General features: G+C 36.9%; 1 protein-coding gene across 1 annotated transcript; it reads right to left on the reverse strand.

Moving 5' to 3' along the window:
• Positions 1 to 7,538: 7,538 nt before the first annotated feature.
• Positions 7,539 to 69,984, reverse strand: LOC145673413 (putative phosphatidate phosphatase). The gene is made up of 8 exons (XM_081743099.1): positions 69,735 to 69,984; positions 44,641 to 44,792; positions 37,664 to 37,968; positions 35,872 to 35,929; positions 29,357 to 29,533; positions 15,859 to 15,982; positions 12,754 to 12,842; positions 7,539 to 7,936 (listed from the first exon to the last, which is right to left on the reverse strand). Exons 1-7 carry the CDS (start codon positions 69,796 to 69,798, stop codon positions 12,793 to 12,795), a joined length of 930 nt encoding a protein of 309 aa, XP_081599225.1. The 5' UTR covers positions 69,799 to 69,984; the 3' UTR covers positions 7,539 to 7,936; positions 12,754 to 12,792.
• Positions 69,985 to 144,179: the final 74,195 nt, after the last annotated feature.

Consider the following 144,179-nt stretch of genomic DNA (forward strand, 5'->3'; position numbering starts at 1 on the left):
CTTAGAGACGAAAAAGTGGTCAGCGATATGCATCGACCTGTCACAAACAGGTGTATCAGATGCTTTCTGGACCTAGTGGCAGTTGAACCACGTCCAGCCGAGCGACAAACAAGTGATCAACGCCCTGCATCCCGGTGTCTCTAACAGACGTATCAGGAGCTTTCTGAACATGGTGACACATAAACCGTTTCCAGCTTAAAGACGAAAAAGTGTAAGCAGCCTGCATTGACCTGTCACTAACAGGTGTATCAGATGCGTTCTGGACCTAGTGGCAGTTGAACCACTTCCAGCCGAGCGTCGAACAGGTTGTCAATGCCCTGCATCGCCCTGTCTGTAACAGACATATCAGGAGCTTTCTGAACCTGGTGACACTTAAACCCTTTTCAGCTTAGCGACGAACAAGTGGTCAACGCCATGCATCGCCCTGTCTCTAACAGACGTATCAGGAGTTTTCTGAGCCTGGTCACACTTAAACCACTTCCAGCTTAGCGGCGAACAAGTGATCAGTGCCCTGCATCTCTTGTCTCTAAGAGACGTATCAGTAGCTCTCTGAAGCGGGTGACACTTAAACAATGTCCAGCCTAGCGACGAACAAAGTGATCAACGCCCTGCATCACCCTGTCCCTAACAAGAGTATCGGGAGCATTCTGGACCTAGAGACAGTTGAACCACGTACACCTTATCGTCGCACAAGTGGTCAGAACCCTGCATCGCCCTGTCTGCAGCAGGCGTATCAGGAGCTTCTAGACCTAGTGATAGTTGAACCACGTCTAGCCCAGCTGCGAACACGTCGTCAATGCCCTGCATCGCCCTGTCCCTAACAGACGTATCAAGAGCTTTCTGGACCTAGAGACAGTTGATCCACGTCCAGCCTATCAACGAACAAGTGGTCAGCGTGCTGCATTACCCTGTCATAACAGGCGCATCAGGATCTCCCTAGACCTATTGACAGTTGGACCACGTCCACCCTAGCGACTTACAAATGGTCATCGCCCTGCATTGCCCTGTCTCTCGCAGGCGTATCAGGAGCTTCTTGGAGCTAGTGACAGTTGAACCACGTCCAACCAGCGACGAACATGTTGTCAACGCCTGCTTTGTTCTGTCTCTAGCAGGCGTATCAGGAGCTCTCTAGACCTTGTGACAGTTGAACCACGTCCAGTCTAGCGACGAACAAGTGATCAATGGCCTGCATCCTCCTGTCTCTAACAGACGTATCAGCAGCTTTCTGAACTTGGTGACACTTAAACCACTTCCAGCTTAGCGACGAACAAGTTGTCAGCGCGCTGAATCGGAGTGTCTCTAACAAGCGTATCAAGAGCCTTCGGGACTTAGTGACAGTTGAACCACGTCTAACCGAAAGACGACCAAGTAGTCAACGCCCAGCATCGCCCTGTCTCTAACAGATGTATCAGGAGCTTGCAGCGCCCTGCATCGACCTGTTTCTAACAGGTGTATCAGGTGCTTCCTGGACCTAGTGGCAGTTGAACCACTTCCAGCCGAGCGACGGACAGGTTGTCAACGCCCTGCATCGCCCTGTCTCCAACAGACGTATCAGAAACTTTCTGAACTTGGTGACACTTAAGACACTTCCAGCTTAGTGACGAACAGCTGGTCAGCACCCTGCATCGACCTGTCACTAACAGTTGTATCAGGTGCTCTCTGGACCTAGTGGCAGTTGAATCATATCCAGCCGAGCGACGAACAAGTGGTCAGCGCCCTGCATCGCTTTGTCTCTAACAGGCCTATTAGTAGCTTTCTGGACCTAAAAGGTGCTAATAGGATATATTTAGTGCTATAGTATACAGTTGCATTAATATTCTTTATTCATTACACCAGCAAATATTGCTAAAATCTTGGCTTTAAATATTGGACATAAATTGCAAAATTGTTTTATTTAATCCCAAACTTGTACATCATTCGACATTCTTGTAATAAAATTGTGGTTAAACCAGCATTCCGAATTCCATGTAGCTCCATCCTAATCCTATGAACTACAAATGACTAACGATAAACTGGTTCTATCAGATAGACTCTCAGGTAGAACTGCCCACAATCACCAATAATATGAACCTGGCAATATAGATTCCAGTTACACTTTTTACAGACATTTTTAATTTCGCGGCAACTTAAATCCATTTTGTCTTTACTGCCGAAAGAGATCTCATTGCTATCTTTGGCTGCATTAAACGAAGATAAGAGAAAGAAGACAAGAAAAATCAAGTTCGAATGACCTTGGAAGACTATATGTTTTTCAATCCATTTTAAAAGTATTCTTTTACTCGAGATTCCTAAATAGTTTGCCATTAAAATACTTACTAACAATCCATTGTCCTAATAAACCGATGTGTTGTATGTTTCCAGTAAAACAGTTTAGACTGATCGAGCCCCTGGTATGTAACCACAGTATTTCATGTCACGCCCCCGCCCTCCCCCATTACGAAACCCTGACTAAACCAGGGGTGCCCACAAAGGGGGGCTGACGCAAACTGCGTCATTGAAATATTTCGGGGGGTTAGAAATCTATATAAATATGTTTGAGGGGGTGTAAAAATTAATCGAAAAGGTTTCTTTCATGGAAGAACACCTACAGGTAGACAATTTGGGGGGGGGTCATGGACATAAGTCGGGTGGGCACCACTGACTAAACGAACCAATATATATGTTGGCAGTAAAATATCTTAAAATGATCGAAGCCCTGGTGTGTTAACCACAGTATTTCTCGGACTCCCCCCCCCCCCTATTACGAAATCCTGGTTAAGAACATTTTTGATTGAAATATATTGGAATTTTGATCCAAAAATACTACCTTTTTTGACACGTAGGCCTATGAAACACATAATTCGATTGATTCTTTGAACTGGCACTGTTGTGATTTCAATATTCTCTTTAACATTATTATTATTTGAATGAAAAAACATTTAAAAACAAGGATAACAAGTTTAAAAGGAGGCTATAGGTGCAAGAACAAATATACGAGAAGCCATAAATAAGTTTTACCATCGCATACAGAAAATGGAACATGAAATTTGAAACGAGCACAAGTTATTTTTCCTTTTTCATATAATTACTGTGCACAGTAACACACTTCTTCATATGATCTTTTCTTTTTTGGTAGAAAGTGTGTCATTGGCTAGAAAACCAATGTCCCACAACGGAAATGACCGAATCCGAAGAAATACCTCTCGCTTTGAACGATTGTTTCAGTTTTAGAAACAGTGTCAGATAGAAACTGAGATTTTACACAACTTTCTATGCTTGCTGGGACTTCGTGGTAAAAACACTGTCGACTAACACGCAGACAACTTTGCTGAGTATGCCACGGTGCTGTAATATGTCGCAGTCACGCTGATTGTATATTGGGTAGTAAGTGAGGATTACGTACAGAAAACTGAAAAAATATGATTTTGAAAAAAAATGAAATGAAATCTTTCAGTTTTACGTCCCACGATTATGTCGGTTAGGCTAAAGGAGACGGTGATTATGAGAAATGAATGAAATGGTGGAATGAAGAAAGTGGAAGGAAACGGGAGAACCCTGAGGAAACCCACGCACACGGTGTTAAAAATATGATTTTCTTGGTAGAAGGCTTCATAGGGCCTTTCTGGGTGGGAATGTTTTCACTGTCTACACGTAACTTAGTCTCTGGGCCATTGCGATTACGCAACATTCACAAGATGATCGCAAAATTCGTTCTCATTGGGTACATGGACGGCCAACACTCCACATGCAAATTCAGCTCATTACTGTTTCTGAAAAAGGATAAGCAAAGTTGGACATTTTCAGACGTTCTGAACGTACTTCAAATTTGTAGTATCTAGTAACGTAAAAAATATACATTCGTATCTTAAGACATGGATTCATTTGCTATCATAAGCACATGTAGAACAACGCTTTCTATATACTAGGACGAAAACTTATTGATTGCTCCACGTATCAAATGTAAAGTTTTGTATTATGCTAAACCACTTTTAGAAGCCATTTAAAGATAAATTTGAAGAACAGAGGAAAGGTATGGCTTGTTATTAATTTCGGAGGAAAAGTAAAGAATCGTGTTTGAAGCCCAACAAATGGGAAAATTTGAAGATCATACTGATGTTAAGACTTTATGTGACACTGAATCATTAGGTTTTGAGGCCACCGTTATCATTGATTATCTTATTACGTTCGTTGTAGTAATATATGTGAGAAATCTTGAAGATCATAACAAATATTACGAGTTTTCTTTACATAAAGCAACACGATTTACAAATTTCGAAGGCCATCGAATTTAAAATGAGAAAATTATTTAATAAATCGATAAACTTAGCAACAATAATTAAATTAACTATATACCAGGAGGAGCTGGTGTTATAGGTTACAGTGTTGTGCAACAGCATAATTTAACAGTAAACAGTTTTTTTTTTTTTTTTTTTAATTATTAAAGCAGAGCTTCAGTAAAAATAGACCCTTGCTTTTAAGCACAAAATTGTATTGATGCACCTCTTTAAAAAATCATATAAACAACTGAAGAAAGGAGAGAGATTTACATTTCCAGTTGTAACGAGCGTTGCCATGGATACAGTAACATTAAACGTATGACAGAGCTCGTATTTCTTAATATGTGAAACAATTTGTATCTGTATCGTTCCCATCTTCTCGTGTTGTTCACTAGCAGTTGGAATCACTTCGGGAACCACTTGGCTTCTGCAATAGTTATGAATTTCTCCACTTGGAAGCACTTAGACTCAATTGGTAGAGTCAGTGAGCGGCAGTAGCTTGACACAAAATGCTGATTCACATAAACTCGGTATGCTTTGCTCCCACGAGCTAACCAAAATACTGCCCCAGTGCAGCCTCCTCACATTTTGATTTTGGTCGTTCCCCGAACTTTTTTTTTTCAGCTTCTAAGCCTTAACATTAGAATATATAATGTAGGTCAAATTAACCCATATCGGTTTCCAAACTAAGAGCTTCTCAAAAGACATCAGTAAAGGCTAGATTATTTCCCTTTCCTAAGTGTGTATTCTTCAAGTTCTTTTGTCTTTGAATAAAATATAGGGGCCTAATTTAACAACCAAGATGAATAAAAAAATTGGCAATTCACTCAAAGTTAAATTTAATAAGAATATTAAAACTTCTTTAAAAAAAAAATACGAACCGACTTCGGAAGAAAGCACTAAAAGGCAGAAAATGATAAAGGAGCTGAAAAGCTAATAATAATAATAATAATAATAATAATAATAATAATAATAATAATAATAATAATAATAATAATAATAAAACCATAATATAATTTATTACTATTATTTATAAATAGAATTGAAGTCGTTTCAAGTCGAACAAATAAATGCCTAGTAGCCTATAAAATTATTTCAATGGTAATTTTATGAGACGTCAAAATGTTTGGCTTGGTATGGCTACAAATATTTATTTATAGATAAGAGTCTTCCTTGGGAATAGATCATTACAGTAGCGAACGAAAACTGTATCAGCTATCAAGTAGAATTTTGCGCACGAGGTGACATTAGTATTCCCTCCAGAGGCGGATCCATGGGGGCGATCGGGGCAATTCTCCCCCCCCCCCACAGAATAGGAAACTTCCTTATTTTATATATAAATAAAACCCATCCCAGAGTTTGGAGCTCTTAAAAGTAGCTCTAAGTAGCAGTATTACAACCCATCGTCCCCCCAAGTACGTCCTGGATCCACCCCTGGTTCCATCCAAATAGTTAAATATATATAAATCGCAGCGTATATGTCCTAACGTCATTGCCAGCTAACATTTGAGACTAGTTGATGTGTAAAAGCTGTTGGAAGTCTTAGAGCCAGACGTAAGGCATTGCGCCGAGTAAATGTGTATACATTTTGCAAAACTTGGTATATTTTACAATTTTACTTCGATAGAGGTGCCAATGATGCACAAGGTTGTTAAGAATTTTCTACTGTTGTGGAAAAGATACGTTATCAAAAGCAGCAGTCAAAACGTGTTAGTTTCGCTTCTTTGTAATAGGGATGCGCACGAGACGAGACGAGACAGAATTTTCCTGACAAAATTCGAGTCGAAACACAGCTTTTCCAATAGAGAAATATACGTTTTTCGAGTCGAGATATTTTCGCAGCACATTTTCGAGACGAGACAGCTTCGAATCTTCTCTCGTGCGAATCCCTACTTTCTAGAAATTTCGATGTGCAAGATGTTCCTTGTAGAAGGCGATCAAGCACAAAACAAGGTGATATTCTGGCTAATATTGAACATGACCGTCGTATAAGCCGCTGTAACACCGCTAATGACATCCGTCACTAAACAGTGTTAAACTATTTGAAGAAATCTCGCTACAAGGATATTCTTAACTCCTTGGTTTATACAACCTATCTTACTTTGTTGACTTTCTGGCTGCAGCAAATTTTAGGATGATTTTTCTCAGGCGTTGTAAGTATATTTGATTTCTTTACAAAACAATTATTTAAAAAAATTGATATATGAAACTCTTGATTAAGAATAGCTTAATACACTAGTGAAAGCCGCATAGAAATATGACCAATGGTAATCGATATAATAGCGTACAACCCAACAAACACACATACAAATGCAGGTCAAACTGAGAACCATTTTTTTAAGTCGGTAAAAAAAAAGTGCTTTACAGGTACAGGAAGTAAACTTTGTAGGTACAAATTTTTGCATGTTAAAACTTAAGGCAAACAATGCTATGTGTTTCTTCTGCTGACATTTTCTTTAAATTTCAAACCGTAGCAGAGACATTTCCAAGTGAATGCTCTGTGACGTCACAGGTTAACGCTCCGCTTCTCCGTAAACCACACGGAGAGTGAAATGAGCAGGGAGGAAACTTGTCTTTCAGAAAAGGGAGTGGGGGCAAGTAGACGAGAACGGCAATATGTAGTTGACGGCAGAAAAATAATTGGTGGGTCTATGACTACAAGTAATTACCAACGTCTGTTTACTCCATTCCCCTAGCATATTTCTTCCCTTCCACTGTAGAATACATTTCTCTAAGCTATATATTTTGTCATACAAGCTCTCCTACTTCATACATTGTCTTTGGAAATGATTGGCTTAGCATATGTATCGGCGAAGAAATCTAATACTACGTATTAGCAAAGTCTACAACTAATTGTCTTCCATTTATACATGTTTACAGTTATTTGTCTTATGAGCTCTAGAACACTTGTAAAGTAGCAGTACTAAAATGTTTATTTATTTATTTATTTACTGTATGTTGAAACTACTTATCTTCAACTACTGGTACTATTCTAGTACGTATTAACTTTATTTCCTTCGGAGGCACTGCTGCCCGAAAAACATGCCTGAAAGGAACACTGGTTACCAGTGTTACCAGACAGTCAAGTACATTTCCTGTTCGTGCTTGATAAAAAAAAAAAAAAAAAAAAAAAAACAACAACAAGATGCCGCGTACATTATCAATTGTAATGTTTCTTTGGATCATCCGTTCTTGGAAGTAAACCTCTAAGATTTTTTTCAGGGAAGCCTGAAAAGAAAAGGGTTCAATTGTATACGTAAGCGTTACAAAAAATGTAAAATATTTATTTCAAAATATATATATTCATGATTGTTTATTTTGCGTAAAATAATTACAATTTTATTATTAACCGTATTTGTTGATTACTGCACAATTTAAGAACAATATTCGCAACATATTTCCTAATAAATCATTTGAATTTACGAATGTTCTGCTGCTAATTTTTCCAGTCACTTGCTGTAATCATTATATATGAAAATTAGTGTTTTACACGAAGATTTTTATGATGTTTCTTCTAGTAATATTGAAGTTTTTATTTTCGGGCTCCAACAGTCCACTATTTATTAAGATGAACGGTCTCATAACTACTTAGGGAACTCGTTAGTCGGAAATCACAAATATGTAGGACACGTTTCATTTTCTATCTACAAGGCATATTTCCCCATCTCATTCATTTCAACCTGCAAAAAAAAATCATGTTATAAGAGAAATTCTTAAAATATCTGATAAAATAAATAACAAAAAATACCAATGAATATATAAAATTAAAATAATTAAATAAGAAAATAGAGAGATTTGTATTTCTACTATTAAAGCTCGAATAATGTGCTATTCAAATGTATAAATTATAGACTATTCAAGTATTTGTTCGTCGAATATTCAAACGAAACTTGTTATTGGAATATTGAAACTAATATTCGAACAACAAATTTTCAAATAATTTTAACAGTATTGATTGATGCCACTTGACTTAATATCTCTTAGCTTTGTAGTAAACAAAAACTGAAAAATTTAATAGAAGTCATTCAAAATGACAAAAATCCTAAACAGTAGCAAAAATCTACTAAATACATATTGATTACGGATGGAGTCTGTTTACTGCACTACAATTACAGTGCTTGCTGATTGTTAAAGGCAAATTGAGGTTGTAATTTATACAAAGATACTCTATATTTATGGAAACGAATTGGAACGTCCACTAAGGGTGTTTTAATTGCACGGTGAGGAAGCAAAGCTGGGCACTCAGAAGGCAGATGCATGCAGAAGATGCTAGCAGTGAATGTCTAGAATGTCTCCAAAAGTCACCCCATTCTAGGAGGGGTAGGTTTGAGCACTTTCCAACATAGGATATTGCTACAAAAAATTGTGAAATAGTGTTTGGTGAAAGGTTTCGCCATTTTCAAGGAGGTTATTGCCAATGTAATCAAACGCAACAAACATGCAGCCCCAGAGAATGTAGGTGCGAGTGTGAGCACAGCGGCAAGAAAGCAAAATCCCCATCCCAAAGCATGTAGTTCGACAAGTGCAGCAAATGGTCACACAGGAGAATCCACCGACACAAAGAGCCATTGGTAGGACAGTGGGGAAATCGAAAACAACTGTGCAGAGGATAATCGCCCAGGATTTACGACTTAAAGTGAAGTTTAAGCCCTTGTTCACACACTCACACATGTTAGTGAATGCAGGGTACATTGAATACGGCTTTATGAACGATGTGGTAACCTTAGACAAAGTCTGGATCTATTTGTCAACTTCCACTCGGATTCGAGCCCTGTACTATTATCCAAAGGCTGCTAAGGATCGGGCAAATAGAGTTCGCACTTGCCGCGAAAGTTTGCCCCGAGAGTTCATGATGGTTACCAGTTTATGCCAAGAAAGCAAACTTCCATCAAGTTACTCATAATGTGAAAATTAATGCAGCATACTATCAACAGCGTTATGGAGCCATTATACCATATTCCTTTTTTGTATAGTGCTTAGATTTCAAAGGTCTTCAGTCGTCAAGACAAAGCGTCCAGCCATACAGCTTGAACAACTGTGGCACACATGACCTAATAAACGTATGACGCTGGTATCTGTGTCCCATATTCCATATCCATGTCAAGTTCCTCGATGCTGCACCGATGGACTTTTGTGCCTTTGGGTTATTGAAGCGAGCTGTTTCCTGCCGGGATCCACGCACAGTGCAAGGATTGTGGAAAGTTTGCGAGGATCAGTGGTTAAATCTAGATCAGTTGTCTCTCACTAAAGCCTCCTCCAATGGAAATTCCCTAGTGTTAATTTATTGTCTATACTCAGGGGAGGTATATAGAACAAAATCGCTGGTGAAAACATGTCTTTAGGCTCTAGGGTGGGTGTTCCAAAATCGTTTCCATAAACGTGGACCTTCCTTTGTACTACTGTAGAATGCAGAGCCAGATTTACGTATAAGCTAAAAAAAACTAAAGCTTAGGACCCCATTCTGTTGAGGGAACTAAAAAATTTAAAGGAAAGAAAACATGTCATGTTTTCTCAAAATATAAGATAAAAATAAATAAAATAAAATATACATACAGGAATGGTGTTTTATGTTGTATAGGCTCGAATGATATAAGTAACGCGGCCGCTTCAGCTAGCTTGCTCCTTAAATTATCACTAGCTTGCTCATTTGTGTATAGAGGGTGCATATGTTCTGCAAATGCCTTTAAAAACCTATTAGGTCTATAGATTACCATATATTCAACACCTAAAGCAGCGACAGTCATTGATAAAGGAAAACTGGACATATAAAGAAGACATTACATTCAATAGCTTAAGATCTCATCAAAACTAAATCCGGTTCTAGTAGAACGTGCAGTGCTACAAACGATTTATCCAAAACGTAAACGTTCTTTATCTAAAGAAACATACGCATATATATGCTCTTGTCTATGATTTCGAAAAATATTTCAAGTAGGCTCTCTACTTTAACATTATTTTAATTTGAGACGGCTGCACTGGTAAAGAAAGTATAAGCTAAAAAGCTGCAAAAATTAATGAAAATTATAACGGATTAAAAGTGACAAAATAAGGCAATGTAAAAGTAATTGTCCACATTAAAAATTAATGGTAGAAAAATGTAACAGTTAAACATTAAATTAAGTTGAAAATTAATTGGTTTCGATCTAATTTACCAATTTCCACTACTATGTAAAGAGAAGTATTTTGTGAAATTTGATGTAATTTTTAGTAAATACAGTTAATGATGTGTCAAAACTATTATTATGAAAAGCTACTGTTCCTTCTCAGGATCAACATCTCAAGAGCTGAGCCAGCAGTTTAAACCAGTGCTCTTCAACCCTTTTTTCTCGCGTACCCCTAGACACAGTTCGACATTCAATTGTGTACCCCTGAAGATGTTTAAAGAAATTGAATCGAAATTAACTTATTAAACCTAATACACATGTTCTGTTCATTAAAAAAGGCGGGGGAAGGGGAATAGAGACCCAACAAAAGGACAATCAGTGTGCCAGAGGGATAAAGTACTATTTACAGGGGGATAAAGTACACATCCGAAAAAATTAACATGGGAAATCTCAAAATGTATGGGAAATATCCAGTTCTACTGAAGGGGATTTCCCCCTCATCCTGCCCCGATAATTCGCACACTGAGGAAAATATTAAAAATTCAAAAACTAAAAGATCAGAACTAATCTGTTAATGAGATGGCTGAGCTTGTTTCCGGGACGCCAACTTCTCAATTCTTGATCGAATCTTCGACTGCGAGAATCAGAGCTGATTCTGAATTCAAGCAATTTTTGTGCTTTTTTCTATTGATGTTAATGCAAAGAAACATTGTTCACACAGATATATTGATGAAAATGGAAGAAGTTTTGAAATAGCACTATCACTATTTTCATTGTACTCTTTTCGAACATAAATACAAAAGTCACAAATTGACAAATTATCGAATTTCATTTGCAGTGAACTGTCAACAGACATTTCTAAAAGACCCCCAGAAGCAGCATTAAGTACTCCCACAAACATCTTCGCGTACCTCAAGGGGTATGCATATCCCGGTTGAATAGCACTGGCTTAAACCACCGTAGCCCTGTACCTAATTGACCTAGAGAGATGGTTTAGGTGTCTATCTCTTTAGAAAGGATGAAGGTTTCCAATGGTGTGCATTTCATCCACATCGAAGGTTCCACAGCGGAAGGGTAGGGGAAAGATTATATGTTTTTAGTTCCCCTCTCCCTCAGTATTTGGGTTGGAAGTTCTCCCCCCAAAGGAGCTACAAGCATATAAACTGGTATCAATGAAGATAAATGAACATACTAACTAGTGATTTTTGGCGTACATGTAAGGATTTTTTTCTGGTGTACGACAAATAACAGTGTTGCCATAGTCGAAAAATGTATTTTCTCAATTTTTAGTACTTTCTTCTTCTTTTACAGGTTGGGCATAGGGGCACAAAAGTTACCTCGTTAGAATCTGTGTCTCTTAAGCTTTCTAATGAGATATGGTTTATATCTCTATGACAATTAGGAGCGTCGCTAGGGCTGCCAACGCCAGGGTAGACCAAAATATTCCGAAAAATAAGTACAGCATGTTTCTCGTAGGAAAGACGTTCGGAATATTTCTCACTTGGTATTAAACTTTCTACCTTGGCGTATAACGTCTGACGTACACATGAAAATACTTTTTTCTATGTATGGCAAATAACAGCGTTGCCAGCCTCTCACAAATTTCCAAAAATTATCATTAAAAAAAATTGTTTTTCGTCTACTTGTTTGGCACGGGAGAACAAAAGTTAGCTCGTTGGGATCTGTGTTCCATAAGCTTTGTTCCACAACTAGGTATGTTCATGTCCCTGTGACAATTAGAAGAGGTACTAGGGCCGCCAACGTAAAGGTCTACGATTTTCCTGAAATCCCTGTCGGTCCTGAGAAGGGTCAGTGTCCTTGATCACTGCAGAATATCCATTTCTCATGGTTTAAATAAAATTAAGATTACGTTTTAATTACTGGCAAATTCTTAGCGATTATGAATTTAAAATTAACTCACAAATTATATTTGAATAATTTGAAATTAACAAATTTGGTAACTGATTCATTTAATCGTTAAATTTAACGGATTAATCATAAGCCTGGCTTAATCTCCTAACTGACTATAAAGTGAAATATATTTGGTTAATTTTCAAACTTAAATTAGTCCACGTTCATAATTATAGTTAGACTTAAATTAAATTAAAATCCTTTATACTAGATTTATGTGCGTGTGTGTGTTTTTATAGTAATTATTCAATGGTCATAATTTGTAATCAGGTTGTAATTAAGAAAAACATAATTTTAACTTTTAAATTTTCGAGTAAGTTTATTTTTAAAATTCTTAAGGGATTGCTTAGTGTACTTTTATGAATGGTTTCATTTTACATTTTAATTAAGTATGGTAAGCCCGTACGGCTTGTACCTGCCCAATTTGAACCTCAGAAAAATAATCATGAGTAATAATATAATAATAACAACTCTTTACTTACAGAATGTACAATGAGAATGTTACCGCAGATATATTTGTTCTACGGTCGAGCTCCTCCATTATGCGAAACGCTGCTATACGAACATGAACCTGAACAGACAAGAAAATGGAAAGCATTAATTTAATTGAGGTTGGTACGTCCAATTTCGTCACGCTAAGCTGTGAACACTCACTATAAAATCCTGAACAACGAAATGGTAAATATAACGGTTTCATTAGGTAACTTAATATTTGAAGGGTAAGGGAAAAAAAGAAGAAATGTCACAAAACTGAATTTTCGAGAAAACGGCTTTTTAATATTGAAACCGCTTACAAAATGAATAGGATTGGTCAAATCTTTTGCATAGTATATATACAGTCAGATAGTACCAAGATTCACCAACAGATAAGACAAAGCACCCGATAAAGCACCCACATGGACATTCCTTGCTTTTCCCCCTTACCCTCCATTTCTGGTACAAAAATAGTTGCTCCATAGACCAACATTTATACCTTCAAACAGAAGAAACAAATTGCTTGCAAGTGTGGAAGTTGCCAGCTGCCTATAGGCAATTTCGTCAATTCACTGAGATATTTCTGCAAATAGATTATTTAATTAACAGAAGAGATTGATGCTTGCTGCAGAATTATTTTATAGTTCACTCAGTATCTGAATATAAACTAGTGAGTTTTCACTCAATGTTATGAATGAAATGATAGAAATAATTACAGTTTAGATCACTTTTTAATCAATAAAAATATATTGTCTATTACATTAGTAATCATGTCATCTTTTGTTACTGTTGATGTTTTACAACGAAAATGGATTATTGCAATGGATTCTGAAAGTAAACATAAGTACTAAACAAGGAGGCATATGCACCAAATACAGGATTTATCTAAAAAATAATGCATCACATTAATTTATGACGCATTACAGTCACAGCATTACGCAGACCATTCCCATCAGATGGGATATGGTGTGGGAGGGGAAGGGTTCTGAGAATACAACCCACCGCGTGGCAGTTGGATCCGAGGTGCCGGAGCGTCAGTGGGCGCAATAGATTAAACACCTGTTTGAAAGTGCCATCGAAGTTGAGATGGAATAAACCCTGGAGAAGCGATAAGCTATCACATTTTGCGTCAAACTGGGCACGACCACACGCAACACTTAGCGGATGATTCAAGAGACCTTCAGTGGTGAGTCTTTGACTAAATCCCAGTCGGACAGGTTGTACAAGATGCTCAGAGAAGGCCGAGAGTACGTCACCGATGAAGTCTGCCTGCAACATCGCGGGGTGACGACACTGTGGCCCGAGTGCACGAATTACCGTGTTCGGATGTTAGGAGACACATTAAACATTTTGAAAAGTGTTATTCACCGGATTATGATGGAAGAGTTGCAAATGGGGAGACTGTGCGCTAATCTCGTTCTAAGAGTTCTCGCTGATGATCAGAGAAATAATCGAGTTTTGTGAAGAACTTGTGCAGTGTTGTGAAGAAAGCTCTAATATTTTGGACAATGTAATAGCCGGTGATGAGAAATAGATCTCTGAATATGACTCTGCAACGAAAGGGCAGAGCACAAATGGCACACAGCGCAGTCCCCTCACCCAAAAAGGTAAAAAAGAAGAACGAAAATCAAAGCCATGCTCACTGTCGTTCTTGATGCTACAGGGGTGGTTCGTTCTAAGTTTGTACCACCTGGACAGATTGTCAACGCCAAATTTTACGTGGAAATCCTCAAAAAACAAACAAAGGATCAACCGCATTAGAAGCAGGATTAAGGATTAGTGGAAGCTTCACCATGAAAGCGCTTCCAGTCACACTGACTTTGACGTGCGCTACTACCTGACATGGATCGGAGTTACAACGGTTCCGCAACACTCCTACAGTCCCGACTTTGCCCCAATCTAACTTCTTTCTGCTTCCGAAAGTAAATAAATAATTCCTGAAAGGACTTCATTTGGAGAGGTCTTTTACAACATCAAAACGACTTCGATGGGGACTTTTTAAGAATATATCTGTTGAGAACTTCCAGGGGGCAAACAACGTATGGAAATCTCGCTGGCAAAAATATACCGAGGCAAGAAGATCATACTTTGAAGATTTTTAAGAGATTGTATAAACCTAATCAAATAAACATTTAAAAAATACGACACATTACTTTTGGCACAAACCCTGTAGCTGAGTCAAATGGAGAGTCAAGAAGACAAATCATGGATCTAAAAGTTTGAGGAAGCGAATAAAACTCACTTTAAAGTTCAAACAACTGAGTTTCGTTTCACATTAGATTACAGTAGACTACAGTAGACTAATAAACATTGCGAATTCAATACTCAAACTTGAAGCAGTACATCTATAACAACTTGAATAGAGAAATTAGATCAAAGATAGAAACTGTTCCTCGGATGCTGAATACAAATCCAAAAGTCATTACTTTACATCTCTTATTTATTATTTTTGCTTTATGGAGATTAATGTTAAAACTGGAAGTGCTACTTGATGTCTATCATTTCAGTTTACCATAGACGAATGAAGTTAAAAATAAAACATATTCTTGTGGTACTGAATCCATATTAAATACTCTTTGTCGTTATCTATTTTCGTTTTATCCGTGTTGTAACCGGAAATCGAGAATTCTAACCGGTTTGAACACAGACAAAAATCGAGACAGAACTAATCCTTGGGACGCAAAATCTGTCTCTAAAGAAGTGCGCTAAGATATCTCTTACCGTTTTTGCTCAATGAAAAGAAGAACTGATATCGGAAGTACTAACAAGTTTAACCTATTTTTCGGATTTGGTAGACTTTTGCGACTGATGGTAGTTGTGTTCACTTGAGGCTCTAAATCGACTGAGAAAAACCTTCCCGTACTATCTAGTAACGTTTTTGTTTTATGGCGATCAACGTTGAAACCCGTAACGGTTGATTTCTATCGCTTCCTCTTTGAATAGGGGGTTAAATGAAAGAGATGGAATCTATTCTTAGCACGCTGAATCGCCTACAAAGGTATTGGGCACAGAACAAAAGTGTTGGGTATAAATGTTTACTATAGAATGTATTTTCTATACTGTAATGTACTCCCTTGTGGAATAATATGGTTACTGATATAAGTGTAACGTACCTCCGATTTGTGCCTTCCCCAGTTCCGTTGTTTCATTTGGATCCTCAGGATTCACTTCAGTGCAGTAAACTGGAACTCCAGAATTCGTTGGTTTCTTTTTCATCAAGTCGGATACAAATACTGCCTTGAAATACATAGATAAAAAATATTGTAAATAGTTTATAATACTTCACCATAAGCTGTCTGAAAATTTTCAGATGAAAACATTAATACAAAAATGTATTGTCGGCTGTACTCCAATGTATATAGTTATTCTATTTGGTCTAGGAATTAATTCGTGCGGGTGGACAAGAGATGGCGCAACGAACGGAGCGTCCCACAGTTCCGTGTATCCACACATGTGTTGCAAACCCCTGTCATCGCGTATCGTTCGTAGTATAGGGCAGTGGATTAAAGCGTCAACAACACCAGTTTGTAGTTAAGTGAACATGGCGCAATTTGTGCCTGATAAAGTGTTTTTGCGGGGTGTCCTGCTGCATTACTTTAACATGCAGAAAAGTGCGACTGAAAGTCATCGTATTTTGGTGGAAGTGTATGGTGACCATGCTCTAGCTGAGCGTGTCAGAAGTGGTTTGCACGGTTTAGAAGTGGTGATTTCGGCTTGGCAGACCAAGAGCGAGCTGGACAGCCAAAAAAATTTCAAGACGAAGAATTGACAGCATTGCTCGAGCAGGATTCGTGTCAAACGCAGGAACAACTTGCAGCAGCATTAGGCGTTGATCAAACAACAGTCTCCAAACGCTTGAAAGCCATGGGAATGATTCAAAAGATGTCACATTGGGTTCCACATGAATTGAAAGACAGAGACGTTGAAAGACGAAAAGCCATTTGCGAATTGCTGCTTCAACGACAGAGCAGAAAGGGGTTTCTGCATCGAATTATTACGGGTGATGAGAAGTGGATCCATTACGAGAACCCTAAACGAAAACAGGCCTGGGTGAAACCAGGTGAACCAGGTCCATCACAACCAAAACGAGATATTCACTGTGCAAAGGTTATGCTGTGCATATGGTGGGATATGAAAGGTGTGGTGTACTATGAGCTGCTGCAACCGGGTGAAACTATGAATGGAGAACGTTATCGACGACAATTAATGCGTTTGAAGCAAGCTCTGGCCAGAACACGACCAGAATGGGAGAACAGACATGATAAACTTATTGTTCAACATAATAACGCTCGCCCACATGTCGCAAAACCGGTCAAAACCTATTTAGAAAATGTCGGATGGGAAGTTTTACCCCACCCGCCGTATTCACCAGACGTTGCTCCTTCGGACTACTACTTGTTCGATTGCATGAACAACGATTTGATTGGACAGCGGTTTACTTCTTCAGAAGATATCGAAACATGGGTCTCTGACTGGATCGCTTCCAAGGATGAGGACTTCTTTCGCCACGGAATCCGTACATTGCCTGACAGATGGGCGAAAGTGGTGGCTAGCGATGGACAATATTTTTCTTAAAGTATTTATGTATTTTGTGTTTGTACTACAGCTTCAATGTGTGCGTACCAACCGCACAAATTAATTCCTAGACCAAATATTATATATAATAGTAAAGTTAATAACAATTTTTACCCTTTGTCATTTACTGTACCATTTTCCGGAATGTCTTATTCAATAACGCTTTTTTGTATTATCTGTTAACTGCATTCAACTGTCGTGATGTGCAAGAAAGTAAAAAATGGACTTAAAAATTTATTCACTTAACAATCTACGTTGAAACGTTAACAACGGGATATTTGAAGCAAGGGGGAGTTGAGATACCAGATTTAAGTATTTATGAGAACGTGTCTAGATTTTGAGAGTAAAAATTTCTTCCCGCATACATTTTCCGAAGTTCTCTTATCTATCCGAACTTTTTAGCTTAACAATATTGTCAATTCAATTTCAGATACTCCACATTCGAAGATATGTTTGGGTATTTGTATTGAACGAAGAAATTATTGAAAAAGATCAGATGTACTAAAAAATATGAATAGACATAGTCAATATTATTCTGCGTAAGTATTCTTGTTTCATCACTTTCCATATTTTTATATATTTTCATAATGTTTTAAAACTAAACTTTAAAATAAAAGATAAAACTTCACTCTTGTGTCGAAAGTTAATATTTTCATAACGAGTTAGTCAGATCGAAGTGTGTCCACATTTTGGCATTTCAGAATATTGCAAAGTTCTGTAAGTCGAGTTTCAATATTGTATATGGAATTTCAACACTTCACCTTTTTGTTGTAAAAAATGTAAAAAAAAATTACAAAGTTCTCGTAAGTCTTTTCTCTAATCCTTATATGTTTTCTGTAGTTTAAGTTCGAAGTTCCGGAGCACACGATGTGAACTCGGAATAAAGGATATTTGTCTTAGCTCACAGCGGCCTCAGACGAGATTGGTTATACTCCGTAGCTCATGGCAGTCCCGGCAGTAGGTATTAAAGGATATCTCCTCTCATAGCATCCTGAGGAGATAATTTTAAAGGATTATACTTCATAACTCACGGCAGCTTCAGGAGTAAGTATTAAAGAAAGTCTCCGTAGCCCATGGCGGCCTTTGGGGAAGGTTTTGGTAGGTGAGCTATTAGCACTTCCTCGTCGTGTCGTTCTCTTTTATAACTATGTTCTTTGAGGGAGGACCCATGAAGGGGCAGTCGGGTTTCTTCGTAGTTTTCGGAATCCTTTTCGTTCTTTCCTAGAGATGTCTTCTTCCATCGTCTGCCACTGTTTGTCCCTGAAGATAACTCAATCCTTTTCTCTTGGCTTGGTCTGAGCGCTGAGAATTACTACCAATCTCTTAGCTGCGTCTGGGTCCTCTTCGTTCCAGTTGAACCTTGAAGTTCTTTTCAAATCTGTCCCTTGTCTTTGACTGATGCTGGAACAATCCTAATCACCTATAATCAAATTAAGGGACATTTTTGGCCTTCGGATCGCCTTTTCTTAAACTATTTTAATATACTGTATTATAGTGAAGTTTTGTAATAAACGGTTGTAGGAGAAAGTGCAAATACCATGTACCATCATTTGTCTCTACCAACCTGCTTCTCTCAACATGTTTACAATATTAACAAATGAGAAGTTATTTCCTTCACATAATTCGATTACTTCTACTCGTTAAAGAAGAGATAGTAAAGATCTTGCCGTTATATACGATAGTCATTTGATATTTTCAAGCCACATTTGTTTCATAGTAAATGAAGCTTTTAGAAACTTGGGTTTGATTATAAGAGTCTGTAGGGATTTCAGAAAAAAAAAAAAAGATTCTTTCAAAGCACTTTGCGTACGTCAAGTCGAAACTGAAATATGCTTCTCAAATATGGAATCCGGAGTACATCAAATACACTAGAAAAATTGAAAACATGTAATCCAAATTTTTATGATAACTGATTTTCAATCGGAGTCAGAAGAACTATTCTAAGTATGATTCAGCTTCCTAACTACAAGCTAATTTTAGTTTACCATCCTTGGAAACGAGAAGATTTACTTATAGTCTTGTGTTTTTATATAACATACTACACAATAAAATTGATTGTATTAACTTGTTAGAAAAGCCCGATTTTAGGTTGCCTCAACTAAACACGAGAAATCGGAATTACGTTCTTTCTTTTGCGATAAAGCTGAAAGAAATCTCTTTAAAAAGCTTTAATATTGCCGATGTGTGCTTCCTACAACAAAATTTACTAATTTAGATCGACAATACATATTGCTAATGACAATGAGAATAAATTAAAATTACAACTTCATCAATTATCGTTGGATATGTTATAATCAGTATTTTCTGTGTATTTTATATACTAAGTAGCGTGAATTACTCACTTCGCTCGGTTAAAATATGAACAAGTTTAGGAAGATACAAAAAGAATCAACAGATTGCGATCTTGCCCAAGAAGTTTAGGAATAATCAAAAACAAAAAAAAAGAATGCATCAAAAGATTCAAAAAATCTTGGCCAATAATTAGTTTTTGGATCAGCGGCCCCTAAATCGAGATTTCATTTTTATTAAAAGGAATAAGCATATCATACTGAGTTAAGTGATAGTTTGGGTTTGGGTACACTATATGTAGTTCTCCAGATATAAGGCATACAAGAAAACTTTTGATTGAAATATATTGGATCTTTTGATGCATTTTTGGATCAGGAGGGACAAAAGTTTTGAACTTCCCTTAAATCGACTTTCTGTATCTTCTACGGAATAAGCAGATTATACTGAGTTAAGTGGTAGTTTGGGGAAAAAAATGAAATGAAATCTTTAAGTCCCACGGCTATGCCGGTTAGGCTAAAGGAGACGGTGATAATGAGAAATGAGTGAAATGGTGGAATGATGAAAGTGGGAGGAAACGGGAGAACCCCGAGAAAACCCACGAGCGCGGTGTTTGTCCACCACAAAGTCCACACGAAGTGGTAGTTTGGGTTTGGCTACACTATATTTAACTCTCCAGTTTATAAGGCCTACAAGAAGATTTTTGCTTGAAATGTATTGGATCTTTAGATCCAAATAAATAAATTCGTAAATTGTCGTTGGTAAGTCATTTTTTACTATTACTGAAGCGCTCTTAAATCAATAGAAAAGAAGAAAATATAATGAAAAATCAGAAAACAATAAGTAATCTATATAAATAAAAAATAAACGTTAGTACTGTAGGCTGAATTTGGATTTAAACGGCATCGGAAATATCACTGTTCACATCAGCGACCTCGAAAACTATAGATTCGACACTAATATTGGTAATTTTCGATCATTTATATATATATATATATATATATATATATATATATATATATATATATATATATATATATATATATATATATATCTTGTCCTCCCCTCTCCTAAGTTGCACCGTCAAAATGAAATTATAAAAACCACTATGTTGAAAATTTAATCGAGATCGGTCGGCTGGTTCGAGAGTTATTAAGCGCAAACATAGTCACTTTCATTTTTATTTATATAGATATATAACATATATGAATAGCCTTAATAATATTGTGCTACTTTGTTAAATTTATTAGAGAACAACATGAATATTATTGCAGTGACTTAGAATACTGAAATTGGGCAGCATCCTGCTTTCTTCTTTAAATAAATAAATAATCAAAATTTAAGATATAGACATTTAAACTGAAACTTTACTCAAAACTAAATTTAATTAATAGTAAGAGATATTCTATGTTATTTCTTGCCTACGAGATAAATGGTTGAGATAGTGTTGCTAATATTATTTAAATATTCATTTTAATAATTATACGAATAATTTGGTTCCCATTATTCGAATATCCGAAAACTTATTTTCAATCTTCGAACAATCATTCGTCATCCGAAAAATTATTTGAATTACGAATTTTGTTCGAATAACAATTATTTGAATATTCGAAAATTCGAAGATTCCAATTATTCGAAGATTAAATTATTTGAATATTCGAATAGTGAATTATTCGAGGATTCCATTATTTGAATATTAGAATATTGAATTATTCGAAGTTTTCATTATTTGAATATTCGAATAGTGAATTATTAGAAGATTCCATTGTTTGAATATTCGAATAGTGAATTATTCGAAGATTCCATTGTTTGAATATTCGAATAGTGAATTACTCGAAGATTCCATTATTTGAATATTGGAATAGTGAATTATTCGAATATTCCATTATTTGAATATTGGAATATTGAATTATTCGAAGTTTTCGTTATTTGAATATTCGAATAGTGAATTATTCGAAGATTCCATTGTTTGAATATTCGAATAGTGAATTATTCGAAGATTCCATTGTTTGAATATTCGAATAGTGAATTACTCGAAGATTCCATTATTTGAATATTGGAATAGTGAATTATTTGAATTCTAACAGCACTAGTTGAAACTAGCTCGTCTTTACAAGCGTATTTTTGGGAGGAGGGGTAAGAGCTCTGTCTTGTCTCGTATCTCATCGAAATTCTGCTTCGTCTCGTCTCGTGGGCAGCCCTAAAAGTTATCCTACCTCTTGATTCCAGGGTTGAATTCAGGGGGTAGCCCGGGGGGGGGAATTTCCCTCCCGAAGAAAATTCATTCCCCCCCGGAGAAACTCAAAAAATTCCAGTCACAAAATGTAGAAATTACTTCATATAATTATTTACTTTCTTTCCGTGCACGTGCAGTCGAAATCCAATCTCTCAATATACATATAAATGACGCAGACCCATTCTATATAAATATTAAACATGTAACATCTAAGATAGAATACCAAATAGGCAATAAAACTTGTATTTCTTAACGCTATGACCGAGTTTGGCAGAACATGAAATTGTCAACTGTTGAAGAAAGGTTTGTATTTTAGTAGGTACTATACTCTTGCCCTATGTTGTATATTAGTAGGTAGCACTAGCACACGTTGAGATAGGAAAGGAAAGATAGGGAAGATCTTTCGATCGTTCCATATGATCTCTGATGTCAACAGACTTCAGTTCTTGAAAATATACAGTTCTTGCATTATTTGAAATAGGGCACCTAAATCCCATTTCTCGCATCGGAAGTAACAGACGTAAATGTGTTTTACAATTGTTAAAGTAAACACACCTTTCTTTAATTAAAAATAATTCAGTTAAAGGGAAAGATTCAGAGGGCGTCATTTAGAGGAATCAGGAAGGAACAGTTATCCCTCCTGGATTAGAGACTTATATAGAATTTATCAATATGGTAGTAGTATATAAGTGAAAGATTGCTACTGAAGGTGATGAAGACCCTGCTCAGAGCCGTGCCATGGGGGAGGGGAAAGCGGGGCGACGGCCCCGGGCGCCGAAGTAAGGGGTGCAAAATTCGGGAGGAAAAAGAAAAGAAAAGAAGAAAAGAAAACAGAGGAATAAAACACATGTGCACATATTATATAAAATGAAAGGAAAAAAAGTAATGAAAAGTGCTCAAAATCAAGGAAAAGCATGGTTTACTTCTTAAAATTTTCTCACCTTTCGCGGCTGGTCTGTCGACCTCACTCATATATACGAGGGTGCCGTCGTATACTCTCGCGCCAAGCGTTGATTTTCCACGACACGGCACTAATCCTACTGAAGATTTCGTAAACTAAACTATTGATGTGTATGCAGTGAAGAAACCAAGGCTAATAAGCTTGATTTAGAATCAGAAGTGTGAGAAAGAATGATAACTTTTTGTTAAGATATTTCTGTGTGTTTGTTTTAGGACAAAAAATATTTGAGTTAATTTAAATCTTTTTAAAAAACTTCTACATTAGTAACAAACAGTAACTACTGAATATAGGAAATAGTAACAAAAATAGCTACTGTAAATAGCAGTTAAAGTTGAGTGTAAAATATTTTTGCCAGTCTTTATTTAATGCTTTAGATGAAATCAAACGATTGTTTTTTTTAATTATAATTTCATATTGAATATTTATCAGCAATTAGTCTCAATATTAGGTAAGATGTGTATGTGAATGGAATTGTTAAATATGCTGCTTTCTTGCAAAAATACAGAAAACAACCCTCCCCCCGAGGAGTTGACATTTCCCCCCGGGTGAAAATGTCTGAATTCAACACTGCTTGATTCTTGTGACCAATTTGATGTAGAAGACGATTCTCAGTATAGCCGGTGGTAAATATGCTTATGAATACATGGAGGAGAACATTATTTTATGAATTTAGACAGTGGTGAAATGAAGAAACAAATCAATTCCACTAATCTACGAAACCACAAATTCAGAGAAGTTACAACCTAAACACGAATCGAAAATTAGGATGATTTGACAACAGATGAAACCTATAAAGAAACATTGTTTCGTTAAAAAAATTCTATAGTCCATGTGACCAATTCGGTCAATGGCTGTAATTGACACTAAATTTGCCGACAGAAGAAATAACAGTTGAATATACTGATTGTAACTAGGATGATTAGCTGTAATGATTTTAACTTCGCAAAAGTAATTTAGCTATCTTTCTGTAACGTGTAGGACATCTTTGAGCACGATTAAGTGTAGTAACCCAACGTTGCAGTAAAGTGACAAATCCTGGCAGTCCACTGAAGGGATGTGCAACCTTGCAGTCTAGATCAGCGTCTACAATTCGATGGTTGTTGTAGATGGGGGATCCTTGACGTAACTGGATTCGTTCATGAAACCCCAAATGTGCTCGATAGAGTTTATGTAAGGAGATCTAGAGACAAACTCATGCACTGGGAGTGTCCAGAAAGTTCCTCAAACAAATATCGACAATTGCGGCCCGGTGACCTGACGCATTATCATCCTCGAAAATCCTCTTTGTTGATAGTGTCCACGAAGACCGTAAAGGGCTGGAGATAGTCACCAAGCAGCTGAACAATGATGACCAGTACATGTCCGGTTCAAACGGACTAGAATGTCCAAACCATGCCATATAAACACGACCCACACCATAATGAAATCAACACTAACTTGGAGAGTGTCTTGTTGACAACTTGGATTCATGGCCTTATGGAGTCTGTGCCATATCTAAACCCTACCAACTACGTACCAACTGGAAACGTGACTCATTTGACCTCGCTACAAGTTCCAATAATCTAGTGCCAATCCAATGTTCCGAAGTTCACCTGAGTCATCGCTGCCGGTGGTCACTGGTAAGTAGCGGCAGCATTACTCGATGAAGACCAAATTTTGGTAAACTGAGACGCATTGCTGGGACATCCTACATTGATTCGTGCTGTTAGTTTACTCATTGCTACTTGTCGATTTGCCGGACGAGTCTGCCCAGACATCGCTGGCTCCAGTCATTCAAAACACATAAGCGGCTACTGCATTGCCCCTAATGGGTAGTAATGCCTCCAAACTGGTACTCGTGGTCTACCCTTCACACTGTAGGGCGAGAAAAGCTCTATGTCCAGGTGACTACCGAGGTCGAGTGTCTTGATTCGTCTAACATCAAAATATCCCACGCTCAAACGCTGCTAACAATCGTCGGGTTGCTATCATCATTAGTGATGAGCGCAAGAGTCTTGGTCTTGCAGTTTTTGCAAGTCTTGCATGCAAGACCAAGACCACGAATCTCGATGCAAGACCAAGACCAAGACCAAGACCAAGACCAAGACCAAAACCAAGACTTTTGCGCAAGAATCTTGCACAAGTACAGATCAGTGGTAGAGCGTTCACACCTGGTGCTGGGGGCACAAGTTGGATCCCAGTTTGCACTATGGGAGCTTTTTTGGTAGATAGAGACCATGTGCGTAGGTTTTCTCGGGATTTTCCCGTTTCCTCCTACTTTTTTCATTCCACCATTTCATTCATTTCTCATCATCACTATCTCCCTTAGCCTCGGTGTATAATCGTGGCACGTAAAACTAGATATTACACTATTTCAAAACATATTAGTGATGTTCTTCTTCCAAAACTAAAAAGGAAATGTAGTATTGAACATCAGTAATTCCGTACACCATAGGTGCCACTACATGGGTATGGTCTTGACTCCAAGGATCAAGCATCCGTTAGAAAATTTTAATGTGTGCTGAAAAAATTAATATCGAAATAATATTTTCATGACATTGACAAAAACGTAGTGTATGTGACTAGTGATGGGTAAATTCCCGGGAAGATATTTTTCGGGAATATTCCCTGGGAATATTTCCGGGAAGATTTCCAGAATGGGAATTTATCCGGGAATTTATGTTCAATCAGAAAGAAAATTGCATTCTGTTACTATATTATGATTTCAAAGTTGAATTAATTTTTATATCACAGCATATTATTACTGTTGTCTACAGAGGATTCTTTAAAATGTATATTCTGAACGGTACTATGTTACTTTATTAACACTTTACTATATTTAGAAAGTACGCATAAATGTATATTTATTTACAATATGTTCTATCAATTAAATATGTATGAAAAATTATAGTAAATTATATAGTAACAGTTTAAATTTATATGTAAGTGGATTTGCTCAACCTCACTCTATTGCTGATATTATAAACACAATGTTATAAACTAATTAGATTGGGTAAATGCTAGAAGATACATGTCTCACCAATTTATCAACATTTGCTAGATACTTACTTATCTTTATATTTTAGCACGTAACATTGCCATACACGACCTTTTATTCTACCTATTTCTCGAAATTCCATACGTTAATTCACATGTAAAAGAAGTCCGAGTACTTCTTCAGAAATTTGAGTCACAGAGAGGAGACAGACCGACGTCTATTACTAATAGTGGTTCAGGGTTTATTAATAGTACTTCATCTCTATTTCTACATAATTCTAAATTACTTTACAAAATGGTTCCTTTTCATCATTTGTAAATTAGTGCTTTGCTAATTTTGGCTGTTCTTTAGCATTGGGGGCCACTTTTGCACCTACTTTTTTGCAATATTCTATTCCGATGCGTTTGTTTTATGGTTTCATACGTTGAATTACGTTACCAACATTAAATTCAGACAACGTTGCAGAGCGAGCATTAGCGAATGAAGGTGGGTTAGAGCCCCGTATGGCAAGTTGTTTTCTATCTTCGTTACCAACAATTCACTTTCTTTTCTTACATAAATCACTTCCACCTACCTTTCCGTTTTGTATAAATCCCCTACTGCCCTAAAAAATATGTTCGATACTTTCTTGACTACTTGAACATCACTATCAACTCAGTTCTTCCATAAATCATCCTACTTTTTGCTAATTTTGGCCCCCCAATTCTAAACAATTACCTTACTTTTTAGTGCAAATGAAAGTGGAACAAAAAAATTATATTATTAGTTACATAAAGTACCGTCAAAGAATTTTAAATTTTTTAACTTCCAAATTCTTTAAAACTCAAAAGTAAATCATAATATATTAAAATAAAGTAGTTAGTCATATTGTTCTTATAATTTGGAAGATAAACTAAAGAAATGGAAATAAATTCCTTCCCGGGAATTTATAGGCCAGGGAAAAAAAACGGGAATATTTCCATTTTTTAAATTCCTTCCCACCGGGAATATTCCCACTGCCCATCACTATATGTTACCACAAGTTTGATTTCATAGGCGGGTGTTTATACGTTGAATAATTGTTTATCAATATAACTTTTAGCCTCCTCAGGTATATGACACACGAGGATTGAGCGATATAACATTATACAACAATAAATAATCCATATTCAAAAGTAAGAGTGATTTTGAACCGTTATTTTAAATAACTTGGAGTTTGATGCTGTGTTTTTGTATTTCTAATATATATCAAAAGTATTTGTATAAATTGAGTTTACACAAAAGACATGGACAGTTGAGTCGTTTTCAGTTTTCAATCGAATTGTTCTGAAATATTAAGAGTTTGATTATTATCGTTATTATTTTAATTTTTCTCCCTCTTTTTTTGGCCAATACTGCTAACATATCATCATCATCATAGCTATTCTGTCATTATTGGCAGATCACTTGTTGCAACTCAGAAGTTTCGATGTACGGTGGTCCTCAGCTAGTCTCTTCGTCTTGACGTAACAATTTTCTGTTTTAATACTTTTCTTCAACTACAGTCTCCTTTACCCCCCCCTCTCTCTCTCTTTAATTCCACCGTTCCCTGATGGATGTCCCTAACAATAAATTTCCTCCTCAGCCAATGTCCCAACCAGTTTCTTTTCCTCCTCTTAATTACATCTAAAATTCTTCTTTTCTCCCCTCCTGCTACTATTTCTAACACTTTCTCATTCGTTTTCCGTTCAACCCAGCTAATTCTCTCCTTTTATCGAAAGCCTCCAATATATTTTTCATCCTTTTGCGCAGTGTTTATGTTTTTGTTCCATAGAGTACATATTGGAATCAGTAAAACAAAATCTCAATACAAAGATTAGCTCATCTCGGTTGAAAATTAAAAAAAAAAACACTGTTAGAAATAATTTCTTAAATTTGAGAAATCATTTTTTATCTGTGCACCGAGGCAATATTTTCTTAGAAATGAGATTTGGCAATCTTCATTCATAAGGAAAGTAATAGAATATTTTCTCGTTTCACTTTATACAACCTCATATACTTTTCTTCAACTCTCATTAATGAGAGTTTCAAACTCTTGTTTCTAAGAAAAGATATTCTCGGTGTACAGATAAGAAACGGTTTTTTAAATTTAAGAAAGTATTTTTAACAGTGTATCTGACGCCTTTAGAGCGTAAAAGTAATTTAGCAATTCATGGTATTTCAGTAATCTGTGTCGTCTTGATTTTCTTTCATGCGTCTCAGGGGTATCCTGCCCAATTTTTGGAAACCAGTGGAGTATTGAACATGTTAAAAATATATAAAAAGATTACGAAACGTTGTAATTTATCTTATAAGTAGTGAAGCGCGGGTACTCATTGGAAAAAATAAAGGTTATCGCCTATGTTTTACACTATCATCATACTTACACGAAGGTAAACTATATTACATTTAGAAACATACAGTGTATTTCTGTTACTATTGGCGTATTGTAGAATTTATCCAGAATAAAATTTACTTATGAAAAACATAAAATTTCATGGAAGTAAGACTCGCAAGACTCTTGCAGCAAGACCAAGACCAAGACTGGGTGTGCAAGACCAAGACCAAGACCAATTGTTCCAGTGCAAGACCAAGACCAAGACCAAGACCACCCCGGTCTTGGCCTTGGTCTTGCATTTGCTCATCACTAATCATCATGGTACACGACATTTCATTGCACTCACAAAGCTCTAGCTGACTGCAGTAAAACTATTTTGCGCCGTTCGACCACTTTTCCACAATGTTTCTGCGACGCCAAATAACTCCCTACCTTTATCCTATGACTTTCGACACTTAAGTGTATGTAATACATTGTTCATTTTAGACTTTTACTTTGAATACTTTATATTAGCTACTTTATGAAATAGAAAATCTTAATTAAAGCAAAATTTCTATCTTCTTCTCTACTCTGGTGGTCTCAGTTCTATCATCCAGTGATGTTTTAAGAAGGTGATCCGGGGGAAAATTTTCCTTAGGGAGCTATGAAATTCTCTCGGGGTATTTCTTCGATCGCGTTAACCCGTGTTACATGTATTTTGACAGTACTACTACCTCCTGTTTATTTATATTACCTGCCCCAGGGGAATCTTCTTAAATCATCACTGCTCCCAACAAAAAGCACAGCTATGTCTATGCAAAATAGGAAAGATTTCTGAGTAAATTTTAAAACAGTACTACAACGTATATGTTAATATGTACGAGTAAACAAAGGATCGTTCTATCAGGATAAGAGCTATTCTAATGTAACTTCCTCCATATTAACTCTGGAATTATTATTAAGTAATTAATATTTTTTCTGACCAGAGTATGCACTTCTTCATGAAAAATAAATCGTTTCGTAACAGTTTCCATAACGTAACGTTAACTTCTCAGATACATATTAACGTGTGAGGAAGATAACGTTACGTTATGGAAACTGTTACGACAAACTTTTAATTTTTAATAAAGAACATACTCTAGTCACAAAAATATTAATTATTTAGAGCTATCCATCTTTGAGTGAAATAGGGATGAATACAAACTTACTGTACCTGGCATAATTACTTGGTACATTTCAATATAATAGCAACATAAACTTACGGTAATAATAGCTGAGCCAGCACCAATTAGTCCTCCAGCCAGGACATCACTCAAATGATGCATGTTATCCATTACACGTGATAACGCAGTAAACCACGCCATCATTAGAAAAATAAATTGTAGCGTATGACGCATCAGAATGGAGCCTCTCCATGTCATTCGCACTTGAAGATATATCTGAAATATAATTAGTTTTGTTTTACAATTTTATATAATGTGACTTCTTTAAAAATTCTCTCGAACTGTTATTCGTTCAATAAATCTATTAGACATTATTATTAATTGAATAAATAACATTTATAAACAAAATTATGGGTTTCTATGGAAATGCGCTAATCGATAATAATTCAACAGTCAACTAACTAACTAACTCTATGGTCTATGGAACGTAGAGATTCAACGCCTTGTTCACAAATGCTCTCCATTGACTTCCGTCCTTAGCCAACTGGATCCAATTTCTAGTTTCGTATTTCAGCGAGGTACATTTTAATATTGTTCTCCTATGCACTGCTAGTTCTTTCTAATAGTGTTTCTCCGATTGGGTTTCCAGTCAGAATTTTCAAATCGGTCCTACCTTCTACCATTCTGGCTACATGGCCTACCCACCTCAGCCTCCTATACTTAATGACCTAACAAAGCGTAAACCGTGTAAATTATGCAGCACCTCGTTACGAAATTTCCGGAATTTCCTGTTCAAGTCGCTCTTGGATTCGAATATTCGCCTCAGTACTTTATTCTTCAATACTTTTTGTCTGTGGTTTTCCCTTAAAGTAAGCGACCATGATTCGCAGCCATATAGTACAATAAGGATAATTATCGTTCTATACATTTTAAGGTACAAATTCTTCGACTGAATTCGAGAAGACAAATTAGTTTGGATTTAATAATAACACGAATTCCCTGTTTCCAATCAATATTATTTTCTTTGTGTATATATTTCGGTCTATTAATGCTGATCCTAGATATTTGGAAGTATCCACTTTGTCAAAACTATGATGTCACATTTTAAGAGTCGATGATGTACAGTGTTATGCGGTCACGGCGAGGTTTTATGATTTAGTTTTTCTGGATTTACAGTAGAGTCCGGAAAACTCGGCCTGACGTTGACCGAGGGGCGGCCGAATTTGTGAAAATGCCGGTTATCGGGAATGGGGTTAAAAAAGAATACGTATGAGTGTTTCCTCAAAGTACAGTACTGTACTTGTGTGTATTGGTTGCTTAAGAATACAACAGAGAATAAACTCCCCAATTACCCTTAAACAAAGAAAAGGTGTGTACTTTATGAAGGCATAGAGCCTTTACTATACATGAAAATGAAAATTAATGAATATACACTGTACAGTAATTTAAATGATAAGACAGAACTCACAAAAATACTTTATCAAGGCACAGAGCTGTCTATAATGAAAATTAACTAGCCAACTTTACAAAAACTAGCTACTCGGACACACGCATGCGGGCAATGACTTATAATGGGTCTCCGAGCGGGGATTTTTGCCCTGCCAGGGCATGTCCGAGTATGCCCGTATTTCCTTATGTTGTCCTCGTATCAACCCTATCAGATTTACATGATTAGCGTACGCCATAACGTGGTGGATGCCATCAGCTCTAGGTCCTGGCTACTATCTTTGATTTTCCTTATAGCGTATCCAAGAACGAACTTAAACAATAACGACGACAACGCACGTTCTTGTTTCGGGCCATTCTCGACATGAAATCTCATGGACAAGTATTTTGCTATGGGGACTATACTTTTTGATTCTCTTAAATACACTTTAGTGAATCTAGCTGGCTTTCTTGGTATACCAAAGTGGATAAGAATATTGTAGAATGTTTGCCTTCTAACAGAGTCGTAAACCTCTCTAAAATCAATAAATAATTAATGTACCAGTTTATTGTATTTTCATTAGGCGGCGCCAGGATTTTGGTAATGTAGGTGCAGGCAAGGATGGGACAACACATTCTAACATTGTTGCCAGAACGCTCTGCTCTATTGAGTCTTAAGATCTCAAAAACAGTCTCTAAATTTTTCTATATAATAAAAAAGAAACTAGAAAAGCATTGTATGATAGCAAGTAACTTATGAGAGACATACGAAGTCACTCAAATATATCCAAACATAGGAAACAATAAATATATAAACGAGAAAGGATTATTGTAGGAAAACTGAAAATCGAAGTTAATGTGGGAGCAACTGCACCCATTGTGGCACCGCCTATGTTTCCATGCGTAGAATGGTAAGTATCTGGTCGACAGTTGACTGACTTCACCTAAATCCGTGCTGATGATTTCCAATAATTTTATCTGCATATGGGGTCAAGCTTGCTAACATAGTATTTGAGAGGATTTTATAAGATATTCAGAAGAGAGAAATACCTATATAGTTATTACAATCAATTTTGTATTCTTGCTTCTGAACTGGGACGATTACTCTCTCTATATACTTTTCTGGTAATTCCTTCTTGTTCCGGATGAGGATAATTCAGGGCCGGCGCGAGGGGGGGGTGTCGAGCCGTGCCACCGCCCAGGGCGGCACGTCTAGTGGGTGGCAAAATTTGGAAAAGAAAAGAATAGTATGACAATATAATAGTTCGTAATAGACCCATATGAAAAAATAATTTTTTTTTCACCTGAGAATATAATTAAACTTAATTCACTCACATTCACGAAAATACTCACTCAGGAAATTCAAAGCATTCCCCCTCATTTTCTATGATCAAACTACTAGACACAGGTATCTCGTTCAAGATTTCCCTTGCAGCGGCGTACATAAGATTTTCAACTAGGGCGGCTAAGATTATCAAGCGTCTTTTATATTTTTTCTATTCAGCAATATTCTAACGCTCCACTCCAAGTATGCAAAAGGTACAATCCCACTTGAGACAGGCGGTTCTAGCCTACAACACCTAGAGACATTTAGGTTCTAGCAGCGAGTTTTTAACCAATTTACAAATTCTTCATATCTTATCAACAATATATATTTTTAGAGAATACGTTATATATAATTGTTTTTATATTTAAGCAATATAAGTTTGACAGCGTCATGGCCGAACACATTAAAAGAACCATGGGAGGACAAAATAAATACCACCTTTACCAAGGAAAAGATGTTCAAAATGAAATTATTTCAATTCTTAGTGAGTAAATTGAAAGTAAAATACTGTCTTTGTTGAGAGCTCCAACATATTTTAGTATAATACTAAACTGTACACCAGATATTTCTGGCACAGAGCAAATGACAATAACCGTTTTGTACAAATTACATACAGTAATGAAGAATGCTTTGTAAAAATTTCCGAACACTTTCTTGATTTCGTACTAGTAACAGACACTACTGGTCTAGGACTGACAGAAGTAATAATTAAACAGCTAAAGGAAATGAACTTCCTATCGAAGACAAGAAGGGTCAAAGATATGACAATGATTCCAATATGAAAAGCAAACATTCAGGTATTCAGAAGAGAATATTAGAAATAAATTCCCAAGCCTTTTATGTTCCTTTACTAAACTTTGTCGTTAATGATGCAACCAGAACACCTCAGTCCACCGTTTCATTTTTTGTATAGTTAAAAAAAGTTTACGACTTCTTTTCTGTGTCAGTTCAACGTTGGGCCATATTAAAGGAACATATTAGCAGCCTCACTTTAAAACTATTCAGCACCACACGGTGGGAGAACAGAATTGATGCTTTAACTCCACTTAGATATCAAATAGGAGAGGTTTATCATGCCTTACTTCAAATAAGTAATGACAATACAACAGACAGAATAGTCGCCTGCGATTCTCTATGCAGCAAACCAGCTGCGTGGCTTTACTTTCTTTGCTCACTCGTTATCTGGTATGACTTTTCACTCCACATAAACATAGTAAGCAAAAGTCTCCAAGGCATTGATTCTCATGTTTCGGTTGCAGTCGGGTTTCTTCAAAATATATCTAAATACTTTGAGAGGAGCAGAAATTATGCAAAGTTTCAATCTTACTTAATTGATGCGATGGATTTGGCATCAGTATTAGATATGGATGATCCACGGATAGGTAATACAGTACATGCTCGAAGTCGAACGAAGAAGAGACAGTTTCAGTACGAGGCAGAGGATGAAGCTATTGAAGATCCGCAAAACAAAATACAAGATCGATTTTTATTACCAACTTCTAGACATCATTGTGTTAGCTTTAAGAGAAAGGTTTGAGCAACTTAAACATCACAGCGAGTATTTCGATTTTATTTACGATATAAGTAATCTGAAAGATATGCCTCCTGAACTTTTGTCTGAAAAGTGCCTGTGTTTTAATACGCGAAGAATCGAAAGACGAACTGAAACTATTATTGGCTATAATTTAAGCCTAAAAGTTCAACAAAAGAGACTAAAATTAATTAAGAAATATGACTTTGCCCCCAATGTCAGTGTTACAGTTATGATTTTGTTTACCTTATCAGTAACAGTGGCAAGTAGAGAAAGAAGTTTTTCGAAACTTACTCTAAGCTTATTAAAAACTGTCTACGTTCTTCCATATCTGAAACACGCTTAGGTGGTCTAGTGATGATATCAATGGAACACGAATTGGCTGAAACATTGGACTACGCGAATGTGATAAAGGAATTTGCTCATATCAAAGCAAGAAAAGTTTTTTCAAGTAAAGTATGTAAATTTTGTGTATTTCTATTGTATTTTAGTACGCTATAAGGCTTAGGCTAATCACTTACTTTTGCCATAATATCTGATTCACTATATTATCTTCATGCTCCACATTATTGGAAACACCTTTTGATATAAACTAAGCTTAACAATTAAAATTCTTAGTCGGACTAAAGCATATATATTGTTTTTAATTTTCTGTATACCCTGCTGTATATCACGTACAGCGAAATCGATCATACTGAATATTGTGTCATGTATGGAGTCGTTTAAATACTGTATTACGTAAGCATTCGAGAGAGGTAGTTCAATTTTTTGTTTACTTTTCCTTTTCATACATATTTTTAAATATGGTATCTTACTTTTTCTTAATACCTGACCTTTCTCTGTCAAAATAAGGTTTGCGGATTAAAGAGGCGGCATTTGAAAGTACCGCCCAGGGCGGCAAAACTGCTGTCGCCGGCCCTAGATAATTAATTTGTGTACCAGAACTTCGTTTGCCAATTTTTTCTCTCCAGCTAAACTTGACTGAGCAGGAATTTGGTCTACATCTGGACATTTCTGTTTCTTTAATTTCTATATAGTAATTTTCAATTCTGCCCGGTTAAGTTGTAGAAAATATAGTTCTGTTGTGTATATATTTTTCACTTTCTTCATGAAGATTAATTTTGGCTGAATGTCGAGCTTCCCATTCATTCAAAGTGTTATTTGTATCAGTTAAAATTGTTCCGTCCAGTTTCTTTAATATATAATCGCGAGGTTGGTAACCTTTGTTAGATTCGTTGATACCCGTATACGTTTTTTATTTCTATTACCATCTTCAAGTTCGATAATTTTAACTTTCAAAAAATCACGCATCTTTGTTCTAAAAGTTTTAGAAATTTTTCGCCTGATATAAAACAAATTTTGTTCTGTTCCATCGTCCTGGTTTTGTAGTCAACGCAGTTTTGCCTGACTAAGTTAGTAATAGTAATTTGAAGAAGAAGAATGAACAGCTAACATGTTCCTGAAAATCGTTTTACGGAAAGACAACAGTAAACAAAAATATCGACATTATCAGTAAAAAGCTCCTTCATGGCGAAGCGGTGAGCGTATCCGCCTTTGGCTTGGGAGACCCGGGTTCTATTCCGGACGGGAGCTCATGTGGTTTAAATTCCACATTAATCAGTAGGTCCACGTCTCATATAGTCTCGCTGCTGAAAGGAACGTTAAATTTAACTCAACAACATTATCAGCAAAATTTAATATCAAATAAAATCATAAATCACGAAAACTTTGCGGGTCGCCATTTGGAGAGCCCTGCTCTAGAAGATTTCGCATTACAATTTCAGTCATCGTGCGCAACTCGCAATCTCTCTCTCTCTCTCTCTCTCTCTTCGTATAATATTTTCAGGCACTATGTTCAACTATATGTCGCTGTGTGTGTGTGTAAAAGAATGAAAAGAAAATTGTTTCTAGTTTAGACTCAGTTTCTTTGGTTAGAAGCAAATTCGTGTAATTTAATGTTTAAGAGATAGGCTCTTGGAGATCACATCAGTATTAATGCTTAGAAAACAGTCTTTTCCTCTTGATCAGTTTCGTATGAAGGTTCTCAGAAATTGGAACGAATTCCATAAGTATAATAAGTATAAATAGCCTACACGTAGCTCAAATACACGTAAAAAGTTAATACATGCTTAATTGAAACAGAACAGCCTTTATGAATATACTTGTCAGCTCTCATTATGGGTGGCATGTAGAGAGAAGAGGGGAAATATACTCATTGCATGGGTTCGAGCATGTTTTGAATTGAAAGCATGTTATTCTTGAGTGCATAAAAGTTCTAGGTTAATGTAATTCTATAGTATCATAGTAACAAAAAAAACAAAAAAAACTTACCGTGATAAATGTAAAACAGAAGAAGCTGAAGGAAGCATGACCAGAGGGAAAAGATAACCTAGAAAGTAAATTTATTTTAAGTTATTTAAGCATTTTAGTTACATGCATGATACAGAAACATAACTATATGCTCAGAAGAGATTGATTCAGAAAACTACGAAGGATATATTCACAATTATTATGTTAGAACCTACTCGTGAAATCATAATTTTTAGACGTGAGCAGCGGTTGAGACGTCAGCAGTTGCTGCTTAAAAAATCATTCACCGTACTTTTCATCATACTTCGTGTATATATATGTATATATAGAAAGAAAGAAAAGTGTTGTATTTGTTACTTGGTTTATGGTTCCTTTTACTTGTCTGCTAGTTTACATTTAGGCAACCAGTAAAACGTGTATAACAAGGCATATAACTTTTAGGAGTTTGATAAGGCAGTTAGATAACCAAAACTACTATTGTAATATGGTGATTGCATAACGCACACTGCCTGAAAATAATTGCAATACCTCTTTAACCAATTAAACCAGACAGCCTCGGACTGAATCTAGAACTAAAAGTACTGGATATTGCAACTACATTTCTTCATTGTAGAATCCACTACGGGAAAACGTAAGTGGCACTGAAAAGTCATATCAAGTCAGAAAAAGCGAAATTTTCCCTTTTTTCCTCCAAAACACTGCTTTTTATGTGGAAAAACCTTCATTCAAAATAAAAAGCTGGCTTTTTGGATGTCTATGTTCCTCCACAGAATAGATTGCAAAACTCTCTTGTAGCTAAATTGTTAGCGTACTCAACTCGTTTTTGGCGCAGAGAAGTAAGTCAGTTCCCGGTGGGAGTACAAGTAATTCAGAACCCACGTTAAGCTGCTAGTTCATGTCCCATATAGTCTTGGTACTACAGAGAAGGTTTAACTCCAATCTAATCTATAAACCGATGGATGTACATTTGGCGAATACAATCAGAAGTCTATAATCTAGTCTGTTTGCTTTTGAGCATAGGGCTGTTCTGCCATGTGCACTGTATTCGGGAGATCCCGTTCTTACCATGTATGGAACAATCACTAGAAAGGCTATGAGTTCATTATTTTGGCGGGACATTCCATCGAATAGTGTAGACATTGTTTCGTACCCGGGCTGGATTAACCCATCGGGTGGCCCGGGGCTAGAAGAAATATGTGGTCCCTGCTGACTTCATCTAATACATTTCTGTGAAAGTACAGTAGGAAAATTAAGGACATATGCTTCATATTGTTGGTCATATTTTATCTTATGATGATTGTATCTTCATGGTTCTTTTTAGATAGCCAGTTGAGATTTTGATCAGAGTAGAGACGCCTGTCCACCCGGAGGCCCGGTGCTATAGTCCCCGTAAGCTTCCCTTAATCCGGCCCTATTTCGTACAGATGATGGAACTTACCATAGTTGCATGGCTTCAAGTTACATATCTAACGGTAAGAATGACCAACCACCAAAGGGAAAAGAGAATCTCTTCTGAGTTCAACAACCAAAATTTAAACATAATTGGGACTGTGGAAAACAACGTGAGATCCCACTTTTCACTACGTAATCTCTCCGGAAGTTGGAACAGGTTTTGCGTGAGAAGTGATCAAGCAGAGCACTAAATATAATCCAGATTTTTTTTATCACACTTACCTCCACGCCATTAAGTATAACAATTTTTTCTCTTACGAGATGTTCACATTATGTTGTCCAATCTCTGTGTCAGTTAGAATCTATTTCTACATGTACATGAATAGATGTTTGTACAGGACAATTAATAAGAAAAACTTACCTCATCTCTTTTAACAATTTTTCATTCGTTCCTTGACAAACGTCGCGAGTGATGTATTTGTGACTATTTATGCCATTACATATGTTTTCTTCTGGTTGACACATTCCCCAAAAGTTTGGTCTCAGCCTGCCGACTGTGCACTTGGCAATATCCACTGCAATCTGACAACATAGGACTCCAAAAGCGAAAGCTCTCACCGTACTAAAGATTCGCAGAAGGCAACCATAATAGTGGCGTTTCTTGTCAGTTGTGGATTTATATAAACACTTGTAAGTTTTTTCTCTAATCACTTCAGTCAAAATGATCTGGAAAGAAATAAAGATTATAGTAGTACCACTTTGTCAATTGCTCTTTATCTTTAGGATACAGGAGCATTCCTGAAGTTCTAATTTTGGATGGGAGCACAGGTAATCAATATCATAAGGCTCAGTATTAACTATCACTGGGAATACTTAAGGTTTAAGGGCCAATTTTGAGGTTGAATTGTCAGAAGATAATGTCCTGTGATTGAATGGATTTGAAGGTTTATGAGATAACGCAAGGTACAGTTAAAGAGCAAATCAGGTTGAAATTAATTTTCTCGTGGATAGACATAGTAATGGATGAATGAGTTTCTGTTTCAGTTCTCTAAACACTTAAAATTCACTTTTATTCCTCATACAATTTCGATAATTATAGTGGACAACACAGAATGTTAAACAGTTTATATCCAACACATTCGGTAATGCTGCTGTTTCCTGTGTAGTAGCGTCTGAACAAACCAACGTTATCACCATCGTGATCTGGGCTTGCAGATGGAAGTATTGTGTTGGTACCACTGAAATATCGTCGAAAGTAAACCACTTAATTGGAGATATATTATGGCTCTTTCCCACCAGATTTTTTAGATACAACCGAATAATAAAATAGTAAAATGGTAACCATCGTAGTTATCACAGCCAAGAGTATCATAACAAGGCGAACAAAAATTAGGCCAATATACATATATTTGCTAGTATAAGTAAATGAGGAAATTAGTAGGATGGAAGGAAGATTCTGAAGCGCCATTTCGCTCTTTTAGTGACATCCGTTAGATGGGATCCTAGAGTATGGTGGTAGCCCAGCAACATGCCTGTTTTTATTTATTCTTTAGGAATGATAGGATGAGCTTGGTCTGTTGAAAAGGAAAATTGGCTTCCACTAGTTTGTGTATGAGTCTACTGTGCCAAACCTTATCAAAGGCCTTTTCAATATTCAGGGAAACCTCCAACATGTGTTCTTCAGTGTTAAATTGGTATTTGATTACTTTGGCTCCACAACTCTAAGCATATGGAGGGTAGTGCTGTGGTTTTATCTAAAGCCATGTTGACGCGCGGGAATGATATTTTCTTTCAGGTGTCTTACAAACTGGCTCTGGAGGACGCGTTCTACAATTACACTCAGGTGTATGAGGGGATAGATCAGCCTGTAGCTGGTTGGCTCGGATCTTGGTTTTCCAGGCTTTGGAACCATGATGATGCGGGACTCTTTCCAGGATGGAGGAAGTACCCTTGAATGAAATTTCAATACATTAGAAACTATGTTCTTTTAAAATGCTCCTACTCCCACGGGTACGTGTTCCAATTATAAATCGATTTGAGGTTCAGTGTACAAATGAGAAACTCCCAAAGCGAAGTACAATGTTGTAACGTTGTTGACATACATATGAATAACTGGTAATTACGTCGTTAAGCTGTACATAAAATCATATAAATTTTCATTCATATTACGCAGACAAGTACACACAGAACAGCATATGAATCTTTATCTGACTTTTGTTTCTCTAACTTTCTGACAGCCTTTACGAAATAATAGAGATGCAAGGGCTCGGAAAAAAAACAGCTTTTTGGGAAAAACTCGGTTTTTTCTGCTTCGCTTTTTTGCTTGGGAAATTTTGGGCTTTTTTGAAAATTCTGCTTTAAATTGATAAACCAGATTTTGTTTCGCTTCTCTACAACACAAAAAGTCATTTAATTAGTGGTTGATGCCGATAATAATATAAAACCTCGAAAATAAACCATGAATTTCGAAAAGATATTTCAAACAATTTTACTTCTCAACATATTTACATTGTGAATTCCAAAGGATTAACCAATGCATATAATAAGAATTTTTTTAACCTCCTACATACAAAAGTAAGCAGGGTTGTTTTTGAAAATGCCAAAAATTCGTTTAAACTATTTTTTTTTGTCTTAAACCAGGTTTTTTGATTTAGATATTTTGCTTTATGTATTTATATTACATATTGACAGAAATAAGTTTATTTCGCCTTGGTGTTATTATGCAACAACGGGGTTATGCTGGAAGAGGTCACATAAGCTTAAAGAAGTCCGGTCACTAAATTTCTTAAATTGAGAAACTCCCGCCCTAGCCATCGGGAAAATCCCGTCATTACTCTAAATGTAAAACAATAACGGAAAAAATCCTGTTATTGCTTTCCATGTAAAATTTAATGGTCAACGTATCATAATCAGTACGCTAAAACTGAGGTATTAAATTACAAATTTAGTGCGTACATATCATTGAAAGTACAATATAAGCTAATGTTGGAAGCTACGTAGGCAATCGATAAATTTTGTCAATTTATATCAGTATATTTAAGCAACCTTGGCTTCTTTATAAAACAACAGGCATTCAGGCATGCAGAAATATACAATTTAGTTTCGTTTCGTATGTTCAGGCTTAACATCCTTACGTAATACCGAGGTTATCAAGGAGAAGACTTTCGCTTAAAGTGACATCCGAACCGCTACTTTGTTTACGCATGAAAGAAGGGTTGTGGTTCGACCGAGAATTGAACATGGGATACCTTGATTAAAAGGTGAAAAGGAAATAAAACTAATGCAGATGGTTTGATGTATGGAAACGTCACCATGAAGTTCACACGATTCGCATTTTTCGTACCTTTTATTTTTTTTCGGTTTAAACCAGTTGTTTATTAAAAAAAAGGAAGAAAAATAGCTGGTGTAAACCAGCCAACCCTAAAAGTAAATACTTCTTTTAAAAAAAATACTCAAATAAGTAGCAAAATTCTATGTAGTATTTTTACTTCAAAATATTCCATACCCTCTTTTTGGAACAAAATAAAATTAAAATAAAACATAAGAGAAATACTTAGATTTATATGATACACTTAAAGGCTGCACACCTAGAGCTTTTGGTTTTGTATATTCTTGAAATTCTACAGTTTTATATAAGCACCATCACGGTTTATTCAGTCCTCAAGTTTTCTGTATTTTTAACAAGAGGGATTGAACATGAAGGGTGTGAGATAAGAACATGGTAACCCATAATTTTACTATTTTAAGAAATTAGAAATTTTCTGCTGCACAATCCATTTTGAAAGTCGGAAAGCTGATTTTTCACATAAGTCTATACATGAGGGATTAAACGAAGCGGTATGCGTTGCTGCCTATCTGATGCTGCGTAACTCAGCAATTGAAAATTTGTTAGTTACCATGTTCTTGGCTCACACCCTTCATATCATTATGGAACTCTCCCCACCCCACCAACACACACACACAAAAAAGGACTACGGAATATATTTAAGTTAAGATAAATACAACTGCACAACAAACATGATTGACTGGAGCTTTTGCGCTTCTATCGAGAAGTCCGGAATTCAACTCAGCATTCGACCATTCTGACAAAACTTTTCTTCATTCCATCTATGAAGTAGAAATAGTGCGTGTACTGTGAGTTGGCTGACTTCATTTCTTATTGTTTTTAAATCGTTATTATTACTAATTACCAGCAGTGACGGTTTTGCGAGGGTTAGGGGGGCGGTCTTTCGGACTGAAGCCTGTTCCCCAAAATTACGGAATGTCTAAAACAAACGAAATATCTATTAGTTATGCCTTTACTCATAAGCTTTAAGCTGCCGTCAAATAAAAATTACGAATGTTTAGAAAAACTAAACATTAGTAAGAAAAAAACCCTCCCAAAATACTTTTCTAAATCCGCCACTGATTCTCAGTATAAAATGATCTTCAAGGTTGTATCCGGAAGATTATTGCTAAATATATAAACGAAACGAAATACAGTATTAGTTATGCCTGTACTCATAAACTTCAAGCTACTCCCAAATAAAATTAGGAGATTTTAGAAAATGAAACAATCAGAGAAACCCGTCCCAAAGTACGTTTCTAAATCCGCTACTGATTATTTGTATAAATTAGTATTCAAGGTTGTATCCGGAAAATTATTGCTAAATCGTTGCACAGCTACAGTATAACAGAAATGTGGAAGTACGGTTAGACGGATATATTGAAAAACGTACGCTTTGACGGATATATAGAAAAACGTAAGTTTAACTTCTGCGTTAGAAGCTAGAGTACTAAGCTCTTAGAAATGAAACAGACGACAAACTGAAATGATATCGAGAAGAAAAAAATCGATAACTCAAAAGTTAAAATAAAGTTAAATAGCCTCTAAAATTGCCTCAAATACTACATTCTTCATGTTAGCTTTAATTCGTAAAACATGTGCTCCATTCATCTTGACGGTGAATTGTAGAGCGAAATATGACATTTAGGTCATGGAATTCTTATCTAAGTATAGACTATACTATAAGAAAGCTATTTACATAGGAAAATCATAAAAATGAAAAAGCCAAAATTTCCAAAATTCTCGTTTTTTCCCCCAAAAAGCCGGCTTTTTCTGTGAAAAAAAAACATCGATTCAAAAAAGCCGGGTTTTTTTGCATCTCTACGAAATAATATCTTTACAATCGAAATATTCGTTAAACATTATTATTATTATTATCCTTCAATATTCATCATAAATCATATTCTTCATTACTTTAAATTCTTCATATTACATAACTATTTTACATTATATTCCGTTGAAGCTGTTTCAAAGTTAGTATTACACTTCTGACAAAGTCATCATTACAAATCATAATTGATTCTCAATCCATACGCCTGTAACTTGTCCATCCTACCTGCAGTGTGGATCCTACGCAGTTTGGATTCTACGCAGTTTCGATCGTACGCAGTTTAGGTCGTGTGGAGTCCATGAATATAACCCTAATTTATAGCTGCACAGGTTAAACAACTTAAAGAGAGAGAGAGAAAAAATATATTTTTTGAGCGCATGATTAAAACTTAAATTATTTCAGGGCAACTGCATAGGACCAAAACTGCGTAGGATCGAAACTGCGTAGAATCAACACTGCGTAGGATCGAAACAGGTTTTGAGCTGAATTTTTCGATCGTACGCAGTGACGATCCTACGCCGCATTCCCGCCAATTAGTAGTCAGTCCGGCCCATGTGATTAATGTTGAAACCACGAATGGTGGACTCCTGCCATTTTCGGTTTAAATTTCGCTTCTATCAACGTACTTGATTTCTAACTGTAGCTCCTCTACATCTTGATCAAACTTCATGGTGATTCATCAAATAGCTCTTGAGATTTTCTGTCGTCCAACCGTAGAGACGGATAGCCGGACAGACAAGGAGTTCTGTTAAGCAAAACTCCTTACGAATTGTAGAAAGTTCTAGATGTACACATCATATTATATTTGTAAAGAGATTAGTAAATACAAGAATATAAATGTACACATTCTTTATTGAAGAATCATCCAGAAATTATTTATTTATTTATTTATTTATTTATTGGACACCTATTACAGGAAAAGAATATTCCCATTTACAATAGGCTTACATAATTACAAGCTTTATAAATACTGAAACACACAATAAAAAGAAAAAAATAAAATAAACATGCAGTTAACATCAGGAACATGAGAAAACACAAGTAAGAGATATATTTGTATTAATTCCTCCAATAAGAAATGCAAATATACAAATAGAACCTAGTAAATACATATACAAGGTTTTACGTATGCATGCTTTTAACCCTGGATGAATATTCAGTGAAAAATATGTACGGTACAGTTATTTTCTCGTATTTACCAATTACGAGATTGGTACGTATTCGTAAGATTTACGAAGAGACTTTAATGCTTCATAAAACGAACGGTATCTTCCTAGGGTTAAAATATCGGATTTGTTGTATAGTAACCAGGGGTGTTTTAAGTAATTTGCAATATTTAGCGTCCTCTGCAACATAAAAATAGTATGCATATTGTCCTTTATTATTATTATTATTATTATTATTATTATTATTATTATTATTATTATTATTATTATTATTATTGCAAGAGGGAAAGGTAAAGGATCCGCCACAGCTTTCCATGTTTATATCGATTACCAAAAAACAAAGTGTTAGTAGTTTACCTGATATGATTGCAAGTAGTTAACTGTGAACAAATATAAAACATTAAGATGAAACAATAAGAATATTTCAATTATTATTGTCGCCTTGTGGTAAAAAAAAGAAAAAAAAACATTAACAGTGACTTAAACACTGCGTCTTGCCCGGAAGCAAACTCACCTACATAAATAAAACTTAACCCTCTCACTACGTAGGTATTTTTGTAACGCGAACTACCAAGGAGGTGGGTGCCATTTTGTACTCACATGTTAAGATTAAATATATCTCGCTAAAGAAATAAATTAGAAACTCTCACAAAAATCTAGTCACTGAAGTGAACGGTTCACGAATAAGACTATTTATTATATTGTCAACTAGGAGTTAAACATTTAAATGTCAGTCACATCTCCTACCAACGGAATGGGGGGTAATTTGTACCCTCAAACTTAAAATACCATATTTATGAGGCACACAATCGTTCAATTTGCACGATGTAAGATATACCCTTTAGCTATACATGTTGAACAATAACATTTGTTTTACAATTTTAAAGAATAATAATTACAAAAAACATACTGTGATGGGCAAAAAGTACTCCCCTGTTGGTAGTGCGAGGGTTAACTCTGATAATCATATCAACTAGAAAATTATACAAGAAAAAAAATATTTGTTAAATAATAAAAACTAACAAAACAGTACACTATGAATTTAATACTATTCGTCCATACCTCTTCTTTCTTACCGTAGCAAACGAAACCAAAACGCCGACCAATGCAGCAGTGAGAGTTGATATGGTGTATCCCTCATACGGATATCGAATTGAGTCATCATCACAGAAAAAGCCTCTTTTATATCCTCGGCCAAGAATCTCCAACAATGCGAAAGTAACTCCAACTGAAATGTTAAATAAAGCATATGCATATTTACTGTATATTAGGCCAATATATATATCGCTACATCAAGCTCGTAGTATATGTTTGTGTAAACAACAATGCGTTGCCAAGGATTCTTAATATTTTATTCCACTGTTATTGCTTGGTTTATTGTTTTGAGTTAGTAAATTCACAGTGTGTTGTAATTCTGCAAGCACCAGTGGCATATTATTTTTTCACGTGCTTCCCTAGCCGACTGTTTAAGCTGGTCACAAGAGGACTAGCTCAGGAGAGTAATGTTCCCGGAAGTAGGAACGAAAAACACAGTTCTGATTGGAAGCCTTTATCCATTTCTTGCCACGTTGCATTCAAATAGCAGAAATCAAACTATTGTTCTTGTCGGTTTCATGGTCGAGTGGGCTAGTGCTATATGCTATTAACGACAATCTCTTTTGGCGTGAGTTCAAACCCGGCCCGAGGAAAGTTTTTATTATTTTTTTTTTACATTTTTATAACACTTTTAAATTAAAATAATATGAAAATAATACTCAAAAAAGTGATTTACTTACTTTTGTGCAGATAAGTAGTAGTAGTAGTAGCAACGGGTTAGAAGCCCCGCAGGGCTCGTTTTATTCCCCTTGTACTCCATGATATAAATTTTGTGACCAACTTAAAACAACTGGCTAGGATGGCGCGTAAAACAGCTGGCTAGAGTAGCGCGCAAAAAACGTACTTCCGGGAGCATTACTCTGCCGAGCGGGTCGTGTCACAAGGACGCATGTGATGTTAGATTTACATCGAAGTTTCACACCTGTGTGTCACGTATTATCATGGGAGTCAAGGTGGAACAAAACGAGCTCTGCGGGCTTCTATCCCATTCGCTCGCTCAGATATGTTTCATAAGTAAATCACTTTTTAATCAATAAAGTTGTGTGTGCGAAGTCCTTCCCCCTCCTGGTGTTTCTGGCACCTCCCCCTCTCTATCTCCCAACTAACCCTACAACCCCTCGATTCGCAAGGACCACAATTCTTACTCTCCTGTTGGTTTATAACATCATTGTTTATAAGGGCTATCAGAAATTTTTAGGTAGATGGTGGAAAAAACACAATTTATGCATTATATACAACGTACAATGGAGAATAAGTGTTACTTTAATCTTATTTTAATGATAAAAGCCTAATGATTTTTTTTTAAATAAAACTTTTCTGGGGTCGGGTTTGAACTCACACCAAAAGCGATTTTCATTCCTAGCCCACTCGCTAGTATGTTCAGTACGTGGACCGATAGCATCTGGCGTTTACTTTCCGCTATATGTATGCTACGTGGCGTGAAACGGATAACTTCAACCAATCAAAATCGTGTATTTAGTTCGTATGACTAAGATCTAGCGTGATTAAAATATATGCACAGCAGTGATGCCAGATGCCAATTTGTAAGAAGGTAGTAGACATAATGTGCTACCAATACGCATGAATCACAGGTTTATCAAGTTAAAATCGCCACATATGAAAATCGTAATAAAACTAATACCAATCGTTAGTACTATGTTAGTGCTTGGATAGTGTATATACTCACAAGAAGTTATTAATTGGCGATTCTGGCTTACCATCAAGCAAAATCACCACTTTTATAAATAAGCTTTAGCGAGAACAAAAAACATATCTATCGTTAGTGCTGGGTAGTGCTAGTAGCGCAAAGTTAGTGCTCCTACATACAGAAAGTTTATTAACAAATTAATTCTGGCTTAATATCAAGCTAAAATCGCCAGTTTTGTAAATTAACTTTGCGGAAAACAAAGTAATGTCAGCCGTTAGCGTACAGAAACAACGTTAGTGCTTCTACGTTAGTTACGGGAAGATATTGGGAAATTAAAGTTGTGATTGTGGCTTAACTTCAAGCCAAAATCGCTACTTTTACAAATAAGCTTTGCGGAAAACGACACGGAAGTAAATCATTAGTGTTATATTAGTGTTGGTAACTGTTTCAAGTGCAACGTTAGATTCCTACGTACAGAAAGCTATTACGATATTACAGTGGTGATTGTGTTTTGACATCATGCTAAAATAGCCACTTTTGCAAACAAGCTTCAGTAAAAGCAAAAGAGGTTAATTCGTTAGTGACACGTACGTGCCAGTTTGTGCTATAAGGACAACATTAGTGCACTTACATACAGAAAATTATTAACAAATTAAAGAAGATGAAGTGGACAAAATTGAATGTTTTCGCAATATTTTGCTCTTCGAATTTAACTGAGAATCAAACGCAACTGGAGCAGTAAAAATAATTTGTGTTGTGTATAGAGCTAATGCCATTATAAAGTATGTTCAGTCTACAATTGGCCAATTTCTACTTACCTAAAAATTTAGAAGAATCCATGGCGCCAGGTCCGTAAGCGCTCAACGTGTTTCCCTTGGTTCCTAACAATAGGCCGACAGCGTAATTTATTCTGTAATAGGCTTCTCTGAAGAACTGGGAGGGGAATCTTGTCTCATTCCCTTTGCACAGCTTTCCAAAGTCCTTCCACAGTTGTCACACGCCGTTTTCCCAAAGCCCTCTTTAGCAATCCATATCTACCATAGTCCTTAGGATTTGCATCTGGAGATTTAACAGGTACCTCATTGAAAGGTATCACCTGTATACCACTTGCCCCTTCCATCTCCCTGTAGAATGCGAGGGACGATCGTGAGGTATGTGATGAGGCTTTGTCCATGTGAATGCGCACCAGATTGGTATCATTTCCGTACATTGTTGGAATCTCATGCTTGTAGATCGGCCGCATGATCTTCTCCTGGAAATACTGCGAATTTATTTTGCAGTTCTTCGCCACCCTACGAATCTTCTCCACCTCGGTAACAGTAGGCAGTAACGACCATGAACCCTTTTGAGAAGGATTCTTTACAGACACGAACCCACCTTCAGAAGTTCTTGGCGCCTTTCTCTCGGTACATGGTGGTTCTCGGTTTGCCGCAGTGGAAAGGTAAATCCATGCTTCATCGAGCGTTAGACGTACATCCACCTTTGTTTTGCCAGATAAAGTTCGTACAGCTTCCGGGCGTTACACTTTCGTTCCTTTTGGATGTCATCCGTGAGAAGATGGCCGCGAACTTTCATGACTTTTTCCAGCTTGAGTTGATGGTATAACGTCCGGCTCACAATCCCCAAAGACACTTCAAGACGATTAGCCATACACCTTTGTGTTGGCGGATTTTCTTGCATTGCAATTTTGGGAAGTTCCCTCTGCATGGTGGCCTTGGTGCTTTCCCGGTTCCTACGCAACTTCGTTGGTAATCCAAATGGTGGAGCTTCGTTGCTCTTGTACTTTTTAATAACATTTTTATTCCACTTAAACTGATGTTGCAACCAATCTTCTTGCATTGTTTTCTAATGACAGAGACACTAAAGTGGGCATCATAAAGAGCCGCAACATAGCCTTCCCAAAACCGGCTTAGATCACAGAGCGAAAACCCACACAGTTGGAAACAAATTTACCACAACACTCACAACAATGGTCCTGTTTTGTGCGTTATTGTCGTTCGCGCGGAAAAACAACTCCATTCCCAGAAAACCTCTGCACAACACTGCAGGACGTCACGAGCCAGGTCGGGTGAGTCCATTCTCCCCCGGGGGGGAGGAATGAAATAGGCCAAACGTAAGCTGAACAGCCTCTGTACAAGAAGCATGACAAGGAAATGTTTTTCTCGCTTCCGGGGAAACCAATTTGATTTAACTATAATTCCACCGTCAAGACAACCGTCAGACTTCGACCAAGATCATTGATAACTTTTTCACGATAATCCCGATTAAACAACACGGGAACAGGCAGAAGTTACGAATTGTGAGCAGTCAACGGTTGAGCGTCATTTAAATTATGTTTTACAATGTGTTAATTAACTGCGTCTGTGTTTGCACTAGTCAATGATTGTAATACTATAAACGTAAGTGAATGAAGATACAAGTCCATGCTTAAAAAAATAGTAATCCCTTGTATGTTTTCTGCGAAGTAAACAAATATTTGATTTTCAATACATCGCACTATATTAATGGCATTTTTCTGTTGGTATGTTGCAAGTGTCACACTGGTCACCTTTGGGGTCCAAGACCTATAGTAAGAAACACAGCGGCATATAACAATACTATATTGGTACAGCGATCGATTTTCTCGTAGCAAAATGTCTATTCCCATTGATATGAATTGGAGAGTGACGGTTGTTTCCCAAGAGGACTACGGGAAGACGGAAGATAGGTATATAAGTACTGTAAGACATTGGTCTATTCGTGCTCGTATAGAATACCGTAAGAGAGTGAACCTTACCGGGGTTGACAAACAATGAAGAGGAAGGCCACGCACAAACGAATCACATCGCAATCTTGTTGATGAACTGACACGAGAGAACCGGCACACCACATAGACAGAGCTTACTATAAAGTGAGACATATTACCTGAGCGAGTGCACGTGATAATCAGAGCTTTGGGATACCGGAAAGATTGTTCACAATGGGTGCCGCGAAAGCTGGGACCTGACATGAAACAGAACATTTGCAAACAATTACTTAGGCGCCATAAATGTGAAGCATGGTGAAAAGACTACAAGGTGGTTGCATGCGCATGTCTCCTGGAGCGCTGTCGTGGCTGTGACGTCATCTGGGTTGCAAGGGACAACGGGAGAAAGCGCGGCTGGAAGTGACAAGTGGAAATTCTTTGTTACTTTGTTCTGTTAAATATCGAGAATGCCTAACTGTGCAGTGTACGGCTGTAGTAATTACTACAGTAAAAACTAAAGGAACTAATATAAAATACTTTAGATATCCTCAAGAAGAGGGGGAATGTCTCCAGAAAGAATTTAGCTTGCAGGTTACAGGACAAAATAAACCTAAAATATGGCAAGTTTTACATAAAAATAATAAATAAATGCAATGTTAAATGAAATTCTATAAACAGGATTTCATTTTGTAGTTTCTTTTTAGTATTAATAGTAAGTAATAGTAGTATATAGGGCTACAGTAGCTTGTGTTGATTCTGCATACAAAAATCCAATAGTAATATTTAAAAAGACGAACTTCGAGGTAAGACCCGGATTCGAAATCATGAGGCAGGGGGAACATCAAAGGTAGTCATTTCTATTATCATTTCCTTCTACATAAGATATTGAGACAAAATTTTCTCCACAGAGGCAGGCATGTAACTCGAGGATTTACGCATATGGAGAGCATTGAACGCGTTAAAGTAGTTCAGATCTCATTTCATTCTGGAGGTCTGCATTCCCTGTAGCCTCAGTGCTGAAACGGAACGTTGCACTTCAAATTAACTAATTAATGGAAGGTTCGTAATAACGATTAACGGTTACAAAGATATATAACAATATATTAAATCAAGAGAATAAAGTATCCACCTACCATGTCAGGGCGACATTGTTGGGACATTTTTGCACTCAGGTTTTGAAATTTTTGTTCATTTTAATCATAACTTTGGATAATTATATATACATATTTAGGGGCGCGCTCCAGAATTACAAAGTTAACAATGACTGCAGTAAATATAGAAATATGGTAGATTCTCTAACAATCAAGAAAGCACAGTGGCTCAGTGGCAGAAGGCTCACCTCTGGTGCAAGGGATACTGGTTCACTTCCCGGTGAAATGAGTTTGTGGTGGACAACATCGTGTCCGTGAGTTTTTCGGGGCACTCCCGCATTCTCATTCCATCAAATTCCACATAATCATTCACTTGCATTTATCGTTTGTCTTCTTTAGTCCACGGGACAGAAAAGAGAAATCTTATCAAAAAATAAAGAAAATTATGTAATTTTGTGGTTTACATGTTTTCTAGTCTAGCTGTAACACCCTACATCGTCTTCACCTACGCCTAGTACTTTGTTGGCTTTTGCTTGAAATAGTCATATTGTTGCAATTTCATTGTTAAAGGTGCTTTGTATATACATATTTATTTCTATATATTTTTAGAACATATGATAGTATATGTAACGTTCTATTTCGTACAAATGTTTAAATTAGGGACGTTTGGGTTTTCCTCATTGGAGTGACGTGGCAACAGTTCAGTACTTTTAAGGACATGAACTCATCAACAGCCAATGATAAGCGATCTGTCTTCTGCTTTAGACGGTAGTAGTACGCGATTGGAAGACGGTTCATACAGCGACACGACTATATTTTGTAACACTGTATAATGCATATGGTAATGTAGTGTTTCGTTTCATATGTACATTTGAAATATGTAATAATCTGACGACGTGCCTTTAGAATAAATATGGTGGTTTGGTATGAGATTGTGTACTTTGCATTTCAGGGTTATCTTTGCACAAAATACGAAAAACGTTGCACAGTCCTCTGTAGGTAAAACCATAAACTCTAAAGAGAAAGTTTTAACTGTCACCGTAAGATATAACATCTAACTGTATTTTGGCTATAATGTAGGCAGTTAACATAAGTTCTAATTACCTTCAGGGTTTGTTGTTGTAAAGGTATGGAAAGCAGTCACTGACAAAATTTGGAAGATGTGTATTCCTACAAGAATCTCCGTCAGAGTTAAGTTAGTTTCCTAGAATACTACTGTCTATAATGGAACTTGGAAGCAATAGTTGAAATTGAAGTGTGAAACGTTTTAAAGTCGCAAAAAAATAAAACTGGGAGACGGCGGTTTCAGCCTGTAATCTGGGTTACTTTGTACAGGTCCAAAGTAACCCCTTAGATAGGAAATTACTACTGCTGATATCTCCTGCCTTCTAATTTTAGATAAATTTCCTATTGAGGTAGATGTCGGAATGGAATTTTTGTTGGAAAATAAATTGCGAACAGTGATGAATCCAAAAAAAAAAAATAATTTGAGAGGGGCTTCACTCACAAAAGCTTAGTTTTTTTAAAAAAAAAAAAAAAAAAGAGAGAGAGAGAGAGAGAGAGAGAAATTACATGACTTTTGGGGTATTTGAAGCTTATACTCATAGGAATGACTAACATTAGATTAAAACAACAACAACAAGGAAAGAAATCATGCTATTTGGGTGCGCTTCAGCCTGAAAGTCCCAAACCCCGTAAATATTTCACCCATTACGTTTGGGATGATATTCTTGGATATAAAGAGCAACTAAGGCAAATCAGTTCACGGGAATATTTTCTGCTCCTGAGTTGGTATTTTTATGAGACCTATGCCAAACTACCAGAATGTGGTTCCTGTGCTGGTACTAGAAAATACATAATTTTCTTTACAAATATCGATAATTCAAACTAAGTACTGATACCGGTACCATAATTCTAATATCAATACTTGTAGATTGAACGCAGTTTTGTGTAGGAAATGAAATGTATAAATTCTATAGGGAAAACATTGCATAGAAACATTATGTTTGTATGTTGAACATACTTCTTTTTATGTTGTGCAGAGCATCCTCAAGTATGCGGTAACATTTTACCAAAGTTTATATTTGAATAATTATGTTCACACTGAATGTTTACTAATGCACTTGCACGAATGTTTTCTTTATATCTAGCTATTATATATTTAAAATATAGTGTTCTAAATCATTACGTTTGTAAGTTGCATGCGATTTTCTTTAAAATTCATTGAATCTGGTGCAAAGTATCTAACCCCGTCTTACGGTATGTCAAACGATTATCCCCTTATATTTGCTTCGTGCAAAATTTCACCTTTTTTGTTTATTTAGGTAATTAATTTAGAAATTACAAATGTGTATCAAGATAAAAGATTCATCCCGTATATATATTGCATGTACCTCTACCTCACCCCTTTTCAATTTTACGATCCGTCACTGAAGACAATAGAACTTTAGATTTATTAAAAATAATTAGTCCGTAAGCAATCTAGAATTATGAGAACATTAGCCATTTATTACGTACTATTAAGCAATGAATTATTATCTGAGGGTATGCATTCCTATCCTTGTTTGATAATGATGCCTGCTAATGACAGGATAACAATTATTTACTCGAGTCAGTAGATTGAGGAGAAAAATGTAGATATCTGTCAACCCACAGCCTACATTAATTTCTGAACCTATGATAATTTTTCAAGATTAGTCTATTAATATGGTAACTTATCATTTCAGATAAAAGTCAATTGTTGTTAGCGTCCTTGAATCATGTGCTACACGTGCAAACCAGAAAATTGTGATCTATATATATAAAAGAGAACGCACAAAATCCTTTGTCCGCTCATCACGCTAATACGGCTGAACCGATTTCTTTCATTTTTGGGGGGTTGTTAGGATTTGGACCCTAGATGGTTTTTATCATATCACTTTAATTTTCAATTACCAGTGTCTTGAGATAATTGACCATTCAGGTGTCCATACGTACAAATCCTTTGTTATTAGTTCATCATAGGTATAAAAATAAACGTATTTATATGCAACCCGCATGACCCTGTGACTCGGCGGGTTAACATAACTGACAGGCGCTATAAATCACTTGAAAGCGAAAAAGTAAAAATTATCTAAGTAACAAAGTTTATTGCGTTCCGGGATGACCGCAGCGAAGCGGGGCGGGTTGGGGTGACCGCAGCGAAGCGGGGCGGGTTAACATAAATGACAGGCGATATAATGTTAACATTTACTGCAATCTTCTATGGTTTTTATCATATCACTTGAAAGCGAAAAAGTAAAAATTATCTAAGTAACAAAGTTTATTGCGTTCCGGGGTGACCGCAGCGAAGCGGGGTGAACGCTGCTAGTTTACTATAAGGTACGGAAAGTTGCTCGCAATCTTTTCCCTTATCAGTAAAGTTGATGAGGAGTTAGTTTAAAATAGAATTATAATCCAAAGATTTATTAAAAATTGATCAAAAATAGAGACAAGAAGATGTTACAGAATTAAAGTTTAGACAGACAAGAAATTGCAAAATTAAAATTAGGTAAGGAAAGACATTATTAAAGTTATTTCAAGATTGTGATGAGATCGTAATGTTGTCAAAGTCATTGTTTTGTTTTTACATAAGTTAGTAAACACAGATATGTAGACATGTGGATTTGTAATGTTGACAGAGAACAACAAACAGTCAAGTTGCATTGTAAGATTTGTTGTAATTAATGTTTGTTAACATCGGCACATTTTTTGGGATATGACAAAACTATCAGATTACGGAGATAGACGTCTGGAGATTTTGTCTATTTGATGATCATTGCAGAAATGTGAATTTCGGCAACGGGATAAGCAAACACGTGTAGTGATGTGAATCGAGGTGGCAGTTTAGAAATCAAAATTCTACAGATAAATACTCTACCAAGGACGGAACGGGAGGTAGAAAGAGAGAAGACGAAAAGTAGGAGATTCAATGGAGAGTTGCTAGAGAGAGTATTATACAGCGAGTAATGTACGAGTAATATTCGAATAATTAAGAAGTTGACAGTTATCAGTTAACAAGTTCTATGAACGGTTAAAGTTCTAACTCCAAGTAGTTTCATCCATCCAAATCTTCGGAGTTTTACTAAGCTGCACCTTTATTCAAGAAGACGACCAACATCTTAAAATTAAAAGGTATGTGTTTGCTATCTGATCACCGTTATCAAATAGAGGAAATAATTAGGCTTTGTTGAGTTGTGATCTGGTAATGTTTTGCCTATCCCGTACATAACATTTTGCTACACATTAATTACAATCAATTTAATGAAAATACAGATTTTAAATAATGAAATTCGGCATTGTATTTGTTTTCCTTGAGATACTTTTACTAGCTATTTCCTGGGCATTTTAGAGAATGTTCAGAGGACAATCTTCCTACTTTCGGAGCTACGCTATTGCAATATACGTAGGGGGGTTGACAAAGTGTTTGAAAATAAGTATTATTTATGGTCACGAAAATTAGTTCATTGAATTTCCTAACTGACAGAAGCTTTGTTTAACTCAGGACATGTGAGTTTTTTTTCACGAATGAATATCGAAGTTGGCAATGATGTATAGCTAAAACTTTTGGAGGGTGCACGCTCCTTTGTTTTCCAAGATTTACATTTACCCACAGTTATATCCTCCATCGTACCCCTGATTTAAAGTAAGTATACGCTTAATATAAAAACTATTAGGTGGATATCCGACGTATATCCTCGTATATGTTTCATTAGATCACTCTACATTGGGTTTATTTCGGATGTCAAATATCTATAACATTTTTAAACAGGAGCGAATCGCTACATAAAGGCGAGTATACCGTACTCATTTTTTTTGCAGACTATATTTTATTTCATATTATCTGAAATTCAAGTTGTTCGCAAAACAAAAGTCCGTTTATGGGATTATTATTTGCGATTTTTTTTTCACAAGAAAAATTACCTCAACGTTGGGTTATACTTATAATTTGCTATACACTATGAGATAAATCTTAGGGAATATCTTAGAATTTTATCTTGTTACGACCTATCTCGTACGAAATCCTACTCTTTTGTGCAACACATGCCAAAGATTATTAAAATTCTGTTTCACGTCCTCTGAAGAGATGCCCAGGTCTCACAACGCGTACTCATCCAGCAATGTTTTTCATTGCTTTCTGCCTTGCATGTCTATTGTGATAGAGTGTGGGGAGAAAACAAATTTGTTTTAACCTTCTCTCACCTGATGTCGCTTAAATCGAAGTCTTTCCGAAATACCCAAATAGAGCGTGCTCTAAATAAGATAACTCTCATAGACAAAGGTGGCGTTAGATGCGAGCGGGGCCTAGTGCTAATAATGACCCCGCGAGGACAGAGTACTGGTAAAAATTGCTCAGCGTGCGAATTCAAAATTTATCTACTAGATATATATATATATATATATATATATATAGTAACTTTTTTGCCTCTTGCACTTGCCGATTTTCCTTTGAAACATTCTAGCACACCCTGTAGTTAAGGTTACATTACATATTATACCTCATTTGAAAGCTAATGAAACAGGCTTGCAGCTAGTATACAGATTGTCCTTGTACTGCATATAAGAGGGAAGTAACGGAGGGAAATGTTTCGAATTTCCTTATAAAATTTCTCTTTATATATATATATACAGTGGCGGATCCAGGATATGATCAAGGGAGGGGCTAAACCATAATTTGCCGTTTTATCCAATGTAAAGCTGAATTGAAGCCCATTTTATCCTGTGTAAACCTCAGCGTCAAGGGGGGGCTATAGCCCCTTAGCCCCCCCTTAGATCCGCCCTTGTGTATATATATATATATATATATATATATACTGTTCTTGAGTGGAAACACGTCTGTCACTAGACTAGAGGAACAGTATCTGATTAGGTGGAAATGATACTGTATACCAAAGATCGAGGTGAGGTGTCAAGTTTTTAGCTTGATTAGAAGCCGTAAAATATCATTCTTCCTAAAACTCCTTACTCTAATAACATAATGTTCCAACTTTCCATAGATGTCAATGGTTACGAATATTAGTAAACGAATGTTTTTATGCAAAATTGAGAATACAATATACGAGAACTTTACATGTCTATGCTGGAACACTAATTACAGTTCTGAACAACAGATGGCAGTGAAATAAAACATACTTGAATTAAAGTTTTTGTACAACATACTACACCAGAGTGTCAATTGCAATAGAGTTGCCGAAATCAGGGGCGGATCCAGGGGGGACGATCGGGGCGATCGCCCCCCCAGAAGAGGAAACTTTCTTATTTTTTATATATAAATAAAACCCATCCTAAAGTTTGGAGCCCTTAAAAGTAGCAGTATGACAACCCACCACCCCCCAGAAGTCGGTCTTGGATCCGCCCCTAGCCGAAATCATAACTAATTACTTCTAATACACAAACAATGAATGCGAAGGTAGGACGAGAGGATATTTTCAAACCGATTATAGGGAACGAAAGTTTGCATAAGGAAAGTAATGACAACGGTGTTAGACTCGTGAACTTTGCAACATCCAAAAACCTAATCGTGAAGAGTACAAAATTCCCACATCGCGACGTTCATAAATACACTTGGACATCACCAGACGGAAAAACACATAATCAAATTGATCACGTTTTAGTAGATAGAAGAAGACAATCTAGCATAATTGACGTCCGGTTGTTTAGAGGGGCTGATTGTGACACTGATCACTACCTGGTAGCAGCGATAATATGGGAGAGATTATCGTTGAATAAATGTAATACTCAATGTCCGAAAACGGAGAGTTTTAATTTAAAGAAATTAGAAGAGAGCCAGGTAAGAGAGGAATACCAGATTGAAGTTTCGAATAGATTCTCGGTTTTAGAAGACTCGGAGGGCACTAGTGTTGAGGATACTTGGATTGAAATTAGAGATAGCATTAAAAGTTCAGCAATAGAAAAATTGGGACACGCGGAAATACGTAGGAACAAACCATGGTTCGACCAAGAATGCATTAAACTAGTAGAGAAGAGAAAACAGGCAAAATTACGGTGGCTACAAAATCCGAATGAAATAACTACACAAAATTTCGCAGATATCAGGCGGGAAACTTCCAAAACTTTTAGAACAAAGAAACGCGATTTTTTGAAAGCTAAAATTAAGGAACTTGAAAATAATAGTAAAAATAAAAATATTCGGGACATGTATAAGGGGATCAGCGAATTTAAGAAAGGCTATCAACCTCGTGCTTATATATTAAAGAAATCTGACGGAACAGTTCTCACTGATACGGATAGCCTCTTAAATAGATGGAAAGATTTCTTTGACGATTTGCTGAACACGCAGCCAAAAACTAATGTGCGTGGAGAAAAGGAGATACACACCGCAGAACCGTATATTCCAGAACCCAATCGAATAGAAGTGGAAGCCGCTATAAAGAAATTAAAGAAACACAAATCTCCGGGTGTAGATGAAATTCCGGCTGAGTTAATTTTAGCTGGAGGCGAAAAATTGTGGAACAAGATACACAAACTCATTCTCCTTATCTGGAACAAGGAAGAATTGCCACAAGAGTGGAAAGAGTCAATCATTGTTCCAATTCACAAGAAAGGCGACAAAACTGACTGTAATAATTATCGAGGCATTTCTCTTCTGTCAACATCCTATAAAATCCTTTCAAATATTCTGTTAGCAAGATTGACCCCATACGCAGATGAAATTATTGGAGATTATCAGTGCGGATTTAGACGAAATCGATCAACTATCGACCAAATATTTACCATTCGCCAAATACTCGAAAAGAAGTGGGAATACAATACCCCGGTACATCAACTATTTATTGATTTTAGAAAGGCTTACGACTCGGTTAGGAAACATTATACAACGTTCTTACAGAGCTTGGAATACCGAGAAAGCTAATTAGATTAATTAAGATATGTTTAAGTGAATCCCAAAGTAAAGTCCGGGTAGGAAAATTTTTGTCCACGAGCTTCCACGTCGAAAATGGCCTGAAACAAGGAGATGCGTTGTCGCCATTATTATTTAACTTTATGCTGGAATACGCCATAAGGAAAATCAAAGATAGCAACCAGGGCCTAGAGTTGAACGGCATTCACCAGGTTATGGCATATGCTGATGATGTAAATTTAATAGGGGATGATAGGAGAACAGTAGAAATAAATGCAGAGATATTATTAAACGCTTGCAGGGACACGGGTTTAGAAGTAAATGCAGAGAAAACTAAATACATGGAAGTGCGTCGGGACCGTAATACGGCAAATTGTGGAGGCGTTAAAATATTAAATAATACTTTTGATAAAGTGGATACTTTCAAATATTTAGGATCAATATTAACAGACGAAAATCATATTCACGAAGAAATTAAATGTCGACTAAAAGCAGGGAATTCGTGTTACTATTCGGTTCAAAATCTCTTGTCGTCGCGAATTCTGTCGAGGAATTTGAAGCTTAAAATATATAAAACGATAATCATGCCTGTTGTTCTGTATGGTTGCAAAACATGGTCGCTTACTCTGAGGGAAGAACATAGACTGAAAGTATTTGAGAACAGGATCCTGAGAAGAATATTCGGACCCAAGAGGAACGAGAATGGGGAATGGCGGAAGCTTCATAACGAGGAACTACATAGTTTATACGGTTTACCCAACATTGTTAGGGTCTAGGAGGCTTAGGTGGGCAGGTCATGTAGCTAGAATGGAAGAAAGTAGAAACGCTTTCAAAGTCTTGACTGGTAGATCCATAGGAAAACGACCATTAGGAAGACCTAGGCGCAGATGGGAGGATAATATTAAGATGGATCTCGCAGAAATAGGAATACAAAGTAGAAACTGGATCCAATTAGCTAAGGATAGAAGTCAGTGGAGAGCTTTTGTGAACTCGGCACTGAACCTCCGGGTTCCATAGGCCATAGAGTTAGTTAGTTAGTTAGTAATACATAAACAATTACTTCTAATGCATACAGACAGAGACGTAATCCTACTAGCGTCAACCTTCAACAGGTGCTTGGGGTCCCGGGTTCGATCGCAGCCCCCGCCAAGTGAACTTTGTGGTGGACAAACATCGTGTGCGTGGGTTTCCTCGGGGTTCTCCTATTTCCTCCCACTTTCTTCATTCCACCATTTCTTTCATTACTCATCATCATCGTCTCCTTTAGCCTAACCGGCATATACGTGGGACGTAAAACTCAAAGATTTCATTTCATTTCATTTCAACCTTCAACGTAATTATTTTGAACGTGCAGCAATTATCCAAAAATATGACCATTCTCATTAATGCACTTTGCTGCGCGCATCAGTACCTTCAGTGTTGACTGATTTATGTCTTCTCGGCGCTCTTTGATGGTATTGGATACCTCTAAAATGGTCTGAATTAACTCGTCTTGTGAGTTGGCCTTTCGTCGGTATGCAACGTCCTTCAACCACCTCCACAAGCAAAAATTCAAAGGTGTAAGATCCAGGCAGCGGGGCAGCCAGTGAATGATCGACCTTCATTCTCCGTGACCCATCCACTGATGAGAAAACTTGGAATCGAGATATTGATATACAGCTTGTGTTGCATAAGAGGGAGCCCCGTCGTGCTAGAAGTATATGGACACCCGAGTTTTAAGAGTCACATCTTCTGGTAGTACTGGTAATTCATAGCACAGGAAATGCAGATAATATTCACCGGTGAAACGCTGGAGCAAAAAAAGGGACCAATGATCTGATCACACATAATCCCCACCCAAACATTTACAGAAAATCTTTCTTGATATTGTCTTATTGTGATTGCCCTAGGATTTTTGTCACTCCAACGATGTCAGTTGTTGGTGTTGTTTATCTCATTTCTGGTGAAAGTGGCCTAATCAGTGAACAAGATAAATGGCAAAACATTAGAATGTTCCTGTACCCATTGGGAAAAACCAACACGTAGTTACTGTCTCCTGGATGGAGATGTTGCACTCTTTGGACATAGAATGAATAAAGCCCTTCTCCTCGCAGTACATCATGTAGTACATAGAAAACCCATGCACACGGTGTTTGTCCACCGAAAAGTTCACTTGGCGCGAGCTGAGATCGAACCAGGGATCCCATGCACCAGAGGGTGAAGTTTTTGGTCCATAATTTCTCGGAAGACTATTAATCAAATATCTTCCTGAGGAACCTTCTCATTGTCATTTATCATTGTGGGGACCACGGTAGCTCAGTGGTATAGCGTTCACTTCTGGTGCGGGGGGTGGGGTCCCTAGTCGATCCCCGCTCATGCCAAGTAAACTTTGTGCTGGACAAACACCATGTGCGTGAATTTTCTAGGGGTTCTTCAGTTTCCTCCTACTTTGTTTATTCCACCATTTTAATTAATTTGTTATAATCACCGTCTCCTTTAGCCTTGCCGGCATCCCCGAAGTACGTAAAACTTTCATTTTCCTATCATTGTCCAAAATCTGAATAGTGCCAATTATCCGTTTCTCTGTTACGCAATGTATAACAAATGCAGAATATTAATCTTTTTTTAAAAAAAAAAAAATACAAGAATTGATAGAATAAACGTGTACGAGTTTACGATGTGATGGAGTCATCGCGTTCTTTATGTCATAATTAATAAACTCATGACCTTACAACTTTGCCCTATCTATCTTCTTGTTAATCAAAACAGTTTGACAGCTGCAATAATACATGATAAAATACATGAAAAAAAAAAAAACTATACACAAACAGTAGAAATCAATGGGAATTCGGATCAAATATTGTGTTATAGTAATTTATACTAGTACAACACAAATTCAGTTCACCAGCTACTTGATTAGATTGTATTTCTGTAGAGCAATGTGCTATTCTTTCCCCATAAATTAACTATTTGCATCAGTTGGATAGTTTATAGAAAATCAAGAATGATCAAAAGTTTTACTGAAAGTTAATTTCAACTGCGCCATAACTACTTACGTAGGTGGATAAGGTTCTAGCTTCGGTGCTTGCGACTTGGATTCGATTCCCAGTCAGAACTTGGATTGGATTTTAAGTTAAGATATATTCCTACATCTGATATAGCATCATTCTAGAAAGGAAGACCAAAGATTGTAATCAGGGGGTGAAAGTGAGTGGAAACGTGGGGGGATGCCGTCCACCCACCTTCAAAAAATATCTACGTAGTCACCCATTCCTAAAAAAATTACAATGCACAAAGATAGGCAGGCCGCTACCTACCATCCCCTTCCCTTTTCAGATCCACTTTTACCCCTGATTGCAATTGAATGTTGTATATAAGCACTATGAGTTTTGGATTTAGGATATAAAGGTGTTACCTCAGTAGTAAAGGGTAATTTTGATAATTTGTTATTGCATTATAATAGCGTTCAGTGATAGCTATAATATATAATTAATACTGAGACTGAGAAATGTTTTAACAAAACATAATCAAAAGCATTTATCAACGTTTAAAGATACGAAATTATTACACAATATACTCCAATAATAAATACGTTTTTATATCACACCCTTTCGAGATGTCTTGTGACGCGGAAAGATTCTGATAACTTACTGATGAAATTAAGGGGAAAATCAAGGTATAAATTGTGTACATAAATTTACAAAATGAGACTTCAAAAGTTTCGAGACGAGACGAGAAAGAATTTTTCGGAAATCGAGGCCAGACGAGCAACCTTATTCCTCGTCTTGTATTCTCTCATGGGCAACTATTATATCCATTCATGATACAGCTCCTTCTTACCCAATGACCCAACTAGTTTTTTTTTCCTTTTTGTTTTAATTACACCTAAAATTGTTTTATCTTCCCTACTATTACTAATATTTCTTTATTCCTTTCGTGCTCGATACAGCTAATTTGCTCCACTTTTCTCCATATCTACATTTCTAGAATGTGTTGATTTGCGTAGTGTCTGTGTTTGTACTGCACAAAGTGCAATATTCCACACTCAAACATTTTATCAGGAGTGTGTTTTATCAAAACTTCTTTATACAGGGTGGTAGGTAACTCCACCGAAAAACTTTGGGAGGTGATTCCTTATATGAAATGAAAGAAAAAAATTCTAATAAACATGTGACAAAAAACGTCTCCTTTCAGAGTTATGAACCGCCGAAAATTCACGTTTCGAAACGCTCTTCCTTAGAAACTACAGGTCCGATCCCAAGCAGTTTAAGGAATAACAAAGGAACTAGTATGCGCTCTATCTAAATATCTATGTTCTACCGTGGTCCGTTATCGGTTAAACGAACTGTAAAAAGGAAGTTGAGGTATAGGGATATTCCTTTAAGTACTAATGGCGCGTTCATTTCGCCGATAACGGAGGATGGTAAAACATGGATATTTAATTTAGATAGATCGCATACTAGTTTCTGTGTAATTTCTTAAACCGTTTAGGATAGGTGCTATAGTTTCTAAGGCAGGGAGTTTCGAAACATGATTTTTCAAATTTTCGGCGGTTCATAACACTGAAAGGAGACGTTTTTCGACCTAGGTTTATCAGAACTTTTGTCTTGCATTTCATGTAAGGAATCACCTCCCAAAGTTTGTCGTTGGAGTTACCTACTACCCTGTATATTTATCCTGTTCGATGTAAGCGCTCTATCGCGTAACCATCCTCTTCTCCTTTCCCAAACACTATGACAATCACAATGCAGGTAGTACAATAAAGTGATGGAAAAACATAAAAGACTTGAGAGATTGCTCGGTTTGTCATCTTCAAGCAATGTTGATAAGTTACCTGGTAAAGCTAAGTCAGCTCGAAGCTGAACATAATGAGGAAAATCCACAAACAGATGTTAAATACTTTGTCTAGCTCCACAAGCCACTTAACATACAATGATGAGTCTCTGCTACGAAGTACAAGGTTGTTAATGCATGTGACATGATAAAAAACCCTGAGCGTGAGCTAAACAGCTACATTCTAAGATTCATTTGAAACGAGTAACATATTTTCTGTGATACGATCACAAGCAACAAACAACGTCAATTTCAATATGATGAAAATATATAGAAATTAAATTTCCCAATGCCTTAAAATCTGAAGTTTTTCCATCGGTTTTCTCGGAGAACTGTTTCTTCCCACTTTATCATTTCATCAATTCTTCTAATATCATTCACTTGCTTTAATCCCACTGTAACATTCCATCAATTCTTCTAATATCATTCACTTGCTTTAATCCCACTTTAACATTCCATCAATTCTTCTAATATCATTCACTTGCTTTAATCCCACTTTAACATTCCATCAATTCTTCTAATATCATTCACTTGCTTTAATCCCACTTTAACATTCCATCAATTCTTCTAATATCATTCACTTGCTTTAATCCCACTTTAACATTCCATCAATTCTTCTAATATCATTCACTTGCTTTAATCCCACTTTAACATTCCATCAATTCTTCTAATATCATTCACTTGCTTTAATCCCACTTTAACATTCCATCAATTCTTCTAATATCATTCACTTGCTTTAATCATCCATCTCCTTTAGCCTAATGGGCATAATCGTGGGACATTAAACTGAAAGATTTCATTTAATAAAATCTGAATTTGGAAACTTGTGGGTCAGATGTAGGCCTATGATTATTTGTAATTAGAAGTTTATAGGTATACACATATGTTCATCTTCCTAACTTGTACCATTTTTTGCATTAATTTTGAACCTCATACTCCTTTAGGATACAGCCCCCAAACAAAATGGTGATTAAAAGCCTAGCTCGAGGTAGGTATTAAGTATCTTTGAAAATACAGTTGAAAGTTATCAGCCACTTTTCAGTTATGTGATCACAAACAATAACATCGCTCGCAATCAGGCTGGCATTGTCGACATGATTTCTCTCTCTTGTCAAACTCCAGAGTTGCCAATTTGTGCACTTTCGCTGGTGACAACTTAATGCATTGCCGCCATAAAGCTGGCCGCACATTTACCGGAACCAGGACAGCCAAACCGCGGCAGAGGGAGACAGGAGAGGATGCGGGGAAAGAGCCCTTAGTGTATTGACTGTGTGTATCAATCACAACATTGGAGAGAACTTTGCCTATTGAGTACATACGGGTTTACTGCATTGTTCTCAGAATTATACATCGGCTGTCCTGACCTCTGGTCAGAGTACCGGGTCTAAAGAAGGCAAGCCCGAGAATTATCGAGCGCTTATTAAGAAAATTATCGTTTTTAAGGTTTTCTTCATTCAAGTGTGATTTTTTTTTCATGTTGAAATTTTCGACGAATTTTTTGGAGGGCGCATGAGATCTATGCACGGCCCTGCTTAATGACGATTTTTAATTCGTAGCTTAATATCTATGTATTAATCAGGTAAGTACTGATAATGTCGGCGTCGATGCAAAAGCTTTACAGCTGAACGGCATAATGGCTCTGCTCTCTGGCAAATGTAAATGATGTAGAGTTGTACCGTATAGTGTCACTACGTTCGGTTCTGTTTTTAGATAAGAACAAGATATCAGAATATAAACTAATTATGCTTTCGATAACAGTTGACAATACTAGATCCACAATAAACACCTATATTTTATAATCCAATCAATAATATGATAGACCAGTGGTTCTCAACCGATGTGCCAAGCAGTCTTCTAAAGTGTGTCCCGAAATTTCAGAGTTTAAAAATCTTAAATTTAAATTGAGATAAACTGTACCAGTCAACACCTCCAGCGGGAGCTCAGTGCTATATGGAGTCATTATAAAAACTAATATGTTTCACTATTGTATTATTATTATTATTATTATTATTATTATTATTATTATTATTATTATTATTATTATTATTATTATTATTATTATTATTATTATTATTTATAATACAAATATCAAACAAGAGTGCTACAATGACTTGGACATTCAGTAAAGTGTGCCGTCAGTTAAAAGAGGTTGAGAACCACTGCGATAGATCACTTAACGTAATGTTAGAGAATAATGAGGTGCAACTTAAACTCTCCGAGAATTTCTATATTCAAACCAACAGCAGTACGAAACTCCCGCCGTTAATTACCTCGTGGTATGTATCTCAACTAGAGGTCTAGCAAGTAGCATTGTTATGAATGGATTAGTTTCTTTGTGTTAGTTGGTTTCATTACATTGTATTTTGCGACTGCGAAATGGTTTCACATGAGAGAGCAAAGAACTTGGATTAAATTTTGTTCTGAACAAAACAGCAGCTGAAGAAAGCCTTTGGTGAACAATCTTTAAACCAAGCAAAGACATTTGAGCCGTTTCAGTGTTTCAAGAGCTTGACAAATATCCAGGTCAATCGGTATCGTTCACAACTCTACAGAAACGATGAAGAAAGTGCGTGAGGTGGTTCTAAAAGACTCAAGGTAGACAGTTCATGATGCTTCTAAAAGACTGTCGAATGAGATAAAACAGTGCATTTCAGCGGATGAACTGAACATAATACGAACTTCATGGAAGTTCGTTTCTCGTCTTGTGAATAACGATCAACTAAATCACCAAGTCCAAGTAAAAATATAACATGACAACTGCCCCCATTCTATTTGCCCGACTTAACCATTGCCATTTCTACCTCTACCGTGAAATGAAATTCCAATTGAAATGGCAACGTTTAAGTCAATCGAAGAGTTCCAAGCGGAATCGCAAGGTTTTGAAGGGGCGCACGGTGGTTCAGTGGTAGAGCGCTCACCTGTGGTGCGTGCGGTTCCTGGTTCGATTCCTGGACAACATCGTGTCCAGTTTTTCTCGAGGTATTTCCGTTTCTTCCCACTTTTCTCACTCCACCAATTCTTCCGTCATCATTCACTTGCTTTAGTCATTGTCTCCCTTAACCTAAAAGGAATAATCATGGAAAGTTAAACTGAAAGATTTCATTTCATTTTCGCAAGTTCTTGAACATGGTGCACTCAATGGACTTGAAATGAAATATCCAGTTTAACTTCTTACGATTATGCACCGAGGCTAAGCCAGACGGTCATTATGATAATGAATAAAATAGTGGAACGAAGAAAGTGCGAGAAAACGGGACAACTCGAAAAAAACCGATGAAGACAGTGTGTGTCTTCACAAAGTCCAATTAGTACAAGCTGAAATCAAAACAGGGATCCAACGTACCACAGACTTATGGCCTACCACTGTGTTATCGCAAACCACTCCAATGGATTTTCAGCAGTGCTTTCAACAATTGGAAACAATGTATCCAGGTATATTTTCGGGGAATTTTGCTCCCCTGCCCTAAGAACTAAGAAAAATAGCATTGTATTGCTCCCCGGACAAAATTTTCTGGAAGAAAGCCAGATTGGAGAACCTGTGAAATCATTTCATACATGTCTGAGGTGTCTGCTTTGAAGGTGACGATAGAAATGAGCAAATGAAGTTAAGTTCTGTGACTTTTACGAGGAAATTCTGGGACATTTAGAGTATCATCTCGTATTTAATTTTTCTTGTAGGATTTGCTTGGTCAAACGAACCATTTGAAATCACTTACAGGTGACCTTGACATGAATTATGCAACTAGATATCTTAGAATAGCCTTTGGTATTTTGATCATGTGAAGAAACCATCAACAAATTGTAAATATTTATTTATCTCTTCACAATCAATTTGAAATGTCATCCTGCGAGTCTTTCGATAGATAAATTAGATTTAACTTATTAAAATTATGTTTCCGATTAGGTAATGTCATGTTATCGATAAAACAATTCTAAAGATCAAGGGTGAACTTTATTTTCGTAATTGTTATCTATATTATAAAAGAGAACGTACAAATCCTTTGTTCCCTCATCACGCTAATACGGCTGAACCAATTTCTTTTATTTTTGGGGGGTTATTAGGATTTGGACCCTAGATGGTTTTTATCATATCACTTTAATTTTTAATTACCAGTGTCTTGAGATAATTGACCATTCAAGTGTCCATAGCGTACAAATCCTTTGTTAGTTCATCATAGGTATAAAAATAAACGTATTTATATGCAACCCGCATGACCGTGTCACTCGGCGGGTTAACATAAATGACAGGCGCTATAATGTTAACATTTACTGCAATTTGAAAGCGAAAAAGTAAAAATTATCTAAGTAACAAAGTTTATTGCGTTCCGGGGTGACCGCAGCGAAGCGGGTCACTCGGCGGGTTAACACAAATGACAGGCGCTATAATGTTAACATTTAGTGCAATTTGAAAGCGAAAAAGTAAAAATTATCTAAGTAACAAAGTTTATTGCGTTCCGGGGTGACCGCAGCGAAGCGGGGTGAACGCTGCTAGTTTTCCATAAAGTTCATTTAAAGTTTTCCAAATTCAATGGATCCACTGTTTTTGAACTTAATACCTTCTCTATCGCTGTTCGCGAATCGGTTTTATTATTAGGTATTCTTATTGAAATTAATGTACCGTTCTAGCCACAGAAACACATTATTGTATGTTCTTTTTAACATTTTAAAGTATTTATTCTGTGATAAGGAATATACTGTATAGAAAATAAAATAAAAAAAGAAAATAAAGTTATCCTATCTTAAAGAAAAATAAGTTAACAACCCGAAAATAAAATAAACAATATGACAGCTAAAATAAAACAAAAAGTGCAGAAAAGAAGAAGAAAATAGATTTTGAACACAGTAGCCTGACAATGTTTTGTGCAGCAAATGCGCGAAAGGACTAATGGAGTTCATGGGATTATGTGTGTACGCGTTCGGCTCGCAACGCTGGTGAGCCGAAGAAAATAATCTTCAAAAAACTTGTTTCAGAACTGATTTGTTCGCGAAAAGGGAATTCCCAAACCCATAGCCTACTATATATAGCTTGAATCTTATATCTAATTTCCAAATACAAAAGAATTATTCCGATAACAATTCAGAAATGCTCTTTCTATTTAATAAATATTACTGAGATTTTCGGGAATGTTAGAATTTTTTTTTTTTTTAGATTAATATTAAACTATGAGGATTATCATTTAAAGAAAATTCAGTACTATTTACCATCAATGGTGGTTTCAGGGGATGGTCCGGAGAAAATTCCCCCAGAGCAACGATATGTTCCCCCGGGGCCATATCTCCGATCGTTTTCAATAGGAATTACCAATATTGTTGTAGTACTACTTTTCACCACTTTTTTTTTTTATTGAAATTCCTCATTCCAGGGAATAAACTTCTGAAATCATCGCTGTTTACAAGTTATTCATGTACAGGGTACGCGTGAAGAGATTATTGAAAATTGAAAGGTGAAAAATGAAATTGGTAGAATATAGTGCAGGATGCCCATATTTTCTAGCCAGAGGAAGAATGATTCTTATCGTTTCAAGGGCGATATTGATTTGTAATAGGTTTTCGACAAATCATTGTGTTCTAGTACGACACTCATATAAATTATTATGGAGTTGTTGATAATGTCCGGTCACATTTATCCCGAAACGTGATAGCGTTCTTCTTGAACGAAGGGTACTTCTGCTTTCCTGGTCTGCATGGTCCCCGTTAAACCTGACATGTCACCTATTGAACGTGGGATATGATAGTTGGTCGGCATCTTGCTCATCACGATCCTCCAGTACGCAATGTCGATGTCTTGAGAATTAACATAGACAATCAACGCCACAAATAATTCCTCTAGGACATGTCCAACGCCTATTGGATTCATGGCACTACAAATACAGACTTTGATTGAAGCATGAGGATTCTTGACCCCATGTTGATTTATCAAAGTCAGAGGTGTTGCACAATTTTCATATTGTAGTCATTTCTTTCTACTCATCTGGTGTATATGTGACAAATTTCATTCTCCTCACACGCAATGATGATTTCAGGGCGTGGACAGGGAGGATATCCCTCGGAGCTACGAAATTCCTCCTGCGGCATATCTTCGGTCGTGCTCAATGTAGGATACTAGTATTTTCGTAATACTACTTTAACCTCCTGTGTATTGAAAGTTTTCCTCCCCCGGGTGAAAATGGTCGGAAATCATCATTGTTCACATGTTGCATTCTTGAATTTTAAAATTTTCGTAAACACCAGTGTACGTAGGAATGAACAGACAGACGAAGCCTAAAAACAGCTTCTTAGGCATTTGCGGATCATGAAACATACACACATAAATTCGTCAAAATCTAAACATTTTATGTAATTATATGATTGTATGCATGTATATACGTAGGTGTACGTTTATTCCGATCAGAACACTTACTTACTGTTGTTTCTCGAAAGTGAAGGAAATACCCTCCCTACTGATCTAGTTGCCTTTGGTGAGCTCCTTCGTGGCTAAGCGGTTAGCATACGCGCCTTTGGCGTGGGTAACCCGGGTTTGATTCCCGGCGGGAGATCATGTGGTTCGGATTCCACGTTAATCAGTAGATCCCGTATCATATAGCCTCACTGCTGAAAGGCACGTTAAACTCAAAATCAACTCAACTCAACTAGTAAACTATACCTTTATTTTTCAGGAAATTAACACGTTACATTGTAGGACTCTTATTTAATTACTAATTATAATGAAAATCGCCTATTATTGCCTACCCAATTTTGAGAAACTTGTCTGAAAAACAATTCATCTGGTAAAAGGGGGGTATGTATTTTTTCATGAAAAAACTACTTTTCCCATATTATAGTGTTGCTTCTAGAGGGTATTTGCCTCACCGGTTTAGAACAGCAAAAAATTAAAGAAAATTATTAGTAAATTTAAAAGTAATAAAGTGTACTGTACTCACGAATCAAAAGTATAAAAACGTCTCCAATGATAACCCACTTTGTTGACACTGTTCCTAAAGCCATGACCACTGTTTTAAACTTGAATATTTTTATAATATTAAAAACAAAAATTACGTATATTTATCACTTTGAAATTATAAAAAAATCCATTTTCATTCATTCTACACACATGCTGTCATGTATACACTACCCGCTGACTGACATGAATGATAAAGAAACGCCTTTTTGTGAGACCTGCACTTAAGTGTAAGATAAGAACAAGTTCTGGTGATATAACTACTTTTTATCTTAAAATGCTTTTCTTTCCCCCTTCCTTTCGACCTTCGGTTGTAAATCAGACGTTCGTTACTGGTTATCTTGAAGATTTGCTTGTTAACCTGAAAGCAAACATATCAAAGCATGGAAAATGAATTTACATCCATGAATTGCATGTTGAAAGTTAAATATTAACAAAAAATTGATGTGTGTTATTAACGTAAGGAGTGTTGTTGACTTAACTTCATAGCTTGGTAAAAGCAATAGTTTATAATTCTTCATTTCTTTCCTCTCTTTCTTGAATCTTCTTTTTTTCATTCCATTTCATGTACAATCCTGTTTCGTAAAAGAACTTCGTTTCTGTGTGGAAGACACAATGTATATACATTGATGTAACCTATCATTGACGCCCGTTTAGAAAACTCCCCCTCACTCCACTCTTCCGAATTTCACCAAAATAGTCCCAAATGTTTGTGCATCCTTTATGCACGCAAAACTGGCGTTTGTACACAGAACAATTTTAATGTATTCAGAAACTTATTTCGGAGAGTTGTCTAAACGGCAACCCCTCCCCCTCACCGATTGGCTCCAAAATGGTCTCAATCGTTTGTGCAGGTCAGTGCATGCAAAATTTTCGTTTGTGCATAACTGGAAGTCTGTCACATTGACGTATCTAGTTTAGGCTCTAGACTCGCATCAACTCCGATTGACACTGAAATGGTCTAAATCATTAGTGCATCATTTGTGCACACAAAACTTTCGTTTGTGCTCGACCGGAAGTGTGAGATATTAGTGTATCTAGTTTAGGCACTAGGCCCACCATCTCCGTTTATTGGAGCCAAAATGGTTTAAATCGTTTGTGCACAACCGGAAGTATGTGATATTGAAGTATCTTCTTTTGAGTATTAGCTTCCGATTGGCGCCGGTGGTTTTCAGTTAGGTTTTTGGCTCTTGGTTTTAGCCTAGAAAGACTGGGACGATTGGGGATAAACCTGCAGTATCCATAGCTTTTTGGTCCACGATTTGAAATTAAAAGATAAAGCAAAATAAACTTATTTACGCATACAGAGGAGACAGGAGTCATACTCCATCAAAGTTGTGCTAATGAAACGCACTTGCAGAATTTATTCTCTATGAAAGTCTGAAAAATAACAGAATTTTGCAATTTCTGTTTTCTTATTTGGCAAGAGCAAAAAGGGCATATTGCTCCACGTAATGCCACGATTCGGCTCTTTGTTCTAGCACAGAAGAAATCAAAGTTGTAAAATCAATAGCTCTTCGGCCTACAATTTAAAACACCCTAATAATAACGTACTTATCTATTTACATATACAAAGAGACAGAAGAGCGTACCTAATAAAACTTCTCCAAATGGAACAAATTGTGCAGAATTTACCCTCCTTGACGCTCTGAAAAGAAATTAAATTTATTCTTAACAATTTACTACCCCTATAAGCAGCCCGCCGTAATTTTTGACGTTTATGAGTGTAAGATTCTTTAGTTTTATTAAACTTTGACAATTTTGCATAGTTATGGCAACTCTGTTGAAACGTCAAACACCTACTGCTCCACGAAAATACGCAGTTTATGTCGTCGTTAAAGCAATATATTGTTTGTTCGTAAGTTCGTGACAAATAAGACTATTTCACCAGTCGTAAGGGTTCAAGGAACAAACCCATCTTGTAATAGTGACATGGTCACAGTCCCCTGACTTCTCTGAGCCAATCAGCGGTCAGGGCTAATGATGGGCAAATTTTCGGGGAAATATTTTACGGAAATATTCCCTGAGAATATTCCCAAAATGGGAATATTCCTTGAATTTGTGTACAAACACAAAGAAAATTGCATTATATTACTATATTATGATTTCAAATAAAATTTGTTGTTTTTATCACAGTATATTTATTACTGTTATCTCCAGAGGATTTTTAAAAATGTATACTCTGAACGGTATTATGTTATTTCATTAGGGGAATGGAGCCTTATTTGAGGAGGGTTCCTAATTTGGGAAGGTGGCGTACCTTAGCCGAGAAGATCCTGACTCTTAGTATGGCGCGCTGTAAACGTTGTACAAAGGCTGTGTGGGAGGCTCCAGAGCTCAGTAGCCTCATGGCTATTGTACTGGAAGCAGTAGTGTAAAGTTTGTGTTTTTTCAACTGTTCGAAAGTTTTGGACTATTGTCAGTGCTTTTAATTTACAGAGCAGCGATAGTTGCTGTGAAGGTGTGAAGGATCCTGAAAGGTAAGTAAAGTCTGTAGAATTGTTATATATCACTCTATTGTAAATAATTGTGGTTTGAAGGACTACAAATATATGACGAAAGTGAAAATAGGAGGGAGTCTTATTTGGGGAGGTCGTGTAGTGCCTAACTTGGAGAGTCCCAATTTTGGAAACCATTTGCAACAGAGAGTATTACATGACGTTTTACCGTTTTCCAGATGGCTCCGAGAAGACGGTGGGACCCAGGTCGTATGATTGCGGCCATCGAATCAGTCAGAAAGAAAGAGATGGGATCGTTTAAAGTAGCACGAGTGTTTGGAGTGCCACAGACTACGCTAGAGCGCTATGTACCTATGAAGAAAATACCTAAGGAAACGTTTACAACGGCAATAGGAAACAGATCAGTATTCCTATAGAACTGGAAAAGATCTTAGCAAGTTATTGCAAGATAATGGAAGAGCGTTATTATGGACTCACCAGACGGGATGTCAGACGTCTGGCCTATCAACTAGCGAAGAATAACGACATTTCTAATTCGTTTTTACAGAAAAACGGAATAGCGGGGGAAAATGGTTGAAAAAGTTCATCGCGCGAAAGCCAACACTTTCGTTTCGAAAACCTGAAGGCATTTCTACTTTATGTGCTAAAAAATCCGACCCGGAAGTTGTGTCAAAGTTTTTTTTATATGTATGAACCTGCATTACAAACAATTGGACACAATCATGCACATTTGTTCAACTGTGACTAAACTGGTATTACAGTTGTACAGCACAAGAGAACAGAAATTATTGCTATGAAAGAAAATAAAACAAGTTGCATATTTAGAGTCAGTTGAACGCAGTGCTCTAATCACCATCGTTGCTTGCATGAGTGCATCGGGTCATTTCATCCCACCACTATTAATTTTTCCCAGAGTAAACATGAAGATGGAATTAATGAACGGAACCCCTCCAGGATCAATATACGCTTGTCATCAGTCAGGATGGATTCAGACGGTAATATTCACTGAGTGGTTTCGTCATTTTCTAAAGCACACAAAACCAACTGCGGAAGATCCAGCTGTGTTAGTTCTAGACGGGCACTTCACTCACACCAGAAACCTAGATGTGATTAACTTGGCACGTGAAAATTACGTCGTTATAGTGAGCATACCATCGCACAGCACACATCGGATGCAGCCGTTAGATGTTGCATTCATGGCCCCTCTAAAATCTTACTACGTACAGGAAGTTGAACAGTGGCTTCGTAATAATCCTGGACGGGTTGTGACGATATACCAGGTAGGAGAGTTATTTGGTAAAACGTATTTGAAAACAGCATCTACAAATATCGCAGTAAGTTGTCTTTATCCATGCAACCAAAACATTTTTTATGCCGCATAACTTTGCAATACATGAGGTTCCTCTGTTTCCTGCTGAACCTAAAATTTCACTCCAAGCATCAACATCTACTGCTACACCTGAAATTGCACCCCAAACTTCAAGATTTACTGCTGAACCTCAGATTGAACACGATGCTTCAACCTCAGGCCCTACTGCTCTGCTCAGCACAGCACATTTTGTCACAGCAGCGCAATTATATCCCGTGCCTTTTCTTTCAAAGGTAAATATATCACACAAGGCATCACATACCAAAAGTGATGAAACTAACAAGCTCAGCGTACAAAGCAAAATTGGATATACAGCATAAAGGAAGAACTCGTCTCAGCGAAGGCAAAAACAGTGGTACCGTAAATCTTTCTGTGGTGACAGAAAACAAGAAGCAAAAGCACACCGGAAACGAGGCGTCATCGTGGGCGTAAGGTTGTTCATGAGCTTGAAACTTCTAAAGACGACGATTCTGATGTCCCCTGTGATTCTCACCTAACATCTGATGATGACACAGATGCTATATGTTTGTACCGCGCAGGACTATTTTCCGACGACAACGATGGAGAGGAATGGGTTCGTTGCCAATTTTGTTTCCAGTGGGTGCATATGTTGTGTGCAAATATTGATTCCCAGCAACAGTTCACGTGTAAGACGTGCAGCGAAATCACAATTTTCACTCAGACGTCGCAGTCTAGGCCTACTATCTTATGAATTATGCTTACAATTATAACGTATTTATCCTATTGTTCTGTATGACGAAGCTCTCAGTAGGCATTTAACTTTTGCTTCAATTATATTTATTATCTTTCATTTGTTTTGTTTCAATATAGCTCTCAGTAGGCCTACTGATTTGATTGTATTTCACTAGCTATGGAACAACAATCAGATGAAGTAAACAGAGAATGATACAGTACAATTGTGTTTGATTTCGCCTGTCCTAAACGTTTGTGTTCAATTTCAGCTTCCTCCCCAAATTAGAAAAATCACAATCTACTAACATAAACTCCTAATCTGCTATTACTCAACATTTTTCACAAAACCTTGCAGCGGTATCACTGGTTGGCACTTGGTATTTGTTAGTTAATTTAACTCCATACAACATTCATATTTTGCTAGAACGCTGCTACAAATAGGGAACGTTTTACAGCTTTCTGAAAAGAATCTCCCCAAATAAGGTTATTTTCCCCTATATTTAGACAGTACGCAGACTTCCAATATGTTTTATGCAAGTAAATATGTTAGAAAAACATTTGGTATAGAAAGTTCACATTTCTTACACCGCTAAACAGTTTAAATTTATATGTAAAGGAATTTTCTAAACTTGACCCTACTACTGATATTATAAACATTAAATTTTTAAATGTTATAAACAAATTAGGTTGGTAACTGTCAGAAAACATATGTAGTCTGTTGAAAATTTAGTAACGTTGCCAGTGTATGGGATTAGTGATGGGCAGTGGGAATATTCCCAGTGGGAAGGAAAATAAAAATTGGGAATATTCCCGGTTTTTTCCTGGCATATAGATTCCCGGGAAGGAATTTATTTCTTTATCTTCCAAATTGTAAGAACCATGTGTCTAATTACTTTATTTTAATTTATTATTATTTACTTCTAGGTTTTAAATAATTTGGAGATTTAAAAAAATAAAATACTTTGACAGTATTTTAAATAACTAACATGATATTTAAAGTTCCAGTTCTATTTGCACTAAAACGTAGCAAAGTACTAATTTTAAAATGATGAAAAGGAACCAGTTTGTAAACAATGTAGAAATTAAGTAGAAATAGAGATGAAGTACTATCAATACACCCCAAACCACCGTTAGTAATAGACGTCGGTCTGCCTCCTGGCTCTGATTCAAATTTCTGAAAAGGTGCTCAGACTTCTCTTACATGTGAATTAACGCATGAAATTTCGACAAATAAGTAGGAAGAAAGGTTGTGTGTTACAATGTTACGTGTTAAATTATAGAACTAGGTCAGTATCTTGCAAATATTGTAAACATAAATATGTATGCGCAAATGTGTCTTCTCAGACATGGTGAGACATATGTCTTCTGACAGTTACCCAACCTAATATGTTTATAATATCAATAGTAGAGTCAAGTTTAGAAAATCCACTTACATATAAATTTAAACTATTCTATCAGGCCTTGTTCATCAGAAAAGTATATATAAGTGATGACCAACTCCCAAGCAGCCAGAAGGAGTGGAAGTCTGATGAAGACACAGTTATTGTGTTGAAACTGTTACGTGATACTGTTTTTTATCACATAGCCTTGCTCGGTGTGTTGTGTTTTAGTATAAATTTAAACTGTTTAGCGACGTAAAAGTATGTGGACTTACTATACCATTTTTCCACATATTTACTTGCATAGAACATATTGTAAGTAGATATACATTTATGCGTATTCTCTAAATATAATAAAATATTAATAAAATAACATAATGCCGTTCAGAATATGCATTTTGAAAAATCATCTGGACATAACAGTAATAATATACGGTAATAAGAAAGGAATTTACCTTTGAAATCATAATATAGTAAAAGAATTCAATTTTCTTTGTTTGTACATAAATTCCCGGAATATTCCCATTTTTGGGAATCTTCCCGGGAATTTTCCCAGGGAATATTCCCGAAAAATATCTTCTCGGGAATTTACCCATCACTAGTATCAACCATGTGCCAGTTGCAAACCCACGATTATTAATTTACCTTCGGGATATATCCCACACCTAACACTCTCTCGCGAAGTATTGTTTTTTACCTATGAACTTTCCGAACTCCTATAACTGTATTGTCAATCTGAACTAATTACTATATTGAAAATTTAACATTACCTTTCTGGGTCATCTGAATTTAAACTTTTTGGTGTTAATTGTTTGTAGTCATTAAGGTATTAGGGTTTGTAGTATAGCCCGCTCCCCCCACTGATTTTTAACGATTCATATTAGTTCATAATGAATCGGAATCGCATGTTATAAAGATGTAAATTTTGTGGTAAGGAGATTTTAGTATAAGTAGTAGTAGTAGTACCCAGGAAGCACAGTCACGTCATTAACGCGTCTTTTTTGGGGGGGTTCGAATTCAAAATGACGTATTTTGAAAATTTGGAACGTCTTTATCACGTACCAAAATGGTAACAAAAAAGACGTGTCAAACATGACCTAAATTGTACGTGTTTATCACGTGCCAGAATGGTACAAAGAATCACGTGTCGAACATCACCAAAAATAGACGTCTTTTTTAGGTGCTGAAGGCGCGGACGTTCCCCGTCCTGTAACTGCAGTTTGAGCAGTGCATGTTGGGAATCGTGAACCATTTGTAAAATTGAGTGGTGTTATGATGGATTGCCATCAGGCAATAGTTCTTCAATAACAAAACACATTGTTTATATTCATAGAACACCAATTATAATACCCCACCACATCTGGGTCACCCCACGAAAATGTGTTCAGTCGTTTCGAACGGGAGAACAACCACAACATGCGTGGTTTTAAGTGAAGATATCAGTTTTAAGTAAGTATAATTCCTATCCTATTCCTATCTAGGTGTATTCTGTGTAAAATTAAGCAGATTGAGTATTGTAATTGTGAAGATTAGCTCCTCTCATACAGCGTTACCTATGTTTCTTATTACAGTGTATTAAAATACCGTAGAAAGGACGAGGATACCTCCATTAGGTTAACATTACCAGACACCTCTACCAAATTAAATATTTTTAGATAGAACACTATATAAAATATTAATAGTGAAGGTAGTAAAATGATAATGTATGTGTTTAAACTCAATAAACCGTATATGGGAGTGAGTATGCATGGGAAAGTATGTCATTCTGGGGTGCAGTTTTACTATACGGATCCATAGATTGTAAAACGAACGAAAAACTTTGGACAAGTATTTAATTTGCCCATTTCATGTCGAGAACAGGACCAACCGACCTCCGCGGGGCTTCTAACCCGTTCCTACTACTACTACTTATACAATTGATCTGTATAATAAAGCTGCACGTATTGTGGAACTATTTGCCAAGGCGGAAGACAGCTGGATGCAAGCAAAGAACGAGATGACAGTAAGTTGAGTTGATTTTGAGTTTAACGTCCCGTTCAGCAGCGAGGCTTTATAAAGACGTGGGCCTACTGATTAACATGGAATCCGAACCACATCAGCTCCCGCCGGGAATCGAACTCGAGCCTCCTACGCCGAGATGACAGTAAGTGTGTGCATAAAACACGACCATTAGGTGCCCACTAAAAAGCAAAAATGCATTCTATTCGAGTCAGTGCAGGAGCACAACAAGAGGGCCCGAGCGGCAACGAGGGGGTGCGTCCGTAGGGAGCAGGCACGTCGACGGGGACTATACACATAAATAAGGATAGTTGAAAAGCACACTTACGCTTACAATGCTTTCACTATCACTCAAAATTCGGCTTCACTCGAGCAGACGGTTCTACCAAATAGAAAATTTGTAGGTAAAATATTATGAGAAACATTTTTCGTGAAGGAATGAGAGTGTGAAAAAAGCAGTTACTGTCAGTGTACAGCAGATTGAAATGGATTTTAAGTGATCAGTGAAAGTATTGGGTGATATCAATAAAACGGAGAAGTTACTCATTACGCCCAATTTTGAAGTAGTTACTCGCATTGGTATCAATAAAAAGAGAACTGAGCACTAGTCGTCTCGGCTGACCTCGGAGAAGCCCCGCCCTTTTGAAGTAACCACACCTCTATTCTCGAGCCGAGTAACTACTCCGCGTTTCATATCAATAAAAATCAAAGACTCCTCTGTGATGCTAGTAACTTCTCCAAATTTGTGGAGCAAGCTAAATAGGTGACTCCGTGCGAAATATGGCAGAGTATATGATTGTTTTACTACGTAGAAAAACTTACAAACTGCATAGAAATGTTGGAAATGGAGATTACAAAAAGCATTATAAGTTTATGAAAGAAAATGTAGTGATTAGCACAACATTTTTTAAGGAGAATCAACCGAAATTCGGGGTAGTGGACTACGTAATGATGAAAAGATGCGGGTTTTCTTCAAGGGCGCCGATCCTGTGGGGGCCCGGGCCCCCCAAGCTCATGTGGGCCCCCTATTGTATTTATGAATATACAATATTTGGCATAATTAGAGTGCAATTTGTCTTAAAATCCTTAGTATATATATATATCTTCTGCATCTGAATGCCCTCTCCCCCCCCCCCAAATTTACAGAGAAATCGGTGCCCTTGGTTTTCTTGCGTTACGTGAGTGATCCGGGATTCCAGGTCGGAATGTCAGGGGATTCTGATGTGGCTCAAAGTACTGTCTATGACTACCTGAAAATGGATTGTTTCCGGAAGTGTGCGTAACAAAGGTGGCCATTTTCCTCTGGGCTCGCTCGGGCTCGCGCTCACCTGTCTCAGCTGGGCTCGCGCTCATCTCTCTGGACTGGGTTCGCACTCACTCGCGCTCGCGCTCACCTGTCTCAGCTGGGCTCGCGCTCACTCGCGCTCGCGCTCACTTCTCTCAACTGATCTCGCACTCACTCGGGCTCGCGCTCACCTCTCTGGACTGGGCTCGCGCTCACTCGCGCTCGCGCTCACTTCTCCCAACTGGGCTCGCGGTCACTCGCACTCGCACTCACTAATCTTATCTGGGCTCGCGCTCATCTCTCTGGACTGAGCTCGCACTCACTCGGCCTCGCGCTCATGTCTCTCGATTGGGCTCGCACTTACTCGCGCTCGCGATCACTTCTCCCAACTGGGCTCGCACTCACTCGGGCTCGCGCTCACTTCTGTCCACTGGGCTTGCACTCACCCGGGCTCGCGCTCACTTGTCTCAACTGGACTTGCGATCACTAGAACTCGCGATCACTTCTCCCAACTAGGCTTGCGCTCACCCGGGCTCACGCTCACTTGCCTCAATTGGGCTCGCGGGTATAGGATGGGTATAAAGAGGTATTAAAATCTAGACTTTGACTAGCAGTAGGCCTAATTCAGTAGAAAATAGAGCTATTAATGCTATATATCAGTTGGCAGATATAAAAATAAAATAATAAAGATGTTGCAGGGTTTAATGTATTAAACGTGAGCGGACTTTGAGGAACTTGCAATAAAATGCTCCAGATATTTAAATCTGGGCTTTGAGTACTAGTAGGCCTAGTTCCTCAATAGAAAATAGGTTATATGACTAACGTCATATAGGAGTTATCAGACATCAGAATAAAATATTAAGAGTGCTGCAGACTTCAAGTCTTAAGGCTGTCATCACACTTGCAGACCAATACTCATTAAATGAATCTCTTTCTTATTTACTAAGATCAAAACAACTTATGAAAAAAAAAGCTTAGTGTTAGTAAATACAAAAGAAACTTGTTTGAGTGTTTATCTGCACGCACGACGGCAGCATTAAGAAGCAAATTCTATCTGAGTATGATGATTTCGTAAAATAAAAAATAAAAAAAAAATCACCAGTCCTGTTAGCAAACAAATTCTATTATGTAAGTACTCATGCCTTATCATGAAATTATTTTAATGCAGTTGATGAATTGTCAGGCTTATAAGAAAAATTTGGTTCGAAAATTTCCAGGGCCAAAATTAGGCTTACTGTCGCCCATGCTTCACACATTAAACTTGCAACATCCCTATTTTATTCTGATATCTGATAACTGCTATACGACATTAGTAGCTCTACTTTGTACCGAGTTATTTGGCCTATTTGTAATTGTAGTCAAAAGCTAGATTTTAATATCCACGGCATTTTATTACAAGTTCCTCAAGGTCTGCCCACGTTTAATACAACGCAACTCCGCAACGTCCTTTTTTTTTTTTTTTTTTTTTTAGTACCTGATAGATAAGTCATATAATATAGTAGCTCCATTTTCTGCTTAGGAAGTAACTAACGCCTGAATTTCAATATTCGGTGAATTTTATTACAAGTCCTTCAAGGAAGCTTATGTTTGCTATCGGTGAGCTTTTGTCCATCACTGTAATATGAGACTGTCGGTGAGCTTTTTGCCGGTGAGCTTATGTCCAACACCCACATTACGCATAGATATATCTTGTTTTTAACTAACACACAGTTTCTTAGGTTTTAATTTTTTTATTTATTTATATTTTTGTGAGAAGACAGCTTTAGAAGTAAAACTAGAAGTAGAAATTTAGGGAGACATTACAGGTATTCAACACTCGTGAAATTACAGAACTTATAATAACAAGAGCTAAACGTTTCCCGAAAATCTTCTAAACGTTTGGTAAAGGAAGTAACAGGATCTGATATCAGTGACTTTAAGTGTTTGTTAAAACCATTTTATAATAAAAAAGCTACCTCTGCGGAAGCTAAAAGCAAACCAAAAGGTAAAAGGGAACTTTATCTGATCCCTTTATATCGATTTGAATGTAACACAACGAAATGATAGTACTTCAGAGGGTATTGAAATGTCAATGGTCTCATAGGCTCCAGTAATACTTACAGGAGTTCCGGCCTATCCTACAGGGATGTGCTAATCAAAGCACTAAAAATTGGAGATTTTTGAGAAATGTTGGTAGTGTATACCTCCAGAGCAATAACTTTTATATAGAGGGAAAAGGAAAAGTAGAAAAATATTTTCTAAATTTTTTAAAATGTACTTTTAATCGGAGGGGGCTTGTAAGAGAAGTAACACCAAAAAAATTAAAAGACTTTTTGTTGCTTCAAACTAAAAGAAGAAAACTTCCCTACTATATTAATTGTTGTATACAACAATCAGGGCCGGACTTCAGCGGATTGGACCGATTGTTCCCAGTTGGGTCCCGCGCTAGAGTATAATCTACTATTCAATGCCGTCTTAGCAGCATAATGTTTCCTTGTGGAAACCAGTGTGGCTCAGTGTTGCCACAGTCCTAGCTCTGAAGTGGGCTGAAAAATAATACCAAATTGAAACAAAAAGGGCTGAATTTTATAGCAGGATAATACACGGCTCTATAACATGAAACTGAAAGAGGTAATGTTCTAGAACAACCCCCTCCCCCGCTTCTTCCAAGAGTACAAATCAAGGTGTCGATATAGATCTATAAAATGCAGAAATGTTCGGGTATATTTAAATTTGTCAATATGGCGTCACTAGTAAACAACTTAACCCGCTAAGCCAGCAATCATGTCAATGTATTTTTCGTGCTATTATTTTTTAGTGTAGAATCTTTGCAATGACAAATTATAGACTTGATTCAACGTTTTTTTTTTTTTTTTTTTTTTTTTTTTTAAGGATTTGAAGATAATATTTCCACCACACTGTTTCCTTCTCGTCTCCATGCGCGGTGCGGATGCGCCCATCTAGCGTCATTTGTATCCCAGTATAGTTCGAATTACGAATTTACCACACAGAGTTCCTAGTGTTAGCGGCGCAATGCCACAGAATGCAAGTTCAACAGCATTTTTTAAGAGTCCAACACACAGTATAAGTAACGTGAGATGTAAGAAAATCTTACTGACACTTTAGGAAATCTGACAAGTATTTGTTAAATGGTGCTGAATTGGGTAGAATTGTACCAACTTTTTCACAAAAGGGGCTGAAAATGCCAGCGTGGTACCAACGGGCCGATGAATGATAAAAAAGGGCTGAATTTGGTACAATTGTACCAAGTGTGGCAACACTGGTGTGGCTCCTATGACTAAATTCTGCAAGTAATATATGCAATTAATACATTCTGCTCGCGGGTCCCTCTGCCAAGTGATCATCAGAGTGTTAGATGGCTCTGTTACTCTTGGCTTGTGAAATACAATAACATATTGTAATACATGTACATCCATGAACATAAACAAGGGAGCGTATAGCCTGTTGGCCTCTATCTAGAATTTCAGGGAGTGAATAGTTTGTATTAACAAACAAGCAATATTTTCGAAAGTTAATTCTGGAGTAGTTTCTTTATTTCTTTACGTTTCCAACTTCCGATGAAAAAATAGGCCCATTAAGAGATATGACACCTCAATGAATACCAGGATGATATAGTCTTAATTAGATTTCTTTACTTGTTTTTCTGGAACCGGGAGTCCCACAATAGTGTTCCCATTCGGGCCTGCATCTTCTAAGTGCATTAGATTACTTTTTCCCCTTACCTTGAACGAAGAAAACTTTAATTTTTTAACTTTGTGACTTCCCTTAGGAGCAACCACTACTTTTAATTATGTATTTGAAAGGATATTGTCCTGCTAAAATACATTAAATATGAATATTTCTTAATTTAGGCCAAGTTTAAGAGTATTAAAACTGAAAATTTGAAAGTATGCGTTGATTATAGCCTGTATTTTGTTAAAACAACACCAAAGAAAATTAGAAGTTAATGAAAGCTGAATAAAGATGTTTATGAATGACATTTACGTCATAACATCAGTTTGAGTGCAGCAAGGGTACCTTTTTTGCGTTGGCCTTTTCATGGGAATGCACTTTTCAAATATGTCATAAATTACTTTATAGAATTCTTCTACTGCTTTATTTGGACCCGTATATTCGTTTAGATATTGCCAATCTATTCTCGCTAACTCATTATAGAGATTATCATAATTTCCTTTCTTAAAATTGAAACCAAATATGTTTCTTTTGTTTTTTATTCTAGATGATTTAACATGCGGAAAGCTTATACAAATAGATGGGTGGTAATTATCTTCTTTAATTAATGGGTGTGGTTCTGTTATTACTGTTACATTGGAAAGATTACTTATTACTAAATCTAATGTTCTCCCTAAGCTATTTGTAACATTATTGAGTGATTCCATGTCATGATATAACCTAAAATGATAGAGACTTTGGGATTTACTCGTTGACTGCAGAAAATCAAAGTTTGTTCCGGTTATTTCAGGCAAATTCATATCACCTACAAGGAGAATAGTGCTACCTATCGTACAATTACTTTCGATAAAATGAAAAAAATATTCGTATAATGATAGATGTGAGTTTGGTTCAAAATACACAACACAGATATAAAGCGGTTTGTAATTAACCATAGTTTTCACTAGAATGCCTTCTGGGTTCTGGTCAGTAACAGTCACTTGACTCACTTCAGGTTCTTTACTGCCAGCAACACCCCCCCCCCTTGCTTTACCACTTGTATTATAGTCTCTATCTTTACGATACACTAGGTATCTGTTATCGAAATACTCTGAATCAAAATAATCACAAGACAACCAGGTCTCTGTTATTGCTACGATATCATAATTGTTCAATGAAATTTTGCTGGAAAACTCACATGCTTTGTTCCTAAATGATCTCGCATTCATACAATACATTAGAAAATTATATTTTTTTGCGTTATCTACAACACACTTGCTGTCTGTCGCATTCATATAATACATTAGAATTTTTTTTTTTTTTGCGTTATCTACAACACACTTACATAACACATCACTGCACTCACTTTGAGAAGTCTTACCTTGTTGAAGGTCATTCTCCCTTGTTTGTCAAGGGATGCTTCTTCCTCCAGGGCGTGGTTGACCTCTGCCCCTTCGAGCTGCATTCATTGTTTGTCTCAAAGCTGGAAACTCTTCATCACTCACCCCCACAGGCTCTGCAGGTGATAACACACTACAAGAAGCACCTGCAACTGCTGAATTTTTTGAAGCGTCTCCATTGTTCACACTCACTGAACACACACCAACTGTATCACTTAGATTTTTGTCATTTGTGTTTCGTAGGTCCTCGATAGTATAAGATTTCCCATCAATATACGACTTATCGAATTGCATTCGCACCCTTTGTCCGCGTGCCTTGGCTTGGACCCGGTATTCATTGAGCTCTCTTCTAATGGCTCTAATACTATAGGAAAAATCCTGACTTATACGCACAGGTGTACCCTTGGCACGATATGCATTTTTCAGTATGGCCTCTTTCCTTTTGTAGTATGCAAATTTAACAATGATCGGTCTATGTTTGCCCTTACCCATTCTGTGAGCTCGGTCTATATCAAGCGGGTTCAGTTCAATTTGGAGTCTGTTTTTAATAAAAGTCAAACATCAAAATCTAGTTGTAACCAGGGGTAAAAATTGATCTGAAAAGGTTGAGGAACGCATGACGTCATGTCATCCCTTGTGCCTATCTTTGTCCACTATATTTTTTAGGAAGTGGAGGGACGCCATAGATATTTTTGGAAGTGGGAGATGACGTTCCCCGTGTTTTCCTTCACTTTTAACTCTGGTTGTAACAAGCGACACGCCATCGTTTCAGGGTACGGTAGCTTTCGAAAAAAGACTTTATTGAAAGGAGGTGTGTGTGTGTGTTATTTTAATTTTTTTTATGTTGAATTATTATCTTTCTTTTTTTAATAACCCATTGACTTATATGAGGAAGTATTTTTCTTTTAAATAGACGAGATTTTACTCATTCAATTTTAATAATTTTTTCTTCTGGCCTATTTAAGGGTTCCTTGCTTTAAAAATATTCAATGTTATATTGTTTTAGTTTTTATTTATATATATTAAAATTACATAATACAGTGGTTAAATTTCGCATAGAATACATTTAAAGATCTCAAGAAAAAGTAGTCAGTAAAATTAACTGGCTTAAATTCTTTGTTTCCTCATATAAATTAATGGGCTGAATAACAATTATGATGCAAGTTATCAACATTCTAAAGAGCTACTCTTGTTTATTGGGATTTAAAGAAGCTATAATTAAATAATACATAATTATTTCGCTCGACTTTTCTATGAACGCACAGCTTCATTAGTTGTTAGTAAATAAATTTCCTACTTCGCAAGGTCAAGTAGTTTCCTTATTCTATGATCTCGCACACACACACACACACACACACGCAAAAAGCTTGGGTCATGTAAGTTGTTACTAAAACAACAAAAACAAATACCAGCCTCAAATACCATCCTCTCATAATAGCCATGAAAAAGTCGGTTCTCTATCGAAAGGTGTTTGAAGTCCTCTGGACAATAAAATGACAGCTCAGACCTCAAGAATGTGATTTTTCATTTTGTAAAGTTGTTTAATTCTTCCTTTACAATTCTGCACATGGAATGAATTTCCTATTTTTTGATTCTAAAGCAAATTAGTCCACGTGAGTGTGAAGTAAGCGCGGGCTCGCACTCAACTGTGCTCGCACTCACTCGGGCTCGCGCTCATCTCTCTGGACTGGGCTCGCACTCACTCGCGCTCGGGCTCACCAGTCTCAACTGGACTCGCGATCACTAGCGCTCGCGATCACTTCTCCCAACTGGGCTCGCGCTCACTCGGGCTCGCGATCACTTCTCCCAACTGGGCTCGCGCTCACTCGGGCTCGCGATCACTTCTCTGAACTGGGCTCGCGCTCATTTCTCTTAACTGGGCTCGCGATCACTCGGGCTCGCGATCACTTCTGTTAACTGAGCTCGCGCTCACTCGGGCTCGCACTCGCTTCTCTCGATTGGGTTCGCGCTCACTAATCTCAAGTGGGCTCGGGCTCACTCGGGCTCGCGCTCACTTATTTCATTGGGGCTCGGGCTCACTCGGGCTCGCGCTCAATTATTGAGCCCGCACTCACTAATCTTATCTGGGCTTGCACTCACTCGGGCTCGCACTCACTAATCTTATCTGGGCTTGCACTCACTCGGGCTCGCGATCACTTCTCCCAACTGGGCTCGCACTCACTCGCGATCGCGATCACTTCTCCCGACTGGGCTCGCGCTCACTCGGGCTCCCGATCACTTCTCTGAACTGGGCTCGCGCTCATTTCTCTTAACTGGGCTCGCGATCACTCGGGCTCGCGATCACTTCTGTTAACTGAGCTCGCGCTCACTCGGGCTCGCACTCACTTCCCTCGATTGGGTTCGCGCTCACTGGGGCTCGCGCTCACTAATCTCAAGTGGGCTCGGGCTCACTCGGGCTCGCGCTCACTTATTTCATTGGGGCTCGGGCTCACTCGGGCTCGCGCTCAATTATTGAGCCCGAGACCGGTTGAGCGTGAGTGCCGAGCTCACGAGCGTCGGGCTCGCGAGTTTGGACACCTATGGTGCGTAATATACAAACAGCAAAGGCAGAGTGGCAAGAACAATATACATTTCCGGGTGCTATCGGAGCACTTGACTATATACAAGTGGCATTAAAGAAACCTAGTATTTTGGAGAGTAATACGTTAATAGGAAGAGCTATTTCGTGGCTAAGGGGTTAGCGTACATGCCTTTGGTATAGGAGACCCGCGTTCAATTCCCGGCAGGAGCTCATGTGGTTTGGATTCCACGTTAATCAGTGGGCTCTGTCTCATATAGGCACGCTACTAAAAATGACGTTAAACTAATAATCAACTCAACTCAACGTTGATAGAAAGGGTGTATACATGAGAATGTATTTTGTTTATGTCAAGGCGAAAGGGGACACGTATGGTGTGGAAAACGCAATCAGATGGACGTGATTTATGACGTGGGTGGCTGGACTTTTTAAAAAAGAAAACAAAGGAGTCAAGTGTCTGATTTCGTTCTTAAAGCCAAACAATCTACAAAGACCTTGGACAACACGTGATATGCGCTTGTCGTGTTAATCTTGATATTGCTGGATTCCAATCAACATTCATCAGTTCAAATAGGTTCATTCCCATGGTTTCAGTATTACTTTCTTCTTTCCCTTTTTTTATTTTTTCTTCTTTTTTTATTTTTGTTTTATTCTCGCTCGAATATTAAAGATTCTCTTTTGAATTTTTGTCTCAGTCGTAGATGTATTTGATATTTCGTTGCATTTCACTGTAATTACCTTCAAAGTTTCGGCTTTCCTTCGTTTACTTTCTGGTAGCTGTGACTTTGAAAGTACCACTGGAAACTCTTTTACAATATCCACAAATGCACTTTGATTGAAGCTATCGTTGCTACTTGCCCGTTTCATGGCTTTTAAGATACTACTAGGGCTGTTCTAATAATCGAGTAATCGATAACAATTCGATAAAATTTCAAAACCGTTTCATCGATAAAGAATTTTAATTTTATCGAACTTTCGAGACTCCCGAAATGTTTGAGACTCCCGAAATGTTTGAGACTCTCGAAATGTTCGAGACTCTTGAAATGATCGAGACTCTTGAAATGATCGAGACTCTTGAAATGTTCGAGACTCCCGAAATGTTCGAGACTCTCGAAATGTTCGGTACTCTCGAAGTGTTTGAGGCACTCGAAATGTAAGAAACATGAGGCAACTTCGAGAAACTCGAACTGTTCGAGAGTCTCGAATTGTTTGACAGCAGCAAATACAGAAATATATATCAATAAGATCGCATTTGTCGAGTCGCTTGAATATTTTGAAAAGTTCGGGAGTATCGGAGTGTTCGGAAGAAACAATGCATTCGAGGTTATCATAGTTGTATATAATATGAATTACATATATGCAGAGTGTTCTTATATTAAAACTTCTCTCCTTAGGAATGAAGTGAAGGAAAAGTTTTTTTCCCCACAGATCTGTACAAGGTTTAAGCAGTCTGTCAGAAGAGAGAAAGAGGATGAGAAAACATGCATCACCCGAATTGAATTGGAACCCAAGACACCATTAGAATACTAATAGTCACTTTGCCGATTGCGCCAATAACGGGGCAGGCAGAAAAATAATTTTACATATGATTTCGACAAATATAACTTTGCAATAACTTATCAGATGAAAAAAATTGTTTGACTAGTTTGGCTGCAAGAAGGTATCATTGGAGAGGTGAAGGAACCGAACTGTCCATCACTACTTTTGATAATACCCGAAACTTCGATAATACTTGAAATGTCGATAATACCCGAAACTTCGATAATACTCGAAATGTCGATAATACCCGAAACTTCAATAATACTCGAAATGTCGATAATACCCGAAACTTCGATAATACTCGAAATTTCGATAATACCCGATACTTCGATAATACTCGAAATTTCGATAATACCCGAAACATCGATAATACTCGAAATTTCGATAATACCCGAAACTTCGATAATACTCGAAATTTCGATAATACCCGAAACTTCGATAATACTCGAAATTTCGATAATACCCGAAACTTCGATAATTTCAAATACTCGAACGGTTTCGGGTAATCGATGACAACTCGATAAATTTTCACTCCCGAAGTTCGATAGGTCCTCAGCCTTATCGAACAGCCCTAGATACTACGCCATAGGTTAAAAACAACGAAATGACTGCGCGATGAATGGGAGAAATGAGTAATCACTTCTTTTATTGATACGACTCAGTGCTACGTGCAGAGAAAGCGCGAGTAAACGTTCATAAATCTGGAGCAGACTAGACCTGAGTAGTGGCTTGTTTTATTGATACGAAATTGAGGGAGGAGATTACTCCAGGTGTAGTTACTCCGATTCTCGAGCAGGACTTCTCAGGAGTAGTTACTTATTTTTATTGATATCACCCATTGTGTGTGTATATAAGTGTGTTCTTCCACTATCCTCGTTTATACGTGTACTCTCCGTCGCTGACGCACCTGCTCCCTATGAACGCGTCCCGTCGCTGCTACTCGGGCCCTCTTGATGTGCTCCTACCCTGACTCGGTTATATTCCTGCTTTTTAGTGGCCAGCTGGTATAACTTGGTTCGTGTTTTATTCACTGACATTGTTATGCTTTACGTCCACGCTGTATTTGTACTGAGGCCTCCTGAAGTAAATCTGTAAGCACGAATGGAGCTTCTGATTTAGTTCATGCTCTGCTAAAAGAAATGCATTGTTCTAACCTGATATGAAACTAAGAAATATGTCAACATTTGGTAGAACCGTCTGCTCGATTAAAGCGCAAAATTTATTTCAATTTGCTGTGTACTGACAGTAATTACTTACATTCACACTTTCATTCCTTGACAAAAATATATTTCACATTGTATCTTACCTACGAATTTTCTGTTAGGCAGAACAGTCTGCTCGAGTGAACTCCTTTGAGAAATGACCCTCGGCAATGGTTGCAATGCCAATTGCGAATGACTTCAAAGTTAGAAACAATGAGCTTTATGGAAGTTCTAACCCCTTCGGTCACTCAGTTATGTTTTGTTTAGCCTTTTGTAATACCAGTGCCTTAAATCTAGTGAAAAAATCCACAAAATCGATGTATATTCGATAGACTCGTTTGTTAAAGTAGTGCCCCCATTGTATATGTGCATAATCAGTGGGAGGATATTACCCCAGTTGAGAGCACTCTCAAACTGCGACAACCGTCCTGTCGCACCTACGCTCCCTCACAAGACACTTGGCTACCGTAGCTGTGCCACAGAATTAGGTGTGGGAATCATAATAATGTAACGGGTTTTTGACAATGTTCGAATATTTTGTTCATTAATTGAGTAGAGAGCTCCCTCGCATTCTAGGCTCCTGTGCCAGCATGTGATGATGGATGCTGACCAATGTTACCACTGAATTTCAAGAAAATATATTTCAACTCAATTAAGTATCTTCCACATGACTACATTGTTATGAGTTCCACTGCTAATTTTGAAATGATTCAAAGGAAACAAAATGTCTTATTAAGAGTCCGTGGTTGGGGGCTGGTGGTGGTCCCAGTCAGATGAATTTAAGCGAGCTCTTGACATAGGGAATATCCTCCTAATATTTATGCGTGCATTAACAATGGAAGTCTCTTTGGGTCAAAAACCTGCTTTCAGGTAGAACACCACATCCTCATCATTAAAAAGAAATCAAATTAAATATTTAGTTTCACGCCGCAGAATAAGGCACCGAGGCTAAGGAAGATGGTAATAATGAAAGATGAAAATTGTGGTATGAAGAAAGTGGGCGAAAACGGGAGAATGTCGTGAAAACCCAGACACATGGTGTTTGTTAACCACAAAGCCCACTTGGCACGAGCTGAGATCGAACCAGGGACCCCACGCACTAGAAGTGAACGCTCTACCACTGAGGCACTGCAGCCCCATCAGTAAAAAGGAACATACCTTATTGCTTCGGGGCTTACATATCTGCTGCCTCCAGAAGGAAGCTGTGTACACAACAGGGGCGGATCCAGAGGTGACAACTGCCCCTCCCAGAGTAAGATATATATATATATATATATATATATATATATATATATATATATATATATATATATATATATATATATATATATATATATATATATATATAACCCATCCTAGAGTTGAGGCTCTTGATTTTTTCAACCTTTTATTATAAATGTAAGGTTTTTTTATGTTGCAGAATTTAAATGAAACAGTACCTAGCAAGAAATTACTTGCCTTGGTGTTTTTGCTCAGAAAATATCCACCTTCGAAATTGCACTATGATTGTTCATGATTTTTATTTTTATTTTTCTGTTTCAGTGTTCCTATCTGTCATCATTCGGAGGAAAAGTGACCTTTCTCCGATGCTTGGTTTCCAAAGAGCTGAAGATAAAATTTAACTACCGCGGAGAAAGGGCGAAATTCCCGTTGTGCAAACTAGTCTTAAAGACATAGTCGTAAGTAAAAATAAAGCATTAACTATCTTCAAATGAACAATTGTGACAAATCTTCAAAACGTTATTAGAAAGATATTCACTTCCATCTGCCTTGTTGTTTGAGGATGAAAAGGATTCGGCATGCTTGAAACATATTGACCTGGTGCTCCTCGCTTTGTTGGAAATCAATGTAAAGGCATCTCTTTCGAAAACTAAAAGATGGAAGAAACTGCTACTGAAATAATAGACGAAGTGGGATACTTATCGCAGTCCCCCTTTTAACCTACTTAAGCACGTGAGGGTGTTTTGATATGATGCTGCATTTCTGTACTTTTAATAACTATGAAATGTGTTTTAATTCATAAGAAATCAATAGGAAAATTTAATTCTTTTTTATTTTATATTATTAAAAGATCTCTGTAAGTTTTAGCTTATAACCAACAGATATGCATTGTCTACATATTTCTTGTTTGTATTACAAATAATATGGAGAATCACTGTTTCTTCTTGCATTACAAATAGTATGAATAATATTTTATACGACAAATATGTGCACATTGTACATATAACTAATAAATATAGAATTCAAATTAATGATTATGTGTTTTCGCTTTCATCCCTCAGAGATTAATTAATTTTAAGATGTACTTTCTTTTTCGATTTTTCACCTCCAAAGTAAAGTTGTCTTAAGGGGATCTGATACCTCTTCGCTTAGGTTTCTAACTCTCCATTTGATAACATGTAAAATTTAATATGGTAATTTCTAACAAAGTATTGCAGGTAATGACTTGAAATTTTTAATACAAATACATAAGACCCATATAAATCCAACCACGGTCTCCAATTTACGTTACATGCGTTAGATTAATTGCAATATATTCTTCAGTAAGTTTGGCAACAGAGAATAAAAAGTATGCTGCAGAGGGGAGAGGGCTGACCATCTGTTTGCTTGTTAGCTGCTTTTAAAAGGACGCTCTTACCAGAAAAATCACGTTGTGATTCTCACTTCTCAGTGGTTAGAATGGTCTGGACTGTAAGAACCCAAAACAACTTCTTTCTTTCTTTCACGGTTTGTTTGTTTCTTCCACCCCATGCAGTCACAAGAAGACAACTTGTTTCGGAAAGCATTTTGAATTAGTAGCAAAAAGCAAAACTGAATGACACCACGGACGGATTAAAGGGAGGGGCGGTCACTCCCTCCGAGAACATTTGAATACTTTGAATAATCGGAGTAAGAAACTAGAAATTGCGTAATCTAATAAGAAAAGTTTGTTGAAGTATACAGATCAAGACACATTTCAAGTGTTACAGTATTGTACTCTCCTCCCCCCCTCCCAATTTCCTTCTGAAGCAGTTCTCTTTTGTTTCTCTGTTTCATATTAGCCGTTACACTTACACTTTCCCTATAAAGTATTGATTTTGACCATACCATCTGCACAGCAAGACAAGTAAGGTTTAAGAGTCCTTCCTGCCCCACTTTTTAAAAATTGCTAATTATAATAAAATTTATCGAAAACAATTCATCTCAACGATAAAGACTTATACACATTCATTATTGCAATCTTAAAATAAACTCGCCGCCTGTCGCGTATGCTAGCGATCTAATATATACGAATAGATGAAAAGTTAGTTTGAAGCCATATGTATTGTTTTTCTGTAAATAAGTCCGAATTCATATTTGTTTCTATTGTTGCATCGACAAAAGTGAGTGCCAAATTGTTTTAGGCTCGTTGGTTTTTGTGAGATCCCTAAAGATGCAAGGCCGTGGGCAGTCGCCCACCACTTGAAACGCATCTGCACTAGATGTCTGCACGTGCTCGGGCCTACAAAGCATGTATCACTTCGGGCCCGGGAGGGGTTCGGGCAGTAGCGTCATTTCAGATTTGGCTTGGGGGGAAGCAAGACCCCTTGATATATGTAAAATTTCGCGTTTTTCACTGACTTACTACTATTCTATTGATAAAATCTATATAAATCTCAAACTCAGAGGGGCAAATGCCCCTCCCTGCCCCCTAAATGACGCCCATGGGTTCGGGCTGTGAATTTTTAAATATACAACCATATTTCTCAGACTTTTTCTGACCTTACTTTGTAAATATTGTGTAAAACGATACAAATTGCACCTTTCTTTCTGGAGGACTTTTAAAACACAAGTGCAAAATCAAACCTCGAATTGCTGTAAATAAAAATACAATTTTGCATTAATAATTAAGTTTCTGTAATTCGGACTTATTTCGGGCTCATTTGATTATCACAGCTCAGTCCGGGCTCGGGCCTAAATACTAAGACATATTTCGGACTGGGGTCGGGCCTCACATTGTAAATTCACGGGCCGGACCCGGGCTGAAAATTCCAGCCCGTGCAGACCTCTGCTCTGCACTCGCACACATTCCTTCCTAGTCCAGAAAATCTCCTCCCCTCCGCATCGTCAATAATGGTAAATTTGTTCCTCGTATATTTGCTTATTATTGTAAGAGAAGTTTAAACCAGAACTCTAAAATTTGTTCGTTCTCTGGGGTAATATGAGTAATGCAAATTAAGAAAGATATGCGTAATATACACATGTCAGAAAAACTTGATATCAATTTGAATAGACCTTGTACGTAATGTTTATTTTAGAAATAATAAACTTATGCAAATATATCGAGACATCTGAAAGTTAATGTTAAATATTGGCGAGTGAGCCAGAAGGGGCGTGCACTATTCAGTTAGTCAAAGAACTCGTAGCTTGGAAACTACTATTTAAACCAATATTGAATTAGACAAATTTGTAAAAAGTAAGATAACCATAGTTGGAAATAGTGTGTGTATTTTTTTTAGAAGGAAACCCAGAAGTACATTCTCGATAAAATAATAATAATAATAATAATAATAATCAGTAGCGTATTTAGGGGGTCTTCTGGGCTTAAGCCCCCTGAAATCTTACTTACTATAGTAAAGTATATGAAATATCTTGCAGAATTTTGATGGGTGGATAACTTAACGTAACTGTAACGTAACGAAAATAGTTCTCTGTAACAAAATTATTGGTTATTTAATGTAGGTAGGTACAAGGTATACCACCAATTTTTGTTACGACACCGTAACGTTATTCGAGCATGTAACGTTATTGTACCGTAACTAATTGAAGGAACAAATCTGTTTCGGGTATTCCTTTCACGCTTGGTGGGAGAAAATCAACAACTGGTACCAGCTGAATGAGATTCTTTCCTCTGCGGGTATCTAATGGAACGAAAATGTGTGGAACAGAAGCTATTTCGTTACAAATACTATTTGCCACATGAGTAACACAGTTGACCAGACAGGTTTGGTAAAGGTATTGTGTTCATCAGTTACAGATCTTATCAGATCTTTGGAGAGTTCCTCGGACATGGTATCTATTGTATTGTTCTTCAGAGGGTCACATTGAATTTCGTTCTTCAGGTGGTGAAGCAGAATGAATATTTCACTTTCATATGTTGTTATTGCAAATATGAAGTAGAGACAGGGAGAAAAAAAGAGATCGATTTCTGTGAATATCATAGGAGGAAGTCAGTCACATACAAGGAAAAAGGCAGGTGGAAGGGGATAGCAGGGTCAGGGGGAAGCACAGAGTGAGACAAAAGTAGCAAAGGGGAGGGAAAATAGACAATCTCTTTCATTCTTCATCTTGCTTTGTTTTCATAGCGCTCTTAGCTGTCCACAACAAGAGTAGGATTAATTTATGTTAGAACTGTTCCATGAATGGTGGGCGCAAGCCTGTGAAAATCATATTATTATTATTATTAAAACAAAGCCCACAAAATAGCTAGGAAATTGTGTGATGCATGGCCACGTCATTGGCTATCAATCTGCATTATTTTTGGAATATTTCACCGCTGTTTGCTGATTCTTAATCCAGGCACATCCCCAATTTGTTCACTATATTGAATCAAATTGCGTTCTTCTTTCGCAAAAGGGAGATCCTGGGTTCAAAGCATGTGGCCTGCTACCCTGACCGGTTTTACAAGCTTTTTTCGTTGTTCCACAAAGTGAATGTCGGGAGGTTATCTTTAAGGGGATGTTATACCTTTTGCCACTGGTTTCTCAGTCCCCATAAGATAACATGTAAACTTCATTTCATGAATATCTAACGAAATATGGTACGTAACAACTTAAAATTTTTCATACGTATACAGAAAAGCAATAGAAATGAAATGATTGTTTCAATTTCACGCTTAATGACGTAGATCAAGAGTAATGAACTTTTTAAAGTAACATTGTAATGGACTATATATTGAAGGTTGTGTTTTCCAATGTGATCTTCGCGAACAGATGTCCTGTTGACAGGCAGGTATTTCCCTCCCCCTCTGAAGTCCTTTTCCAATGGGTGTGGTAGAACGCCGCGGGATGCCACCCTCATCCCATTTCTTTCCTCCGTTTCTGCAGAGCGGATAGATTTTCTGTAAATGTTACAAAGAAAGAATATTTGCTTCCAAGACAATTTGAAATATTTGCTTCTTGCGATTTCATGCTGTATGATGTATACTGCGAAAGCAAAGATCAGGTAGAGAACGCCAATTTCTTCATTACTAGTAACTCTAGTTAGATAATTATTGCTAACCACTAATTTCATATTAGTACGTTCCAACTCTTTGTAATAACACTGCCTCAACAGTAGAAAATAGGGGAGAGTATATACTTTGAAGAGGAGGATCAACAATTTGATACAGACCATGGTTAAAATTTAGCTTTCCTTTGCAGCACTAAGTTTGTATGAGACGTTTGCATGGATACAAACTACAGAATTCCCTCTAGTAACTGGGATTTGAAATTCGTGACAGGTAGTTACTTTTACTTTCTGGCAACATTAGCTATTCAACACATATTTTTCTGGATGTAATAAAAAAAAATCAACTTTACTTCAAGCTAAATTCAACAGATTCAAACGATGGATGAACCCGATGAACCAACTTTCCCGTGAATAAACATACATAGGTAACATTCTAAAAAAATACAATAACCCTTCCCGTTCGTCTGTCTAGTGGCTAGCTCGCGCAACTTTGGGTCACAGATCTCGGGTTCGATACCCGGCGGAAGAGCCTTGAAATATCAACAGATCACTAAGGACTCGGATTCCACTGAAGGCTCACGTCTCTTATAACATCGGTACAGAAAGGGACAATAAACTCTAAACCCACCAAACCAACCAAGCTAATGAAGAACGGGCATAGTAATGTCACTATAATTTAGACTACGTGAACGATTTTTTAAAGTTTTCATTATGGTAATAAATATAAGTGGAACTAGGGCCTCGAACATTTCTAGATCTTGTTACTCGAAAATAAGCAAATATAATATATACACATGGTGTCAGGAAATAACTTCGGGATGTGAATCCTCGGACGAAAACATGAAAAAGCCTATAGACCAACCTTGGTGCACAGTTGCGTTATTTCAGATATATTGTCCACAGAAAATTGGTCGTAACGGTACAAGAAAGCAATAACTCGAGCGGGTCTAGGAAAATTCGGTGTAGGAAATTTCGGTGTAGGAAAATTCGGTGTAAGAAAACTCGGTGTAGGAATATTCGGTGTACGGAAAACTCGGTGTGGGGAAATTTAGGTGTAAGGTAGATTCGGTGTAATACATATTGAACATTACCTCTTACGATGATCTACGACACTTCATATTATGAAAACGAAAACCATAAAATATATGAATAAAATGTTATTACCTATTTCAAGAAAAGCAAATTTATTTATTTATTTTTTATTTTTATTTTATTTTATTTTATTTTATTTTATTTTATTTTATTTTATTATTATTATTATTATTATTATTATTATTATTATTATTTGCCTTGAGTCTAATACCTCTTTCATGTCTTTTGCGGGGCATTACTATAAACTACTTTTCATCACACAATGAAGCTGACACTTTTTGTCAGAAATGAAACAATTACAACTATAAGTTCAGAGAATAGTTATAGGAACAACTAAAAACACTATACATCATAGAACATATACAATGTGATTCTTTTAAAACTCGCGGATTTCATTTGGGTCTAGAATTTCTAATTGAAGTCCGATTTTCATGCAGTTTGTGGCAAATGATAAAGAAACGTTGGGAGATTTATGGAACTATGTTTACTGGTTTAAATTCATTTGGAGTAATATCGGCCACGGCTCTAGAAAAACAGCAAATATTCGTCACCTGTACCGAATTAGAATTAGGTGAGGTGCGGTGTGGAGATTTGAGTTTCTTCGTTAGATGGCAACCTCGCGACGGTCAATAAGAAACAGGAAACTGGGCCGTTGTATTGAGAATTATGTTATGCTACTGTATCAATATGATCAGAACACAGTTACAACAATGTACTGTTTGGAGCAACGTGGTTTTATCGTTAAAAAGTTTTTGGAGAACGGGATCTGTTGTTGCTACGCAAAGGGCATTTACACGCAACTTTGCCTCACGTTCTGCCCCAGACAGGAACATAATATGGCCGTTAGTGAATAAATTGCAGGAAACAGGATCGCTTCTGAGTAAGACAGGGAAGCATCGGACCCCGCTGGCGGATGTTGTGGAAGATGTCAGTTACCGACTCTAAGTCACCCAAGAAATCTCTATTCAACATGTGATTTATGTGTTACCACTAACACTTAATTTGTATTCTCACTAACACTTAATTTGTATTCTTCAATTTCGCTTCGAATATCCAATATCTCATTCGAACTGTAACGTACAATGGCGAATATTTGCTGTGTTTCTTGAGGCCTGCTCGATATTACCCTGGATGAATTTAAAACAGTAAACATAGTCCCATAAATCTCCCATCCTTTCTTGATAATTTGCAGCAAACCGCATGAAAATCGGACTTCGGTTAGAAATTCTAGAGCCAAATGAAATCCGTGAGTTTTGAAAGAATCACTCTGTATATACATATGTAAGACGCAAAAATATATTGATCAAAAAAGTCTTAGTAGAGCGAGCAATATCAAGCAGGATGGTTTTATCAGATAATAGTTGTGCAAATAGTTTATTTCTCCTCCAATCAGACACTTTATTTGTTTGCCTTAAGTTAAGGTAAACAGGTACTGCAACCCTATTGACTCCTTATTTACTTCTCCTCCAATCAGACGTAGATGCTTTAGTTGAGGCATTTATTTTTACACCTTTGAGTGACATAAATAAATTATGTAATTTTTGAAGAATTTAGATTTAAATATTTATTTATAAAATAGACATAAAATCGTCAGAACATTTTTGAAAAATCTTCAATTTTCAACTTTACTCCTCCAGTAACCTACCTCTATTTTTGGAAGTCGAAAATTCTAGAACAGCATAAAAGCTTGAGTTTCAAATCAAATGCTGGTACATTGAATGCAGTAGCCTCTGTGCTTCGCTAAATCATACGGGCGGACATCGAAAAACTAATTTCTTGTCACGCACGAGTCATGAAATATTAAAATCCGTCGAAATCTAGAATTCAAATTATTTCACGATCAGAATTTTCTAAAATTTAGTATAGTAGACAGTAAAAGTACGTTCTACACAAAATTTGAACTTCAAACTAATACGCTCATTTATCGTCAAAGTTGAGTTTTTAATAAATCCTACGGCCTACTACAACGAATCTTTCTTTACACCTAACATTCCCCACACCGAATTTTCCGTACACCGAATTTTCTGTACACGGAATTTTCCTACACCGAGTTTTCTTACACCGAAATTTCCTACACCGAATTTTCCTGCTAATATTTTGGAGTTTTCCGAAAACGCCTTAAAGTTTTGTTGTATTTGACAGCAACATAATATGATTTAACCTAAGAAATTTAAGCGAGAATGTTTTTAGTACGGTGACCCGTACCTTTCATTTTATGTTCTCGTGTAAGGATTAAATTCCTTAAGTAATTTGATGTCGTTTTCGAACACCCTGTGAACATACATAGTGAGACCTCGGGTCACGAACTTTATATCTATTCCACTGTAGGGATGGATACGAGTGAGTTTTCTTTGAAACTCGACTCGACTCGAAGCAGACATTTTTGAGCTCGGCTCGAAAAATTTCCTCCAACTCGACTCGAATTCAGGTCGAGTTTCGACTCGAGTCGAGTCGTGTGTAGTTTCAATTACTATTTTTAAGTATCCAACATAGATAATAGGTCAATGATACTACTACTACTTATATTATTATTATTATTATTATTATTATTATTATTATTATTATTATTATTATTATTATTATTATTATTATTATTATTATAACATCATGTATAACCAAAAAAGTAGGCGGGGTGTATCTGTATACTAAAAACTAGTTGACTTCCGATCTCGGTCACCGAGAAGTCTTCAAGAGGCAAGGACATTGTTCACGAGGATCTGGGTTTGAGTTCCGGAGAAGAAAGTATTCAGGCTCGAGCCAAAAATTGTTAAAAGTTATAGGGCGCCGGTCAAACATGTTCAAAACTGCTCGGCTCGGGTCTAGGGTTGTCAGTGGCTCGAGCGGCTTGGTTCATAGCTCATTCACTATCGAGCCGAACCGAGAAGTGAGCCAAGCCAACAGCTCACCCAACCGAGCCAACTCGAGCAATCGGCTCAGTTGAGCTGAGTCGAACCGAGGCGATGAACTCGTTTCAACGGAGCTGGCTCGAGCCGATGGCTCATCTCAGCTGAGTTGGTGAATCATCTGAGCCGAGTCGGTAGCTCATCCCAACCGATCAAGCTCGGGCCAAAAGCTCAATTGTGACGGCTCGTCTCAACCGAGATGGCTCAAGCCATTGGCTCAATTGGGCCGAGCCGATGGCTCATCTGATCCAAGCCGGCTCGAGTTGTTCGCTCAGTTGAACCGAGTGCCGAGCCGATTGACATAACCACTCGGGTTGGGCTTCTGCTTGAGTTCAAAGATTCGAACGTGCAGATCTCAGCTTTGATAGTAAGAGCTACAGTATATACTTATATTGATGCTCATGACACTTGAGGCTGTCTCGTTATAAAAAATAAAAAAAATTATTGTCGTCTCGTTATCGAGACGAGACGAGATGCGAGTAGTGTTCCTTGTCGTGAGCAACACTAAAAGTATTTCACACTGCTGCTTACATTTCTCATGGCTTTCGCTTTCCAGTCTAATCAGACCATTATTTCAAAACGAGTTAAAACGAGCTGAACGAGCGAGCCATTTAACAAACTCGACTCACTCGAAACTCGACGTCAAAAACAGTGACTCGGCTCGGAACTCCACTCGAGAAAATTACCTTTGACTCGACTCTAAACTTGACTCGAGTATCGAGTCGAGTCGAGTGTTAGCTCGACTGGTGCTAAAATTATCCAAAGATCCAAAATTATTTTCCTATTGAAGTTCATAGAATTTGTATGTGTATGTTAAACAATTGATTTAAACCAATAAAATAATATTAATGGTCCAGAACCAGAGTGAACTCAATTGATTCATATCTTTATTCACTTCTTATATTTATATGCAAATTAAATTAGGTCGCTAAATTTTTGACTCTGTGAACTAACTTGGAGGAATAAAGTATATCTTCTGTACTTTGTACTGATTTAACTTGTGCAGTTTTTTTTTTCTCTTCTTGTAAAGCGATTCTTAAAATATTCACAAGTACAGTACATGCAATATCAGTACAATATATCTTTATCAGGTGTTCTCCGTGGATGAGTCTGTAGAATTGTCACTTTTGTAATCAGGCAGGGGTCCCAGGTTTGAGCCCAGCTAGAGGACAATTTCTCTCCGATTCAAACCGAGTAATGGTTTGTAACCCAGTTTAAACTGTAGGTCCCGTCCTTCATAACCCCCCTGTTACATAAGAACGGGCTAGAAAATAATTATTTCTATCCATATGTAATCTAAATAAATTAAAAGTTTTGTAGCCATGGCCCCTTCTTTAAAAAAAAAAAATGAATAACTGCAACTTGAGGGTGCTAATTCGACTGATCTCGGTCTCAATCTTAAGAAGTGACCGCAAACCGGTCCAACTCGAGGTCAAAGGTCAACTAGCTGTTTTCGCTCAGAATCAAGACTTTCATTACAAAAATGTGTTTTATACTTCCCGCTTTATCCCAACTTAGGCTCTAGCCCAATCTATCTTATTCTCTTATCAATTTCTTAACTGTAACTGTGTGAACCAAATAATCTCTCAGATGTTTAAGATTTTTTATCCCTTATTACAAATCTAAAGTAGGTTTTATTCATGCAAATAATCTTATGTATTAGCTTCCCTAACTCACTCCTTTGTTCAGACACGCTACTCGGTTTGGCTTATTCAATCTTGAACAGTAATGAATGGGCAGACTAGTAAATAATTTGTGCTCTACTGGTAAATCATTTGTAAAACTAGTTTACATATGACCTCGAGTTTGACTTATTTTATTATTTAAAAAATAGAGGCCACGATTATCCACAAGATAAAGAAAATGGTTCAAAAACAAGTAGCAGTGCCACGTGTACATCACGCAGAAGAGTTTGGTGTCTGTGGTACGATATTTTCACAATTAATATTGAAACTGTAAATTGTAGTAGATTTCTACCACTTCCGGTTTTAGTAGAGAGATTAGACTAGAGACGAAATATATTCTTGGAACGCCTAATAAATTGTAGAAAACCGCTTCTTATCTATTACACAGCTCCTTCGTGGCTAAGCGGTTAGCGTACGCGCCTTTGGCGTGGGAGACCCGGGTTCAATTCCCGGTGGGAGCTCATGTGGTTCGGATTCCACGTTAATCAGTAGGTCCACGTCTCATATAGCCTCGCTGCTGAACGGGACGCTAAACTAAAATCAACTCAACTCAACTTATCTATTACAGTTTTTATTCTATAGCCATCAAAGTTAAAATCGGTAGTAGTTGATTTCCACATCTTTTGGAAGACAGAATATAGTAGTTATTTTTAGAAAGCTGAATAGAAAGCAAAAACCCGCTTCATTCCTGTTCTATGGAGATCACTATTGAAACCGAGCTTTCAATTGAAGATCACAAGAAGAGATGAAAGGTGCACCTGAGACGCTTGAGAGCTGCTCGATTGGAAGAAACCGTTTTCATCTATTTTTTACCGTTTTTGCTATATATAGATCAATATTTATTGAAAGCAGAAATTATAGTTGATTTGAACCATTGTAGGTTGTAGTAGAGTTAATAATAGAGTTAATAATATATTCTTACGAAGCAGAAAACCGGATCTCACTACATATTGCCGTTTTCGATCTATGGTGATCAAAGATAAAACCAGAAATGGTTTATTTAAATCACTTCCGGTTTGGGTAGGTGGTTTTAATGACAAATAAAATTCCTTACTCTTGACTATATTTTGAGCAAATTTGGTGATGATCCATCAAGCAGTTCTTTAGTTTTTTCTTTTACTTTTTCTTTCTTTTTTTTTCACACACGTGCACACACAGGTATGGTAAATATATAAAGGAGTAGGTAAACCAAATTCTAGTTATTCAAAAACCAAACAAGGAAAACTTGGTATTTGCCACCTGCATACAATTAATCCATTCTAACCACAGAAACGTTGCACTGTCTGTTTTCTATGATAAATAATAAAAAATGAAATGAAACCTATCCTTCCAGAAAACAAAAAATAGGTAAATAAGAAACATTTAGACTTTTCTTCGTTGTATAGTTTTGAGTGGCAGAGAGGTGAAAGCTACTGCATGGAAGAAGAATCCATCCGTTTCAAGGCATGGGCGCCGATCCTGGGGGACCAAGGGGACCCGGGACCCCCCCAAAGCACATGTGGGCCCCCTTATTGTATTTAAGAATATATAATATTTGGAATAATTTGAATGCAATTTGTTTTAAAATCCTCATATATGCCTTATCCATCTAAATGAGGCCCCCCATTTTACAGAGAAATCGGCGCCCTTGTATATAGGCGCGGATCCGAGGGAAGGCTATAGGAGCTATAGTCCCCCCTTAACGATCAGGTATACTCTGGTTAAAATGGGCTTCAATTCTGCTTTACACTGGATAAAGCTGCAAGCTATGGTTTAGCCCCTCCCTTGTTCATATCCTGGAACCGCCACTGTATCTATCTATCTATCTATCTATCTATCTATCTATCTATATATATATATATATATATATATATACAGGGCCGGATTTAGGGACTGCAAAGGTGCACTTTCCCCCTTTGTTGTAAATATACACTATCTAAAATGAGAAGCGAGCAGTGAAAATAGCAACACATTCCGAAACTTTTTGCCATCATGTATCTGTTTGGGGCTTAAAAGAAAGCAGAGCTTTGCAAAAGCATGATTTTCTGAAGGTTGAAGGAAAAGAATTCACCAAGCAAAATAATATAACTTTTGTCAAGCAAGTAAGAAAACATAAGGCAAGAGGAGAGAAGGACATTTTTGTCCTGCATTCCACTTGCGTCCCTGTTTAAAATATTTCGGCCAGTAGTTACTGAAAAAGAAGATACAATGTACAAGACAAGTCGAGTCGAGACTGTCGGCGACCGAGCCCAGACATAATATGTAATGATCTTTATTCCTTAAGCGATACTTGGAAATCAAATTTGATTTAAATCTGACCAATAGTTACCGAGAAATAAAGTACAACATACAAACAGAGCCGAACCGAGCCTGTCCTTTGCCGAGTCGGCCACCAAGTACAGAGATGTTTATTCTTTGGATAATGGGCTATCTGCACACCAAATTTCGATGATATTTGGCCAGTAGTTACGGAGAAATAAAATAGAACATACAAGGCAAGCCGAGCCGAGCCTATCGCCGACCAAGCTCGGCCATCACATGTAGTGATCTTTATTCCTTAGATGATTGGGTACTTGTACATCTAATTTGGTTTAAATTTAGCTGGTAGTTACCGAGGAATAAAGTACTACATACACACATACTTAATTACATCTGGAGTAAAACTACAAGCTCCCTTATGCTTACTAAGGAAACTAAAAAGAAAAGTTGTAACATTACAAATGGAACATACTTCATGTAAGCAGAATCCACTTTCAACATTACAACACTAACGGGGAGAGCTTGAGGCGGGTGAGCCCCCCTGACTACGCCACTGCACTTTTGAGACACTTGAGAGCTATCCGAATGGAGAAAACTGCTTTCATCTACCGCTCTTGCTCTATGTAGACCAATATTTATTGAAACGAGATAGTTGAATGAACCACTTCCGGTTTTATTAGAGAGTTAATAATAGAGATTAAATATGTTCTTACGAAACTGAAACCCGGATCTTAATACGTATTACGTTTTTCGATCTATGATGATCAATGATCAAACCGGAAATGGTTTCTTTAAACCACTTTCGGTTTGAGAAGACTATTTTAATAACAAACTCACTTCCTAATTCTTGACTCTTTGTATTTTTACCAAATTTGGTGATGATCCATGAAATACTTTATTTATTTATTTATTTTTGTCACACACTAACACACGCGAATAAGGTAAATATATAATGGAGTTTTGATAAACCAAACTCTAGTTATTCAAAAAAAAAAAACTTACAACGAAAACTTGATTTTTGTCATCCCTGCACACAATTAATCCGTTCTAACCACAGAAACATCGCACTGTGTGCGTTTTTGTGATAAATATTATAAAATGAAAAGAAATCTATCCTTCAGGAAACAAAAGAAATAGGCAAATATATAAGAAACATTTAGACTTTTTTTGATTTACATTTGTGAGTGGAAGAGATTAAAGCTACTGCTTCGAAGGAGAATCCATCCGTTTCAACCAACAAAAGATGTAGAAAAGCAATTGGAAAGACATTCCATACTGAGGTTTCAAAGATCATTATCTTTGTTCTACGAAGTATTTTGTTGACACGTGAATCATACCAACTTACGCCGAAAAAGCACATTCAGATAGTTGTGTCGTAAAGTTGTGGGAAATCAGTGGGAAGTGGGAGGTGGGAGTGGAAAGGGAGACTGCTCAAGGCATAAATGATTATGAAACTGGAGGGGTAGACACGGGTTTCACTTTTCAAATTGTCATAATACATCCCTCCTCAGCATTTGTTCTTCAAAGAATGTCATCCATAGTAATTCATGAGATTTGCAAGTAGTCTTTTGACTCTTTACCTGCAGTAACTCAATACGGAAGAATGCATTACAATTAATCCAAGTAATTAGGTGCAAAATTGTGACAGTCATCTGAATTGTATTACTCTTTGGCAACAAAATTACCAGTTCCTAAATGCAGTATTTTCTAAGATATTTATGAATTAAATTTTACATGTTATCTTATGAAGATTCTGAAGCCTCTGATGATGGGAAGACATCCCCTTAAGCTGTAGGTCATGTCTGACAGTGGCGTAGTCAGGGAGGATCACCCGGCTCAAGCCCCCCCCCCATTAATATTGCGATGTTGAAAGTGGATTCCGCTTACATATAGTATGTTCTATTTGTGATCCTGATGTTAGGACTTTTCTTTTTAGTTCCCGGCGTAAGCTGACCGGATGTTGTACTTTTACTCCAGATGTACTGTAATTATGTGTGTGCATATGTAGTACTTTATTCCTCGGTAACTATCAGCTAAATTTAAACCAAACTTGATGCGAAAATACCCAATCATCTAAGGAATAAAGATCACTACATGTGATGGCCGAGCTCGGCCGGCGATAGGCTCGGCTCGGCTTGCCTTGTATGTTCTATTTTATTTCTCCGTAACTACTGGCTGAATATAATCGAAATATGGTGCGCAGATAGCCCATTGTCCAAAGAATAAAGATCGCTATACTTTACAAAGCGACAGGGCAAAGGACAGGTTCGCCTTTACAACAACAAAAGAACTACGAATATATTTTGTTTGATAGAAGGTGAAGGGGCTGAAGTATAATCTTGGGTGTAAGAATGTGTTCATTTGGCCCTGTACATTGTCAGTTATTCGCTTCAAACGCCATATTTCTTACCTTTTCATGCCGGCATATGTAATGACATCTATATATTGATTTGCTATATATTACAGGCACGCCACGAAACCTCAAGTCTGAATCCAGCAACAAGATCATATAGTTTTTTTCTTTTTTCTTTTTCCTTTTCTTTCTTTCTTTTTCTTTTTTTCTCTTTTTTTTTGCAAGATATAATTTATGCAAATGTCTATCGACAAACTGAAATATTCAGTCATCATTGGCGATCTGGCGATCGAAAATTCCAACCTGGCGACCAATTTGGTACATGGTTTTGTTTTATATTACTTAGGCACCAGACAAGGGTTGGAAAAAATAGTTTTATTTTTTTTAAAAAAAAGAACAAAACATGTGTTTAAAACATTAAAAAAAATGTTCAAAACGTTTTAAACATGTTTTAAAACACAGACGAAAAAAAAAACATGTCAAACATTTTGAACAGTTTAAAACACGATTTTTAACATGTTTCAAAATCATGTAATAACTTATTTCTTAGGACTTTTTGCTCTTTACTAGCAACCGACCTTTTCATTTATTTTATCCTGATTAATAACACTGTGCTGGGTACAGAATATTTCAGTATAGATTAGTAATTCTCAACTTATTTCATATTCCAACCCCTTTTTATTACACCCTCTTGCCAGTGATTCTCATAAGTACTTTCTTGGTTGTAATTAGCTTTTTAGGTAGATTTTAAAATCTACCTACTGTGGAGATTTCACACAATCTATCAATATGCATGGTGAAACAAAAGTCCTCACCACCCTTGTGCGTTAAGAACGGGTTGAGGGAGAATGATGAAACTTTTAAGTGGTCTGACACATCAGATAGTGCTATCAAGCATCATGGCTGCCATTTTTGATTGGAATTCAAAATTTCAAATACAAATGGAGTCATGTTACGTGTTTTAAGGCTAGAACTTTACCAGAAATACGCTTGTGCGGTTACTTTAGCCTTAAAACAAGTCATTTCGGAGTTACTGCTTCTGAAAATTTTCTAATTATGCTCTTAGGGGCTAAGATCGCGTTTCATGGAGGCGGGTGTGATTTTTAATTGCAAAAATTTGATTACTATTTCAGAACACTCATACTAATGAAATTATCTTAAAATAATAAATTTTCGAAAAGTAATGATAGTTTGAAGCACACTTCATGTTGTGCTAACTTTAGAATATGTTCTGCAAGCCTATGTAATTGGTTGTTTTTTAAGTCAATAATTCATTGAAGAAAAGTAATATATGAGGCGTTCAGAGCACTATGGATCCAAGTCCATTTTCAATAAGGTTCAGGTTTGCTCAGCAAATGAATTCTATTTCCAAACGTAATATTTTCGCAGTCAAGAGTCCGCAATAAGTATAACTAAAACCACGTTAAAATCCGTGCGATAGTTTCATATGACAGCCGCTAGATAGGGGCGTCAATGGGGCAGGAGGGCATCCGCCCCCACCCCACCCTGAATTTCAGACTTTGGGAGCAGTAAGGCAGTTTTAAAAACCTTTGGATAAGCAAGATCCAACAAAATAAGTTTGAGGTCCTTCTCCGTGGCCCAATGTGTATTGTACTAATTTTAGCAGCGTATACGGGTAATTTGCATATTTATTGACCTTCATATATCCAGAATTCAATCATACACTACTATAACGCTCGGACACAAAGTTGCTTTTAGTTTCTTTAGATTTCACTGGACATGAATATGGGCATATGCAGAACAAATTGAATCAAGTACTCCTTCTCTGACATATGTTACCCACCTTGGCCGCCATCTTGGATTTAACTTTCGGTTTTTCAAATGGCAATAGGCTCAAATGATACATCAAATTAATGTAAACTTTTCTCGGAATTTCATTGGTGTACTGAGTTTTATCGTAGCTTGTATATACCATTAAATGTCAAGCACTTCATATTGAACCAAATAGAAAGTTGTGCAGGGCCCCGTGTGTATATGCAATCTTTTATGTGTTATCGTTGATGAAATATTCTCTGAACTTATATACATGCAGACACACAGATGTCAATACGGAAATGGTAGGTCTTCACCCAAATCTGGCCGTATCTGGATCTACATTAGGCATTTTGACAGTAATACAATACTTCCTTATTATAGTATAACATGGAAGTAATAACAATAACTCATGGAAATGTAATAAGATTATGACACCTATGTTGTAAGGAGTTTACCAGTTAGAAATTGTTTTGATTTGTCAACACCAAAAACGTAAGCGTAACTGATATTAACCTGCAATGTCTATTCGCAAAGTGGCTGGAGGGAATGAACATGTAATACCTTCCAAATGGTACAAGCTACGGTAAAATACATTACACCAGTGATTGTAAACGTAAATGTCCGATGTAACACTTGTACCTATTTCCATTTGAAAAACCAAAAGTAAAATCTAATATGGCAGATCTAAGATGGCGGCCGGGATGGGTAACATGTGTCAGAAGCAGTACTTGATCCAATTTGCTTTTCATATGCTCATATTCATGTCCAGTGAGTAACATCTAAAGAAACTAAAATGAATTTTATGTCCGAGCGTTATGGTAGTGTATGATAGAATTCCGGATATATGAAGGTCCATAAATATGCCAATTACCGGCATGGGCAGCTAAATTTAGTACAATACACATTAGACAGCAGAGAACTTTGTATTTAAATCAATTTTACACGAATCTCGAGGGGACACTTCACGAATGTACCTGGTGAAAACCAACATGTAGGCTACTATATCAACGAATGCCTGCGATATATTAATTTCAGAACCGCAATTTAGAACCGCAAGAACCCTATGTTTGTTTTCTGAATACAACATGAAAAAATTGTTTCCATGATAATTCTTTTATTTACTTTTTAATATCAGTTCTACAAATAGTACAACCTTCGACTATGACACTTTCTCGCAAGTTAACTTATAAGCATTTAAACAATACAATGAACATTAAAAATCAAAGGGAGAAAAAGAGACAAAATAAACTGTAGATTACCATATTGCCACGAGAAGTCAAAACATTCACATGAGAAGAAAATAGTCTTCTGAATGGGTAGCACTTTTTGACAATTTTCTTTCTCTGGCAGTTTTTTTTTTTTTTTTTTTTTTTTACAAAAATAAGATAAAATAGAAATATGTTTACAGGTGCAAAGGTGCACGTGCACCCCCTTCCTTGTAAATATACACAGTGTTGGGAAGTAACGTAACGCAAGTAACGCGTTACTTGTAACGCGTTACTTTTTAAGTAACGTTTCCTAGTAACGCGTTACATTTTTTCCAAAGTAACTGTAACGGTAACGCGTTACAAATTTTTAAGCAATGTACCTAGTTTGCGTTACTTTTTTCGCGTTACATTTCGGATGAGTAACTACAATATATGTATATTTTTTTGGGGGGAAACAAATGTTTCTTTCCTGTAAGAGAATTTCTCAGAATGTAACAATCGAGCATGAACTACGTATGTCAGTGACCGACAGTCACAGACACACAGAGAAACAAATTAATTTGTAGTGCCACTTGCTGTGTTTTGAAGATGAGGACAGCCTTTGGGAAACCACGTGTACTGATTGCAAGCACCTGGAAGATTTTGTCGTAGATTTTGACAGCTCCAAATCAATGCATTCAGTGAGTGAACTAGGAGTGCAATGATGCCGGTAGTCTATTTTACTTTAATTGGTGTTGTTTTTATAAAGATGGAGAACGAAAATATTTTACTGTTCGAACATTTGAAAGAATACTTTTTTCTTAAGAGCTGAGAATGATGGTGGACAGAATTTAAAAGTAAAGTGTCTGAAGTGCCCCGGCGGAAAATATTTATCAACAACTAGAGTGCCATAATTAACGATTTACAGCAAAGGGTTAATATGAATAAACTGTTTTGATGAGCAGACCTACTTTATTACTAGACAATAGTTTGCTGATGATATGTAATATTGGAGTTCTTTCAGATCAGTTTGCTTATCCTAGAGTCCCGTTGATTATAGTGTAATGTTTCTCTGTATTCTTTATTTTTAATTTTACATAACACATTGTTATTATTATATAATTAGTTTAACAGAATAATTATAAGCAACCATTTTTCTAACGCATAGGGATGACCACGAGTCAAGCTAAAATTCGACTCGATAATAATAATAATAATAATAATAATAATAATAATAATAATAATAATAATAATAATAATAATAATAATAATAATAATAATAATAATAGCAGTAGTAATAGTAGTACGGAAAATTGAAGTCATAATTTTTTTCACATTTTTAAAGTTTCGGACCTAAAAGTAACGCGTTAGTAACGCGTTACTTTCGAAGTAAAGTAACAGTTACTTTTTTGGGGCAAGTAACGCGTTACTAACGCGTTACATTTTAAGAGAAAGTAAAGTAACTCGTAACGCGTTACATTTTTACAAGTAACTTACCCAACACTGAATATACACTACCTAAAGTGAGAAGCTAGGAGTGAAAATAGCAACACTTTCCGAAATTTTCCTCTGTCATGTTTCGATTTGGGCTTAAATCAAAGGGAAGTTTTGCAAAATCGATAGTTTAAGTCAATTTTCTAAAAGTTCAACAAAAGGATTCACCGAAAACAGATACTTAGGATATCCAGGGCATTTCCTCATTCACACCAGAGGTGCCTAAAGGCATTTAAAAAAATCCAATTCAATTCAAATGTAGGCCTACTGGTAGTTATTGGTGCACCCCTCAGAAGATCCTTTCTACCAAATCTTGTGTGTTGGTCCCCCTTGATGAGTTTCTCGCTACGCCACTGATGTCTGATATCTATTTGATTTATAAACTAAATTGCTTGCAAACAAATGAAATGTCCTTCCTGCTTCCCTGGGGGTCAGTATCTGTTTAACTTTGGTGAATGTAGCTCCGGGTTCGATCCTTGTTGGGAAGTGAGCTCGAGCTTCAACCACATTGGTCAGTGCAAGACTGTTGTAAAATAAACATATATGGTGACTACCGGCAGTGAACTCCTTCATGCCTAAGCGCTTAGCGTACGCGCCTTTCGCCTGGAAGACCCGGGTTCGATTCCCGGCGTGAGCACATGTGGTTTCGATTCCATGTTAATCAGTAGGTCCCGTCTCATAAAGCCTCGCTGCCGAAAAGGACGTTAAACTCCAAATCAACTCAACTATCGGCAGTGTCATCACAAGAAGTAAAAATCTTATCAATAAGCTTACATTAAAAACTTCACTCTTTGATCATTTCTCTTTTTCCTCTTTTTAAATACAGAGCAATCAAAGTAATGCTATTCTCAAAGGACATGTAACCGTTACCGTTACCTGAGGGCTTAAGGCAGCGTTTCCCAACCTTTTTCAACTTGCGGCACACTACAGGTGTAACTTGAATTCTCGCGGCACACCCATATATATATATATATATATATATATATATATATATATATATATATATATATATATATATATATATATATATATATATATATATATAATTACCGTGGTATTTTAATGTGATTACTAATTTCCTTCTTACAGAGAAGAAAGCTCGATCACTGATTTTCCCCCGTGCTAAATCATTATACTTATTTTTCATTCTAATTTGAAAATAGAAAACAATAGCAATGAAATATAGGACTCGGGTTTTTAAAAATCCACTTTCTCTTTCGAAAACTGTATCTAACCTCTAACTAAAAGGGAAGATCACTAAATAACGAACAAATAAACAAAATCTCCTATACTTTTAAAACACAAATGTAGGTAATTTGTATGCATGCTTGCTTTGTTGAATTTATTGAATGATATGTTAAAATTTCAAGTTACGAAATAGTCTGCAACAATAAAGAAGTAATAATGGTCGTGACAATGATAAATACGTTTTTCAACATTAAAAATGTACAGAAAGCTAACACAGTATGAAATTTAAAATTGTAGATTTATAGTAGAGGTTCATAGTAATGTGAAATATAAATATACATTTTCCCCTGTCTTGCAATTTGGTTCGTATAGAATTAATAATTTGTTTCAATTTTTTCGCGGCACACCAGCGGCCCATTCGCGGCACACCAGTGTGCCGCGGCACACCGGTTGGGAAACGCTGGCCTAAGGTGTTTACTGAATCTTAAGTATGAGGAAAAAGAAAACAGACTGAAAAACGTGGAATTTATTTACTAGTATAATGGAGATTCTTTTAAAGCCAACCTTAGACTCCCTGTCGCCAAGGATGTTTAAACGTTACTCAAGCGTAACTCCAAGACCATCAGAATTGAAGAAGATGAAATACAGGTACAAAAGGTAACCGATAAAGAAAAGAGAAACATAGAAATGGTACTCATCATAACAAAAATATGTCTACTTACACAAAAATGTTCTGCAGAATTTCAATACGTTTCATATCGCTAAAATCAAGGAACAAAACCCTTTGGGTTCGAGAGAGAACTGGTATTCAGTGGAACCAGTTTTATCTTAACAATCTCAAGCAGGTACGACATACGTGGGTATTTCGAGTAACGCTAATCCCTTGGTGACCGTAACTACAATACCAAAATGCAGAATGTTCCATTGAGTAACGTTACTCAGCGTAACATAATTCAGAGCGTACCATTTTAAAAGTTACACTGACCAATAACGTTATTAACTAGGTGCAGAAATGGGTTACAAAATAGTAACCGTAACAGATAACAAATTGTAAATATTGCACATTTCGTTAAGTTATCCACCCTTGGAATTTTCACATTTTCAGGCAAAGCCCCCCACAATTTAGCAAAGCACCCCGAAACAAAATCTTAAATACGCCACTGATAATAATAATAATAATAATAATAATAATAATAATAATAATAATAATAATAATAATAATAATAATAATAATAATAATAATAATAATAATCTTCAAATTCTTCTTCTTCTTCCTCACTTCAATCATAGGTTGATGGGCAAGAAGGAAATTTTAAAACTTTTCTCTCCCTTGGGAGAGCTGTTTTATAATTTGATAAGGTCTCTTCTTCGTTATTGCACTTATCCTTGGTCGGGCCGCGGTGGCGCAGTGGTAGAGCGTTCACCTCTAATGCATGGCGTTCTTATTTCGATCTCAGCTCGCACCAAGTGAACTTTGTGGAGGACAAACACCATGTGTGGGAGTTTTCTCGGGCTTCTCCCGTTTCCTTCCACTTTCTGCATTCCACCATTTCCTTCATGTCTCAACATCACTAGCTCCTTTAACCTACCAGGCATAACTGTAGGACGTAAAACTTATAGATTTTTCTATCCTTTGTCTTCCACTTCCTGGTTTTTCTTCTGCCTTTTCATCTATCAACAGGGTGTCCGATCTGAGTGTCGAATAAGATAGGTAAGCATGCTCTTTCTTCTCTTTCCTATTATCTTCATGATCTGTCGTCCTTTACTAGCTTCCTTTAGTACGTCTTCATTCCTTCCCTTATTATTATTATTATTATTATTATTATTATTATTATTATTATTATTATTATTATTATTATTATTATTATTATTATTATTATTATTATTATTAATCTTTCTACGGGTACATCTCGCTTTTGTGGCAAGATTCGTCCATTCTAAGGTTTTAAACTTTCGCTCTTGATTATAAAAATTCATTATACATTATAAAAATCTATACAAAGAAATGTATAGATCTACATCTTATAATTAGTATACACACATTCTAACATTATAAAAATAGTATACATCTTACAAAAATAAATTATCAACGAAATACCTCACTACTGTCAAACAACATTTGTACTGTGTATATATTTATATTAATTATATAGACTGTCATGTCTTTTAATCACATGGCTACCCAGCTTGCCTCACGGCGATGGGCAGACGCCAATAATTTGAGTATTCTAGCAGGGAATCGAACCTAGAACCAGGCGATCAGGAGTCGAACGCTCTAATCATTAGACTATGAAACCCCATTGAATGACTATAAGGTTAAAATTCAAATGATTCTACAAAAAACAATTATCAACGAAATATTTCACTACATTTCTAACACTAACGACATTTATACTGTTGATACATTTATATTAATTACTTTATGAAAACGAAACTATATATCTGAAATTAAAACGATCCTACAAAAAGCATTTTTCCCAACAAAATACCTTACTATTGTCAAACAACATTTATACTCTGTGTACACATTTATATTAATTACATTATAGAAAAGAATAGAATGATTATATGCTTGAAGTTAACTCATCCAAAAAGCAATTATCAATAAAATATATTAATATTGTACACTGATTACATGTACTGTACACTTTGTATATTACCAATACACTAATGTCTGAAAATTGAATAAAAATATTGTATGTATGAAATTATTACATTGACCCCACAAAACCAATTTTTGCCAAGTCTAATACCATCTTTCAAAGACATTACTTTTAGTTTTATTACAAAGTAGAGCATTTATAGCATCTTATACGAGAACAATATAGAACTTCTTATTATGATAAAGTACATTTAACACAAATACGTTATTTAGATACAATATTTTTGTTTTTCCAAATTTTTAATACAAACTGCTGCTGCTGTTGTCTTTTTACATTTACTATCTTCGAGTTTATTTTTGTTTGTCGAATCTAACACTGAGGTTCACGACGGAGAGGAAGTGACTGTCCCAACCGAGAACCAACAATTCCAGGGAGTATGACTGCTATTTCTATAGACAGCCGACAAAAGGGCAAAGCTGCCCAAAACAAGTTTTTGAAAAAAAAGGAAAAAAGAAAGGAAATTAGAAAGAAAGGATCAGAGGCGACATTGGTTTTTAGCCTGAAGCACTCATAAATCACTACCACGTGTCGCGAAGAGTAGTAGGGCTAGAGGTTCCGAGGGCTCTCAATTCCTTCAAAAAGATCTATCCATATACTATATACAGCATAGTTGCCAAACTTACTGAAGAATATATTACAATTAATCTAACGCATGTATGGTAAATTGAAGACCGTGGTTGGATTTATATGGGTCTTGTGTATTTGTATTAAAAATTTCAAGTCATTACCTGCAATACTTTGTTAGAAATTACCATATTAAATTTTACATGTTATTAAATGGAGAGTTAGAAACCTAAGCGAAGAGGTATCAGATCCCCTTAAATTGTAGTTATAAATATAAAAGTTTAGTCCTAAATTTTGCACTGTCAATAAAACCCATTGTACTTGTATGTTTGTGAATGTGAGTGGGTGTGGATGTGGGTGTGGGTGTTTGTGATTGTGTGTATGTGTGTGCATACTAGCGTAATAATGGATAGCTATAAAATTTACGGAAGCATGTGTTGTACGGTAATTTCATTAAGAAAAAGGTACCAGTAAATGCAAATGAATAAATTCCAGTGCCGAAATGAGTGGATTCTTTTTAGTACTGTAAGTAGGGTCTACAATGATTCTTTATTTTTCCATTTCATTCTTTATTTTTGCCATGTTTCGTCTTTTCTCATTCTTAAAAGTCGTGTAGGTTTTTTTTTTTTTTTAGACAAGGGTGAGTCTTACATTCGAGTTTTTTTTTTTTTTTTAATTTCCAATGCATGGATCCAACGTGTCTCGGTTTTCTTTTTAATGTATGGCTTTAAATTTATCCTTTCGTTTAGCAAGCGCTGCCGTTTCTTTCCTGTAGCACTACGTATATAATTATTCCTTGACAGCTATTGTACACTCGCTTCTTAATGTTTAGGTAAATATACCACACATTAAGAGGCGAATATACACTCTTCAATAGGCTGCTATCCAAATACTAAAACAATAGAAATCAACAAGACTAGAAGTGGTCAATTGGATATGCAAATCCCCAATCCATAGATAATACGAACCTTCGAAGAAGCGAAATCTCCAAAAACTTACTACAGACCAATCAAATAGACCACAATATTTTGACGTTCCCCAATGTATGCTTTTGAGAAAGGGCGGTGATGCATTTCGCTGTGGCAAGATCTTAGGGTTCCTAGGGTCTATCCTGATCAGTTATTTATTACAATAACCCAGTGGTCTCACTTATCTGGTATAGGAGCTTGAAAATTATTATGCACATTACAACACAATTGTATGTATAGTGATGGAGAAAAATCAAGCAGCAGCCACAAGGATAAATTTATTTTCATTATTGTTTTTACTCATAATAATCGTTGTCCAGTTTTTATTTGTCTTTTTTTTTTTTTACCCAAGAAAAGTGTTGCGGCCAGAGAGTTTAGCACTGTCAAAAAAAAAAAAAGAACGAAAAAAGCGCAGTTAAGAAGAAAGAAAAAGTATGATTTTTTATCTTTTTGATCATTTTTTTTAGAAATGTGTTGTAAGCTGTGTGTGTTTTAGAGTAAATGATATTATTATTATTATTATTATTATTATTATTATTATTATTATTATTATTATTATTATTATTATTATTATTATTCAGTTCCATATGTCCAAATCATCATAAATTGATGTGTATCTAGTGTTGACATTAGGAATCTCAATCCATGTATAGTAGGATCTCGATTACCCGACACAGTTTCCGGGTTATTTGTTTCAACCACTATTCAACCGATCTATTTCTAATTTACGAAGGCAAAACTAGGTAGCCCTAGTAGCCTTACCCCTAACTTTGGTGCAATTCGGTTGAATAGGGGGTGGGAAATAGCCTGAAAAATGTGGCGTATAATCGAGATAGTACATGGATTGAGATTCCTAATGTCAAAACTGCGGATGCACATCAATTTCTAATAGTTTTGACATTTGGAACTGAACAATCCTGTCAGATTTCCATGATATTTGAGACAGCGAGAAGCAAAGGAATGTAAATGACATTTTCAACAGAGTATATATGTGTCTAAAATGGATTCTGCACAGCAAAATATACAAACTGCATAATGAAGTTCGACGTAGAGCATTCACGGGTAGACATTCTATTGGACTGCGACGAGCTTGTATATTTAGCTGTGCAGAATCCATTTTTGAGACATCCATACTTTATTGCGAATGTCACTTACACCCCTTGCTTCTCGCTGCCTCATTTCGAGAACGCCCCTTCCCCCCGACGTGTAAAAGACGTCATAAAAATCACGTTATATTCTATGACGTGTAAAAGACGTCATAGAAATCACGTCATATTCTATGACGTGTAAAAGACGTCATAAAAATCACGTCATATTCCCGGACATTTCCACGTGGGAAAAGACGTGTAAATCACGTCATGTTCGGTGTATTTTACGGTATTTTACACAAAAAAACACGTCTTTTCGACGTCGGTGTGCTGCTTGGGTAGTAGTAGTAGTAGCAGTAGCAGTAGTAGTATTAGTAGTAGTGGTAGTAGCAACAATAGTAGTAGTAGTAGTAGTAGTGGTGGTGGTGGTGGTAGCAATACTAGAAGTAGTAGTAGTAGTAGGAACGGGTTAGAAGCCCCACAGGGGTTGGTTGAGTTCTGTTCTCGATATAAGTAGTAGTAGTAATAGTAGTAGTAGTATTAGCAGCAGCAGTAGTAGTAGTAGTAGTAGTAGTAGTAGTAGTAGTAGTAGTAGTAGTAGTAGTAGTAGTAGTTCTAGTAGTAGTAGTAGTGACTCTCCCAGTTCCGGTGACAAAGAACTGGGGGGAGCGGGCTATACACAAGCCGTCATTAGAGTACGACGCGCGTGGCACTTCAACCACTATTTTTCTTAGCGTTTCTGTATTACTTTCAAATGCAGGATCATCTTCTACTGCAATTTCTGATTTCACCGTATCAACGTTCAATTTCACAACCGAAAAATAAACAACTACATTTTTCTCTATTGTTTTCTCTCCTTCCGTTGTAGATAATATTAATTCTTTGTTGTCAGTCATCATCAGTTCGTATGTCCCCCTTTCCCTTTGAGTGGATCTTCCTGAGGAAATCCACACTCTATTTCTTCTTTGCACACCACTTCCAATTTAACAGACGTCTCACTAGCCATTATGATTTCACATTTAATACGAATTCGCAACTATCCTTGATTCTTCCATTCCATTTTATGCTGCCAGTGTAGATGAAACGACTTACAAATACGTTCGTAGACGCTATTTTCTACTTGCAATCAAACATATGATCAGATTTTAAATATAAAATACAGAATAATTGTTGATTGAAAACAGCCTTTGTTGTTTGCTTGTAAGTTCCTGAAGCAGCGTTGCCAGGTCAGGAAGGCAAAATATCTATAGACATGGTGTAAAATAACTGTGAAAATCCATATTTTACAAACCAAATCTGCAGAAGTGGAGCTAAAGAGGACCTGGCCCCTACTTGATAAGTTACCAATACAGTAACCATTTTTTCAGTAGTGGACAACTGAAAAAAAATATTTCTAACGAAAATTAGGACTTATGTTTCGTAAATAATGTGTGTATCTCGTGTGATTATATATATACTGGATGAGACATTTAAAACTGTTTTTGGAAATATCTTGAAAACTTTCTTTTTTTAAATGCTCAGATCCGCCTCTTCAGTTTCGGCATCTGAAGACTTTAACCGAAACGGGCTATCATTATCGCATTTTATTTTTCTTTAGCCTTTTTCATCATCCTTTATTTGTGATAATTCGAAGGAAGAAAGGGAACAAGGAAAAGGGTTGGGAAGGACGAGACCACAACACTCAACATCTGACAACAATGAACAAACAAAACAAAACAAAACAAAACAAAAAAGGACTTGAGCTATTGTTACACAGTTGTGTCTCGAAGTCCTAAGCCGGACTCACATTATGGGGCGAGACGCCCGCGCTTTTCAAATTGGGTGTGTAGTAAGGAAAAGAGAGATAGGGAGAACGGAGTCAGTTGAGGTTCAAATTGGTTTAGCGACCTGATGCCTCATTGACCCAATTCACACGCATGTATTAGTGGTATGACCCTAGCTTTGATTTACTCAGATCACAGAGCTGGGTCCTAGATGCAATATTTAGGGAATACCACGAAAGCAATAAATACATGAAATTTATTATGTAGTTAGAGTTAGGTGTAAAATAAAAGCTGTAAAAATAAATGTAAAATAGGAATTTCAATCCCGGCGCGATACAGAAAAATCATAGAAAACACTAGAAGTCTTAACCACTATTGAGCATGCGCGTGAAGAAGTCTCTCCCAAGCTCGATGAGGCTCGTGACGTAGATAAGTACGTGACGTAAGTGATGTAGTAAAACTTCCTAGTTGTCATTCCAAGTAACCGATTTTGTAAAATTCATCTGTATTCTTATTTTTATTTTTTTTAATAAAAAGTCAATTGGAATGGTCTCTTTAATTTAATCAAGCTATCCCACCAAATTAGATTCAACTCACAGTCTCCATGTGTTACCTGGGTTTCGACTTCCAGTACCAAGCTCTACCACTGTTAGTGCGCTTTCTCATCACCTTCGAACCAGTAAGCCAAAGACGTTGTCGAGACCGAGGCTAAGAGGGAGTTGGACTCCGAACCAACTTTGTATTACTGGGTGGAGAGTGAAGAAGTGATCTCAATTACGATTTCACAAAAGAAAGTGTACACAATTGCTACGCCAATCCCAGAACCAAAACATCATATAACAATTTATGGTGGAGGCGCTGGGTAACCAACTGTGTGTTCTTGAATCTCTAAACAAATCTCTGGTGCTCATTCACTTTATAGGGGAACCAACTATCTCAGTTGTCCTAAAACGCGATTTTAGCAAATCGGGAGTGATTTTTTTTTACCGAAGAGCTTTCAATAGATAAAAAGTGAAAAGTGTACGCGAAAGTTTTTCTTTTGACTAGCCAAGTGGTGTATCGGTACTATGTAAAGTTAGTAAAGTTCAGTGGCGTACTTAGCTTAGGCGGTGTTCAGCCTATGACTCTGATATACAAATATAATTTTTTCTGCTCTAAATAGTGCGTTTCCCATGTAGTGAAGTGGCGACGAAAATTTTTTTTTTATTCTCAACTTCTCTCGCTTTAAGTGGTTATAAGTCAGCGGAATAGTTGCTAGGTTCCGCAGAGCAAGACTCAGTTCACCTCACGACGTTTTTCGTGTAGTAATGGAAATGGAAAATCGGGACGCGAGTGTTAATACAGAATTCAGCTCTTGTCTCATGTACTTGCAAAACCCTAAGTCTGCTTATGCTTCTGCTCGCTTTGGTAGGGTCACAGTCAGTTTTATCTCTGGTCAACAGAACCTCCCGTTTTACGGGATGAAAGTTCGACTAGTTTGTCCGGCGATAAGTGGCTAATACCCTTACCACTTATTTGGGGAGGATCACAGGCAGTTTTATCTCTAGACAGCAGAACCGCCCGTTTTACGGGATGAAAGTTCGACTAGTCTGTCCGGCGATAAGTGTCTAAAATCCTTTCCCATGCAACGCTTGGGGGTCACAGGTATCTTATTCTTTTGGTCCAGCAGGGCCCCTCTGTAATAGGGGTGCATGCCCGACGGCTGCCTGGGAATAACTGCCTAAAACTCACCATTATGCAAATGCAATACCTAAAAGCAAATGCAGGTACATGAACCAATGGTTGGATGATCGAAATCCACCTTGTGAATTTAAAAACAAAATAGTATTAAAAAAATAATTTGAAATTGAAGTTAAAAAAAAAGAAAAAGAAGACAAGTTAAAGAATAGAAGTAAAAAGTAAAACTCCTCATAAGTGAACAAATAGGCATTATCTGTTATAAACAGCTGTCTAGTCACTTTCCGTTTCCCGTTCTAAAAAGTAAAGCAAAATTTATAAAGAAAGGGAAGTTGAGTATTTCAAGTTCAAAGGAAGTTAAATGAAGATATTGAAATAATAATAAGTCTCATAACACGTAACATTTTGACGTAGTATTTCCGAGGGAAGTAGCTATCAGTGATTAAATTCTTACTATATCAGAGGAAATAGGTTGATTACCCACTGCCCTGGTTTAAGAGGCCACTAACTTGCGAAAAACAGATTTATTATCAAAAATGAGTTTCGCGCAGAAAATAAAAGAAAAGCTATTAGATTTAGGGCAATCTCATTGTCCTAAGACGCCCACGGGCAAGCACCGTTATATTTTAGATCGGTGGAATAATTATTATTGTATTGAGTGCAATAAAATAAAAGTCCACGGGCATTCTCCTCCTGAGTTTGGCCGTTGGAAAAAGAATCCATTACCGAGATACTTGGATACGTGGAGTCAGCCAAGATATCGTGAACCAACGACCGTAAGCCCTCAAACCCCAGACGCACCAGCGAGCGGCTGCGATCTAACGCCGCTGGCCGCGTCTAGTCCTATCCCGACTAGAAATGATATAGAAATACAAAGTGCTGGTTCAAGTGAAAAACCAACGCCAGCTCCTAGGACAATATATGTAAATTCGGATACTGATGAGACCCCACCGGGGGTAGATCCGAAAACTCTAGTGAATGAAGTAAATTTAAAAGATGAACTAGAGATAGCCAAATTAATCACTGCAGGTCAGGAATGGCCTCAGGCAACAATTGAGATAGAAACAACAGCAGGTGTAATACCTGATGTCCCCTCGAACCACAGTCCCTTAGATAATAATAAGTTAGCTGATAAGGAAAATAGATTAAGTAATTTAGTGCTAAGTGTAGAAAATAAAGATATTGGTGCGTCGAAAGGACCAGATAGCCCAGTAGCGCTATATTTTCCTATAAAATACGAACCGTCAGATCCTAGAACGCCGTTAGAAATGCAAAGACCCACCTTTCAATCTTTTTATGCTGGTAGTAGTGATGAAACAGTTTATGCTGAGATCGGTCCTAGAACCATGTATGCTAACTTAGATACTGAATCACGAATTTCAATGAATAAAGAGCCAATTTACGAAAATATTGGTCACGAACCCAAGGCTTTCACGAATAACGAGCCAATTTATGCAAATATAGGAACCGAACCAAGGGAAACGAAAATTGAGAACCCTGACGAAAATAATGAAAATGAATTGCGCTCTATGACACAACCTAACGATGAAGAGTTAATAGACCAGATTAAGCATTCATTACAAACGGAACTGTCCCCGGCAGTAGGAAACTTAATTCGACCCTTAACTAGACAGCTTCGGAACAAGAAAATACAGGTCACAGTTGTTCGCCGCCAAGGTGACGACGAAGAGAAATTAGGTATTTTATTTCAAGCGGACCCCTCAGCCCCCTTTGAAGATTTATTACCTGAGGAAAATGTAGTTGGCAATTTTGACATGGAAATACAGACCGACGATCTTCAAAAGAAAGATGTTAGCGTTCAGACCGAATATAAGTTTCCTAAAATGATCCGGATTGACACAGACCGTGAACTTAAGGTCCTTCGGACAACCGCTACTCAAACCAATCCTGTCATGTTTGAAGATAGCCTTACCCTCCAAGAGAAACTGCAATATTTGGACAGTATAGATAACATACTCAGTGTAGTTAGTAAAGTTAGGTGGTCAAACGGAGATATTAGTAGTGCAGATTCAGATGGGGGTGAGTCGTTGAAAGACGATTGGTTAGGTTACGAACTACAGAAATTACAAAACGAAGAAATAGCGCAAATACAAAACGACAAACCGGGGTCTCCTCCTGCGTCATCCCCGGAGGATGAGTCAAAACCTTCGTGGAACCCCGAAGAAGAACTCCGATATGACCATTGGGATCCTCCCACGGTCTCTACTCCCCGAGCAGCGAATCAAGACCCTCCCACAGAGGACGCCGACCAAAGAAATGACCTCGTCGCCCCTGCTCCAATTGAGAGGAGGTTAGGCGAAGAGAAGAAAAGTAATGATACTTTTCCCTCAGTTTGCTCTGACCACCAGAAGCAAATTGAAGAGGAAGAAAAAGAAAATAACGATTCCTGGTCTGAAAGTAGAATAAACGAAAACATTGGTAAAATCTTTGATTATGCGGAATTTTTTGCGTCTGTAATTTGTTTAGATGAAGTCGAAAATAGAAACGATCCCCCAGCCTCTCCAACCCAAAGTGAATCTAACAAACAAACTGATAGTGTTATAAATAGTGGTTTACAACCTTCAGCTAGTGCTAGTTCTAAATTTAGTTCCTATAATGAACCTAGTGAATCACCTGCGACTAAAGAAATGAAAAAGTACCAACAAGAGGAAAAGTTAGATCCCTTACAGATAGTGTTTATTTCGCCACCTAGTAGCGTAATTACACCCACGACCCCAGTGGAGAAATTAGAGTTTAGCGAAGGGGAAAAGACAGAAAAATCAGTACTTAGCGAACATGATAGATCTTATACATCAGAATTTAGTTCAGAACAAACCTCTGAGTTAGAAAATAGAAGCGTAACTGATACCGACTATAGGTCCGTTTCTGAAAATTTCAACACCTCGGCTTCTTTAGACAGGTCCTTAGATCTGAAAGATGAGCCCGTTTCACATTCATCCGGTGAAGATAAGACCTCTGATAAGCAAAAATCAAATTTTTCGCCCTTTTTAAAAGTAGATCCTGAGGATAAGCCTCACATAAATTTAAAACCTGAGCAAGAAATTAAAACTAGTCCGGCTACCGAGCCATCCATACCATATAGTTTTGAGAAACCTAAATATACGCATACAGTAGTAACAGGCAAAGTTAGCAATCCTCCTCCCGAGGGTGACAATCAAAATTCTACTATTGGTGATAAACCACAAGCATTCAAGATCTATCCAAATGTTGAAATTCCCTCCTTCTCTGGCAATAGACATGAGTGTGTGGAACTTTTCCTGCAAGAATATGAATTAGTGGCTAGCATATACGAATGGTCAACCCTAGAGATAGTAAATTACCTTCCTTACTGTCTGAAAGGGGAAGCTTTCTCCTTCTATTTAGTAGACCTAGCGAACACTTTACCTTTAAACTATAACGAAATGAAGAAAAAACTTAAAAAGGCTTTCCCTAGTATTGAGTATACTGCAAGATTAGAATATGACGTAGATACAAGAAAACAACAACCCCATGAAAGTACTTTAGCGTTCGTTTATAAGTTAATAAAGGATTTGAAATTCTTGCGAGGTTGGGTCAATGAAAGTGAATTGATGAGTAAACTTAGAATGAGTTTGTTGCCAGACATCCTAAATAAGCTGATGCTTGAAGTGGATGATTGCGATAATCTCGAACAGTGCCTACAATATCTTAGAAAATTTCACACAGCACAAAGATTAATTAGTCAGAGAATTAGCCATGACGTAATATGGGAAAATGACCGCCTGGACTGGTCTAGCATTAAAGAACAACACCAACCAGGATTTGTACAGATTAGTTCTTGTTATACAGACGAATTAGTAGCAGAACCGGGTTACAAAACGTATAGGAACAATCACAAAAATACCTATGGCCTTGGCCATGGGCAGGCGCAGCTTTGTACAGTCAAGATAAAAATAGGAGACCGCTGGGCGCAAGCTCTTATAGATTCTGGCTCTGAAATCTCGATAGCTTCAAAAACCCTCTTACCTCCAAAATTTCCACTAACGGAAAGACTGAAGGGTTATGTAAAGCTTCGTGGAGTAGGGGCCCAACCCACAGATTACATTCCTGTGGTGAGAATAGCGTGTTGCTTCAAGAATCACTTGAAAACAACCAAACGAAGATTTCTAGACGTAGCTATAGTTGACCCACAGTTTTGCGCCTATGACGTTATTTTGGGGATAGACTTTTTGCACAAGTATGTCACAACCATTCATTCCAAATATATGGAACTAGCAGATAAAGACGGGAATCATGTCGAAGACCTATGGTTTACAATCCCAAAAAGTACATATGGGTCTCGTCAAGGTGTGATTCATACCTTAGATTTAAAACACGTTAAACGATACCCACCATCAGTAGGAAAGAGATCGTTTAATGATTTCCAATCAAAACAGAACGATAATGCTGGACAAACGGCTTACTCTGTCCCCCCTCATAGAAACAAACCAATTTATAAGAAACGGAACCTCCCACTTAGGAGTAAAGGTCCGTCGCCAAAAGTTGGTTACCGGAAGTCCCAAAAATCCCGTCGTTAGTGTAGCTGATAAGAGACAAAAACTTCATACTGAAGAAATTACGTCCCGCGTATTCGTGTGTTCCAGGGAAACTACAAAATTTCCCTCGGAGCCTACGAATAGAACAAATGGGAAAGTCAATAGACGTAAAAAGGCAAGACGTAACCGAACTAAGAAAAGCAAGGTGTCTTCCAGTGCTCCTGAGCTGGAACTTACCAATTCGCCTGACTTAGAGACAGAGGAAAAGAACCTATCCAACTTTGACCCTCAGCCAGGCCCTAGTGGAACTTTGGCAGTTAGTTCCACAGATAGTTCGGATACAGAGATTATACCGAGAAAGAAAGAGAATGCGTCTTATGCGACAAGATATCACAAAAAGAACCAACACTCTGTACAGCCACCCCTGGCCTCCCAGGCGCCTCATGAGCCTGTAGAGGGCCAATCAAATAGTGGACAGTTGGAAACATTAGAAAAACAATTGATAACGCAAGGAAGTGTAAATGATCCCGCAACCCTCCATGATCTAGAGAGTCCTGCTCAGGATCATAGTCAGAAAGAGGTCGTGCCAGACCCCTTGGGGCTGAGCGACGAACTCTTTGATATCTATCCGGACACTACCTACAAAGTACACCTTCCAGCAAATGTCCGGGTGCCGTCCAAGGCTTCGTATGACATTGAAATTACCGCACCAACCGGAAACGTGCAGATCTGGGAATTTTTACCGTCCCAAGGAATTCGATATTGGCACTCCTGTTTGATCCCAAGAGGTCCAGTTTTTACTGACAATGGAAATATTACTCTGACCATTTTCAATAGTTCAGATCGAACCAGATCTTTGTCTAAAAACCTTTATTTAGGGAAACTTGTTCCCCAGGTCGAGTCCTTAAATGACAAGACGGATAATAACGTACAGGCCGTTAATCAGATCATACACCTTACTAACAAAGATGAAACAGAGGACGTGGAAGTCCCTGAACAACCCCAGAAAGTCCCCCAAACAAAGGAAGAATTAGCTCAAGTACTAAATATTGGTCCAAACTTAAACCCCGAAGAAAGAAACCAATTACTGGACTTATTGATGGAATTCAGGGATGTTGTAGCCTGGGACAAGTCTCGTCTGACTGCGGCTACCGATAAATTTATGTGTCCCCTAGAGGTCATTACAGATATACCTGTTTCTCATCCACCATATAGAGAAACACCAAAACAGAGAGAGATAGTCGCGGCAGAGATCCAAAGAATGTTAGACAGTAATATTATCCAAGAAAGTCAAAGCCCATATTCTGCACCAATTGTGATAGTAGCTAAAAAAGATGGCTGCCCGCGCATATGTACAGATTTCAGGGGTCTCAATAGGATATTAAGGCCCAATTATACGCCAGTGCCGCGTATAGATGATATATTAGCGTTTCTGAATGGTACCAAATACATAAATACGCTGGATATGCAAAATGGATATAACCAATTATTAATCCGTCCGTGTGATATAGAGAAGACTGCATTCATCTGCAGCCGTGGAAAATTCGAATTTTTGAGACTACCATTCGGACTAAGCACGGCCCCGGCTCTTTTTCAAAATATGATGAACGTTATCTTTGGTGACATTATGTGGAAGTATGTAATCTGTTATTTAGACGATTTGGTTTGTCCTAGTCCTTCTTTCCCAGACTTAATAGAAAGAACGAGAATTATTTTATCTCGACTCCGGGAGGCCAACTTAAAACTCAACCCTAAGAAGTGTTACTTTGGTTATGAAGAAGCATCGGTGCTTGGTCACATCGTCGGCAGGCGAGGGATTTGTGTAGATCCTGCAAAAACGGAAGCTATATCAAAGGTACCATACCCTACAACAGTTAAAGAAATACGTAGTTTTATTGGACTTTGTTCTTTCTACAGAGCTTTTGTTCAAGGATTTTCTACTATTGCCAAACCACTCATTTCGTTGACTAAAAAGAACGCCAAATTCGAATTTGGAGAAACTGAAAAACAAGCATGGGATACTTTGAAATCTTGTCTTATATCTGCTCCGATCCTTGCCCACTTTGACCCAAATCAGGACGCCATAGTCTATTCGGATGCCTGTCGAGACGGAATAGGTGGATTTGTTGCACAAATTAAAGAAGATAATAAAGAACACCCAATAGCTTATTTTTCGAAATCTTTGTCTCCAGCGGAGCTCAACTACTCTACGGTCGAGCTCGAAGCGCTAGGAGTTACTAAGACAATTTTGCATTTCCACTTTCTGTTGGCAGACCGTCCCTTTATTGTGCGGACCGATGCTCACGGTATATGTTACCTCAGAAACAATAAAATGCGTTCCATGCGTTGGGCAATTCGTTTGCAGCCCTATCAATTTACGATTCAACATGTCAAAGGTCGCAATAACGTGACCGCCGACTTTTTGTCAAGATGTCCGCTAAAGGATGAATTACCCTCCAAATTTGGTCAAGAAGGAGATTGTGCAGAGGTGTGCAACCTAGTGTTATGTCCCAAAATAGATATCAAAACAATGCAAAAAGAGGACGATAAAATTAGAGAACTAATACAAAAGAAGAGAGATAACCCCACTGATCGTGCTCTAAAACCCTATGTTGTAGTTGACGATGTGTTATATCGAGTCATGAACAAAGATAAGAAACTAGTGATACCAGAAAAGGCTATTCCCGACATATTACAAGAGGCCCATTCTTCTCCGCTGTGCGGAGGTTATACGGGATTTTCTCGCACTTACTCTAAAGTAAACGAACGTTACTATTTTCCGAACATGGGGAAAATAGTTAAGGAATACGTGCGCTCTTGTGACGAATGTCAGAGGGTGAACATCCCTCGAGAAAAGAAACAAGGGTTTCTTCATCCCTTACCTGTTAAAGAGGAATTATTTTCCCGTTGGAGTTTAGATATTTTTGGCCCGCTACATAGTAGCGCAGGCTACAGCTATATCCTGGTTATGATAGAATATCTCAGCCATTTCGCAATATTAGTACCGCTACGAAATATTAAAGCTCCGACAGTGGCTAGAGCCATGTTGAACGAGTTAATCACGCGTTTTGGCCCCCCTAAAGAGGTACTGACGGATAGAGGAAGTAATTTTCTATCAACGATAATGGCCGAACTGAATGACTTATTTGACATTAAACATGTTCGAACTGCAGCATTTAAACCGTCAACGAACGGACTGTGTGAGCAATTCAATTCTGTCATTGCAAGTTTCCTTACTAAGTACACGGCTAAACAGCCTACTAAGTGGGCGGAATATGTCCGCTTGTGTGCATATGCTTATAATATATCAACCTCCCCTATTAGGAAATATTCCCCATATGAGATTGTCTTTGGTCAAAAGGCCAGATTTCCCACTCAATTGGACACCCAGTATCAATTCACGAAAATACAGGAACATCAGAAACAACTAAAGTTAATCCGTAAATTAGCCCAGAAGGCTATGACACATGCACAGCAGCAGACTAAATTACGCGTTGATCGCACTAGACAACCTATTAAATTAAAGATTGGTGACTTAGTATTGTGTAGAGATTATTTACCTAAGAAGGATATTTCTCCAAAGTTGACACCCAAGTATATGGGACCGTATTACTTAAGGAGTATTTCTCCCACAAATGCTTGTAAAATTGAACTAGTAGCAAACCATAACCACACTCAGATTGTAACTATTGAAAGGTTAAAGAAGTATTTCCCCCGAGACTATTCACGCGAGCCGGAAGATTCTAGCGATAGTGAGGACGAGGAATGTTAATCGTAACATATAGGTCGCTCATGAGACTTAGTCACATCAACTTAGACAAATTAAAAAAAAAAGAGAGAAAACAAAAACTTGGCGTATATTCATTAGTGAGTGTGTCGAATCTCTCATACATCACATAGACCACTAATAAGTGGAGTACACGTAGTCAAACATGACCTCTGGCATACCGGAACAAGTACATACAATGATTATAGATAGAGCCTGAAAGGAATACATTGTAAAAAAAAAAGGTTATAATATACCCTTCATCAATCTGAAAACAAACAGTTACTTCCTAGGATCCATTCTCCTCTCCCTTCGATGCTGTAGACGGCATTAGACACCCATAGCCTACTATGGGAATAGGCAGTCATCTTGTTGGCGGCGCTAAAATTGATCTGAGGAGCAAATAAGTCGTTTTTAGAATCAGGGAAAAGTTAGACGCGTCACCGAGAAAAGTTATGTCGGGTTGATACCAAAATAAATGTTTTGTCACCATATTGGGATGAATAGTTTTTTTTTTGTTCTTTGTGTGAATGTGGCCGGCCACGAATGTGTTACCCTTCTTCTTCTCCTATAGGATCCCCAATATGCTGCCAAATACAGAGAACCTATAAGGAAAATAAGTGTTGACATAGCTGGAAAGTAAAATATTATTAGTAGCTACTAACATTAATACGTACAGGTGTAACGCCTTGAATATGTAACTCCAACTTTATATATACGTCGTTGCAGCTGCAGGTTCCTCATTCACAGTATAGGATTCCATCCGTTGCCGCCGCCTGATTATTTCATTTCTCTCTTACGAGAAATCCGCCGCTCTCCCTCTTCGTGTCTAGCACAGCATTAGCCTGGAGAGTAAAGCAAAGTCAATATTGCCTGTTTTAGGTTACTCCACACAAGGCTTACCCCATTTGTTTTTCCTTGAGCAATTATTATTTTTATTTTATTTTTTTTTCCGCGTAGTTCGGGCGGGAAGCATATTGGTTAAAGTTTAAAAAAAATAAAATAAAATAAAATAAAATAAAATAAAATAAATTAAAGTAGAAAAACGAAATAAGGAGAAATACGCCTTAGTCTCTGACATGTTGTTCTCTGCTGCTGCTGTGGACTCCATAGCCATATATATATGTGAAACTTTTTCTGCGACCCCTTCTGGGTGAACACAAGTGACGTTATGCTGTTGTAAAAATGACCAATCTCTTAGCGATGGCCAATCTATTGGCAAATTACGGCAATGTACTAGCCTACTGTGTATATTGTACATAATACATTTACAATTATATATGTATCGGCTATTCATTTAAAAAAAAAGAATGTAAATAGCTACCTGAGTACTATACTTCACTGCATTTAGTTAGTAAGATTACATTACCTTTAGTTATATTCATGTTGGATTGAGATCAAGTATTAACAGTGATGCTCATCTTAGAATAATGTTTTCAGTGATGTTTATCAAAATGCTGGATAGTATCATATTGTATCATTATTTCATTGTGGTAAGATAAACTTAGGTTAGTGTTAAGGCTACCAAATGTATTTCGTATGAATATTGGGGGTAAATCGAGCCCCCTCCATTTTTTTTCTCTGTCCTCCCATCATTGGGTAATGGGCTAGACCCCGCTTGTTGTCACTACCTTGATCGCCATGTTCTGTACAGTAACGGTTACAAAAATGACATCATTGTGGGCTATAGTAACATCCTAGATGTTGCTCTACCACTACACCACTATACTCGTGTTTCTCAATCATCCCTGTGTAACTGCCTTCAGACAAGTTAAAAATTCCTCGCTTGGTTCGATTACAAGGCACATAACGCTGAGATTACAACGCAGAGTGGTATTAAATCACGCTATCACTGGTACAGTGGAATAATAATAATAATAATAATCATCATCATCATCATCATAATAATAATAATAATAATAATAATAATAATAAAAATAATGAAACATTGGAAGCGAAATCAGTACGTGTACATCATTTCATAATTAGGTTCGATACTCGAATAATAGAGATTTCCATAAATTAAAGGACACATATTAAGGATGTTCGAGCTCTGTCAACTTGTTTTAAATAAATTTGGTGTAAACCAACTTAAATTTATTCAGAATTACACTGATGGTTATGTCCGTCAAAAGATTTAAAACTACAAGTCAGGAGACTTTTAAAATTCGGTGGCCCCCTTCATAAGCGGCCCTGTCTAATAGGTGGAAAAAACACTGCTTCACAACAACGCATGGCGCACACGAACTTTAGGATATAAATATAAAAACGTGATGGTAATTATCATTTTGAATGAAATAAATTGTGAAAATAAACAAACAAAAGTGTATCCTTATAAAGTAAAAGTTAATCGAATAGCATTTTGTTTTGATGCAAATACTTAAAATGTTCACAGACACTTCCTCAATACTCGTCTTTCATTCTGCCTTAAAACTAAAAGCAAATCACCTCTTATCGGGTGACGGAAGTGAGTCCAGCTGTTAACAAGGACTCAGGATGTTGTTGCGTGTAGCTTCTATACACACCAACATTTATAACGGGAAAATAGATAAACAAGAAAATAGGGAAATGACGTCACAACGAAATGAATAATAATAATAAGGTTGCCTCATAAATCATCACGATTGGGATAAACCATAGTCTCAGATAAACAATTGATTCTTAGCGATCCCTGGTTCGAGCCCCTAATGGATCATTTCTTTATCCTATATCTAAATTATCGCTCCTCACGAGCGCAAGTTTGTATTTGAATTGGTTATGTAAAAGTAGGGTAGAATCAAATACTTTCAATGGACACTTAGTGGATCACATATCATCACTACCTACACTAGAGGTCCTGAGTTCGAGCCCCGAAATATTCAATTCACAATTACTATCGTTGTAAACATGGTCTCAATTACCGGAGCTTATTGGCAGTTACACAATTGTATCTAACGTTGAAAGGAAACAGATAAGTCGGAGATCGAGTCCCGACTCAAGCACTTTTTGTATGAGTGACACACACTAAACAACGTTTTTGTTTCTCCTTAGGGAGTCACTTACTAAAATCACAATTAAAGCAACACGCACTTCTTATAATCACTGTTACATTGTAACTTTGGTCACTCTCTTTCATTGTGGTTTTTCCCTTAATTCAGTAATGATAGCAATCGGTATGGGATACTCCCAGGATATGAACTGTGATTTCATTGCACTCGAGTTAGCACTCAACTAAGTTAACACTCACTAGTAAAACCAATTGGTAGCCTGACGTGAAGAAATTGAAACCGCAGGTTTCAAAAATAATACACTAACAATTCAGGGAGATAGTACTTACCCTGTAACAAGAAAATCCCTTATTGTCTCTGGAGACGTAAATCTTCCCTTCTCCTTCTGTTGCGTTCTCCGAGCAATGGATGATACGCCTACTCCAACAAGCTGAAAAATATGAACCACAAAGTTAAGTTCTTATTTAAAATCGTTGGCTATCATACTTAATAATTAGTACAGTGCAATAATTAGCCTCATACTTAATATTTAAAAAATTAAATAAAGATAACTCTACTATTTAAATCCAGTCTTGCATTAACTACCAGTTTCGTTAAATTCGGCTAATAAGTACCCGGGACACTGCACCCAACTTCAGGTTCCCACGTCCAGCCTATAATGCTATGTGTGTGTGGGAGAATTTTTTTCGTTTCAGGTTTCTCCTTACAGAAGCCGAAGCAGCAGAACCTGCCCAGGTACAAGCAGTGTAAGGACCTACGCCTTGGAGATAACTGAGTATTCGTTTTCCTTTTTATACCTCTGTTAAAGAAATTATAAGTTTCTAATCGCTTGATTAACACTTTAGTTCAAAACAGAAAAAGGGAATGTGATATTTTCTTTGTTATTCTTACTATGCTACCTACAAAGGGTTGCAAATATAATGAACAAATCACATTGTGCGCAAGATAAGACTGCCTCCTCTGAGGGTCTTAGTTATATTAATTAGCTTTATAGAGCTCAAAACCCTACAATATTATTTCAGGAAATCTCTAACAATCAAGATAACATGCACGTTAACCGAGAATTTCTCAAGTGCTGGATTGCCCTATTGTGAGATACGTCTTATCTTGAACACTATGCACTGAGAAAAAAAAATGTAGGTGGCATACTTAAAAACGTAGGTTACATTCGTAATTCCTGTAGTTTCTGGACTTAACGTACAACCGTATATAACATCCTGCAGCAAACGTATAGCTGAAAAAGTATGTATTATACGTACTGTCTGCACAAGTGCAATGACGTCATTCGTGTGACGTTATCTGCAGTAACAAGTATATACGGAGGTAATATCTAGCTTTGTGACGTCAGGGTCGTATGTAGCATGTGGGTTAATAATGACGACATACACTGACTATCAGGACGGAGCATGATTTCAAGAAGTATGCAATATACGTTCTGTACGTATGTTTCTTGCGTTCAACCCCGAGACAGCATCTATATTGTACTTGTGCCCCATACGTACGACTAGATACAGTATACGTATTGTACGTATGTATTATACAGATTTTCCTTATGTCGCACACAGCTTGTCCAGATACAGCATACAGAATATCCGTATGCACCATACAGAGTGCATATATGTAGCTTACAGACTGTCTGCATGCAGCATATAGATTATACGTATGTCGCGTACAGGTTGGCCATATGTAATGTATAGATTGGATGTATATAGCTAATAGGTTGTCCATATGAAATATACAGATTTTACCTGTATCGAATACGTATTGCCTTCTTGTAATGTATGGATCGGACATATGCAGGATCTAGAGTGTACGTATAGTGCACCATTATTAAAGTGCTGCAACATACTGCAAAGTGCATGATACATTCTTACTGTAATGTTGTCAAATATTGTTTTACTCTGTATGAAAACAAAAATAGCTTAAAATATGGTTGATCTCCTTTGTGCCAATAATAATAAAATTAACAATACTACACTTTTCAAATCTTAGTTTGGAGCAGTGAAACTGTCCAAAGAAATGTATTTACCTGCAGGGTGTCCTATAAGTTTGGGCTTCCTGCTAATTCGTTGGAAAGCTACTGCAAAGTCAAGTGTTGAAAAGTGACACAAGCGTTAATTTTAAAATTATGGGCACAAAGCAGGGGCGGATCCAGGACGGACTTCTGGGGGGGGCGGTCGGCGGTAATACTGCTACTTTTAAGAGCTCCAAACTTGTTATGGATGGGTTTATTTATATATAAAATAAGAAAGTTTCCTCTTGTGGGGGGGGGGCGATCGCCTCTGGATCCGCCCCTGGCACAAAGGAGGTTAACCATATATTAAACTATTTTCGTTTCCATACAGAGTAAATCAATATGTGATATATTACTGTAAGAATTTATCATATGGTTTGCAGTTAGTTAGTTGCAGCACCTCAATAATAATGCAAAATGCACAGCCTTATACAATCCTATATTCAAACTCAAACAAGATTTACGTACAATCATTTATTAAGCTGTTATCATCCATTGCTTGTACGATATAAAGATTATTTTACCTCATTCTTTTCCTTAATAGTATCTTCTACTAAAGTGCAGTTGTTACCACAAGAGGCCTGAATAGAATTTTCCAGAAATAACTTCTCTGTACATTTTAATTAACAGGTTTTTTTTTTTTTTTTTTTTTTTAATGTCGCAATAATTAAAAGTGTGGTGTCAGCCGGAAACGCATTCGCTTACAATATTATTCCTACTCAGTACTCGCCATTAAAAATGAAACACCAAGAAGGAGACTGGGTAGATGCGCCAAAGTTCCCAGGCCGATACCTAATAGTAAGTGCAGAATACTCTTAAACGTTCGCTGTATTCGCTGTGTGACAACGTGGTGACAGCGGAGGCGTTGTGCAGCCATCGACTAAACATATTTATTCTTCCCTGCTATAGACATTCTGCAAATTTGGACTTTCCTGGATGCATCCTTCTTAGTGCAACATTTTAAGGAAAGAGCAATTTAACAGTCTCATACATTGCTTAAAGAAAGAGCAATGATTCTCAGAATTACTCGGAAGATATATATACACAATAATTTAAAACGGTTATTTCAAACTTTGCAATTCAAAGCACGAAAAGAACTATAGATAAAGGAACACTGATTTTAGCCAAATAGTAATTAGTAAACTCAATCACACTCAGTACCATTAGTTGCTTGGTGTTATCCGTAAGTCAGAGATCACGGTATCTCATTTCGTATAGATTTTTGCATTTGTTTAACGCTAAAAAATGTATTTTATCGCTAATTGAACCCAGTACCATATATATACCGACAGGACGTACCTTAGTCACAAGGTGACATGAGTGAAACACTAAACTATTCGATTGACACCTGCGGCCTTGTCAACACTAGAGAAAGTTACAAAGTGATTAAGTAAATACGGAACATAGTTCATACAAAGTATAGCGATGTATGAAGTCTCCGTTTCATACGACTTGGATAAAGGATACATCTGAAATAGCAACAAAGAAATATATAATGATTTCTCTGGATAATTTGGATTAGTCCAGAATTCGAACACACACACGCTGGTAAGTCCAACATTTTTTTTTTTTTTAACTTCTTTCTTCGGATTCCCAATAAAGTTGACTACTGAAAAGCTGAGTTATAGATTCTGTATTAAAACAACACCTTCGCTAGACATGTTCAGTATACACATTGTCTTACATACAGAACAATACATTAGTTATTAATGCATGTCTGAAATAATAGTGCTTCGTATAGAATTTTACTTCATCCAATCGCAATAGCACAAAGATAAAAAATATTGCTAGGGATAATGTTCTTATTACAGAGAAAAAGAATTAAAATGATTTAACATTAACAATCATTTTCTTTAAACAGAGATAATATTTTATTATAATTTATGGAAGAAAGAAATAATTTGTAGTACAGTATCTTTATTAGGGTTATATATTCGTACAAAATAATGTAAGTACAACTGAGTCTGTCTTCAGAAAGGGCGTACTTTTAGCCACAACCTACACTGCTTCTTTTGACTGTCTTTCAAGCAGAATCCTGGTTTGATGCACGAAATACCTGCAACAAAAATCAGAAAATATTTAAAATGTTATATTCAGTGTGCTTAATTTGGTTGTACTTAACAATACAAAGTATCTTAACATTTTTGAGATTAAATGGACAAAATCTGTTAGGTCAGGTATGGACTTTTGGGTTGCACGTAGAAAAACTATGAAGTGTTTATTGATGCTGAACAACAACTCAAAATGTATTACCATTCAAAAGTAATTGGGTACCTCAATGGTGTTCGGGCTACCATGGGGTACCTAATGTCTGTATTTTTTAGATATATGAAAATATATGTCTCTAAAATGTAAGGAACTGACATCTGTTTACCGAAAACCTCAACTCGGTAAGCCTTATGGATATCGAGATATGGGAAAATAAAGAGCGACACTACAGAACTGTGGAGTTTGCGTACTAAATGGTGCAGTTTCGGAAACGTAATTACGAGGGCTTACAACAACCTCAAAAGTAGTTTCAATTAAATACACTACACACACGCCCTGATGGGGGTTTTCGGGTACCATGATATTCCCAGAACTCTCATTTCTAAATATTCTAAAATATGTCTTAATAACGTTTTAAAGAACGTTAGAGGTGTGTGTTTACCGAAACCGCAAGTCGGTACGCCTAACACTTACCGAAATATGGTGAAATAAAAAGCGACACCATAGGTACGTGGAGCTTGCATATTAGACAGTACAATTTAGAAAATTAATTAAAATATGACTATCAAGATATTGTCAAATAAAGGGAGGATCCATATAGTTATGGGGTTTTCGTGTTAGGTGGTAAAATTTCCGAAACCGGTCATGTAAAGTTAATAAGCATCAGTAGCAATTTCATCTTAAAATAATTAGGTATTTCCATGGAGTTTAAGAACATCATGGGGTCTACCAAGATTAAATTTTAAAAGTTTTGTAAAATATATTTTGACATTTGTAAAGAGTATTAGAAATATGTATTTACCTAAAAGTTCCAGCTAGTACATCTAGCAGCTAGAGAGACACCATACAATAAAAGCGTATTAGATCTTGAAATTTCAGAAAACAATTATTGATCCTAACAAAAGTTAAATAAGATGGTACTTATATGGGTTAAGTTAGAACCTCAGACTCGTCAGTACAATTTCGATCGAAAGATTAATTCAGCTCTAAATTTTCTTTGCACAATTCCAAGCGTTCATCGGGCTCTGAAATAAAGTGAACATTTTTTGTCAATATCTAATATAGCAAGCGAGATATAAGGAATTATGTATTTTATGACGTCGTAAAAATAGAGACCCACATGGATTTGTACTTTTGAGTATTTGCTGTAAGAAGAAGAAATTTCAGAAAACAACCGTATATACCTTAATAGACAATTAAATGGGCGGGGGCACAGTGGCTTAGTGGTAGAGTGCTTACCTCTGGTGTATTGGGTTCTTGGTTCGATCCACGGCCAAGTCAGTTTGTAGTGGACATCGTATTCGTGGGTTTTCTCGGGGTACTCTCCTCCCACCTTTGCATTCCATCAATTCTGTCAACAACATTCACTTGCTTTAATCATAATCTCCCTGAGACTAAAATGCATAATCGTGGGTCGCTACACTGAAATATTTCCTTTTATTTAATTTTAAAATTAAATAGGGAGTTAAGTATGATCGTATTTCTATGGGTTAAGTGAATACTCCAATAGTTTCTGCAAAAAAAAAAAAAAAAAGATTAGTTAAATACCCTACCACTAAGCTACTGTGTCCCCGCCCACTGAATTGTCTATTAAGGTATATACAGTAGTTTTCTGAATTTTTTTCTTTTAGGAAAGACCCAAAAGTACAAATCCATAAAGATCTCTATTTTCACGTCATAAAATATATAATTCCTTATATCTTATTTACTATCTTAGATATTGACAGCGAATTTTCATTCTTTTGCACAGCTCGATGAACCCTTGGAATTGCCTGAAGAAAACCTAGGACTGAACTAATCTTTCGATCGAAATTATACTGAGGTACTGATTTAACCCATAGAAGTACCATCTTATTTAATTTTGTTGCGACCAATAATTGTTTCCGAAATTTCAAGCTTTTATTTCACAGTGTTTCTCCAGATGTTAGATGTACTAGCTGGAAGTTTTGGGTAAATACATATTTCAAATACTGTTTACAAATGTCAGATTATATTTTCAAAAGCTTTTAAAATTTAATTTTGGTAGACTCCATGATGTTCTAACACCCCATGAAGATATCTAATTACTTTAAGATGAAATTGCTACTGGTGTTTATTAACTTTCCATGACCGATTTCGGAAATTTTAGCATCTAACACGAAAACCCCTTAACTGTGTTGGTCCTCCCTTTATTTGACAACATCTTGATAGCCGTTAGTCATATTTTAATTCAATTTCCGAATTGTAGCGTCAAGTATGCAAGCCCCACATACCTATAGTTTATTTTCCCATACCTCGGTATCCATAAGGCTTACCGAGTTGCAGTTTTCAGTAAAAAAAAAAAAAAAAAATCAGTTCTTTACATTTTAGAGACATGTATTTCCATATATCTAAAACGCAGAAATTAAGTACCGCATTGGAACTCCATTGGAGTACTCACTTACTTTTGCATAACAGGGTAAAAACGCCAGTGGTTCTCACTTTAAGGTTGAAAACATACTATTTTGTCTCTTCTCTGAGCATCGTGAATCTGTCGGAGCTGTACCATAGTTGGAAAGACTCACTGATCCTTCCTATAATGACCATGTAGTTAGAATTAAAAAAGGAGTAGCCGTTGGAGGAAAAACAATATTTTAAAATCCTTGCACCAGTAGTCGTCACCTTAAAATCAAAATGTTCCAGTAGTAGTCAGGATTTTCTACCAGTGTTCGTCACTCAAATAACTTGACATAATTTATTCAAAAACGCACTGTGTATCAGTTTAGGGTTAAGAATAGAATATAAAGTAGTAAGCTTAATAACTTTGCATCACTTTTAGCACTCAAGAAATAAAATAAAAACGTTTTTACATACTTTTTAAAGCAATTTCAGAGAGAAAAATGTTAACTGAATTCAAAAGTTAACTGTATATCACTTCCACGTTAAGAGTACAATATTAAATACTATGTTTAATAACTATACGTCACTTTAAACTCTCAAGAATGAAAATAAACGTTTGTACATACATTTTAAAAACAATCTGAGAAACAAAATAAGTTAACTGAATTCAAAATTTAATTATACATCACCTTAAGCTTGAGAATACACTATAAAATACAGAGATTAATAAAAAATGAAATCTTTAAGTTTAACGTCCCACGATTATGCCGGTTAGGCTACAGGAGACGGAGATAATGAGAAATGAGTGAAATGGTGGAATGAAGAAAGTGGGAGGAAACGGGAGAACCCCGAGAAAACCCACGAGCACGGTGTTTGTCCACTACAAAGTCCACACGGCGCGAGTTGGGATCGAACCAGGGACCCCAAACACCGGAGGTTAACACTCTACCACTGAGCCACCGCGCCCCCCTGAGATTAATAATAATGCATTACTGAAGAATGAAAACAAAAATGTTTTAGCTACCTATATTGTATTTACATGTTACCGGTATTTCTCATTAACTTTTTTTTTTTTTTTTTGATACCTCATGATCAAGTGTAGGGATGCGCAAGAGAAAAGATTTGAGATTGTCTCCTCTCGAAAAGGTGCCGCGAAAGTTATGTCTCGTCTCGAAAACTGGATCCGTTTCTATTGGAAGAGCTCTATCTCGTCTCGAATTTCGTAACAAAAATTCTGTCTCGTATTGTCTCGTGCGCATCCCTAATCAGGTCCATAGCAAAAAACTTCATTTCGGAGGGGGTTCGATAGGGCTTTGGGATATCCGAATTTAGATATAGATAATCGATATTGACAAACTATCGAAACTTGTTCGAAATATCGAAAAATACAGCAATATCGAAATATAAACAATATCAAAAATCGAAAATATAGAAATATGAAAGAGATCAAAAATATGGATATATCGATCAAAAATGGATATATGATCTTGGAATACGATTTGGTGGAATAATGAGGGAGAAAAATAATCATTGATTAAATATTAAATTGAAAAGAAATAAGAGCCTGACGCTCAAATACTTATCTATCCGGCACCCATCTTGATCCCCATAAAATATCATGAAGTGCTTGATTGATTCTAAACCCAATAATAGTAATAGTAATTTAACAACAAACACAGAATATATAATTTACGCACCTTGAAATGTAGAAATTAATTATTGTAATCCCCAGCTTTCCAATAGACGTTTGATTTCTCCAAATGAAGATTCGGATATCTTGTTTCTTCTCAAGCAATAATGGGTTACAATAATAAGTTGCAGTCCAAAGCCAAGTCACTAAGTTAAGCATGAAAATAAAGAATTCATTAGTTAGATGCATACAAAATCCTACGCATATAAATCCGAATCTACTTGTATTAAATTGTAAATTTAAACAAACTAAATTATACTACTTTGGAAAGCGTCTCCAAATATAATGTTTTCATTCTAAAGTGAAGGAATTTTTAAAATCGGATGACCCGTTTGCGCTGTACACTCGCTATGCGTCCAATGTGAAATGAAAATGCAACATTGCCATTTACCTGGACCCACAACGTAAGTGAGTGAAGTTACTGTCTTTTACGCTAACATGTCGATGGCCAGCCCCCGTTTCAAACAGTAACTTCATTCACTTATGTTGTGGGTCCAGGTAAATGACAACGTTGCATTTTCATTTAAAATTGGGTGCATAAAGAGTATACAGCACAAACATCTCGTCCGATTTTTTTAAAAAGTGTTCACTTTAGATTGAAAACGTCATATTTCGATATGTTTTTCCTCTTACATTTTGTTGTAACTCTGATAATAACAGAGTTATCCTATGTCAGGGAACGTTTGAGACATCCTGTATACATCATAAGAAGTTCCTTTCTAAATTCTACACGGATGTGGTTTCATTGAATGTGAGGTGGGTGATACACATTAGGCCTTTTGGGAGTACGTCACACGGACGACCGTAATTTTGTGTTCAAAATTTTTATGAATTGATGGGATATGTGATACATATGGCCACGGAATAGAATTTTCTCAGTATGTCAAATATGCAATCAGATTTCATGCAGCTTAATTTGGTGAAAAGCTATTGCCAATTGAACGTTACATTTACCTCTTTCTTGCAGATGTTGAACCATGCCGTTAGCACGTGAGGAATGGATCGAAATAATCAAACTGTGGGGCGGGAGGAGTATATGTGCAGTGGTTGCCGATTGCAGTCATCCACAATGTGACTCTGTGTCACATGTTTCAGTGTCACAGTAATTAACTAAATTTGAGAAGACGGGGACATTCGTGAACATACATCGTAGCGGTTCAAACTCGCGGAACCTTTTTCCTTCCCCATTTTGAACCGGTACATGAAAATGCCATTTTCTCCATGTTTGCCTGCGCCGATTTTGAAAATTCCTTCACTAATCGATTTCTCTCGTCGAGTACTACAAGAAACAGTTAAAATCTCGCGGGCCCTTTTTTCTTCCCCATTTTGAACTGATACATGAAAATGCCATTTTCTTCATGCTTGCCTGCGCCGATTTTGACAATTCCTTCACTAGTCGATTTCTCTCGTCGAGTATTACAAGAATCAGTTAAAAACTTGCGGCCCTTTTTTCTTCCCCACTTTGAACCGGAAAATGAAAATGAGATTTTCTCTATGTTTGCCTGCGCCGATTTTGAAAATTCCTTCACTAATCGATTTCTCTCGACGAGTACTACAAGAATCAGTTAAAATCTCGCGGAACCTTTTTCCTTCCCCATTTTGAACGGGTACATGAAAATGCCATTTTCTCCATGTTTGCCTGCGCCGATTTTGAAAATTCCTTCACTAATCGATTTCTCTCGTCGAGTATTACAAGAATCAGTTAAAATCTTGCGGCCCTTTTTTCTTCCCCACTTTGAACCGGAAAATGAAAATGAGATTTTCTCTATGTTTGCCTGCGCCGATTTTGAAAATTCCTTCACTAATCGATTTCTCTCGACGAGTACTACAAGAATCAATTAAAATCTCGCGGTCGTCTTTTCTTCCCCATTTTGAACCGGTACATGAAAATGCGATTTTCTGCATGTTTACCTGCGCCGATTTTGAAAATTCTTTCAGTAATTTATTTCTGTTGTCGAGTACTATAAGAATCAGTTAAAATCTCGCGGGCCCTTTTTTCTTCCCCAAGCCAATATTTTTGTATATTTTGAATGTATTCAAGTATGGAACAAAAGTATTATATAATTCCCTTAGTAGGTTTCTCAACTTCATATTTTTCAACTTAAATTTTATTTATTTTCTTGTGACTCAATATTTAATTGCAATCGTTCATTGGGGAGAAGGGTGGCCATTCTCAAATATATAAATATAGTATTCTTAAAATTTATGTGTTCTCGTACTATTAGTTTCTTCCACTAGACCTGGAAATTGAAAAATTAATACCTGGAAAACCTGGAAAATTCAGGGAAATTGAGTTCCATATTTATATATGAACACTGCTATTTACAATTTTTTTTTCGAATAGGGAGAACTGTACAAAAGGGTGTTTTGGGAATGGTATAACAATAGGTTTCTGGGAGTGTTGTTCGAAATGAAATCTTTAAGTTTTACGTCCCACTATTATGCTGGCTAGGCTAAAGATAACGGGGTGTTGTTCGCAGTGTTGAATTCAGACATTTACACCCGGGGGGGAATGTCAACTGCTCGGGGGAGGGTTATTTTTCTGTATTTTTTTCAAGAAAGCAGCATATTTAACAATTCCATTCACATACACATCTTACCTAATATTGAGACTAATTGCTGATAAATATTCAATGAGATTATAATTTTAAGAAAACAATCGTTTGATTTCATCTAAAACATTAAATAAAGACTGGCAAAAATAGTTTAGACTAAACTTTAACTGCTATTTACAGTAACTATTTTTATTATTTCCTATATTCAGTAATTACTGTTTGTTACTAATGTAAAAATTTTTAAAAAGATTTAAATTAACTGAAATATTTTTTCTCCTAAAACAAACATACTTAGGAATATCTTAATAAAAAGTTATCATTCTTTCTCACACTTCTGATTCTAAATCAAACATATTAGCCTTGGTTTCTTCACTGCATATACATCAATAGTTTAGTTGACGAAATCTTCAGTAGGATTAGTGCCGTGTCGTGGAAAATCAGCGCTTGGCGCGAGAGTATACGACGGCATCCCCGTATATATGAGTGAGGTCGACAGACCAACCGCCAAACGTGGGAAAATTTTAAAAAGTAAACCCTGCTTTTCCTTGATTTTGAGCACTTTTCATTACTTTTTTCCTTTCATTTTATATATGTCCACATGTATTTCATTCCTCTGTTTTTCTTTCCTTCTTTTTTCTTTTTCCCTCCCGAATTTTTCACCCCTTACTTCGGCGCCCGGGGCCGTCGCCCCGCTTGCCCCTCCCCCATGGAACGGCACTGAGCAGGATCTTGGCCACCTTCAATAGCAATCTTTCACTTATATACTATTATCATATTGATAAATTCTATATAAGTCTCTAATCAAGGAGGGATAACTGTTCCTCCCTGATCCCTCTAAATGACGCCCACTGAATCTCACCCTTTAACTGAATTATTTTTAATTAAAGAAAGATGTGTTTACTTTAACAATCGTAAAACACATTTACGTCTGTTACTTCCGATGCGAGAAATGGGATTTAGGCGCCCTATTTCAAATAATGTAGGAACTGTATATTTTCAAGAACTGAAGTCTGCTGACATGAGAGATTATATGGAATGATCGAAAGATCTTCCCTATCTTTCCTTTCGTATCTCAACCTGTGCTAGTGCTACCTACTAATATATAATATAGGGCGAGAGTATAGTACCTACTAAAATACAAACCTTTCTTCAACAGTTAACAATTTCATGTTCTGCCAAACTCAGTCATAGCGTTAAGAAATACAAGTTTTATTCACTATTTGGTATTCTATCTTAGATGTTACATGTTAACATTTATATAGAATGGGTCTGCGTCATTTATATGTATATTGAGAGATCGGATTTCGTCTGCATGTACACGGACAGAAAAGCAAATAATTGGGTGAAGTAATTTCTACATTTTGTGACTGAAATTTTGGGAGTTTCTCCGGGGGGGATGAATTTTCTTCGGGGGGGAGATTCCCCCCGGGCTACCCCCTGAATTCAACCCTGGTTGTTCGGTGGGGGTCAATGTTGCCAATTTTGGGTAAAGTCGCTAAATAAGGGGAATTCGACCTCAACGATAGCGTAGGTTGACCATAAAATTTTCAGTTAAAAACGGGACAGGTTCTTGCAACCCTAGACTTTTAGATCTACCTTTGTTCTTATCAGTGCCTTGATATCAGATTTCCTCCTCTCTCTCTTTGTTACAGAACGGGTACTTATGAAAAAGGAAAGACACGTTGAAATTTGTTCAACACACAACCAACTGCTAAAACCTCTGCTGCCTTTCGAGCAGTACTGCGAACTATAGAGTATGTTTAATATAGGGAATTTCAGTTCAATTTTTGCCTCTTTGTTATTATTAATTATTAATACTTTTAAAAGGAGTAAAGATACTGGGTTTGTTATTTACTTCTTTCATTTACATAGAACGGGACGAATACTACTTTTTCCATCTACTGACGGGACGGCCGGGACACGCCACTAAAACGGGACTGTCCCGGTCAAAACGGGACGTATGGTCGCCCTACGATAGCGACAAAAAATATTTT

The sequence above is a fragment of the Thermobia domestica genome, chromosome 16, assembly GCF_964235325.1.
Source record: "Thermobia domestica chromosome 16, izTheDome1.hap1.1, whole genome shotgun sequence".
Classification (NCBI taxonomy): domain Eukaryota; kingdom Metazoa; phylum Arthropoda; class Insecta; order Zygentoma; family Lepismatidae; genus Thermobia; species Thermobia domestica.

What these genes read in the sequence shown, in the direction of transcription:
- LOC145673413 (XM_081743099.1), bottom strand. Translation starts at nt 69,798, where the DNA reads ATGGCTTTAGGAACAGTGTCAACAAAGTGGGTTATCATTGGAGACGTT. An exon ending in CTGGCTCAGCTATTATTACC is followed by an intron (nt 15,983 to 29,356) that starts GTAAGTTTATGT and finishes ATGTATTTCAAG; the next exon opens with GCAGTATTTGTATCCGACTT. An exon ending in GGGGAAGGCACAAATCGGAG is followed by an intron (nt 12,843 to 15,858) that starts GTACGTTACACT and finishes TTGTCTGTTCAG; the next exon opens with GTTCATGTTCGTATAGCAGC.